Genomic DNA, 110,550 nt, shown 5'->3' on the forward strand with positions numbered 1-110,550 from the left:
TTGTTGGAATACACGTATATAATACATAGCATTTTCGTCCATGCACCCCCTACCTTTCGGGGCATCGTAGACCCCGTCCCCCTTTTCTGTGCACCAATGTTCACCCCTAAATCGATGGAATGACTAATAAAGATCAATTTCGCTGATTTTCAAGACATAAAAAGGTGATTTCGATTAGCGGCGAATTTATTACCAGCCCCCGGCCACCAAAGTGGAATAGTTGGAATACACGTACATAATATATAGCACGCCATAACAGCTCGCGCGATATTTTCGGCAATGCACCCCGACCTTTCGGGGCACCGTAGACCCCGTCCCCCTTTTCTGTGCACCAATGTTCACCCCTAGATCGATGGAATGATTAATGAAGATCAATTTGCTTCATTTTCAAGACATAAAAAGGTGATTTCGATTAGCGGCGAATTTATTACCAAACCAAAGTGGAATTGTTGGAATACACGTATATAATACATAGCATTTTCGTCCATGCACCCCCTACCTTTCGGGGCATCGTAGACCCCGTCCCCCTTTTCTGTGCACCAATGTTCACCCCTAAATCGATGGAATGACTAATAAAGATCAATTTCGCTGATTTTCAAGACATAAAAAGGTGATTTCGATTAGCGGCGAATTTATTACCAGCCCCCGGCCACCAAAGTGGAATAGTTGGAATACACGTACATAATATATAGCACGCCATAACAGCTCGCGCGATATTTTCGGCAATGCACCCCGACCTTTCGGGGCACCGTAGACCCCGTCCCCCTTTTCTGTGCACCAATGTTCACCCCTAGATCGATGGAATGATTAATGAAGATCAATTTGCTTCATTTTCAAGACATAAAAAGGTGATTTCGATTAGCGGCGAATTTATTACCAAACCAAAGTGGAATTGTTGGAATACACGTATATAATACATAGCATTTTCGTCCATGCACCCCCTACCTTTCGGGGCATCGTAGACCCCGTCCCCCTTTTCTGTGCACCAATGTTCACCCCTAAATCGATGGAATGACTAATAAAGATCAATTTCGCTGATTTTCAAGACATAAAAAGGTGATTTCGATTAGCGGCGAATTTATTACCAGCCCCCGGCCACCAAAGTGGAATAGTTGGAATACACGTACATAATATATAGCACGCCATAACAGCTCGCGCGATATTTTCGGCAATGCACCCCGACCTTTCGGGGCACCGTAGACCCCGTCCCCCTTTTCTGTGCACCAATGTTCACCCCTAGATCGATGGAATGATTAATGAAGATCAATTTGCTTCATTTTCAAGACATAAAAAGGTGATTTCGATTAGCGGCGAATTTATTACCAAACCAAAGTGGAATTGTTGGAATACACGTATATAATACATAGCATTTTCGTCCATGCACCCCCTACCTTTCGGGGCATCGTAGACCCCGTCCCCCTTTTCTGTGCACCAATGTTCACCCCTAAATCGATGGAATGACTAATAAAGATCAATTTCGCTGATTTTCAAGACATAAAAAGGTGATTTCGATTAGCGGCGAATTTATTACCAGCCCCCGGCCACCAAAGTGGAATAGTTGGAATACACGTACATAATATATAGCACGCCATAACAGCTCGCGCGATATTTTCGGCAATGCACCCCGACCTTTCGGGGCACCGTAGACCCCGTCCCCCTTTTCTGTGCACCAATGTTCACCCCTAGATCGATGGAATGATTAATGAAGATCAATTTGCTTCATTTTCAAGACATAAAAAGGTGATTTCGATTAGCGGCGAATTTATTACCAAACCAAAGTGGAATTGTTGGAATACACGTATATAATACATAGCATTTTCGTCCATGCACCCCCTACCTTTCGGGGCATCGTAGACCCCGTCCCCCTTTTCTGTGCACCAATGTTCACCCCTAAATCGATGGAATGACTAATAAAGATCAATTTCGCTGATTTTCAAGACATAAAAAGGTGATTTCGATTAGCGGCGAATTTATTACCAGCCCCCGGCCACCAAAGTGGAATAGTTGGAATACACGTACATAATATATAGCACGCCATAACAGCTCGCGCGATATTTTCGGCAATGCACCCCGACCTTTCGGGGCACCGTAGACCCCGTCCCCCTTTTCTGTGCACCAATGTTCACCCCTAGATCGATGGAATGATTAATGAAGATCAATTTGCTTCATTTTCAAGACATAAAAAGGTGATTTCGATTAGCGGCGAATTTATTACCAAACCAAAGTGGAATTGTTGGAATACACGTATATAATACATAGCATTTTCGTCCATGCACCCCCTACCTTTCGGGGCATCGTAGACCCCGTCCCCCTTTTCTGTGCACCAATGTTCACCCCTAAATCGATGGAATGACTAATAAAGATCAATTTCGCTGATTTTCAAGACATAAAAAGGTGATTTCGATTAGCGGCGAATTTATTACCAGCCCCCGGCCACCAAAGTGGAATAGTTGGAATACACGTACATAATATATAGCACGCCATAACAGCTCGCGCGATATTTTCGGCAATGCACCCCGACCTTTCGGGGCACCGTAGACCCCGTCCCCCTTTTCTGTGCACCAATGTTCACCCCTAGATCGATGGAATGATTAATGAAGATCAATTTGCTTCATTTTCAAGACATAAAAAGGTGATTTCGATTAGCGGCGAATTTATTACCAAACCAAAGTGGAATTGTTGGAATACACGTATATAATACATAGCATTTTCGTCCATGCACCCCCTACCTTTCGGGGCATCGTAGACCCCGTCCCCCTTTTCTGTGCACCAATGTTCACCCCTAAATCGATGGAATGACTAATAAAGATCAATTTCGCTGATTTTCAAGACATAAAAAGGTGATTTCGATTAGCGGCGAATTTATTACCAGCCCCCGGCCACCAAAGTGGAATAGTTGGAATACACGTACATAATATATAGCACGCCATAACAGCTCGCGCGATATTTTCGGCAATGCACCCCGACCTTTCGGGGCACCGTAGACCCCGTCCCCCTTTTCTGTGCACCAATGTTCACCCCTAGATCGATGGAATGATTAATGAAGATCAATTTGCTTCATTTTCAAGACATAAAAAGGTGATTTCGATTAGCGGCGAATTTATTACCAAACCAAAGTGGAATTGTTGGAATACACGTATATAATACATAGCATTTTCGTCCATGCACCCCCTACCTTTCGGGGCATCGTAGACCCCGTCCCCCTTTTCTGTGCACCAATGTTCACCCCTAAATCGATGGAATGACTAATAAAGATCAATTTCGCTGATTTTCAAGACATAAAAAGGTGATTTCGATTAGCGGCGAATTTATTACCAGCCCCCGGCCACCAAAGTGGAATAGTTGGAATACACGTACATAATATATAGCACGCCATAACAGCTCGCGCGATATTTTCGGCAATGCACCCCGACCTTTCGGGGCACCGTAGACCCCGTCCCCCTTTTCTGTGCACCAATGTTCACCCCTAGATCGATGGAATGATTAATGAAGATCAATTTGCTTCATTTTCAAGACATAAAAAGGTGATTTCGATTAGCGGCGAATTTATTACCAAACCAAAGTGGAATTGTTGGAATACACGTATATAATACATAGCATTTTCGTCCATGCACCCCCTACCTTTCGGGGCATCGTAGACCCCGTCCCCCTTTTCTGTGCACCAATGTTCACCCCTAAATCGATGGAATGACTAATAAAGATCAATTTCGCTGATTTTCAAGACATAAAAAGGTGATTTCGATTAGCGGCGAATTTATTACCAGCCCCCGGCCACCAAAGTGGAATAGTTGGAATACACGTACATAATATATAGCACGCCATAACAGCTCGCGCGATATTTTCGGCAATGCACCCCGACCTTTCGGGGCACCGTAGACCCCGTCCCCCTTTTCTGTGCACCAATGTTCACCCCTAGATCGATGGAATGATTAATGAAGATCAATTTGCTTCATTTTCAAGACATAAAAAGGTGATTTCGATTAGCGGCGAATTTATTACCAAACCAAAGTGGAATTGTTGGAATACACGTATATAATACATAGCATTTTCGTCCATGCACCCCCTACCTTTCGGGGCATCGTAGACCCCGTCCCCCTTTTCTGTGCACCAATGTTCACCCCTAAATCGATGGAATGACTAATAAAGATCAATTTCGCTGATTTTCAAGACATAAAAAGGTGATTTCGATTAGCGGCGAATTTATTACCAGCCCCCGGCCACCAAAGTGGAATAGTTGGAATACACGTACATAATATATAGCACGCCATAACAGCTCGCGCGATATTTTCGGCAATGCACCCCGACCTTTCGGGGCACCGTAGACCCCGTCCCCCTTTTCTGTGCACCAATGTTCACCCCTAGATCGATGGAATGATTAATGAAGATCAATTTGCTTCATTTTCAAGACATAAAAAGGTGATTTCGATTAGCGGCGAATTTATTACCAAACCAAAGTGGAATTGTTGGAATACACGTATATAATACATAGCATTTTCGTCCATGCACCCCCTACCTTTCGGGGCATCGTAGACCCCGTCCCCCTTTTCTGTGCACCAATGTTCACCCCTAAATCGATGGAATGACTAATAAAGATCAATTTCGCTGATTTTCAAGACATAAAAAGGTGATTTCGATTAGCGGCGAATTTATTACCAGCCCCCGGCCACCAAAGTGGAATAGTTGGAATACACGTACATAATATATAGCACGCCATAACAGCTCGCGCGATATTTTCGGCAATGCACCCCGACCTTTCGGGGCACCGTAGACCCCGTCCCCCTTTTCTGTGCACCAATGTTCACCCCTAGATCGATGGAATGATTAATGAAGATCAATTTGCTTCATTTTCAAGACATAAAAAGGTGATTTCGATTAGCGGCGAATTTATTACCAAACCAAAGTGGAATTGTTGGAATACACGTATATAATACATAGCATTTTCGTCCATGCACCCCCTACCTTTCGGGGCATCGTAGACCCCGTCCCCCTTTTCTGTGCACCAATGTTCACCCCTAAATCGATGGAATGACTAATAAAGATCAATTTCGCTGATTTTCAAGACATAAAAAGGTGATTTCGATTAGCGGCGAATTTATTACCAGCCCCCGGCCACCAAAGTGGAATAGTTGGAATACACGTACATAATATATAGCACGCCATAACAGCTCGCGCGATATTTTCGGCAATGCACCCCGACCTTTCGGGGCACCGTAGACCCCGTCCCCCTTTTCTGTGCACCAATGTTCACCCCTAGATCGATGGAATGATTAATGAAGATCAATTTGCTTCATTTTCAAGACATAAAAAGGTGATTTCGATTAGCGGCGAATTTATTACCAAACCAAAGTGGAATTGTTGGAATACACGTATATAATACATAGCATTTTCGTCCATGCACCCCCTACCTTTCGGGGCATCGTAGACCCCGTCCCCCTTTTCTGTGCACCAATGTTCACCCCTAAATCGATGGAATGACTAATAAAGATCAATTTCGCTGATTTTCAAGACATAAAAAGGTGATTTCGATTAGCGGCGAATTTATTACCAGCCCCCGGCCACCAAAGTGGAATAGTTGGAATACACGTACATAATATATAGCACGCCATAACAGCTCGCGCGATATTTTCGGCAATGCACCCCGACCTTTCGGGGCACCGTAGACCCCGTCCCCCTTTTCTGTGCACCAATGTTCACCCCTAGATCGATGGAATGATTAATGAAGATCAATTTGCTTCATTTTCAAGACATAAAAAGGTGATTTCGATTAGCGGCGAATTTATTACCAAACCAAAGTGGAATTGTTGGAATACACGTATATAATACATAGCATTTTCGTCCATGCACCCCCTACCTTTCGGGGCATCGTAGACCCCGTCCCCCTTTTCTGTGCACCAATGTTCACCCCTAAATCGATGGAATGACTAATAAAGATCAATTTCGCTGATTTTCAAGACATAAAAAGGTGATTTCGATTAGCGGCGAATTTATTACCAGCCCCCGGCCACCAAAGTGGAATAGTTGGAATACACGTACATAATATATAGCACGCCATAACAGCTCGCGCGATATTTTCGGCAATGCACCCCGACCTTTCGGGGCACCGTAGACCCCGTCCCCCTTTTCTGTGCACCAATGTTCACCCCTAGATCGATGGAATGATTAATGAAGATCAATTTGCTTCATTTTCAAGACATAAAAAGGTGATTTCGATTAGCGGCGAATTTATTACCAAACCAAAGTGGAATTGTTGGAATACACGTATATAATACATAGCATTTTCGTCCATGCACCCCCTACCTTTCGGGGCATCGTAGACCCCGTCCCCCTTTTCTGTGCACCAATGTTCACCCCTAAATCGATGGAATGACTAATAAAGATCAATTTCGCTGATTTTCAAGACATAAAAAGGTGATTTCGATTAGCGGCGAATTTATTACCAGCCCCCGGCCACCAAAGTGGAATAGTTGGAATACACGTACATAATATATAGCACGCCATAACAGCTCGCGCGATATTTTCGGCAATGCACCCCGACCTTTCGGGGCACCGTAGACCCCGTCCCCCTTTTCTGTGCACCAATGTTCACCCCTAGATCGATGGAATGATTAATGAAGATCAATTTGCTTCATTTTCAAGACATAAAAAGGTGATTTCGATTAGCGGCGAATTTATTACCAAACCAAAGTGGAATTGTTGGAATACACGTATATAATACATAGCATTTTCGTCCATGCACCCCCTACCTTTCGGGGCATCGTAGACCCCGTCCCCCTTTTCTGTGCACCAATGTTCACCCCTAAATCGATGGAATGACTAATAAAGATCAATTTCGCTGATTTTCAAGACATAAAAAGGTGATTTCGATTAGCGGCGAATTTATTACCAGCCCCCGGCCACCAAAGTGGAATAGTTGGAATACACGTACATAATATATAGCACGCCATAACAGCTCGCGCGATATTTTCGGCAATGCACCCCGACCTTTCGGGGCACCGTAGACCCCGTCCCCCTTTTCTGTGCACCAATGTTCACCCCTAGATCGATGGAATGATTAATGAAGATCAATTTGCTTCATTTTCAAGACATAAAAAGGTGATTTCGATTAGCGGCGAATTTATTACCAAACCAAAGTGGAATTGTTGGAATACAAATATCAAATTCATCATCTGAAACAGTAAAATAGCCCTAATTCTTCCGCCACGTTAAAACATAGTTTTAAAGTCATTGATGTATCTTCCAATTAGGGCAAAGGAAGTTCAGTAGTTACCATTTCTAGAATCAGTGTTAGATTTGTAACCATATTCATACACTTTTGTCAATCAGGAATATCAAATTATAGAAAATCGAATGGGTTGGGTCGAACGAATATCTTTTGCACCCTGCTGTAATTAGTCTCATGACATCCGTATGAAGCGCTATATAAAGCGGATTATTGAATTTTAATTATTGTTACTGTTATTATTATTCTTATAGATTTCCCTCCAATTTCGTTAATATATCAACCGATTTAATGATGTAATAATGCACATCAACTAATTTGAATGACCTATGAGATCATCATTTCAATAGCCAAATTCAATTCAATTTTCTTGGCATTCGATTTTATGGGTATCTCGTTTAAACATGTATAAAGAATTAACGATCAAATTAAAATAGCTGAAGAAATGTTTTCAAATTTGCATCTGTACCCTCCTTGCGATCGTCTATGAATTAAAAAATAACTTAAAGTAAATTGATCATCATTAATCTCTTTATCGATCTAGGGGTGAACATTGGTGCACAGAAAAAGGGGACAGGGTCTAAGATGCCCCCAAACGTATGGAATGCATATCACGTGCTATGTATATTTCAGTGCCGCATCGTGGGTCACGGCACTAGGGGGGGACCCGCAAAAAAATTCGAGGCACATAGTGAGCGCGCGAAGCGCGCTCAGTTGCCAGATATACTGACCTAATAGAGGTATTTTAAGGACAGTGCCTCTAAAGGGATATATATATTTCAGTGATCAAATAATCCAAGCGTGAAGCGCGAGCTGAAATTTTTTTATATTCAGACCAAAAATGAGACATAATAAGCCAATTTTTGTAGTCATGATACGTACCTGTCTCGCTAAACAAATCAATGCGAGCGTAAAGCACGACCTGTAATTTTTGTATATAATCATTAACCCCAAACAGGGATATTTTAAAAACTACATTTTAGTAATCCATTAATGGTATACATGTCTGACCATAGTCATCTAATGCGATTGCCAAGTGCTTGCTGATTTTGTTAAAATTACATCCAAACACAGAAGCACTTGTAGTCATTGTAATCATGACAAACGCATCTCACTAATCAAATATTGCGAGCGCGAAGCGCGAGCTGAAATTTTAGGAAATTCAGACCTGCAGTGGGGAATTTAAGGCTTGTTTGTAGGAATTCACGAAGACCATATGTATTTCACTAACCACAGAATGCGAGCACGAAGCGCAAGCTAAAAATGTTTGATATTCAGATCAGAAAGCATTTTAAGGACTGATTCGCGGATTTCATGAAGAGCAGACATATCTCACTAATCCACTTATGTGAACGTAAGCACGAACAGGAAATATTATGTATGAAGAACTTATAATGAGACAATCACTTTAAGAAGTCATCGAAATCATCATTTTATGTCTTGAAAATCCACCAAATTAATCTTTATAAATCAATTTTATCGATCTAGGCGAACATTGGTGAACAGAAAAGGGGGACGGGGTCTAAGATGGCCCGAAACGTAGGGGGTGCATCTACGAAAATATAGTTATTATGTTACGTGTATTCCAACAATTCCACTTTGGTTTGGTAATAAATTTGCCGCTAATCGAAATCACCATTTTATGTCTTGAAAATCAACCAAATTGATCTTTATAAATCACTCCATCGATCCACTAGCGTACCTACGGGAGGGGGGGGGGGCAGGGGGCACTCTGCCGCCCCTGACGAGTCACAACCCATGCAAAGTACGTATCCCTGCCCCCCTGACAAGCTTGAAAGACTTTTTTTGCCCCCCGGCCTGACGAGCTTGAAGACCCTTTTTTTATTTGCTTGTAAAATTTTTGGGCGGACGGTTTTACCCCCCCCCCTGTGGAAAATCCTAGGTACGCCACTACATCGATCTAGGGATGAACATGACGAGCCACAGCACATGCAAAGGACGTATCCCTGCCCCCCCCCCCCTGTATGTAATATACCATAATTATGACATAATATTACCTTATAATGAACAAGAGTTTCTTATTTCCAACTGCGTTCCTCTTCCTCCCCCCCCCCCCCCCCCCCCCGTAGTTACGGCACTGATTCCAACTATTTTACTTTGGTTGGGGCTCGTAATAAATTCGCCGCTAGTCAAAATCAACTTTTCATGTCTTGAAAATCAACCAAATTGATTTTCATCAATCTCTTCATCGATCTAGGGGTGGACATAATTCTACCTTATTTTTTTCTCATCAGAATCCACAAACTTTAGTTGATGATATTAATTCTGAACTTATTAATGTTACTGAATGGATAAGAGCCAATCGATTATTTTTTAACCTAACAAAACAAAATACATGTTATTTAGTAATTCCATAGACAAGTTACCGATGAACATTATGTTTGATAATACCCCATTGGAAATGGTACCTTACACCAAATTTCTTGGAATAACAGTTGACAGTAAACTTTCTTTGAAAAATCATATTGAAAATATATCCAAACTAATTTCACGAAATATTGGTATTATTAATAGGCTAAAATTTTGCATTCACTCCACATCATTAATCATGCTCTACTGATCCTTAATCTTGCCTTATTTAAACTATGGGATTCTTATTTGGGGTGATACCCATCAATATTTATTAGATAAATTGTTGCTTTTGCAAAAGAAAGCACTTCGTATTATTTATAGTACATGTTTCCGTTCTCATACGGACCAGTGGCGTAGCTAGGATGTTTTTCCTGGGGGGGGGGGGGCACTGGGGGGTGGTCCTTGCTTTTTCAGGGGGCACCGGCCATTTTTTCCGGTGTGTGTGTGTATGTGTCACAAGGGCGGATCCAACTTTCGCCAATAGGGGACGGGGCCCGAAATTATCTTTACCTATATTTTCCCCCGATTAGTCACTTCTTAGTTTTATTCTTATAAAACAACATAAACATGAAATAATCTCATACGCCTTATAAAAAGTGCGAGCGCGAAGCGCGAGGCGATTTTTTTTTGCTTTCATGTATTTTGTCCTGAAAATTTAATATTCTGGGCAATGTTATGTGTGATCCTGAACAAGATTCGTATGTAACTAGATGGTTACTGCGAACGCCAAGTACGAGCAGAAATTTGTATTAACTGTTCTAGCATTATCGAAAAGGGACCTGTTAAGGACTGCTTACAGTTACCCACGAAGACGGTATATATTTTTTTGACATTCCGACCTAAAAAATTGTCATTCTAAGCACTTTTTGTATTAATAAGTGGGATAGGTATGTAACTAAACAATTGATGCGAGCGCGGAGCGCGAGAGGAAAAAAAATGAGATTTTATAGACCTAAAAGCAGGACACTCTATTCATATTTTGTAATCATAAATAGGATATAGTTAATTGGGTATCATTAATAATGCGATTCTGAAGCGTGAGCAAACAATTATTGTTATTCTGATGTGAAACTGGATAATTTAAGTACTGACATTTTAAATAAAGAACATGCATGCTATCGCGCATGTTTTAGATTTAGACCTAGAATCTGGGCATTCTGAATACATTTGTTTAATGGAACATAATGGAATACACGTAGACAATATGAACTTGGCAAATCAAACAATGTGACCACGCAGCGTGAGCTTAAAAATTATGTAGGCCATAAAACGGACATTTTACAGAGCACTTAAATTTGTAAATGAAGAAAATAATGAAAGCTCGGTGTCCGAGCTAAAATTTGATTTGTATATTGACTTCAAAACTAGCTCCATATCAGCCTATTTAGCAAGATATGAATCTCATCGAACAGGCAATTCTGGCGCGAAGCGCTAGCAAAATAAATATTTAGTAACATGAAAGATTTTTTTTTGCAAGTCTTCCCCTCACATTATTTCATTCACTCGTCTTCCTCCTCTTATTTTCCTCTTCTTCTTTTTTCTTCAGTCTTTCTTCTTCTTTTCCTTTTTCTTTTCTTCTTTCTCCTTTTTTTTTTTGCTCTGCCAATTTTTTTTTCTGGGGGGAACACCAAATCTCAAGGGGGGGGGGGCACGTGCCCCCAGCCCCCCCCCCCCCGTAGCTACGCCACTGATACGGACCCACTTTTTCTAGAAAGTAAACTGTTGAAAGTCAAAGACCTGTATTTACTACAGTTAGGGCACTTCATGTATAGTTATAATAATAATGCACTTCCCCATATGTTTGATGCCATGTTCCCTTAATATCAATTTTATCATAATTACCCCACAAGACACTCTGACGAACTTCACATTCCACTTTACAGAACTTTCCTGGCCAAAAATACATTCCTATTCAACTGTCCTAAATTCTGGAACTCACTCGCTAATAATGTGAAAGACAGTGTCTCCTTAAATTCATTCAAACGCAAACTCAAACTTATTCTGCTTAATTCCCTATAATTCTTCGCAACGGAACTAACACTTCATTATCTTGATTATAATCCTTACATTTTTCACTTTTATTGTTTTATCTTTTTTCATCTGATATTGTCCAGTTATATCATCTTTTGTTATTTCACCAGATCAAGCTGGTTCATGGTCAGCCCTTTCCCATTCTTAGTTTTACTACTTTTTAAAAAATAGTTGTTTTGTACTGTCCTGTCTCTTGTTTTGTCTTGTCATCCCCTCTCTCTGCTTTTTTTTCTTCTGTCTTGCGCAACATATCCTTTACAACGAAGACCTCTTTGTGTGAAAAGCTTTGCATTTGTTCAGTAATTATGTTTCCATCAATATGATTTCTTTTTTCTCTTGAAAATCCACCAAATTGATCTTTATAAATTACTTCATCGATCTAGGGGTAAACATGATATTTCCAGCTCTTGCTGTTTTTTCATGTATGATTATTAACATGTTTGATTATCAATAAATACCATTTTTGAATTGAATTGAATTGGTGCTCAGAAAAGGGGGACGGGGTCTACGATGGCCCGAAACGTAGGGGGTGCATCGACGAAAATATAGCTATTATTGTTACGTGAATTCCAACTATTTTACTTCGGTGGCGGCTTGTAATAAATTCGCTGCTAATCGAAATCAGCATTTTATGTCTTGAAAATCAACCAAATTGATCTTTATTAATCACTCCATCGATCTAGGGGTGAACATTGGTGCACAGAAAAGGGGGACGGGGTCTCCGATGCCCCGAGAGGTGGATGGGGGGGGGTGCGTCGACCAAACACCTAGCGCGTGCTATGTGTATTCCAACAATTCCACTTTGGTTTGGAAATAAATTCGCCGCTAATCGAAATCACCATTTTATGTCTTGAAAATCAACCAAATTGATATTTATTAATCACTTCATCGATCTAGGGGTGAACATTGGTGCACAGAAAAGGGGGACGGGGTCTCCGATGCCCCGAGAGGTGGGGGGTGCGTCGACCAAAAACCTAGCGCGTGCTATGTGTATTCCAACGATTCCACTTTGGTTTGGTAATAAATTCGCCGCTAATCGAAATCACCTTTTTATGTCTTGAAAATCAGCGAAATTGATCTTTATTAGTCATTCCATCGATTTAGGGGTGAACATTGGTGCACAGAAAAGGGGGACGGGGTCTACGATGCCCCGAAAGGTAGGGGGTGCATGGACGAAAATGCTATGTATTATATACGTGTATTCCAACAATTCCACTTTGGTTTGGTAATAAATTCGCCGCTAATCGAAATCACCTTTTTATGTCTTGAAAATGAAGCAAATTGATCTTCATTAATCATTCCATCGATCTAGGGGTGAACATTGGTGCACAGAAAAGGGGGACGGGGTCTACGGTGCCCCGAAAGGTAGGGGGTGCATGGACGAAAATACGGCGCCTGCTATTATGGCGTGCTATATTATGTACGTGTATTCCAAATATTCAACTTTGGTGGCCGGGGGACCACTGGTAATAAATTTGCCGCTAATCAAAATCACCTTTTTATGTCTTGAAAATCAGCGAAATTGATCTTTATTAGTCATTCCATCGATTTAGGGGTGAAAATTGGTGCACAGAAAAGGGGGACGGGGTCTACGATGCCCCGAAAGGTAGGGGGTGCATGGACGAAAATGCTATGTATTATATACGTGTATTCCAACAATTCCACTTTGGTTTGGTAATAAATTCGCCGCTAATCGAAATCACCTTTTTATGTCTTGAAAATCAGCGAAATTGATCTTTATTAGTCATTTCATCGATTTAGGGGTGAACATTGGTGCACAGAAAAGGGGGACGGGGTCTACGGTGCCCCGAAAGGTCGGGGTGCATTACCGAAAATATCGCGTGAGCTGTTATGGCGTGCTATATATTATGTACGTGTATTCCAACTATTCCACTTTGGTGGCCGGGGGCTGGTAATAAATTCGCCGCTAATCGAAATCACCTTTTTATGTCTTGAAAATCAGCGAAATTTATCTTTATTAATCATTCCATCGATTTAGGGGTGAACATTGGTGCACAGAAAAGGGGGACGGGGTCTACGATGCCCCGAAAGGTAGGGGGTGCATGGACGAAAATGCTATGTATTATATACGTGTATTCCAACAATTCCACTTTGGTTTGGTAATAAATTCGCCGCTAATCGAAATCACCTTTTTATGTCTTGAAAATGAAGCAAATTGATCTTCATTAATCATTCCATCGATCTAGGGGTGAACATTGGTGCACAGAAAAGGGGGACGGGGTCTACGGTGCCCCGAAAGGTCGGGGTGCATTGCCGAAAATATCGCGCGAGCTGTTATGGCGTGCTATATATTATGTACGTGTATTCCAACTATTCCACTTTGGTGGCCGGGGGCTGGTAATAAATTCGCCGCTAATCGAAATCACCTTTTTATGTCTTGAAAATCAGCGAAATTGATCTTTATTAGTCATTCCATCGATTTAGGGGTAAACATTGGTGCAGAGAAAAGGGGGACAGGGTCTACGATGCCCCGAAGGGTAGGGGGGCATGGACGAAAATGCTATGTATTATATACGTGTATTCCAACAATTCCACTTTGGTTTGGTAATAAATTCGCCGCTAATCGAAATCACCTTTTTATGTCTTGAAAATGGAGCAAATTGATCTTCATTAATCACTCCATCGATCTAGGGGTGAACATTGGTGCACAGAAAAGGGGGACGGGGTCTACGGTGCCCCGAAAGGTCGGGGTGCATTGCCGAAAATACGGCGCCTGCTATTATGGCGTGCTATTATGTACGTGTATTCCAACTATTCCACTTTGGTGGCCGGGGGCTGGTAATAAATTCGCCGCTAATCGAAATCACCTTTTTATGTCTTGAAAATCAGAGAAATTGATCTTTATTAGTCATTCCATCGATTTAGGGGTGAACATTGGTGCACAGAAAAGGGGGACGGGGTCTACGATGCCCCGAAAGGTAGGGGGGGCATGGATGAAAATGCTATGTATTATATACGTGTATTCCAACAATTCCACTTTGGTTTGGTAATAAATTCGCCGCTAATCGAAATCACCTTTTTATGTCTTGAAAATGGAGCAAATTGATCTTCATTAATCACTCCATTGACCTAGGGGTGAACATTGGTGCACAGAAAAGGGGGACGGGGTCTACGGTGCCCCGAAAGGTCGGGGTGCATTGCCGAAAATATCGCGCGAGCTGTTATAGCGTGCTATATATTATGTACGTGTATTCCAACTATTCCACTTTGGTGGCCGGGGGCTGGTAATAAATTCGCCGCTAATCGAAATCGTCTTTTTATGTCTTGAAAATGAAGCAAATTGATCTTCATTAATCACTCCATCGATCTAGGGGTGAACATTGGTGCACAGAAAAGGAAGACGGGGTCTACGGTGCCCCGAAAGGTCGGGGTGCATTGCCGAAAATATCGCGCGAGCTGTTATGGCGTGCTATATATTATGTACGTGTATTCCAACTATTCCACTTTGGTGGCCGGGGGCTGGTAATACATTCGCCGCTAATCGAAATCACCTTTTTATGTCTTGAAAATGAAGCAAATTGATCTTCATTAATCACTCCATCGATCTAGGGGTGAACATTGGTGCACAGAAAAGGAAGACGGGGTCTACGGTGCCCCGAAAGGTCGGGGTGCATTGCCGAAAATATCGCGCGAGCTGTTATGGCGTGCTATATATTATGTACGTGTATTCCAACTATTCCACTTTGGTGGCCGGGGGCTGGTAATAAATTCGCCGCTAATCGAAATCACCTTTTTATGTCTTGAAAATCAGCGAAATTTATCTTTATTAGTCATTCCATCGATTTAGGGGTGAACATTGGTGCACAGAAAAGGGGGACGGGGTCTACGATGCCCCGAAAGGTAGGGGGGGGGGCATGGACGAAAATGCTATGTATTATATACGTGTATTCCAACAATTCCACTTTGGTTTGGTAATAAATTCGCCGCTAATCGAAATCACCTTTTTATGTCTTGAAAATGGAGCAAATTGATCTTCATTAATCACTCCATCGATCTAGGGGTGAACATTGGTGCACAGAAAAGGGGGACGGGGTCTACGGTGCCCCGAAAGGTCGGGGTGCATTGCCGAAAATATCGCGCGAGCTGTTATAGCGTGCTATATATTATGTACGTGTATTCCAACTATTCCACTTTGGTGGCCGGGGGCTGGTAATAAATTCGCCGCTAATCGAAATCGTCTTTTTATGTCTTGAAAATGAAGCAAATTGATCTTCATTAATCACTCCATCGATCTAGGGGTGAACATTGGTGCACAGAAAAGGAAGACGGGGTCTACGGTGCCCCGAAAGGTCGGGGTGCATTGCCGAAAATATCGCGCGAGCTGTTATGGCGTGCTATATATTATGTACGTGTATTCCAACTATTCCACTTTGGTGGCCGGGGGCTAGCTGGTAATAAATTCGCCGCTAATCGAAATCACCTTTTTATGTCTTGAAAATCAGCGAAATTGATCTTTATTAGTCATTCCATCGATTTAGGGGTGAACATTGGTGCACAGAAAAGGAGGACGGGGTCTACGGTGCCCCGAAAGGTCGGGGTGCATTGCCGAAAATATCGCGCGAGCTGTTATGGCGTGCTATATGTACGTGTATTCCAACTATTCCACTTTGGTGGCCGGGGGCTGGTAATAAATTCGCCGCTAATCGAAATCACCTTTTTATGTCTTGAAAATCAGCGAAATTGATCTTTATTAGTCATTCCATCGATTTAGGGGTAAACATTGGTGCAGAGAAAAGAGGGACGGGGTCTACGATGCCCCGAAGGGTAGGGGGGCATGGACGAAAATGCTATGTATTATATACGTGTATTCCAACAATTCCACTTTGGTTTGGTAATAAATTCGCCGCTAATCGAAATCACCTTTTTATGTCTTGAAAATGGAGCAAATTGATCTTCATTAATCACTCCATCGATCTAGGGGTGAACATTGGTGCACAGAAAAGGAGGACGGGGTCTACGGTGCCCCGAAAGGTCGGGGTGCATTGCCGAAAATACGGCGCCTGCTATTATGGCGTGCTATATTATGTACGTGTATTCCAACTATTCCACTTTGGTGGCCGGGGGCTGGTATAAATTCGCCGCTAATCGAAATCACCTTTTTATGTCTTGAAAATCAGCGAAATTGATCTTTATTAGTCATTCCATCGATTTAGGGGTGAACATTGGTGCACAGAAAAGGGGGACGGGGTCTACGATGCCCCGAAAGGTAGGGGGTGCATGGACGAAAATGCTTTGTATTATATACGTGTATTCCAACAATTCCACTTTGGTTTGGTAATAAATTCGCCGCTAATCGAAATCACCCTTTTATGTCTTGAAAATGAAGCAAATTGATCTTCATTAATCACTCCATCGATCTAGTGGTGAACATTGGTGCACAGAAAAGGAGGACGGGGTCTACGGTGCCCCGAAAGGTCGGGGTACATTGCCGAAAATATCGCGCGAGCTGTTATGGCGTGCTATTTATTATGTACGTGTATTCCAACTATTCCACTTTGGTGGCCGGGGGCTGGTAATAAATTCGCCGCTAATCGAAATCACCTTTTTATGTCTTGAAAATCAGCGAAATTTATCTTTATTAGTCATTTCATCGATTTAGGGGTGAACATTGGTGCAGAGAAAAGGGGGACGGGGTTTACGATGCCCCGAAAGGTAGGGGGGCATGGATCGATGAAAATGCTATGTATTATATACGTGTATTCCAACAATTCCACTTTGGTTTGGTAATAAATTCGCCGCTAATCGAAATCACCTTTTTATGTCTTGAAAATGAAGCAAATTGATCTTCATTAATCACTCCATCGATCTAGGGGTGAACATTGGTGCACAGAAAAGGGGGACGGGGTCTACGGTGCCACGAAAGGTTGGGGTGCATTGCCGAAAATACGGCGCCTGCTATTATGGCGTGCTATATTATGTACGTGTATTCCAACTATTCCACTTTGGTGGCCGGGGGCTGGTATAAATTCGCCGCTAATCGAAATCACCTTTTTATGTCTTGAAAATCAGCGAAATTGATCTTTATTAGTCATTCCATCGATTTAGGGGTAAACATTGGTGCAGAGAAAAGGGGGACGGGGTCTACGATGCCCCGAAGGGTAGGGGGGGGGCATGGACGAAAATGCTATGTATTATATACGTGTATTCCAACAATTCCACTTTGGTTTGGTAATAAATTCGCCGCTAATCGAAATCACCTTTTTATATCTTGAAAATCAGCGAAATTGATTTTTATTAGTCATTCCCTCGATTTAGGGGTGAACATTCGGGTGCACAGAAAAGGGGGACGGGGTCTCCGATGCCCCGAAATGTGGGGGGTGCGTCGATCAAAACATAGCGCGTGCTATGTGTATTCCAACAATTCCACTTTGGTTTGGAAATAAATTCGCCGCTAATCAAAATAACCATTTCATGTCTTGAAAATCAACCAAATTGATCTTTATTAATCACTCCATCGATCTAGGGGTGAACAGTGGTGCACAGAAAAGGGGGACGGGGTCTAAGATTTCTCGAAACGCAGGGGATGCATGGATCAAGGTCGTTCAGTATGTAATTTTTATTGAGAATGTAATGTGGGTCTGCCCCCCCCCCCCCTGGTTAAAGGCCCATGTGAGAGGGACTGATCCTTCACATAAAATCATTAATTGATGCATTTTTTAAGGGAATATTAAAAAATATATTGATAGATATAGGAAACTTAGAAAACATAAAATGGATTCATCCTCCGCGCTGGGAATAATATAGTTATCAATAAGAGTTAAATTTACAAAGGAGAATACGGAAGCAATCATCAAAATCTGATAATGAATATTGAAGTCAGCAGTATTTTGTGAAAATAAAATGCACGCAGTCATGACTATCCATTTGAAGTGATTATGATTTCGATCGTGTTCCAATTTTCGTCTTGCTTATATAAAATGTTCTTACATGAAATCATTTTTTTAATCATGTAATGTCTCTTATATCAAAATAATGTCCATTAATGAACAAATGCTTTAAATATTTTTGATGCAATATTTTTAATTCTAGGAGGAGGAACTTTGAATAATCATGATTTCTTATGATTAAAACAGTGGGAATAAGTATACAGAAGATATTACTTTTCTCCATTGAATGTTAAAAAAGAAATGCATATAGAACTGTCCGAAATGCGGATCTTTAAAATATCATAACTCTGTTATCCTTGTCCGATATTGTTTTACCAACTTTGTTTGATCCCGTGTTTGATTCTTCTTGATCTGTATTATTTTCAGCTGCACTGCATATGCCATTGCCATGTCATAAATGTTATCAGTCATATACTAATATTTGAAGCAATCTTAATGTGGAATAATGCATAACGGAAATTCCATATTTTTGAATCACGGTAAGTTTGGGTAACTATGCCTTTTAACTAAAAACCATTTCCGTGCGCATTATGACAATATTCGAGACGTTTGTGAATTTAAGCTGTATTTAGGGTCTGCAACTAATAGACTACGCACACGTTGCTGGGCGTTTTGTATCGCGATAGCTCTGTGCGCTGGGTTTGTTCGCTGGCTTGCTGCACTATATTCTGTGCGCTGGGTTTGTGCGCTGGCTTCAGCCTGGTTGATCGATCCACTGAACTAGAAATACGTATCTCTAGTTCAGTGGATCGATCTCAACCAAACCGGAAGTAAAGCAACAAACGCGGCGACACAAGCAGTGTTTCCACTCTTCCCGAAATTCGGGAAATTTCAGGAAATTTTGACTTTTTCCAGGAAAGGTTCGGGAAATGAAAAAATTCCAGGAAATTTCGGGAAATCCGAAAATTACAATCAAACAACAATTAAACATAGCAACTATTAATATTCATGTTATATTTACGTAATTTTTTTACCTCCATACGTAGCTCAAAATTTTCCGCTCGCGATCCGCGCTCGCATTCTGTAATGTCGTTCCCATTTTTAAAGAGGGCGTGAACACAAAAAAATCTAAATTCCATGATTTTGGCCACCTGGACCAAATTTACACTCGCTGTATTATTGCCCGATTTTTGTTTAAAATCAGAGTTGAAAATTTCAGGAAATATTTATGAATTTCAGGAAATTTGGGATTCAGTTTCGGGAAATTTATTTTGGAGCTGTGGAAACACTGGACACAAGAGTCAAGACAACGTTACTAGTATACCGTACATCTCTATGAGACAAATAAAGACTGTCGACGCGACTGTCGAAGGTAACTTTAAAAAGTTATTTTTTATGTAGAGTAAAGACCCTAGTTTATCCACGTCTTACACGATTTTCATGATTTTTCTTCACTATTCATATTAGACATCATAATTGTGAATATTTGCTGAAAATATGGTGCGTCGTGGTTTTTTTATTTTAATAGCTATTTGAAATTCAGCGAGTGAGCCGACGATGATGCCGGACTCACGCGCGGGACAGAGACGGCGGGGCGCGTGTGTATACTACCGTTCCGTGCTGAGCTGAGCTGAGCTGAGCTGAGGAGGACGGCTCAGCTGCAGCTCGGGCTCGGCCCAATGCCAAATTACTATTGAATATTAGTAGCCTAGTGAATGATTTTTACTCTCTAGGGGCCTCATGGCTACCCCCACCATCATGTCTCTGTGTGTTTCATTCATCTCTTGGAGAGAGTTCCATATGCACCCCCACCAAAAAAAAGAAAAGATTGTCATGATTGTTGTCAAAAGTGAACAGTCAATGTTGAGATTTGATTTCCGGTTCGTTCACCTCAGATTTTTCTATCATTTTTTTACTGTTCTTATCTTACCTTAGTTGGGACTCAAACTCACCTCGTTTTATCTGCAGTCAAGACTAGCCAGGAGGCTCCTAGAGAGTAAAAATCATTTAACGTATGCTAACTCTCCACGGAGCCAGGGAGTCCATTCCATTCATCTGCGTGTACCTAGCCTAGCCCTGGAGGCTCCAGGGGCCCGTTTCTCAACACATGGACAAGTTAGTCATATCTTTATCCACCAACCACGGAGTTAGTTCCAATCTAACTAAACCTGTTTCTCGAAAGGCTTCCTAACTAGAATACATTGATATCGATACTATCGGTAAAAAGAGCAGACGAGACGTAGCCTTAGTCACAATATAGCATAATTTTCAAAAAGAAAAATTATGACAAATTTGCAAATATTGTGATGAATTGGGAAATAAATCTTGTTAAAATAATAGCACAGGTGAATTATGCATCATACATACTTAGACCATGAAGACTGGAGCATTCAATTGCACAGAAAATTAAATTATGAATAATTCATTTCATGACTAAAAAATCACTTGTGGACGTTGAGATGGGTACCCCCGGGATATCCAATTTTGATAGTTTACGAAAGTAAACCATAACGGTTTTCTTTGTAAAATTATGATAATTATACGGTCTTTTACGATTCCAAACGTCATCAAAATATAGTTTAACGAAACATTTTCAATCATTTATACCGAAACATACGATATTTTACAAATTATATGCATAAGTTAGAGATAGAATTTATCCAAATGTTAATAGGAGTCTGAAAACAACAAATACGAGTCCAGTTATGGATGGCCTGACGTGGTAGAATCTTTATCGATTAAGTCATTTTACTATTTCAAACTGAATGGTTTTGTGGCGTTTTACCAACAGTTTTTATATTTTCTTTTTATTAGAATTATCATTGAATGCATTATCCCACTTGTTTTGTGATGTAATTTCAACCTATATGATTGATTACGTAAGATTGTTATTTTCAAATATCTAGGCACTTTTGCTTGTCATAGTCTACCCATGTGATGCCACTACGTCATTAAGAAAGAAGTTATGACAGGTTCGGAGGTGTCATAAATATTTAGTGAGGTTGTTGTACCCGATCTTGGTAAAGAGGGCTTCGTGAAACGGTTAGCGGACAAGTAGCTCACTATCTCCGAGTTAGTCAAGAAGTTAGACTTATGACGGTGTTGAGAAACGGGCCCCTGGAGAGTAAAAATCAGTCTACTATACGTAGGCTTACTCCCCACGGAGCCTGGAATTGCTTCCCATACGGCTACACATATGGCCCCAAATCCTGAAACTTTCGCCCCCGAGATTTCTACTTTCCCTCTAAAAGCTCTAGCCCTAAATCATGTACATGGGGTACAACTTAATTTCCGACATTTCTACGATATTGTTTACGTCGCCATCTTGATTTCTTTGTCTTATCAATGTTTAAAATCTCCGCCAAACAGACAAAATTCGGCTTTCTTATTGTTTGTTACTTTGAGTTTGACTGTATTTCATTTTCAGACTTGAAACGGATCAACAATGGGAAAGACTTGCAAAGTAGTTGTTTGTGGATCAGCCGGAGTGGGGAAGACGGCAGTATTAGAACAGGTCATCTATGGAACACATCGCATTGGACAGGTTTGTTTGCCTATAAATTTTCATAACCTAATAGTCCCGGGGGGGGTGGGGGGAGGGAGGGAAGTATACATATTTTTAATCGTTGTACAAATTTTGTTTTACCGTGCTGCTCGCTGACTTTTTATGTTCAAGGGTCCTGTCACTTTTGAGATCAAATTTGCAACGCCCTGGTATGCAGTAAGAAAATAGCACAATATTATGTAAGTAATCTCAAAACAAAAAAAGCACGGAAATACATAAGAAATTTAAGAAATAACAATAAAATACATAAGAGATCAATTTCGGTACTAGAATATTTTCAAGCACAATTGCTAGCAATACTATAGAGAATGTTTGCATATTAAAAGTTAGCATTCTAGGAGCTTTTTTCATTGAATTAGAGCAAAAAGTTTAATTTCGTGAATAAATCAGCATGATTAATTTTACATGATAAAATGTATGAATTTGGTTGAGTTTATCTAATAGTAATTGTAATGTTCTCTCTTTTTTCAGGAAACAACATGCCCAACAATAGAAGACATCTATGTTGCCAACATTGAAACGAACAGAGGGACCAGAGAACGGGTCCGATTCTACGACACCAGGGGTTTGGTAAGTAAAGCCCGTCTCACACTGTGCGCTCCCTTGCGACGCGTTTTTTCAATAACTCGCATTTGCATTAAATGTGACATTTCCAAAGGGTTTGGTAAGTAAAGCCCATCTCACACTGTGCGATGCCATGCGACGCGATTTTTTAATAATTTGCATTAAATGTGACATTTCCAAGGGGTTTGGTAAGTAAAGCCCGTCTCACACTGTGCGCTCCCTTGCGACACATTTTTTCAATAATTTGCATTTGCATTAAATGTGATATTTCCAAGAAGCAAAATTATTTTATTTGAAGTTTGGCATAATGTTAGGAATAATAAAATCATAATTTTTCTTTGAGGCAAGCCCTGTGTTCGGAGTAATTTCCAAATCGGCTTCAAGTCGCAGGCGGTGTTGACGTCATTGCGATTTGGAATTGATTTTGCTTTTATACCTACAGGAAGGCTCGAACTTGTCTGAATTCCGATTTCAGTAGTCCGATCACAATTCTGAATGCTGATTGCTAAGATTTAATTGGTTGGAATGTTCATATCAAGAGTTATTGCAATTTCTTTGAAATTTGGATCGCAACGAATCACATAGTGTGTGCCGGGCATTATGCGCATGAGGCCAGTTAAACCTGTATCGTGGTATTCTGATGATTAAACCTAGGTTTAACCCTAGTCTAAACAAGAATTTCAAACCTTATTCTATGGAATGCTGGCTTCACAAAACTTCTTCCTTATTCGTAGCAATTATAATGTACCAATTAATTCATTAAAATGCATTATATTTTTTTGTTTTCCTATTCTTTCCATTTCAGAATTAAATTTTAGACAACTTTTTGCAGCAGGCTAAGAATAATTTTTAATTGGTGAATGTGTCGACAATTGGCACTCCATAAAAGTGTGGTCTAATTTAACACAGGTTTAACTAAACCATGACTCTCAGAACACCACCCATAGTGTCAAAATAAAGTTTGCTAGAAACAATTTGATTAATGCATGGTGTTAACTCCACTTTGGTCTACCAATCTCTCAGGATTTATGAGTGATGTCACAATGACCCAATTAGTATGCATGTATTTCAAAACATACCGCTTGTGACTTGCCCGTGGACATCGTGGTGAACATAGCATAATTGAAACATTAAAAGTGTGCTTCATAGATTTTAAAACAAATTACATTTGGAAACGAACAATGCCATGATTTTTTTCCATTATTCATACATGTTCCTTTTAGTTACATTCATTGTTGTTGTTTTTTCTTTTTTTTATGTTATCCAGACATCCAGCAACCAAGATCTCCCAAAGCACTATCTCAGCATGGCCGATGTAAGTTCAACTTTATTTGATTTGATGTGATTTTGACTTATTGTAATCATATATACTTTGTTTTGGTTTACAAGAAATAGAGAATTATTTAAGAAATGAAGATAAATGTAGAGGCAATATGAAGGTATCATCATGGAGCTTATTCAAATGAAAAATGAGGAGCACATGCACATTTTGGTCAATTTGAGTTTTATACGTGTATTATATTTTTTTATATTCTAAATGATGGTCTTCTTTTTGTTGTTGATAATATTTTGTTTTTGTGAATTTAATTTTTAGGGGTTCTTATTGGTGTACAGCACGACCAGCCAAGAATCATTCAACATGCTGGAGTATATCAAAAAAGAAATCGATAAACTGAAAGATAAAGACAAGAAAGAGGTAAGTCAGAAATCAGAGAAGGAAATAATTTTCATTTTTTGGGGGGTATAAACTTTTCCCACATTGGGGCGATTGCAGAATTTTGGGGGCTATTTCTTTCATTTTAAGGGCTACTTTTTAGGGGCAGCAAGCTATTATCATTATTTTGCCATAGTTGGAACACTGATTTTCTAAATAATCTTGAACGTTGTTTGTGACAGATCTTGGGGTGACTCTAGAAAGAATGGTTGCCCCAAAGCATGTATTTTGGTGGAATTTTAGGGGTGACTTGGGTTGTCATGGGGATGAAATCGCCCGTCACTCTTGTGTATTTCCTATGCTGTCAGAAATACAGTTCAAATCTTTTCTCTCTATTCAGTAACTATTCACCAACATTGATTTACTGTATTTTAACTTACAGAGATTCGAACCCCTGACCCTCTGATTGAAAGGCAAGCGTCAGAACCACAAGACCAAGACGCTTCCACCTTATATGATAAAATATACTAGAAATAACAAGTGGATGACATCGTCATTCCCATCAAATGCACACTGCCTAGGATTTGCATATCTGTTTTGTGACATATAGCAACACTTTAAAATATAGCTTTCTTATCTGATTTTTGATGAAATTTTCAGCATAATACTTGTGTGACTTTTCTTTTTTATATATATATATATATATATATATATATATATATATATAATTTTTTTTTGGGGGGGACTGACTTCCATTTAATGTTTGGAAATATTGACCATGTCCAATATTGGTCACATCCACCTTGACCATCATCATCTCCATGGACTTCATCTACACCTTTGTCACCATCATCTTCATCCTTATCATCTCCATCTTCATCATTCAAATTATGCTTTATAAATGTATTAATTAATTGAATGAGTTGTAATTTTATTCCAGCAATCTGCTTATAATGACAATCATACTCCTGCAAATTGTTAATGTTAAAATTAGTTGGTAGTCGATCTAGTTATATAGAATGATATTTATTTAGTCCTTTTTTTTCTCAATGATTCATGTCTGTCAAATAACCGTAGCCAAGAATATATTATGTAATGAAAAATGTATTATAAGAATGTTGTGATTGCAGACGCAAACAATTACAGATAAATGCAAGTTGTAGTAACAATCTCAAAATGAGTTCAAACCGAATCCAGTAAAATGGCCACTCAAATATTTGGATGCATAAAATCAAAGATATTTGCGAAGAAATGAGCAAAATAAACATGGAATTCCATCAAATGTGGGGTATTTTTCCAAGCAATATTGATACACTGTCCCACATATGCTTTTCTGTGTTAGTAATCAGACTTATCGGTTTTCAGCTAAGATTTCATGATATCACAAAGATAAGTTTACATTAATGTACCAAATTTAAGTGCTAATAAGGTGACAATTAACCTTGATTTTAAAGACTTTCTCATGAAATAATTGTTTGCTGCAACTACTTTCTTTTACTTTTAATCAAATCAAATCAAACGTTTTGTTTCTTTACCCTTAGATATCAGTGGTGATGATAGGAAATAAAGTTGATCTAAACCAACAGAGACAGGTTGACTTTAGAACGGCCAGTGACTGGGCAGTCAAGGAAAAGAGTAAGCTCACCCATTTTCAGACCTGCTAACCAGTACGTTTTTGGCATATTTAGTACGTTTTTACAACCAAAATACGGCAGTACGTTTTTTTCTTTTAAAAATACTCGTAATTTATTGAGAAAAATCATCTCTATATGTCTCTATTTCATGAAAGTTACACAAATATGGTTATTATATCAATGTAATTTCAGGTAACCTTTTTTTTTCAATTATTTTGTTAAAACCAGGGTGAGATACCTGTATACACATGTTTCAATGTTTTTTTTTTTCATCTGCAAGAGCAGTGCGCATTTTAGCTTGCATGCAGCTTGAGTGCCGTGATGAGCGAGTGCGCTACACATTTTATTATGACATACACTTTTTTGGGGAAAAATACAGTTTTTTTATCACAAAATACAATTTTTCATTCCCAAAGGTTGGCAGGTCTGCATTTTGTGATTTCTCACTTGATAATGTTAACGAATGTTGTTGGTAATTGGCCAATTATATTATACTGGTCACAGTACACAGTGGTGGATAAAGTCGGGGGTGGAAGAGGCCCACGCCCCCTCTATATTTTAAGAATTTCCCATTGAACATGTATCTACATATTAATATAGCTAAATTTACTTCAATAATTAGATGTATTTACCTGTTATGCCAGTTGATTCATTCAGTAAGCTGATCAAATATGTTTATACACAGATTATCCGCGCACAGCGCTAACATGTGCTCATCATTGTTGTCCATTCATCCCACACTAAAATAACTTTCCTCTTAATTCAGTCTAGCTGTTGGATACCATAAGTGTCTCTGAAAAGAGCTTAGTACACTCCCCAAAAGTGCATCTAAATCTCACATTTTTTTCATCTGCGCCCCCCTTTATTTTCAAATTTACAATTTGCTCCCCCTTTATTTGAAAAATCCTGGATCTTTTACTGATACAGGATTTGAAATGAGATGATAAATATCAGTAATATATTATATCACTCTCATAAACTTGCATTTGTTTTTTTGTTCAATAAAATGAATTTTTATTGTCTCACCTGCATAGCAGAGTGAGACTATAGGCGCCGCTTTTCCGACGGGGGCGGCGGCGGCGTCAACACCAAATCTTAACCTGAGGTTAAGTTTTTGAAATGACAGCATAACTTAGAAAGTATATGGACCTAGTTCATGAAACTTGGCCATAAGTTTAATCAAGTATTACTGAACATCCTGCCTGAGTTTCATGTCTCATGACCGAGGTCAAAGGTCATTTAGGGTCAATGAACTTAGACCATGTTGGGGGAATCAACATCAAAATCTTAACCTAAGGTTAAGTTTTTGAAATGTCATCATAACTTAGAAAATATATGGACCTAGTTCATGAAACTTATACATAAGGTTAATCAAGTATCACTGAACATCCTGCATGAGTTTCACATCACATGACCAAGGTCAAAGGTCATTTAGGGTCAATGAACTTTGGCCGAATTGGGGGTATCTGTTGAATTACCATCATAACTTTGAAAGTTTATGGATCTGATTCATGAAACTTGGACATAATAGTAATCAAGTATTACTGAACATCCTGTGCAAGTTTCAGGTCACATGATCAAGGTCAAAGGTCATTTAGGGTCAATGAACTTTGGCCAAATTGGGGTATTTGTTGAATTACAGCCATAAATTTGAAAGTGTGTTGGTCTAGTTCATAAAACTTGGACATAATAGTAATCAAGTATCACTGAACATCCTGTGCGAGTTTCAGGTCACATGATCAAGGTCAAAGGTCATGTAAGGTCAAAGAACTTTGGCCACGTTGGGGGTATTTGTTGAATTGCCATCATATCTCTATAAGTGTATTGGTCTAGTTCATAAAACGTGGAAATAAGAGTAACCAAGTATCACTGAACATCTTGTGCGAGTTATAGTAGTTTTCAAAATCAGCACTGCTGCTATATTGAATCGCGTGATGCAGGTGAGACGGCCAGAGGCATTCCACTTGTTGAACTATTATTCTATTAACAAGGGAAGAGTGATCATTATCACCCTTTATTTACTCATTTATCATGATAATTTGATTTATGTTTTGTTTATTAGATTCAGTCCCCTCAACCACTTTCTTTTATATACATTTGGTGATTGTATATCACAAAGCTATTTTCCAAGAATATATCCTGAACATTTTTGCATGGGTTTCATTGAATACTTTTTTACGTTATCTGAAAATGAAATAAAACTTTGGAAATGAATAGTTTTTAAGATTACCAAAACTGTACTCAGGCTTTTAGGCATTTTGTGTAAATGTCATTTGCCATTTTTCTTTTCTTTTGAATGTAGTCCAATTCTTTGAAGTAACAGTAGCCAACAGGAGCAGTCTCATTCAGCCGATCGTCTCGCTAACTTCTAAGCTCACAATACCTCCAAGTAAGTTGGGTTTACCTGGTATGAAGTGTTTTATGAAGCATCTTGTAAATAATTTTCACTGGCAAATTTGCTCTGAGCCAATCAGATGCAAGGATTTCAGTAGCTTGTAACAATGAAATCAATGACTTTTTCATGAAATACTTGCCTGTTCCCTTTTTTTCTACAGAATTTTTATTTTAGATTTCTACCTTTTAAGAATCACAACTTGGAGTTTTGGATTGATAAATGAAGTTATGAAATGTTAAATAATGGATTTTTTTTATTATAGCAGATTTGAGTTGCCTGTAATTGTCTACTTTTAAAAGGCTTGCTTTTCATCTCAAATTGCCATTATTACAACTCATGAATCCATTCTTTATTTTATTTATTTTTTCGTTTGCTGCTGTCCACTACTTGATAATAAAGACTGTAATACGATTTGTGTTAAAGGATAAAAAGAAGATAACGAAAGCTCAAAGGAATTTGACAGACACAATTCTATTGTGTTAGACTCTTCAAGAGTGAAGTAGGCAGATTTAGAAGAAGTAAATTATCAATATTCTAAAAATCAGATGAATAAATCTATCCACATTTCAAAGTGGCAATTATGAAAGTGTAGATTGTGGAAAAGAAATGAACATCAGATCACTAAATCTAACCACTTCTCAAAATTGGCAATTTTTGTTGAAAAGAAGTGAACAACTTTCCGATTTGGTGATGTTATCTCATTTTTTTCTCTCTTTTCCTTGTCTTTACTTTGCAGCCAAATCAACCTTCTCCATCTCGGTGAGGAATTTCAAGCCGAAACAGCTGCAAAGCTTTGGCGATTCCTGAGACCAGTCCCACTCCTTCATTTTTGGTGTCGCCTCGAAGGATCATTCACAAGAGAGAACACTCACATGTGCAATGTTAAATAGGTTATAGCTTTGTGCATATTGTGTTAGTTCTGCCCAGTGTACCTTAAAAGAGAGCTGTGGCGATTACTGTAATCAATCCCACCCCTTCATTTCGGTGTCGCCTCGAAGGATTATTCTCGAGGAAGAACAATATCACAGGTGCAATGTTACATATAGCTTGTGCTTCTTGTGGCGATTCTACCCAGACTACCTAAAGGAGAGCTGTGACGCTTACTGAGATGAGTCCCACCTCTTCATTTTGGTGTTGCCTCGAAGGATCATTCTCAAGTAAGAACAATATCACAGGTGCAATGTTATATAGTTCTGCGCTTCTTGTGTCGATTCTACCCAGACTTCCTTTAAAGGAAATAGTGCATTCTTGCTCATCAAGAATTTCAAAGAAGTAAGCTTGCTGGTTTAATGTACTTCAGAATTGCATTTTATCAGTGTGGTTTATATGGAGATGGAACGCTATACCATTCACTGTTAGAAGCAAGTACGTATGTCTTCTCTGAAGCACGAAGATTCGTATGGCTTGGTCACATATAAAGGGCGTTGCACTAAAATGTTTGCAATCAATTGCAAAATTTCTGTAACAATTTTTGCACTTGATCAATTTTAGATGCAGCAAGTCAGTTTGCAGTCATTGTTGCCAGAAGAAAATCAGCGATCGATTGAAATTTGCAATTGATTGGAAGATGATGTAATTAATTTGGGGATCCTTAATAGATTTGCGATCGATCGCAGGTTTGTTGAAATGCTCCATGAATCTGGAAGTGGGTCGATGATGGGCATGGACCATACCAGGGAGGTCCAAGATCCACAAAATGGAGACAAAAGTGGTTCTTGTCCAGGGCTTCGTAACGCAAAGATTAGCGATCAATCGCTAAATGAACTGACCAATCAATATCAATGTTACACACGCATTAGGTTTAAAATACTGACCAGGAGCCAATCAGTGCCGTTATTTCTTATTTGCAATTCATCGCAAACCTTTGTGTTGCGGAGCCTTGGTTCCATGACATTTGCTCTGGCGACAATCGCTCCGCTCTAAATTCCACACTAATGGAATGACGAACTTAAACCCTGGGTTTAAGACTTTACCCTACCCTAAACCTAACATAAAACACTATTGCAACCCTAACCCTACATCTTAGATGAAATTAAGCCTGGAGCAATTGTCGCAAGAGCAAATGATGTGTCTCCGGTTCAAGATCTGTAAAATGGAGACAAAAGCGGTTCTTGTCCTGATGCTCTGGCAGCAATCGCTCCTCTCTAAATTCAACACACTAATCGAATGACAAACTTCAATCCTGGGTTTAACACATACCCTACTCTAAACCTAACATAAAACTATTGCAACCCTAATCCTGACCCAATATCTCAGATGAAATTAAGCCAGGAAAAATTGTCTCAGGAGAAAATGTTGTGTCACAGTTTTAGATCCATAAAATTGAGACAAAAGTGGTTCTTGTGTAATTGAACGGCTCTCAAATATGGTAATCTTGATCTGTTCAACTTGACGCAGGAATGAAAACCTAGGGGAACTACACCGGTGTCCCGGCCTCCACCTCCAAAAATCATCCTAACTATGAATATGTAATTTGGGCCATTCCAGACTTAGACTATCTTAGAAATTTAGGCTAGTCCATATAGACTTAAAGATATTGGTGTCAACATTGTGAGTCATTTAACCTAATAGGAAACTTATTCAAATCATGTACTTATTGGGAAAATGCTAAATAATATAATAATGATCTGGGTATTTATAATGCACTGCAGACGTACATGTACATTTTACCTACCTAAGTTCTTACAGATTTATTATTATCCCTGTCATCGGATTCAATCAGTCATTCCTGCACACGATGTTTGCTCATGGGGGGGGGGGTATTCCAGCCACATTAAATGTTTGTGTTTAAAAATTGATGTTTTTATAACAGATGTATTGATTGATTCACATGTGTGGACAACTTTTTATGTTTGTTTTTTTATTTTTCTGGAGGGGGGGGGTTATGAAAATAAGGAAAAGCATCTAAAAATCTGTCTTTGTCACCAAAAGGAAAATGGGTTTAGCAGTTCATAGTCCCCCCCCCCCTTTTACCAAAGGTCACATTAAGAAAAATGTTTAAATGTCATTCATGTTTACCTATTTTACCTAGTTTGCTTGTTGAAATTTGTCTTATATTTTTCACGTTGTTGGTATGTACACCTGTACATTCTTTTTTTACAGACTGTATTCAAAATAATATTATTCACATTATAGGTCTGTTTGGGATTTGCATCACAACGGTGAAAACTTGTTCCAAGATAGGGTAGTTCAGCTACATTTCGTGTTATAATTGAATGGGATATGAAGTTACAAAATAGAATATTGTAGACATGTTTTTGTCAGATGGCTATGGATAACTTTGAATTCTTCAACTTCTTAAAATTCAGCAAAATATGTTAAAGCTTGTTTCACTATTTAAGACAGAAATCTCATTTAACTTTGAAAGCTAGATGTGCAATGTGTTTGTATGAAAATTTAAGGAATGATTTATTTATGTTTGAAGAAGGTTTCACATATCCTGTCTGGAATTGCAAATTAAAAAGGTGCTCTAGCAAAATGTACCCTTTTATTTAGAATATTGAATATGGAAAAAAAAGTGAAGTCTGCATAAATGATAATATTCACCTATGTCGAGGCATTTTTCAGACCTTGGGCCTGTAACACAAAGCTTAGCACTCATCATAGAACATGTATTTACGATTAATTGCACTGATTACAATGTACAATGAATTGTGAATAGTAAGCGTACGATTAATCGCAGACCTTTGTGTCTCTGACTTAACATCCTCTCTGAGGGACCAGGGACCTTATCTTACAGAGTTGCGATTGATCCAATCAACACTAACACCCATGTAGCCGCCCATAAATTTTACCAGTCTTGCCAGGCAGAAACGTTTCAATGTACAATGATTCACACATTGTTTTGTAATCTATCAAAAAACAGATCCTCTGGAATTTGGCCACTGACTTATATTCGAACCATGTATTCATCCACAAGTTTGTATGTAGTGTATTTACAAATGATAATATATTCCATATTTGTTTTGTGTGTAGAAAATATTTTGAATTTGATTAAATCGATGCCAATTAATCACCAGCATTGCTCTGTCATTTATTGTAATGGTGGTCATGATTCGTTTTTTTATCTGATTGCTAAGAAATCAAGAATGACAGCAAACAACCAGAGGATGGAAGTCTTAACATCCTCTCTGAGGGACCAGGGACCCTGTCTTACGAAGAGTTGTATCTGTATCGTTCAGTCAGCAAAATACCAGGATTGGCACATCACACTATTTTGTTGTTAGTTGTGATTGATCCGATCAACCGCAACTATGGAAAGCCAGCAATGTCAACTTCTAACATGAAGTTAAAAATATTTTCTAGATATGATGTATATTCATACATTGTTTTCCTGAAAATTCAGTGTGCTTCTCTTTGTTTACAAAGGACATTGTGCAAATTTCTTGAAGAAAAATTTATGATTCCCATATAGTTGTGGTTGATCGGATCAATCGTAATTCTTTGTTAGACGGGGGCCCTGGTAATGAGGGTCACAATTATCCGAAAGCCTTGCTCCACTGACGGAGCTATTACACCTAATATAGATGACTTCAGGGGCCCGTCCTATAAAGAGTTGCGATTGATCTTGCGATTGATCCGATCAATCGCAACTATGGAAAGCCAGCAACATCTAAAAGACATGTTTTTTCAAAATATTTTCTAGAAATGACATATATTCATACATTTACTGTTTTTTCTTGACAATTCAGTATGCTTCTCTTTGTTTTCAAAGGACGTTGAACAAATTTCCTACAGAAAAAAATTATGTCATCGATGGATTTCCATATACTTGAGATTGATCGGATTAATCGTAACTCTTTGTAAGACATGGCCAGGGGGTTGTTTCTTAAAAAGGGTATGAAATTTGTTACTTTTCAGTCAAAGTGCTAAGGGCGCAGAGATGACAACCTGATCAAGAGCATTCCAGTATTTTAAAGGCTGAAAATCAGTATTTTGGTAAGATAATCAGTATTTTCACAGAAATACCATAGGACAACACATGAACTTGAAACTTTATTAATTGGTAATTTGCATGAAACCACCAGTACCGGTACCGGTAGGAAACGACCGTCATTGCGGTTGCTTTAGCAAGTGTACGCCTAACAGGCTGATGGAAATGCTATGAATCCAGTGACCGGGTAATAATAATTGTGAAGCACTTTGAGCAGTCGTAGATTGATAAAGCGCTATATAAATGACTATTATTATTATTCATTTTTCAGTAATAAGTACTGATAACCAGTACTACTTGGCAGCTCTGTAAAGGGTTATTACATGCAACTTGTCTAAAATATCCTTCAGCAAGAAATTGATCCACATTGTGCTGCACTTGACCCAGGAGGATAAATTCCTTGAATGCACAGAGTGCTGCTGATAAAATGGTACAATGTGTGAGCTAAAGCCAGTGTAGTATTCTAGCTAAAACTGGGGTAATAGTAATAGTGCACCTCAGAATAGATTATTTCTAGATAGATTATCATTATTATTATTATGTAGTGTTACACTTCGTATCTCTGGCAAAAAGACTCGAGGGGGGGCAATCAAATATATTGCTGTACACATGTCATGTGTGACCAAAAAAACTGTTTTTTCAGTTTTGGATGCGGGCTGTGCGTGCACTCGTTTAGGGTAAAAATAACACCAATTTTTTTTAAGGTGGTTTTGAATAGTCAATCGCGGGGTCAAACGTATGTTTTTTTTTCAAAGCTTTTTTTTTATCAAGACTAGCCAAACGTGTTTAGGGTATGTTTTTTCCCCAAGCTTTTTCCCCGGGGGCTTTTTCCTCCTCGTTTCTGAAGTGTTCAGGCCTGAGACAAAACTTGTTTAGGGGTCATGTTCTAGCAACAACCTGTTTAGGGGCCAAAATGTGTAAATGAAGCCCGTGAAAAACTTTAGGGGGTTATTTTGCACACAGAGAAAAACTTGTTTAGGTGTTTGGAAATAATTTGGTCGCACATGTGTACAGCAATACATTTGACTTGCCCCCCCCCCCCCCCCCCGGGCAAAAAGAACTATAGAAATCCAGGATTATTATCATTATGGGTCAGGGACAAGAGAGGTGGTTGTATGTTTTGAGTGATATACTGTAATCCTGATGCTGCAGTCACATTTCCCCTACGGCGGCCATACTTGAGTCGAAAACAGACGTTTTATTCAAACCACCTATATGTAGCTGGTACAAAAAATGCTAAAACTGCTATTTTCGACTCGCCGTACGGGAAATGTGACAGCGCCATTTAAAGATACACAAGACAACAAACGCCAGACCATTTCATTTTGTGTATTTCTGCAAACTTTTTTCATTTATTTGTACAAAAGATGAATGAAAAGCATAATCTTTTGCAGTCTTTTTTTTTGTACACTACATGGTACAAAAATCACAAAAAACACAAGAGACTCACCAATAACAAACAAAACCCATCATCTCGAGTACTCCCCAAAACACATCATTCGGGCAACTTAAAATAAATAGAAATAGAATCTGTTAAAAAAAGAGAAGTTTAAATTCAATAGTAAATATGTCTTTTCTCAACTCTTATAGGCACTTACGAGTATGTTTCTTCCCCCTCCCAGAAATAAAAGTTTCCTTAAATTAGATTTGAAGACACTGATATCTGAATTCATTTTCAATAGCCCTATGAATATTCATGAGGCAGTTTGATTTTGCATACTATTCTGAAACAATCTAGTTACATTTTCCTCTAAAAAAGCACAAAATCGCTCAATTCTATGAGTGACTCGAACAAAAACTTGAAACTTTGGTATCATGGAGATGATCAAATAAAAAGATAACTGAAAATGTGGAATTTGAGGAAAACGAGGCAATTTTACAATCAACAATATCTGTCTGGTAATATAACAAGAGATCGGGACACAAGTACCAGTCATAAATTAAAAGTGAATACAGTTAAAATCTGGTACCCCTTGTCCTCTTCTTAAAAACTCATATTTTTGTAACCCTGAATCTAACTCTTTTTCCTCAGATATCTAAATATGTCCACTTTTCATATACAAGCACTAAAATTCTTTTTAAAAATCGACCCAAGGAATACGGAGTAATTTTAATTCAGCATAAGGAAAAAATGTGGGCAGGTTTTTGTATTCAACTTTGGTGCTCCAACTGAAATTCAACTTTAAATTAAAAAAAACTTGACTTGATTATTCAGGAATCGTTCATATCACCTTTGTAAATCTTCGTTTCAAAGGACGGCAAACAAAAACCTTTACTAAAAAGCAAAAATGATTAGATAAAGATGATCTTCAATCATTTTTCTGCCAAGTAAATCTATTGAGATACAGTATTATTTTGCTTCGAAGGCAATAGCAAGTTTAACTGAATTAAGGCTTTGTTTATCCTGTATTACTGAATTTCTGGGTACCAATACTCTGCCCGAGTGGCAAAAAAAAAAGGGTTCTGCTTTTATTTGCCAACTCTTGATTTGAAGACTTTAAACTTGCATGTCGCATACATGTCTATAATTATGTATATTTTGACTACTTGTAATTACATACAAGTAAGTTCACATGACTGTAGAATAATTAACATCACCGATAAAATACAATGTTCCCTCACATTTGTACGCAGGCATTAGATCATCAGAAAATTGACACCCTAGTGTGACGAAACAAGACCTGGGGATGTTTCACAAAACAAGTCAAGTGTGACTCAAAGGAGAATAAAACCATTGGAACAAGATAGCTTGTGCAAAAACAGAAAAATCTAAGAAAGTTTGAGAAAAATTGAATAGATAATAAGTTATGAGCATTTGAAGTTTAGATCATTATTATAATGCAGATCCTCTCATAGGCAATGCGAAAAAGATGTGTGATGTCACATTTGAACAACTTTCCCCATTACTTTTCTATATATTTCACATAATCTGCCTCTTTTATCACATCTATCAGTAGATCGTGAATTCTTTCTATAAGAGGACATGTAATGTATATTTTCAAAGAAAATATATTGAGGATGAAGAGATTTGTATAACCATAAGAGCAAAAAGAGACATTTTGGGGGTATTTTATAGTCCATCAAATGAAAAGTTGTTCACATGTGACATCACAAATCTTTGTCGCATTGCCAATCGGAGGATCTCTATAGCATTAGTGATCGTAATATTCAAATACTCAGAATTTTCTCATTAGTTGTCCAATATTTCTCAAACTTTCTTTGATTTTATTCTCTGATTTTCCACACAAGCACACTTGTTCCTAAGGTTTCGTTGCTAAGTGCTGACGCGCACATATCCAACACGCAATACTGATTAATACTCATGTTTTCCTTCAGCAAGATATTTACCATAATTGTGCTGCACTCGACCCAGGTGAGGTGAATGGGTAACAGGTAGGAAAAAATTCCTCAAATGCTTGAGCGCCTGTATGGCGGCTCATGTAATAATAATTATGATACCAATTATTAAGCACAGTAAAGTATATTAATATAGTAGCTGCGCTATATAAAATGGTCCATATTATTATTATTCTTCTTCAACCAATGCAGTGATGTCTTTGATTTGACACACAACTGGGAATTTAAGTGCGATTCTAAGTCACCCTTAAATCTTTGTGAAACACCCCAATCTCTGCATGCCACGATGTGACCAAAAAATGTCATATCTGTCAATAACGCATTTATGTAAAATCATTATTTCGGCAAATACGATATAACATGCTTTGTAATGTGTTTCACCTGTATTTAAAACATCTGATTCAGGAAAGTGCTCCTTGTACATCCGACTGAAGGCATTTTCAATTCTGGCACATTGTGAGGCAAGAAAATAATCATTTTGTGAGAAATCGTTATCTCTTGAATTTAAATTCAGTGTAGCAATAATTATAGAGTGTGTGGTACATAAGCATGTTTTTTTTTTTACCCCCAAATAGTAAAGTTCCTTATTTATCAAACAGGAACAGAATTCCAATAGCTAAAAGAGGATTATGTCAACAATAAACATTTACAATTGGGTACTGTACGCATTTTTTTTTCATCAAACCTTTTTCATGCCTTACCACGAAGTGTACATTAAAAATAAAGTATGAACACAACTCAGGGGAGTTTTTCATGAAACAAATACAGTAGTTAGTGAATTTGTTATAAGCTACTGAAATCCTGGTATCTCATTGGCCGAGAGCTAATTTGTCAGCGAATATCACCATTTGTTTCATGAAACACCCCCATAGCCTATATGAAGAAAAAAAAAAAGCTTCTGTAAGTTGTATACTGAATTTGGTCCCAGTTTGTAGTGCATGCCATGTATAAACATATCAACTAAAAAAAATAATAAAAAATAAATTAATCATCCTCTTAAAAAAGTTTTGGAGAAACGTGATAGGAGGAACACACTTGCAAGCATAAGGGCAGTAAGTACAAGAAAGAAAAAAAATCATGAAATTGGTATACAATAATCTTTCATGACATTACATTGTCAATGCATGCAAACTACACAACACATAATGTCTCAATATCACATATTAAAAAAAAAAAGAAAACACAAATTTCAGAAAATATGCAACATTTCTTACACAAGCCCCAAGTAAAATTATATAAAGTCTCGCTTTACAAAAGCTTTGTAAAAAGTTTCTCTGGTAAAATATCTTACATTCTGTACAAAGATTTTTTTTTGTCATATTTCTTTTCTTTCTTTTCTAAGAAAACAAATGAAGCATTAGCACCGATGCGGTTTGAAATGATAAATGAAAAGAAAAATGTACATTCTTTTAAAATCAAGTCCCTCACAATGACAATATTGACATGTCTAAAAAATAGTATGAGCTCACGTCAGTACGTATATCTAAGTACAGTTAGAGGTTTTAATGGTCTATACCAATATAGAGATACTACATTGATACGTCTCCATCTGCTGGGTATTTTGCCCCACTACGCAACAGTGATGATGTCATCATATGAGATCACTTCGCAATCATCCGAAGGGCATTCAACGAGGAGCCTATTCTTTTACTATCAATGAGGGCGCCTTGCAACATATCCAGGACTGAATAAGAGTACTTTTAAGAAACATCAGTAGTTTGTCGTAGCAAGAAACAGATATGACCCTAATACGGTGCAACATAGATGGCAGTGTACAAATACGTAAATAAACCGTTTTTTTTTAATAACATGGTTGATTTAACATGCACTTTAATGTGTCCTAACAAAGGTTAGAGTGGTTCAATGAGAGTGACGTCAGCGGAAGTCCTCTGATTGGTCAAGGCTGTGACCGAACCTGAAATAGTCCAGATTGGACGTTGATGTATGGAAGCTCTCCTTCCCAAAGCGAACACAGAGGACCTCCTACTTCTAATCCCTAAGCAAGTGCCAATTCCCGCATCTCCAAAATGGCACTGGGTTAGGGATTGGGAATCAGGAGGCCCTCTATGTTAGCTTTGGGAAAGGGAGCTTCCATACATCAATGTCCAATCTGAACTAAGCTTGGTGGGTATTTCATAAAGCTGTTCAAAGTTCAGAGCCACTGTAAGAATGACTGGTGAACCTTTCTGTACGTGCTAAATAATCACCGATGATTATTTAACGGTGATTATCATTTACCACAAGAAAGGATCACTAGTCGTTCTTAAAATCAGATCAGTCCAACAAAATCATCAATTTCATATTCTTGGTGGCTCGCCAAGCAAATTTGGTGGCCCTAAAACAATAAAAAACATTACAATTCATAAAGACTTTGGTAGCCCGACCAGGCCACCAAATGTGGGCTTATACAGAATTTTGGTAGCCCGACTCTCATATTTGGTTGCCCCGGGCCACAACTAATGTCGAGCCCTGGTATGCGACAGTAACTCTCACAAATCCAACTCCAAACCTTCCAAGATATGCCATTCAAATAGATGTATTAATTCTGACCAGCCTGGTTTCGTTGGCGTTACTCTCGCATTACACTAAATAATTCTGCTCTGGACTGCCTTGACTAGCGCCCTCTATGGCGTGAAAGGGAGACGATCACAACTACGAGGTACTACCATCAATATTTTAAAAAAAATAGATAGAGCTCATATGCTGCCGCAGTTACATAGACGCAGCCTTGAAGCTACAGTAGAACTCTGTGACACAGTTAACAGTATATGGAGCCGTACAAACACATAAACACGCTCACGTAAGAGCAAAAAGTGTGGAACTTTGTGCACACTTGACCTGTTGGAGTACTTGTAAATGTTTCTGTTGACTTCGAAAGAGTACCTTGTGGCTCTATCCAGTTTATGTTTATATCAATGGGTATTATACTTAGAGTGATATAAATACATTGTGCCACTCAAGAGAAATATTAGGGGAAAGGACATACAAGAAAATTGCTTATATGAACGATCTTTTGTGCTTTTACAAACTTACATCAACTTTTGTGAGCAATGACCAAATACCAGAATGTACACCGAAACTCGCATAAGAAAAGAATTGAAATTGATGGGATAACACCAGTATCCATGGTAAAGCATCTCAATGTAGATGTGAGATCATTATTATCATCATCAAAAGACAAAAAATTTCACCTGCGATTTCAGATCAGTAAATAAATAATAATTAGGGGATTACAGGAGGCCATATCCTAAGGAAGTAGAAAATGACAGTTAATTCATATTCATGCCAGAGTGAAAACGTTTTTAAGTCACGCTTCTCAGAAATATTTGATAACCTTATAACCTAACTGGTGCACGGTTTAACTAGTATGGATAGACTCAAAGGATTAAAGCAGCTTATGGACTTGATCAAACTGATCCTGATTCCAGAAATATTCCTTTTAGACGGCACATTTTGTGCTTCTGCAAAGCATCTGTTCACTAATTTTGTATTTCTTTTATGGGATAGGCATTCAATGAAAAATATCACCCTTTAACAGGCATCTGTGGTTACATGACAAAAAAAATCAAACAAAGACAGCACTTTTTCTTTTTCATTTGCAAATACCATACACACAGACAACAATAAATAGTAAATATGGAATAGTATTCTTTGTACAAAAAACATAAACTTCATTTTCACCACCTTGCTGTAAGAAAGAGCTAAAGCAATCTGGCCAAAATTGTTTAAAATGTAGGAATATCTAGAAATTGCCACTTCTGTAACTCTATACAATTTTGATTGATTAATGGATAAAAAATGTAAAGACACTGTGTTGTCGTGTTCCCAAGAAAACACCCCTTAGTACAAGCTCCACGTTATAGTGAGCGACCAAAACTGAAGTAGAGATTTCAATGTCATTTGGTTTAAGTACAACTTTAAAAAAAGCTTTGGCGTTGTGATGTAAAAATTATAAAAAATAGAGCGACAGGCATCGATAAGGCGATTAAATCAAAAGAAAAATAGCAAGACAATATTGATTCTTTCATATCAAGTCGTATTGGTGTTTTTTTAAAGAAAATCTAAACATACCGGGAGAATTGGTTGATTATTCAATGTCCTTGCTGGGATTTTGGCAGAAAAAAAAGTGATACAAAATACTTTGGGAATAGATTACTCAAGGCAATTGACCTTTGACCTCACAAAGGTCAATGTTCAATAACAGCACTCATCGAAAGATAGTGTGTAAGCTTTTTAGAAACATGACATAAACAATGACACCTTTTTGGACTTGGTATTTTCATATTATAACCCAAGCAACTATTCATGGTTTTTTTTTTCACTAAAGGCACGTTAAAATACAACATCACTAAAGATGAGAAGAACCAATCTTCTAATAGAGATATAATCATTTCATTGCAGCTCATAAATAAATTCATTAAATCAGAAATCAAATATTCAGTGTCAGAGACTTCAAAATATGGCTGATTTTTACATGATTAATTCAAAATCAAAATTTACTCATGATGTAATTGACCATAAATAATTTTTTCTTCAAAAATTTTTAGATCTAATTCAAGAAGACTTGATCAAATAATCAAATTACTTTACATCCTAATCAATGATATGAGTAATTAAATAAATTAGATAAATAATGGGTGATTTCAAGTCCAGTGTTGGTGTTGCATGGTGTTGGAAGCACAATTTGAATTGCATTTTCTAGCTCCAAAACCTATTCTGAGTTAACACAAATAATACAAATCATGATACAGACAGCTCAACACCTAGAGAGTGACTTTTCAGGACCAACATCATTTTATGTTTGGTGCTATGCTCATGTAAAAATCAACCTAACACCAACACCAAAAGGTCGACACCAAACTTAAAATCACCCAATGAGCACTGAGTATTTTCCTATTGCATATCTCTCTGTACCTTACCATTTTTTCAATAGGGTTTTTTTTTGTAATGAAGATTTGTTTCTGACGAAAAATCGCCCTTATATTCCCAATTCCATGGAGTGTACAACACGTCACTGAATATGTCATCAGAGGAAATTTGTGTTACTACTACCATGTTTGAATGAAACCATGTAGCTGACGCTTGTTGCTGAGCTCTGTTGAACCATATCTGAACAAACCCCTTTAATATCTATCACTTTTGAGACCAAGCCCACTTTAAAAGCGTTTATTTGAATTATCAAAGAAATAAAAATGAGCATACTCCTGAAAATTTCATCGAATCGGATGTCAAATTAAAAAAAGTGTGAACAATTTAAAGCTTCTCTTATTTTGACAATGTTTTTATTTTTTCAGAACACTGGTTTTGTGCAAGTGAGGGAACCAATAATGAGATACACTCAACACTTCTTTTCTGTTTTTTTTTTTTTAATTTTAAATAAATAGAATATTCATAGCTCGTGTTTTGAGAATGGGTAGACTCTTAATTTGAAAATAAGGAATCGTCATAAATATAACTTAATATGGGTCAATATAAAGTTTAAGATCTAATCACCCCCCCCCCCCCATGAAAAAAAATATGAAAATTCAATAAAATACTGTGTATGCATGTCATCACTTCCCGTATTTGCATGTTACTGTAAGTAAAAATAAGAGAAACTTAAAAGTGTCATGATTTAGTGAGCGTCATAATAAAGTATGCGTTAAGCACTATAAAGCAAGTATTATTATAATCATTATTGTAATTTTGTCAATTTAGATCGGACTTTTTGATGAAATATTCAGCATCATGCTTTTTTGAATTTCCACTATTTATTCAAATCAACTTGTTGTTCGGGCGGACTTGGCCTATGACTCCTAACATTCGAAGATATATCAAAAGAGGATAAATAAAACAAATATCTTTTAAAGACGAATCCTAATCAATTTTACTTCCTATAAAAAGACAATGCCTCAATCAGAATAATACTGTCGACAGTAGATTATCACTTATTAGGCACTTTGCATAAGGACTAAAAAGACAGATACTTTTTGGTAAAATTTCATCGCTAATAATTACAATTATCAGGATATGAAACAGACATATAGAAAATAGAAAAAGAAACCACAATCATTTGTGCTAATAAATACATTTCATTTCTATAAAATCAATCGTTACGTGCTTTGGTTTAAGAAAGAGCTAATTACGAATGCTTGTAAATTTGCTTCAAATTTGCCTTAAAACTAGACAGGAATCCTGATTAATCTCGAAACTCTCCAGGGCGTGTCAAGAAAAATTTCTTGAATTTTGGTTAGACGAGTATTACAAGGGGGGGTGTTGTATTCTGGGTTACTTTTTGAGATTACCAGCCAAAATGATGACCTTTTCAGGGGAAAATACAGTGGATTGGGGCAAAATGAAAATGCTCAAAAAGCCCTGGAAAATGATAAAAATAGCCCTAGCAAATTCCCGAGTCAGGGATCTGTGTCTGGTTGATTATTTCTAGATGTTGATGTTTGTTTTTTTCAATAAAATGCTGCTTTTTACCACACTTTCTCAATTATCTTTGTCCATCTTAAAAAATAGCCTACTTCCTCATGAAGTAAGTTATGAAAATACACAATAACCCCTTTAATGAAAATAACCCCTTTGTGTCACAGACACAACCTTATGTAACTTAGATGCTGAATACATGTATGGACTTTGAGCAAATTAGTCCTAGTCTTTTCAATCACAACCAACTCTTCACCTAATATGTGTATTGTAGACATCGAGTGATTTCAAAAATAAATTTATGTTGTCTAAGTTGAACACTGGGCCCCGTCTTACAAAGAGTTATGATTGATCCAATCAATCGTAACTCTATGGAAATCCATCCATGTCATAATTTTTTCTACAGGAAATTTGCAAAATGTCCTTTGTAAACAAAGGAGAACACACCAAATTGTCAAGAAATCAATGAATTTATGGATAGACATTTATATCCAGAATTTTTTTTGAACAAACATGCATTTTATATGTTGACTTTGCTGGCCGTCCATAGTTGCGATTGATCGGATCAATCGCAACTCTATGTAAGACGGGCCCCTGAACACTGGTTTTGGTGCTTGAGCAAAATAAAACACCAGTCAGAACACCCAACTTGATGCAAAGCTTGTGTTGGGACTGACACCATTCAGTGTTATTATGCAATCATGGGGGGGGGGGGTGTTGCAAGAAAATATCTCGCAATCAATTGCGAGCATATATTGCTATTCTACAATTGATAGATAAATTTTAGCAGTAGCAAATCAGGGCCCCGTCTTACAAAGAGTTACGATTGATCCGATCAATCTCATATGGAAATCCATGTCATCATTTTTTCTTCAGGAAATTTGCTCAATGTCCTTTAAAAACAAAGAGAAGCATACTGAATTGTCAAGAAAAAACAGTGAATGTATGAACATTTCTAGAAAATATTTTGAACAAACATGTCTTCTAGATGTTGATGTTGCTGGCTTTCCACAGTTGCGATTGATCGGATCAATCGCAACTCTTTGTAGGACGGGCCCCAGATTCCACTCCTTGTGTCAAGAAGCATATTAGCAATCAAACGCAAATTTACAATTAACTCCAAGAACTGATTGATTTGGGGAACCCAAATAGATTTGCAATTGATCGAAAGTTTCTTGCAACACCCCAATAGTAAACATCATGTTTTGTGAAACAAGGGCCAGCTGGTATTCATGATCAGCACATTGTGAATCATCTCTAAAAGAACAACCAGAGGAACAAAGAATACAGTGTTTAGTTTACGCTACTGTCACAAATACCTGAACGATCATCTTACAAACAATTTTCATGCATAGCAATACACTGCAATAAATTGGTCTGAAACCGTTCGGATGGTATTCGTAAAGGCATTGTGACAGTAGAATTACATGTTTTAAGGCTCAACATTATCACATATGCCCTTGCATTGATGAACCATCTCTTGATTCACATTCCATCAAAATTTTGAATAATATAAATAAAAACCACCACTACGTTTTGAAGAGTTCACAATACAGTGTAGTAGACGTTCATCTCCAACATGCAAAACTTGAATACTCTGGTGCGTCAGTGGTCATTGGGGAAATGATGACATGAGCCCTGTCCTAACCAAAGAGGGGTTGGTTGTAGAAGGGCATAAAAGGCCTTGATGGCTATTTGGATGATAGCTTCATAGGATGCTGTGATGTAGAAGTAGAAGGGCACTAACAGGGGTACAGGGTGATTGTGAAAACTTGTTTTGACAGTGAAAAGGCCCGATTCTTCACAGGTGTCACCGGATGGACTGAGAACTTGAGTCCGACTGCGCAAAGGTGTGTCTGTATAGAGGGGTATGCTTCATGGAGTGTCGCAGAGAAACAAAGATGTCTCCAGAACTTGGTCTGACTGCGCAAAGGTGTGTCTGTATAGAGGGGGATGCTTCATGGAGTGTCGCAGAGAAACAAAGATGTCTCCAGAACTTGGTCTGATTGCGCAAAGGTGGGTCTCTATAGAGGGGCTTCATGGAGTGTCGCAGAGAAACAAAGATGTCTCCAGAACTTGGATCTGACAGTGCATAGGTGCATCTGTGAAGCGCTTGAAGATATAAGTTGGCAATGGGTGTCGCAAAGAAACGAAGCCTTTAGAATTAGCTATGTCAGAAAGCCTTCGAGGAGGAAGTCGAGCTGTCGTAGAGTGAACTCTTTGAACGTTTCACCTGACGTTTGAATCCATCACTCTGTGGGTGCGAACACAGCAGCATAGAGGGAACAGTGCCAAAATGTTACTGCTTGGACGTTTAGTTCGGCATTTAATTCCTTCTCATGAGCTGTCCAGAGGTGCATGTCATGAAACAAATGGTCAGTGACTATTGTTACAGGCTACTGAAATCCTTCCATCTGATTGGCTAAGAGCACATTCATCCGTGAATCACTTAAAGTAGGGTTGAAAGAACCATGCAGAGGTCACTCCCATTTGACGTTTACAATGACGTTTCCTTCCCAATGAACTTTATTGAAATTCCATGACACCTTGCTTGTAGCTCTTGCTTTGCCCATAATCCATATAAATCTTGACAAGAAACGATACAAAATCTTTGAGATCAAATCTCTCCCCAGCAGCGATAAAAAACGTTGAAAAGACGATTAAAAAATACGAGAAGAGAACGATCAAAGAATTGGCAGTTCTTTGCACACAGGTGGGAAACGTAAGTAAAAAGCTATAGTCTTCTCCCAAGTCTTTATGCAATAAAAAATGTGCTAGTCTTTGACAAGTCTGTAAATGTGATGTTGTGGACCATGTTCACTAGTACACACTTCAAAGACAAAGGCAATGCATAGTAACGTCTCATGCGTGTCTCTGTTCGTGACAACCTGTAAAGGGATGAAGAGAAAGAGAATATATTTTCATTTTCATGGCAGACAATACCGCAACTCAAAGATGAAACAGATATCCCTATTAAGAATCTCACTTATCTTTTATAACAACAGCTTAAGTAAAATATATAGCTGTCGATCCACAATCTTCATACAAAAAATTTGATGTAACATGTATGCTTATCAATGACACAGGACAATGCTAATATATTCAAATCATTACAACTATCAGAAAATCCTTTTGACGTGAGTATATGTTGAGTTTAAGGTTAATTTTTTTTTACATGAATATTTTATCAAGGTTGACTGTTAAAACTATAGTGAGGTATAATGAGGGTTAAGGAAGGATTAGTGGGTGCGTCGTGGTCTAGTGGTTTTGACTCTCGCCTTTCAAACAGAGGATCGTGGGTTCGAATCCTAGCCGTGGCGTGTTTTCCTTCAGCAAGAAATTTATACACACTGTGCTGCGCTCAACCCAGGTGAGGTAAATGGGTACCGACAGGAAATAATTCCTCAAAAAGCTGTGTGCACCTGAATCGGTAGCCTAGCTTAGCCGGGTAATAATAATAGCAGGGCCCGCTGGGAGAACACTTTTCGGAACTGAAGTGGGGGGGGGGGCTATTGGATACATAAAATTCACAAAAATCAAACCACCATAAAACTTTCACCTATAACAATTATTATTATTGAATCAGAATATTTAATTTGGCAATCAACAATAATTCATACCCTTTATTTTTCATTTAAAACCTTTAAACCAGAATAAGAAACAGTTTCTTACTTGTAGTATTGTGAAATTCTCGAGTACACTATTCATCATGTACTTCTCGGGGAGATGTTTGAGTTTGTGGATGAAGTTGATCATGTATTCACACATCGGCGACCGCGAAATCTCGTAGATGAAGTGACCGTTCTCGTACCTCCCGTACTCCGTCTGAAAGGTCAAAAGGTCAGAAAAGAGCTTTGGTCAAGGGAAAGCACAGGCAGACTTTGAACCCAACCCCAAATCTCCCGCACATTCTAAAAAAGTTTTGTTCATCTATTAACAATCATCATACATACATTGCTAGTTATTATTATTATCAGTACTATTATCACCAGGGATATTTAATTTCAGAGAAAGTTTCCATAAACCCTCAACTGCGTTTTTTCAACAATCCCGTATTTCCCCGCACAAAGCAAGAAAATTATGTATATCTGTTCATAACAATGGTTGTCAATGTCTTTAGAAAAAAATGATTCCATAAAGCCTCACTATTTCCATACCTAGGAACAAAAATAATCATTACTTTTCCAACAAACAAACATTGAACAGAACGAATCCTCATAAAAAAAGGGAAAAACTACTTCCATTACAAAAAAAGTGTACTCAATTCTTTCAAATATACCATCTTTGACTCTATACCAGGGGGCTGTTTCGTAAAGTTGTTTGTAAATTAAAAGTGACTTTAAGAACAACTGGTGATCCTTTCTTGTGGTAAATGATATTCACCATTAAATGCTCCTTGATTATTTAGCGTGTAAGAAATGATCACCAGTCGTTCTCAAAGTCGCTCTTAACTTACTAACAGCTTTATGAAACACCCACCTGAGCCGCCAACTTTCAATTTCTAAGCTTGATTACTGTTATGTCCAAGTTACAGTCACATCGGCAAACTCGATTCCAGATCGATCAAAGCTCTTACATTATTACCAATGACATATCATCAGTCGGTTCAGAGTCGGTTTCAATGGTGTAACTGTTGCATAATTGGACACAGACCCCAGATTGACTAAATCCATCACGTTATGTCCATAGAGCCGAATTCACTCAAGAGATGACCAAGCCCTTTGTCAATATGACCACAGAATTTGATGGCAGTGTTCAACATAAAAATAATTTTTCATGCTATAAAAATGACTTGATTTTTACAATTCTCCCAAGGACTTGCTTGAAAGGTTTGGCAGTATGGCATGAACATTTAAATAATTCTGTAATCATCATCAACCCAAAGTTTAAAATCTGGTTTTGTCCCCATGAATGGGGGTGGCTGTATCCACCTCACACTTGCAGCAATCATCCTTACCCCTCCCTCCACTTTGCCCAATTCAGTGTATCCAACCCTCCTACACTCCTCCTCTATTGTCCTCTTCCACGTATCAAGGAAAAACAGCGCTGGGACTAGCACAGAAATTGAGCCCCATTACAACATGAATATGACAAATGGGCAAGTGCCGACACTGCACCCTCTTCACACATTTACTGCCAGGGCAAGCTTAAATCGCTAAAATCATGTTCCTTTTAACTTCTGAAGCTGAAGATCTGAACTAACTTTTAGCCTTTTCTTGCCCCGCCCCCCCCCCCCTCCACCTGAAAATTGTTGATGGGGCACTTGATGCCCCTAGCCCCTCTTTGATGTGCCCCTGTATTCAGAGCATGCATACGTTTGACTCTGCCTTACCTCGACTTTTTCTACGACTTGTTTGCCAAATGAGCAGACTTTGGTTGAGCAGGTGATTGTCATCTTTTCTTCACTTTCGTAACTGCAGGGACAAAAAAAAAAGAAACATGAGATAAATATGGTAATAATGTTGAAATGTGATTAATCGAGACAATGACAGCGTTTTATGAAAGGCCCTTTCAGACATTTTATCCAACAATTACCAGAGTAAGAGTCCTCTTCACCCGATCAAAATCAAAGCAATTTGTCTGATATGACAACTTGATAGACAAAAAATAACAATGAAATGCTCCCCTGGGGAGTACATTATGAAATAATTTTTTGGATGTTTTATCTAACAAAGTTTGTTTTTTATCTAAAAGTGTTCATAGTAACAGTTTAGCCAATTAAAACTAAAGAAAACTGAGGGTTATTTTTAGTCTCTATACTCACTGTGAAGTAACAATATTTTCTAAAATGAACATTGAAATTCATGCAAATAAAAATTGAGCAATTTCTGATGACTTTATTTTTTTTTTCCATTTTCACTACAGAATTACAGAAGTTCTTTATAATAGAAAGTTGATCCAGGATGTACTTACTGGCTCGTCACACCATAGAAGACATCTGTTTCATCTGACATATTCGTATTGAGGTCCGCCTACAAATGAGAAAACAAAATACAAATTTTCAGTCTAGAAATGGTATCTATTGAAATATGAAATAGCTGGTATACAATATCTTCTTTTCTTGGGGAAGATGGGGTGGATTTGTTAAGGATTTGGGGGAGAGGGGGCAGGGGGAGGGGTAGTCACCCAGAAATTTGAGGAAACCTTTGTTTTATTGATAAGTTTCCTTTTCTTTGTTTTTGTTGTATATTTCAGTTGTGTATGAATCATTTATACATTTTTTATCTTAGGGGATGGTGGTGGGTTTGTTTAGGGTTTGGGGAAGGGGGGAGGGGCACTTACCCAGAATTTGACGAGGAAGAAAGCTTCTGACGGCCCCTTCTCATAGAGATCTTTGAGCCCGCCTTTCTTCTCTGGAAACTTGTCGTATATTTGCCTTACATCGACCGCCTGTACCACGAATGGGGACACAAAAAGGATGAGAAATAGAAAATTAAACATCTCTTTAAAATTCTATAATCTATTACATGTTTTAGTTGGAATCTATCTTAGCCTATAATTGAAATCAATAGTTTCATCTCTGCTGTAAGAATAAAAATGAGTGCATGTCAATTGAATAAAATGATTTTTGTTTCCATAAGTCAATTTCAGTAAAATGGAGAGATTATTTACATCTATCAATGAAAACACTGAATACTTGACATTTCATACATGAAGGAAAAGAAATCATAACAAGATTAGCCCTTCTGTTTGATATAAATTTTGCAAAATGATACAATACTTTATAATACTGAAACTTTGAATGTCACCTTATCTTATTCAATGCAATTTTCTTTTATTATTTTTTACTGTAATTTCCTTTTTTTTTGGGGGGGGGGCTTGACTTGGCTTTTATTAGAAATTGAATTTATTCTAGTTAATTGTATAAATTTTCCTTTTTCTCTCATATGACAGTAGCTGGTAACTTGACATTGATAGCAGGGATTAATGAAACCGGATCCATGAACTTACCTCTAAGAGAGGATCGTAGAAGCTGACGTTTGGACCAAGATGAACAAAAAAATGTTTGTTATACTGTAAGAAAAAAAAACATGAGAGAGAAAACATTCAATTGAATTAGAGAGGCAAAAACAAATGTGAGATTTACAATTCTTTTCATGTTTTCGAGGGGGAATATGAATTCCCTCTCAAAAATATGAAAAGAATGTGAAAGCTATTGCACATTAGTATGTTAAAATTGTCGTAATGCAGCAGCCATGATTTAAAAATTCAATTGGTATTGAAGATAGAATGAATTGAAAACTGACCAAATCAGGTTCTCTCATTCTTTGAATGAAGGCTTGGAACTCAATTCAACAATCACTCTGGGATATTTTTTTTTCTCCAATTATATTTCACATCAACATACTAGTCAAAACTGTAATAATATGAAAAAGCAGTAGTCCCAGATATGATGTTTCAATTGTTTTGAAGACAGATTGAATGGAGAACTTACACTGTCGGGTTCTATCGTTCTGCCAACAAAGGACTGGAACTCAATCAACAATCATAACTTTTGAGATCCTTCCCAAATTCTATCTCACGTTAGCATAATGGTTTAAATTATCTTAACATTGACTAAATTTGATATTTTAATTAGTTTTGAAGTACTTACGCTGTCTGGTTCTCTCGTTCTTTCGATGAAGGCCTGGAACTCAACGAGCCGTAACTTCCTCATACCGATCGACCTCCCTTCCCATGCCGGCGTGACCGAGGCGTACTCACTGACCGTCGTCGCCGTTGGTGGGTAAGGCTGGGCTGATGTGAATGGCTTGATACTGTGAGGGGGGAAGAAGGGGAGAGAGGAAGGGAGAGACGGAGAGAGGATGGAAGAGGGGGAAAGAGAGGAAAAGAGAGAGGGTGAGAGAATGGTTGGTAGAGTTGGGACAGGGCAGAGGAGAGGGAAAGGGAGAGAGTAAAAAAAGAGAGGGGGATCGAGAGAGAGATAAATAAAAAAGAAAAGAGAAAATGATATCAATCGATAGCCTTTACATCACTATTGTCACAACTACATAAGTAGGAAACAAGAAACAGTTAGATGGGGGCAAGAGGCAATGGCCCATATTCTGAACTCGGGTTTAAATTAAACCCTAGTTTAAAGTTGTGGTTTAACTATGGAGAGCCAATTGGGGCACAAATCCCTAATAGTACACATCCAATTATTAACTCATATGACACTCAAATTGTTCATAATTGTCTAGGAATGATAACTGAAGTATTTTTAAGTATTTTTCTTCATTATGAAAGCAAAAGGAAACAAAATAGTAAACATAAGAAATATACAATACAAACAGAATTTTTTAATTTTTGGCTCCCCATAATTTTAGCACAGAGTTAGACCATGGTCTAAATTAAACCCGACTTCAGGGTAGGGGCCAATTTGTCTAAATAATGTCATAAGAGCCCTAAAAATACAAATTAGTTTGATCCCCTCACTTTTGAGGACTCCTTTTTTTCTTTCAATTCTTTGTTTGTGTTGATGCTAAATGTTAAAATGTAATTACACTACTAACCTAATATTTCTCTTTGTTTTAACATCTTGAGCGAAACTTATAAAAGTAATGATCTCCCCCAATCAACAAATTGCTTTATAAAATCTAATTAAAATGATCAGAAGGAAAAGTTATACCTTTATCAATATAGTATTTCCCCTGATGACAACTACAATGCAAAAGTCTTGTTTAATTTTGTTCAGTCCCATGTATACTTACTCATGTGATGGCCCCGCTTGTGTTAGCCCGGGCTGCCATAATTGCTGTATGAAATATATAAGATGAAAAAACATATTTGAAACTTACAACTCAAACACAAACAATAAGAAAACTAAAACAGTTTAGACAGATACATGTATAAATATATCTCTTCCCCCCAATTTGGGTGATAGTGGCTTTTTCAATACCAGCTAATCATGAAGTGATTATAAAAATGCTATCTCAAATTCACCTTTACATTGGGAAAAGAGCAAAAGCCAATATTTTATTGTAGAGAATTTTTTGTGAACTGTTGTACATTGAATGCTACTTTCTTTTGATACACCTACAGCATGATGGGTTTATTTTATTTATTTATTTTTATTTTGAATTTGTTTACTTCTACATGTACTGTAAACCTCTTCACACTTGTAAACATTTTACAAAAGTTGTTACTAAAAAGCAATAATATGCAGACATTCCTTCCCAAAGCAACTATCTGACATAGATACACCAATGAATCACTTCAAATTCCTGCGTTCGACTATCACTTATTCCCTTTTGATAAACCAAACACCTAATTCTTCATTCTCATTTCGATAATAAAATCAGACATACACCGGGGGCCATAAGCATCCATCAACATCGAAAGAATCGCCAGAATGTGTGAAGACGGAATCAACACCTAAACAGGAATCTGTTTCCAATTCGCCCGGTTTCCTTCACACCTGCGCTCGGCGATGCGTCCTCCCTTAACCCCGACACTACCATGATCCCATCTACCCCAGTGAAGCCGATCAGGGTGCAGTTGTGGAAGGGTTAACGCGCCAACGGCAAGTCTCAAGGTCTGCAGGAAGACGGCTACCTTGAAGGAGATAGGCAACATCGTCGGCCGTGACTCATGGCCGGGACCCTCCCGAGGATTACGAGGGGTACGTGGAGGCGCCCCCTCTGGCGATCCGTCTGGTCTCTTAATCCTAGCGAGCCCAGGGTGCCGCCATAGGAGACCCCCATCGCACCTGCCGTCTCCGCTGGTCCCGAGGATACAACGTTCCTCCTGCAAGAAGTGCAACCCCGATGATACCCCACAGGGAGTCTACCAGAAATGTCTGCGTTTAGAATCCTGGGCCCGGTTACACAAATCTTAATGACTGATCATCCAATTGATTTTTATGTTTGATTGCACATTGTGGCCAATGCAATCAGTTGTAAAACTTTGTTCTGCAATCAATTGCTCGCCTTTGTGTCACGGGGTTACCGGGAGGTGTGGGTTTCTTTGTACGATTCCTCTCCAAAGTGTGATGTGAGGAAAGGAGACGGGGTTCAGGATATAAACGGCATGTTGCAAACAGAGGTTGGAAAAGTGCAAGTTATTCCGAGGCTTCTTGGCAGAGTTGCACTTTCTGTTATTTGACGTTTGATCATGATGCAGTAAAGATGGGTTGGCATGCAAAAATGCTTGATCACATGTTAGTCTACCACATTGCACCCTCCCTAAAAACGATGCAGATAAGCTCGATAATAGAGTAATAGCCCCCAAATAATTTTTTTTTTCCCATGACCCCACCCCCAACCTCCCTTCAAATATCTATCTTCCTCCTAAACGAAAAAAAGTTAGTTAAAAAGAAATTTTTGGGGGTATGCAAAAGTGCTTTGCCACTTTCTTCTAACTCCCTCTCTAAAAAAGACATAGATTGGATAAATAAAGATAGTAGAAATAGCCCCCATATAAATTCCCTTTTTTTTCAGACCCACATCCCCCAACCTTGTTCATGTTTATAGTTCTAGCAAGCATGTTCTAATGCATGTAATTCAAATCAAAGTTAACTTAAAGTCACAATGCTTTAAATCACAGAGGATGGAATTGGAAAACATGCTCCATTCCACTGAAAAGAGAGATTTAGATCGAATGCGAGTAAAGCCGGAAAAATAGCACAATAAAACATTGTGGTTTAAATCAAGTGTCCAGCAAAATCTGCATGCCATGGGAATTGTTATCAACGAGTTACAGCTTGCAAGCTGCCGTGGTAAGCTATTGAAATGCCATCACTTGATTGGTCGAGAGCAAACTTCCCATGGACGAGATGTTTTCACTTTACATGATGCATAATGGGGGGAAAAAGAGTAGACAGAAACCATTTTTTTTTAATGGTTGAGGCACTGTCGCCTTTCATAAGTATACTAAAAGAAAATGGAGATGCACCAAGATTCCACAAAATTTCATTTAATGCACAATTATTCATCATTATCATCAATACCTTTTCTAACTGATTATGTCCCTCTAACTCCCATCTCCTCAAAAACTGAAAAGAAAGCAATGTTTGAATAATATCAATCATGAACTGAAATGTTTTTTCATGTTAAAAGGGATGGTCCAGGCTGAAAATATTTGTATCTAAGTAAATAGAGTAAAATTCACAGAGCAAAATGCTGAAAATTTCATCGAAATTGGATAATAAATAACGAAGTTATTGAATTTTAAAGTTTATCTATATTTTGTGAAAACAGTTATATGCACATCGTCATGAATATTCATTAGGCGGGCTGATGATGTGACATCCCCACTTTCTTTTTACCTATACATGAAATCATAATTGTTTCATTTTTTCATAAATGTGTAAATGATGTGTCTCCATTATGATGAAGTAAGTTGCAGCAAGAAATAACTAATGCACTTAATCAGTTGTCAATCCAATTGTTTTAATTCTTGTTAGACAAATTTTGAATAAACCTAATTTCATATAATAAAATACAAAAGGACAAGTGTGGGTATGACATCATCAGCCAACCAAATGAATATTCATGAAGACATGCCTAGAACTGTTTCACCGGAATACTGCAAATCTTTGAAGTTCAATAACTTTGTTCTTTGTTATCCGAATTTGATCAAATTTTCAGCATTTTGCTCTGTGAATTTTACTCTATTTATTAAGATATAAATATCTCCAGCCTGGACCATCCCTTTAAAAGGCAATCATTGCCAAATATTCATGCAAATTGCAATTCAGCATGCCAGATTATGTTCGATACACGTATTAACAACAAAGTCCATGTTCAAATTGCAATTCAAAACCTTCCTCGTATTAAAATGAGGTTGTCAGAAATTTCTTAGCTATGGAAAGCAAGCAGTGTCATTATCGCTCACTGGTCTGTTTATCTTCAATTGTGTAAATGCCAACGAGGCTGCTTCTTTCACGCAATAAGAATATACTCATTTCCTCCAATCTTGATAAAAACAACCTTCGAACTACTTTTATCATCTACGCTCAATATGTTCCTTCTACCCCATGTCTAAAAACACACAAGAGATGTGTGTTTGAGATGATAGCAACTCTTACATTATTCACGTTTCATCACCTCCCTACATTAAAACTTCGACAAGGCCGGACGTAAAATTCGCAAAGGAATTCCATCCAATCTCATATCATCTTCATAAACTAGGGCAAAACCAAAAAAAAAAAAAAAAAAAATGGTAACCGATGACAAGAGCATAGACAAGACTCGGATAAGAGTAAAAGTCTTAGACAGCGTAGGGATTTTAATCGATGCAGACACTTTTGTTAAATCTAGAGCAAGACAATACAGAGTGAGTCAGAAAAAATGTCCCACTTTTGTAAAGTTGAATTGTTTAAAATATGAATATTTAATCATTAGTTTCATGATATGTCTTGATAGAGGTATCCTCCCAGTACATTCAGGTACCTTTTTCATTTGATCCCCTGCACGCATGACTGAACAGCGGACAATCTTTAGAAGACTGTCAGATCTCACTTGCGCCAAGTTACTGGGTGGGGAATAAAACACTCTTTTGAACAAAGACAGTCCGACAGACTGAAACACACACACACACACAAACACACACACGTACGTTCCTGTTCGGTGATATTTCTGAATATTCCGGAGAACAGTCTTTCTGCTCGGACACCGAACATCTGGGTAACGGTGGCGAAACCCTTGCAAAACAACTGCTACACTCTGAGTCCTTGCATACTCGGTGACCATAAATGACCTATGTTGTGGTGTGAATTGAGGACGAACCATGATTTGTGTACTTTTGCTACTGTAAAAAGAGGCTCAAGTGACTGCTGCCAAATCAGGCAAGCCCTTTTATAGGCAAGTGCAACAAAAGCACAGACATCCATTGTAAATTTTCATTGTTAACCAACAAAAGACATAACCAGCATATTGGATTTATGTGCACTTGATGATGATGATGAAGATCAAGATCAAGATCAGGATGATGACAATGAGGATGATGATGATGATATGATGGTGGTAGTGAATGTGTTTTAAGGGGAAAGATTGTCGGGAATTGCGACTTAAACATTCAGCGATCTTGCTAAAAAGCAATGCTTAATCAGAAAAGAGAAAATTATGAACCAGTTATTACCATGTGTGTTGTGTGTGTTTGTGTGTGTATGTGTGTGTGTGAGCATGCCAGTCTGTCTGTCTGACTGTCTTTGTCTAAAGCACTGTTTTATTCATCACCAAGTAACTTGGCGCAAGTGAGATCTGACAGTCTTCTAAAGATTGTCCGATGTTCAGTCATGCGTGCACGGGATCAAATGAAAATGGTACCTAAATGTACTTGGAGGATACCTCTATCAAGACATATCATGAAACTAATGATTAAATATTCATATTTTAAACAATTCAACTTTACAAAAGTGGGACATTTTTTCTGACTCACTCTGTATAGAAAAAGAAAGGGAAAGTCCCCAACAGTTTAATTTGACACAATATCGAGCTCAAAAGAGCATGAAAAATGCATGAGAATGTGTGTCATCTGAAGGGGACCCATCTCCAGGTAGCACTTATGTTTATCCAGTTGGGCTTTCTTTTCCATTTATAAACCCAATAAATAGGATGATTTGCCTGAGTTTCAAAGAGCATTACCCCCCCCCCCCCACCACCATCACCACAGGTATTAAGAGTATAATGTATTCTTGTATGCTTGCAACTTGATTTTTAACCAATGAAACGCAAGCTTTTAAGGACTTGCGATTGATGTTTTTTAAATTTCGTTATAAAAGCAACTTATTCTGCAACAGACCCATACCACAAAGCTTAGCAATCATCGTACATAATTGATAGCATTGACTTCCATGTACAATAAATCACAAGAAACAAGCGTACGATTCATCGCTAACCTTTGCGTTACGGCCCACAGAATTTGTTTAGAATACATACCGGTGTCCCCGGGTAAGGCGGTCTGAGCGGTGCTGCCCCCGGTAACCCTAACCCTCCGAGACCCATGGCCGCGGCTTTGTTCTGTAAGGCGGTGGCCGAGACGATTTGCGCCGACGACATCGCTGCCATGCTTTGTAAGGCCTTGTCTTTCGTTGCTTGGTCCTGCTGCAGTGGATAAACAAGGTACAAGAAGACAAATAGAAAAGGAAAAAAAAGAAGATTATACTAATGCCATTTTAAAAGCAAAAAAATCCAGATTAATAATATCTGTGCTAATCTATCATCGAAATCTGGTCTATATCAGTGGCGTCCGAACATTCAGGGCCGTTTCGTGAAGACTTCATGGAATTCTTGATTGTGATTGGCTGCCGAGCCCGGTTACCATGGTAGTTGCCATAGTTACCATAGTTTTTAAACTGGCCCCTGGTTGGGTAAATGTTTTTAGGAGTGAGCTTTTGTGTTTTAACAATGGTTTGAAGCTCTCCGACCCTTTAGCTGTTCAGGAAATTCTGGCACCACTTGTCTACACATATTACTGGTCGCTATTTCAGGCAAACCTCATGCAAGCTTTCTTGGGGTCATGAACCAATGATAGCCTATTGTTACTAATACCTCATCCATTTTTCCCCTACTGCGGCCATACGGCAAGTCGAAAATAGCTGTTTTATTCATTCTTATTCAAATCACCTATATGTAAGTGGTAGAAAAAAATGTTAAAATGGCTGTTTCGACTCGGCGTACGGCCGCCTTAGGGGAAATGTGGATGTTCCGGCACCACTTGTCTACACACAATACTAGCTGCTATTTCAGGCAAACCTCATGTAAACTTACATGGAGTCAAGAACTACAGTTCACTAACCAATATCACACCCCTTACCCTCCAGAGAACCTTACATGGATGAAGTCTGTAAATACTGTGTTTCAATTTCAAATTTCATTCCTGTTTGAAGTAAATATCAATACGTTGCCCAACACCTCAAAGGAATTTGAAAGTTTGCAGATGCTATTTAATATTTAAATTAAAAAATCACCTTAATGGATTTCATCCCTGTATAAACATATTTATTATTCTAGGATAGAATTAAATAAATATTAGGCAAAGCTGTAGAAAAATATTAGTATTTAAGCTCTGATGTCTTGTTTCCAAATATATAAGATTCCACAGATGAATAAACAAGCAATATTATAAATAATCTGCACAATACTTTTTTACGTTGAATAGCAGCCCTCCCCCCAAAAAAATATCAGTCGATTACCATTGCTTTCTGTACTTTAGCCCTGGGATAACGTAATGCGAGATTATCTATGGGGCTCGAAAAATTTTCTTGAAGGTTTTGCAAGGAATGTGAAAAATGGCAAAGTCCAACATTCACATTTTAAACAACAAAAGCGCACCAAACGTGCGCAAATCATTTGCAAATTTGCGATTATTTTCTTACTTTAAAACCAGTTTAGAAGTACTTAAGTTTCCCTAGATAACAATTTGAGAAGCTTCCATACCTTACGTGCAAGTTTTGCAGGAGTCAATTTTCGTTCACAAGTACTTTAAAAAAAATTAATTCAACTACTCACAAATGAAAAATAACTCTGACAAATGATTAACGTGCATTTGCCACATAAAATGTGAAAGTAGAACCTTATTTTTTACATTTGCGTCCTTTGCAAGACCTTCGCAAACTGTTAATTTAAAGGGGGGGGGTGGAGAATTCAAATTTCCACATAAAGTTGCATAATTTTACTTTTTTGCCATTTTTTATCACTAGTTCTTTCAAAACCTTTCCTGACAAAATGATTCAATTATAACAAGAACGCCTCTGGCAGTCTCGCCTGCGTTACGCGATTTGATATACCAGCAGTGCTGACTTTGAAAAAGACTATTAAATAATTATTCATAAAAGAAAACACTCATATGATAATAAAATACTATGTCCATTTACCCAACATGACCTTTGACCATGATCATGTGACCTCAGACATGTGCAAAACAACTCGATTACCCTCATGTCTATGTTTCATGAACTACATGTGTAGATCCATAAACTTTCTAAGTTATGATGCCAATTCAACAAATACCCCCAACATTATCAAAGTTCATTGACCCTAAATGACCTTTGACCTTGGTCATGTGACCTGAAAATCGCACAAGATGTTCAGGGATACATAATTGCTCATATGTCTAAGTTTCATCAAATAGATCCCTAAAATTTCAAAGTTATATAATTGTAAATGTTTGTAAGACAGGGCCCAGAGCTACTTAAATCAGCACCAGTTCTAGACCTAAATTCCTCATAAGGTTTCTGGATTATTACCCAAAATGCAATATTTGATATGACGCATGGGCGGAAATCCCAGGGGGGACAGGTGGACGCATCCCCCCTAACAAAAATAGTAGGGGGACGCAATATCAAACGACCCCCCTACTATTTTCGGTATTTTATGATGGAAAGAAATACATCGTTCAAAATCGAAATAAAACATGTATTTTTGATGAGATGACCTTTCTTTTTTGGGTGATAACCTAGTTTTTTTAGTTTTTTTTTTTTGGCTTGTCAAATTTATTTTTGTCGAAATGACCTTACATTTGGGGTGATAACCTTTATTTCCAGTCCCTGGTCCGTCCCCCTACCTTTGGTGAGAGATTTCCACCCTTGATATGAAGCCTCATGAATTTTACCAAATGGATAAGTAATTTTTTTTTTGCTTCGATTGCAACATAAGCATGTTTTTGTGGATCGCTCTTTGAGTAAGGTAAAATGTCAATTGGCTTACATCTGCTTTTCCTATGTGCCATTTGTTCTAATTTCCATTTCAGCCCATTTACCATTTTGTCAAATATCCACTTTGTAGGCTATACCTGTTTGGTCTAACCATTGAGAAACTAACACTACTCATTCAATATGGTTAATAGAAAAAACTGTTCTTGATAAATTTTCATTTGACAAAAGTATTTAAAAAAAGGTAGCAAATGAATATTAGACCAACAGGTCATCAGACTAAGGGTGTGTTCAATATCAGTTTCCAAGTCTGAACGGCAACATGAATCATGATTGAAAACGTGATTACAAAACACAGATAAAATGAGAAATGAAGGGTGTGTTTAATGTCCTCCATTCCCGGTCGTAAAAGTCTTTCAAATCATGATTCGGGGGGAAATTTAAACGTCGTAAAAGATGCATTTGTAAGCGCGATCAGCTGAGATTTTACCATTTTCAGCATCGCGAATGCGACATTGAACATGACATTGATAAAGCAGGTGCCAGAATTGACCTTTCTTGTGATGGGGTGAAACTGCGCAGCTTGAAGATGCGCTAATCAATCGTTTGTAAACGCTGTGATATAGTTAACTATGGAGAGCGTACTAAATGCTAGTTATTATTATTGTTATTATTATTATTATTAATTAAAACAGAAAATTTAATAACAATCAACAAATAATCAACTTTAAATTTTTAACACTGAACAGTGCACCGCTGATCGTGTTAGTGTTCTGTGTTTTGTAATTGAGTTTTCAATCACGATTCATGTTGCCGTCCAAACTTTAAAATCAACATTGAACACACTCTATATGACAAAGTAGACTAACTGCTTGTAGAAAAAGTGAATAGCTCTCACTGGAGTATGCCCACCACCTAAACATAAGAATGGGGGGTCTGCGTTCCTACCTGGTCGCCTACCTTAAACTGCTTTGTGATTTCCCGAGCAGTTCTCTTGGCCAGAACCTGAATATGACTCGAAACCTAACTCACAAGAAAGGAGAGAAAAAAACATGGAAAAGAAAAAAAAAAAACGTTGTTGCAAGCGATGGTAGGATCTTCCCAACCAAAGCCAAGCAGAGAATAGGATGTGCATGTGTGAACAGACCTGTTCCTCTTCAACCCTTACTTTGTAAAATATCAACACATCTAAAACGTATGATTTTCTTTTTCAGACATGCTTTCTCTTTTAAAATTTCTTGAAGGCTGCCATCCACAGTTCAAACTTCAAAGAGGGTGCCATTCTCCTTTAATTTAACTGTAAAATATCAATATATCTGTAAAGTTTGATTTTCTTCCTTAGAAATGCTTTCTCTTAAAAATCTTTAGTGCTACCTTCCATATAGATCAAAGAGGATGCCAGTTTACTTTAATTTCATTCTATGAAAGGAACACTTTGCCAGTATACAAGTTTTGCTTTGTTTCTCTTTTCGAAAAATGCAGGTACTATTTCATCACAGTGTGTGATTTTCTGAAACCTTTTAAAGAAAGGTTTCCTATTAACACTAAGAAACAAATTGCCTTTCCTGCTCAACCTCTCAGTGATATCAAAACATTTTGAAGTAACAGACAAAAAGAAGACTGAAAACATCTTCAATAGCCTGAAGATTGAGCAATAATGTATCACTTAAAGGTAAAAGATCATTGTAAAATGTTCCCAAATTGCAATGACTTGTTTGGGACAGTTCTGATCTAGATGCACATCCCAGTATTTGGCATTACCTGGGGGACCTCCATCACAGCCCCTGCTCGATATCCGAACACTAGACAGCGGTGTACAACCCCTTTCAGCTATATGCATCACCTACAAATCATGAACCAGAAAGAGCCATTTTCCATGATTTAATTTCAGAAGTTCACATAGCTAATGAGGGTGGTGGTTGTACACACACTGCTTAGGGTCTTGCGGACGGAATATCTCGGCAATGGGAACATACTCTCTGGTTTTGATAGCGTACCTTACATAGTGCTTGTAGCTCCCTTGCTTTTCTTCTTGCTAACACCTGAATATGACTTGACACCTGTGTAAAATGGGAGGCAATGAGGACAGCACATTTGGAGTCTTGCACATTGAGATGTAACTTATACTAGAATGAGAAATATTGCTTCAATAAATTAATTTTTGAAGTTCTGTTCTCTGATCAAGTAGTTTGATGATCATATCAACAATGTCACTACTTATGAAAATCATGAAGAATGTACTCTTGCTTTTTTACACTTTAAGTATTATAAATGGATAAATAAGTGATTAGATTTAGAATTTATATTCAATATTTACATCCTTGTATTCAGCCTGTTAAAAAGGAACTGGAACTCTCTTTTAAAAAAGTAAGTTGAGATTTACCCCGGGATTCTGTATTTCAGGATAATTCTAACATATACTGTGAGTGCTTGTTGCATAATAAGTTACCCTTGAAATGAAATCAATACCGCCCCACCTCAATGTGAAGCCAAAAAAAATCATACCCTGCATATGACCTCCCCCCTTGTTTAAAAACATTTCTCTCCCTTTTTTCGGGGGGGGGGTGGTTGTTTATCAAAAAATAAAATAAAAATCATATAAAAGTGTGTGTGGTGGTTACAATTTTGTATCCCCCCCCCCATTTATCCTTTCCTGTTCCCCCTCCTGAAATGAACAAGAGGGCGAGTCTATAAACAATGACTAGCATAACGTAGATGGATACATCACGATTATTGAAGTAAATAAACAAGAACAAGCTAGATAAATTTCAGGAAAATGCACATGGAAGCACATAATGAAACAAATTTCTCATCAGATAACGAGCTCCTCACTCCGTCCTCTTGGAAACATACATCACTAAAATTAGGCCATACCATCCTACTTCATTAATTATGCATATTTCTATCACTCAGAAGAGTTGTGAAAACACAGTCTTAATCAGAATAAAGTGCATTAAGTATATTGCTATAGCAATTTATGTAGAAGGGCATGAATAGACAGACTTCATGGGCTCATTACTCATTCATTTTCATCATTCTGAATCGACATATTTACTTTCATATTGGATTATTAAAGTGACAAGTTCCACACAATTTCCATAATTAAGATCTCAGTGGATCTCTTGCCCTTTTGCAGCACTGAACCCTGTGGAGGAGGGTTTGTGAATAAGTAACGCCCATTTTGATTGGCTGAGAGTCACAGCTAGCCATTTGAAAACATAATACGACCATCCCCATTGGCCAATACTTTGAACCTGACCAACCTAGTACCCCAAAACTTTATTTCAAAGTATTAAAGGTCAAGTCCACTCCAGAAAAATGTTGATTTGAATGAATAGAGAAAAATCAATCTAGCATGATAACGCTGAAAATTTCATCGAAATTGGATGTAAAATAAGAAAGTTATGACATTTTACAGTTTCACTTATTTTTGACAAAATAGTGATATGCACAACTTAGTGACATGCAAATAAGATGATGTCCCTCACTCACTTTTTCTTTAGTATTTTATTGTTTGAATTTTACAATATTCCAATTTTTTTTACAGATTTGACAATAAGGACCAACTTGACTGAACCATATAGTATTAAACAATGTTAATTCCACATGTTCACTAGGAATTTATCGTTGTCTCACTTTGACATTGAGGAAAATATTAGAATATTTCATATAATAAAATACAAAATAAATAGTGAGTGGATAATGTCATCAGTCTTCCCATTTGCATACTGACCAGGATGTGCAAATAATTCTTTTGTGAAATTAAGCAAAAATTTGAAATGTCATAACTTTCTTATTTTACATCCGATTTTGATGAAATTTTCAGTGCTATGCTTGTTGGATTTTTCTCTTTTTATTCAAATCAACTTTTTGTTGAGGTGGACTTGTCCTTTAAGTATAACATTTCTTTTAAAAAATTATTTAACATTGATTGGCATCTACACTACAGTGCTGTTGCGTTAATATATGAAATTAAACAAAACAAAAAATACAACATACATTCACGCCACATGCCACAAATTCAACTAAACATTGGACAAGAGTGCTATGCACATCTGTTCCATCTACATGTACTTTGCACACATTTTTTCAAACAATCACAATGTCCTTTCTTCATTTTTTCCCCATGGGTTTTTTGTTCCGTTGCAGTCAATATGCATTTTAGTCATCCATATTTTGAACTTTGACCAGTCAATTTAATGATTTTATTTTGTAACCAACTTTGTCACATTTTGTATCCAATTTTGCATCCAACTCCTTCAGATTCCCAAATGTCAACAGAACAATTCCAATTTGCAATCAACTTCACAAATTGTCAAAAAAAGAGACCCTTTCTTGGGCGATACTTCTTAACCGGATCATCAATCAATTTCATTTCCATCAGATACAGTTTAAATCTTAATCAGAGTTTATCAGAAATGCACGCCCATTATATCAAAATGAGGAAATTTGGTGCAACTCATAACACCATGTATTAAACTTGAAAACAACTTTGTGAAACTGCCCCCAGGATGAAAATGCACATTGAAAATTGAATGAAAAAGTGTGTAATGCAAAATAAAAACTAAACTAAACAAAAACAAAGCAAACATGAATTAAAAACATAAAACTAAGTGAATAACGTGAATATGACAAATTAAAAGCTAATAAAACAGTGATGTACAAACTCAAATGTGCAAAACTCCAAACAATATTCCTCATGACGCAAGTGTTTCATACCATACGGAAAGAAAGGCACTTGCAGTGATAATGGTGTCTGGGCAGGTGCAAATTAAAAAAGAAAAATAACATCCACAACTAATAAGAACGCCAAGCACATGCAAACTCTGCTAACAAAACCAAAAAGTGACAAAATGCATCAAGAAAATGTGAGCAAAATCATATCAAAATCATAAGAATGATAAATAAATGTACACAAATCAATAACAGTGAGCTTTTGTTTGAGGATGAAAAATGCACAATTTGACTAACAGTGAATTAGAGCCCAATGCAAAAATAGTCGCAAGTGCTATAAGATTGTTTTAATTAAATGCACTGTGTTATCGCAGATTGAAGAATTTTCTCCACTTGAATATCCAGGATCTAAATAAATCCAGAGCAGCTGTTTATAGCGACTAATCAAATACTAGATTCAGATTTAGATCTTGTGGATTTGAATTGAAAGATAAAAAATTTGAATTCAAATTCTTTGAAATTCAAAAATAAATCCCTATGTATCAAAATAAAATGTACAGCTCGTCATAATGCACAACCGCTTTGGATTTAAAATTCTAATTCAAATTCTTTGAAATTTAAGAGCAAATCCTTCAGAACCGCTTTGGATTTCAAATTTTAAATCCTTGAAATCTTGAGTGTACACCAACATGCATATAGTCATGCATGGATATATCAATTATCATACCTTTCTCTTAAATCCTAAAAAAAAAGCTCACTAATATCTCATAGCGGACCAATCAACATCAAGAAAGGAATTAAAAAACATTGCGTAGCAAAAGGCTGAAAATAATGAATCGTAAATTGCGATGCGATACCAGGAAAATTATTCCCTGATCTACATCCAATCAATCGTCTCTTTTGCACTTGCTACATGTATGTTCATGGACCTATTCGTAATAGGTCCATGCTCTGTTGCATAATAGTTACTATTACTATTTAATGAATTTTTATGTACACTTGCTCTTTAAATATGTACATTACATGTTTAAATTGTAATTGTTGCTTTTATCCATGACTTGTGAACATTTTATTGTAAACATGCTAACTTCAGCCTTCTGGCTGTGTAACATGTATTGTTTTTATACGAAATAAACCATGATTGAATTGAATTTGAATTATAGCAACTTTGCTATCCAATGGTAACTACCATGGTAGCAATGCCAAATAACCAATCAGAATAAAGGATTTCAGTCAAATTACCATTGGATTACAAAGTTACCATAATAGTAACTTTTATGCAACGGAGCCCTGAAGTGTATTCTAATCTCTACTTCAGAGATGGCATTTTCTTTTTATTTAATAAATATTCTTCCTTTGAGATCAAAGCCCTGTTTAAACAAAGCTTGGCAATCGATTGTAAAGCAATTTGTTACGATTGATTACATTGACGACAATATACAGTCAATCAGAGAAATCAATCGTATGATCAGATTTTCTTCTTTGTGTCACTGAACCTGGAAATCAATGACTTTCTTGAACAGTTCCAGGGTTCCCAGTTTTTCAAGAAAACAAACTTCCCTGATTTTTCCCCGATGAAGTTTAAAAATTCCCTGATAATTATTTAAACCCATTCCCAGTTTTGCATGTTTTTAAGTTGTTGCACAGTGAATTATGTGTATTTTCTGTATAAAAACAATAATGTAAAACTAATTAGTAGCAGTACCACCATAACCAGTCATTCAATGGATGTTGTTTTGATATGCAAAAAAATATATAACTGTCTGACTACCATGCTTTAGACTTTTGGGCTGATAAAAATTCCCTGAATATTCCCTCATTTGAGCCATTTTTTTCAATCAAATTCCCCGATTTTTCCCTGACTGGAAAAAAGTAAAACAATTTTCCCTGATGGGCTGGGAACCCTGAGTTCAGTGTTTCTTATTTTTAGTTTTATTTATTTTTCTTTTTTCCTCTCTCTATGAGGGCGATGCTGATTGGTCCCTTTTAATAGAAATTAATAATTACAAAATAATATCAAACTCAATTACGTGCATGTCATACATTCAGAAACGTGCAAAATAATGATCAGAACATACATGTAGGAACTTAAAAATGCAAAACAAACAAACCATTCACATTCATGACCATAACAATGATTGAAATAGAATCTGATTTCTCAGTAAATATAAGATGGAAAAATAAAATAAAGTGTGATTTAGTGTTTGTGCTCTGTGTTTGTTTTAGTGTTAAGGTGTGATTTTTACTAAAGTTTCTAAGAAGGTATGTCCGGTTCCACTTTCAGTGTTGAAGAAATTAAGTGTTCAGTGATAGATGGTTAGATGTGATAAAAGATTAAGAGTGATTCAATTAAAGGCAAAATAATTCAGACGAAACATTAGGTACACTTGCTATGCAAATGCAGGTAAGATGTGTTGATCAATGTCAATGAGGTGTACTACAGAGATGTATGTAATCAGGAAATTCTTTTGCTTTTATTCAGACAAGACAGTATATTGAACAACAAGTTTCAGTGTTTGGTGTATTTCAGTACATTATAAGTGTGATCAAGATTTAGTTTATTCTTCAGTTTCAGTGTTCGGTGTATTTCAGTACATTATAAAGATTTAGTTTATTCTTAATATTAAGATTAAGTATTGGTGGTGGAATTTATTTGGTTAAAGAAATAATGTTCATGTCTAGTCTTGTGGTATACAATTCTCTCACAATTTGATTCTGAAATTAATTTCCTAAAGGAGTGCAATTATGTTCCCCACATTGATAATCAAATAAATTGGAAATGGGTTTTTAACTTTTAACAAACTATGACTGAATGATAATATGAAAAGACATGTAGAATAATAGATGGCATGCTTATTCAAAATGCATTCAGGCAGCAGGTTCTATGGCTAAATCTCGGAATAGATTAATGGTCGCCATTTGACCATTTGCAACCACCATTAGAAAATCATCATCCGCACTCCGATTCTATCTATCAAGCCGAAAATGACCCACTTAGCGGGGGAACGATCCCCATCCTTGGTCGTCGGCAAACACCCGCGCTTTGCATATTAGCAGAAAGCGAGCGAGAAAGCTGGGCTAACGCATTGATAATGGTCACCTGGGCAAGTCGTTGCCATGGAAACTGAAGAGGAAGTTTAAAGGATCCGTGCAAACGATCAAATTAGAAGAGCACGGTGGAGATTTGAACAAATTGACAAAATTTCTTGCATATCAAACAAAATGATATCTATAAGACTAATCCTCGACTTATTAACTAATGGATGGGTATATACATGTGTGCATATTTATACAAACTAAAAAACTGAGCAGTGCTCACAAAATTACACGAACATGTTATTGCTCCCTGTATGTCCATATTTTCCCCGATTTTATTGTCATTCGCACTTAATACAACTCCCTAATACAACTGGGACACATGTTAATCTTTGTAAAAGAAGCTTTTGATACAAAACACTAGAACATATGAATGAACCCATAGAAAGCATATAAAGGCAACAAATTATTTCTTTTAATTTCTTTTTAATTTTTGTTTAGTGTTGGCACTGGAATTACTTTAGAAATCAGCTCATATTTTAGATTGATATTTGCTCAATATATTAGACCACAGATGCTGGTCCATTCAGAATTCTATGACGGGAAAGGTTTTAAAATTGGCCAACATCTACACCACCACAAGGCAGAGGAGAAAATATGGCAAAACATGCCACTAGAAAAGTAGATATTCACTTTTATACTGCCCAGTTGAACATGAACATGACGTTGTCATAGAAACGCAGGTAAACCATTGCGGCCATTCGTAATATCTAGGTTGCCAGACAGATATCGAATTAGCAAAGCAGGGCGGAAGAAAGAAATACGGTGTAAAAAAAAAGAAGCGGGAAACGTGAATGGCTTTTCATAATGACTGGTTTTCTGGCATTTTGATGTATTAATAATGATCCAAACGGAATCCAAAGTGAGCATCTCTAACTGCCTTACATTTGATGGATTCTTAATAGGATTTATATTTAATCCCCATGCAATTTTCATCTTTTGACTGACATGAGTAGAAACCAAGAAAAACTGACTTTTTCCCCAATTATAAAATAGCTATATAATTCCAGTGATGTGAAAGAAAGTATATATATATACATATACAATTATAGGAAATTGTTTATGAAAGATGGGGTGAGAGAGTTTTTGTTTTTTGCAAATTTACAAAATTGATCATAAGGAAGTTGAAAGAATGAGAAAGAAAACAATGTGATAAAGGGGAAAGGAAGATAATTAGAATGAGAAAGAAGTGAAACAGGGAAGGGAAGAAGAGCAAAGGAAAGGAAAATAGGTAATGAAGAGAGAGCAAAAGAGGTGCCAGCAAGGAATATGGCTCGAGTAAGATGACATATGATAGAATATTAAAGTACTGGTACTAAATGGAAGATAGAGAGAAAGACTTCTTTAAATCAGGATGTGATAGACTATTAAAAGAAGGGCAGAGATTGAATGAAAGGTGGATTAAAAGGAGGGGAGACTGAACAGAAGGACAGGATAAAAAGTTCAAAGGCCAAAAAAACATAGACTTTAATGGGTATAGAAAAAAGAAATACAATATAATTAGGAATAGTGGATATTCATAGATATACAAATGATGGACAGAAGGGACAATTATAAAAGGGAAAGATAGAAGACTGACGAAAAGAAAAAAGGAAGTTGGGACATGGTAGATGGAGCCAAGGCAAATATAGACCATTGTTCTCCGGTGTGTGTAATTAACATTCTCTTTCTAGACGTGGAACAATCGTTTAAACCTGTCACCGATTTTATGCTAAGCAAGCATCGAGACGAAATGTAAACACAAATTCATCAAGTTCTCATCAAATCTATATGGATGGATGTTGGCGAGTTCATAATGGAAAACCGATATATTTTTAATAGCAATGTCCACAGTATTGCATGGGAGTAGTGGTGTTATCAAATTTTGGTTTGGGTGGGTAAGTGTTTACAAGGATCCAGGTTCAGAGTTAATTATTCCATCTGTACAATTTTTTTTTCATCTTCTCTTTGACATCCTCCTCTTCCTCCTCTCTCTCCTTCACTCCCCTCCCCTGTTAATTCCTATCCTAATATATTCTCCCTCATACACGTACAACCCACCCCTCCCCTCCACCCATTAGCGTACCTAAGGGTGGGCAGGGGGGGGGGCAGACTGCCCCCTCCTGACGAGTCACAACACATGCAAGGGACGTATCTCTGCCCCCCCTGACGAGTCAAAACTGATCCCTGACGAGCTACTTGGGCCCCTCCTTTGAACTTGTCAATTTTATTCTGGTGCGAAATGTTCTTTATTTGTGGTTGAAGACCTTTTTTTTTTTTGGCGGACGAATTTGCCCCCCCCTTTGGAAAATCCTAGGTACGCCACTGCCTCCACCCCCATCTGTTTCTTCTTAAAGCCCCAATCACACTTATTATGAATCAAGCAGAATTGGCCAGAATGAAAGGACTATTGTTCAACCACCAGTTGGTCATTTAAATCTACTTAGAACACCGTTCAAAAATACTCCTCGAATGTTTTGAACATGACCAAAACCTTCAGGACAAAAATATTTTGAATGCACTCAGAATGCAGTCAGAATATTAAGAATGCGCCTAGAATGTCCAAGAATGTAGCATGAATTATCAATCTGACTCCATTGCAGTTCATTTTGACTAGTGTATGATGATTCACCTGGTCAATTTACTGAATTTTAACTCAAGTTTGGTGAATTCATAAGTTCCTCCCAAAAATATCTAGATTTTTTAAATATTTTTTTCATTCCAGCTTCTGCTTGATTCCTGCTGATTCCGAATAAGTGTGATGGGGGCTTTAAAGGGAATATCTGATCTAAGTTAAGTGGAACTTGATTCATTTTCTTTTATTTATATCACTTTTAAATCATTTAATTTCTTGCAAAGTGACACAATTTTACTTGTGTAATCGGTCGAATCTGCAATTTATCCTAAATGGTTTCAAGAGAGGTTGAAGGAGGCGCTATAGCTCAGTCGGTAGAGCGGGGTTTCGGATTCCGGTGACCCGGGTTCGATTCCCACTTGGTGCGCTAGTGCCCTTTGGTAAGGCATTAATCCTCATTGCCAGGTCCCTCGGAGAGGACCTTAAGCCGTCGGTCCTCTGGTTGCCTGCTTACAAGCATTCATGCTTTCTTAGCAATCAGGAGAAAAAATCACCATTACCATCACCAAGAGAAGCAGTTTATCTCATCAAGCATATCAATTATTGTTTCATCAGTAGCGTGTAGATAATGTGTAATTCAAACAAAGATACAAAGAGCTCCTTAAGTTTTGATATTATGATTCATTCAAGCTATATTGCACATTATTCAAGATCTCTCACAACTGCAGTTTCGATAACTGTAATGAATTGTATTTCATTCAAATTTTTTATTCAAATGTCATCTCTCTGATTGACTTTAAAATCAATATATCTGAAAAGTACACTATTCATGACATGTAATGTTACAATAACCCTTTAAGTATTGCAAACTGAAACTTGGAGTGGTGAGGTGTCTAATACAAATTATACCAAAACCAAGAGTATTACCAGAATACTTGAAATTCAAATTGCTGTAGATTCTTCCTTTTTAAAACCACTGTCAGCGTTGAAAGTCTGACATTTTGGGGTGTAATTTTCACTGTTGACCAACAAGTTATACCCCTTTCACAAACCCATCCTCCAATTATCCGCCTAAGAGTAATGCGGATAATTCAATAAAAATTGCATTCACAAACTCCGAAAATAATCCGCACTATTTTTTTACGAGCGCCCGACCTGAAAAAGGCGGATAATTGTCATGGCAACTGCACACGCCCCCTCTGATGGGGTTGTGTTGGAAAAGTGTGACCTTTGTGACCGCACCATGGCAATTATCCGCATTACTTTGAAAATACGTTCATAAAGTCCAAATCTGGTCCCGATGCCGCTATTATGCGGATAATTGCAGCATTGAAATAATGCGGATAACTCTGGTCCCGCCCGATTTTACGACCAAATTATGCGGATATTATCCGCATAATTGGGTTTATGAAAAGGGTATAATATCTTACTACTTGATGGTAATTATAAAATATTCAAATACTTTCCCAATTAGATCATTTTGGACAACCAAAAATTTTGGCTGGCATTAATTAGGGGTGGAGGTACAGGGTTTTGACATGCCAGAATCAAAAGGCACGCAATTGTACGTAACTACACTTTAAAAAAGCTGTCAGCTATTGTTTAAAGTTTCAAACAAGTTGTCTTTAAAAGGTTTTAAACAACTTGTTTTAGAGTGACAGGCCTTAAAAATACGTGTAGGCTAAACATATTACTGCGAAAAGTACCGTTCCGGCCGACCCAAATTTTGATGGTGAGAACGATTTCCAGGGAGCGGGGAAGTACACTGTATATTAATTAGAAGATTCACATAGAGTACCTACATAACTATTTATTCCCCAGCATAATGCAGCGAAATTTTCATTATATTTTTTCCTGATTCAAAAGTTTGCCCTTGAAATTGAATACAATTATTCCGTTGGTTCACCCACCCACTTGGAATGAGACAGAATGGAGAAGTCACAAAAAATAGGCCAATTGTTCCACTGGCATCCAAGCTTTGTGTTATTTTTAGTCCAGTTCTTTTTCTCTCTCTCTCTCTCTCTGTCCATCTCTCATACCCTCCATTACACCAAAAACCCGCTACCTGACTTCACGCAGCTTTCCCTCGCTGCCATGAACATCCTTTGTCTTGATGAAGAAACACACGATTGATATCAACTGCCAAGTTTGGCACAATCACGGGGAAGGTTTTCGTCTGTAATAACTTCCTTAGGTAAACAGTCCATTCAATGACCCACTGACTTTCATGAATTGGCTTTTTGACGCTTGGTTGGGTGGATTTTTTTTCTTCAATTGTGGCTGGGTTCCCACAAGTATAGTCGCCATGGTGATAGATAACTGTTCTCTTTTGTTTAGGTTTCGTGCATCATATTAATGTGGGAAGCATAGGTATCCTATGTGGAAAAATGATTTATAATAATATGGATTTTCAAAATTGACCCAGTATAAGAGTGGTCAAAAGATTTCCTGTATGGTACTATCCATTGATTTTTTTAAATAACTGATTCTAGTTTTTCATGATTAATTGTGGTTACAGAGTAAAGGAACATGTGAAAAAAGTATATTATCTATTTTCTTGATCTACATGATCTAATTTTTCTTTCATTTTCTAATGTCTTTAATGAAAATCACTATATGTAAATGAAAGATAGGTATCTCTTGTGCAGTACAATGTGGGTAAATTTCTTGCTGCAGGAAAACACACCATGGCTGGGATTCGAACCTACGTCCCTCTGATTGAAAGACGAGAGTCGTAACCACTACACCACAACGCCCCCTATAATATGTAATTAACAAAAAAACCAAAAAATTATGTTTACCATGGTCACGGTTACATAATTTGTATGTTTTTGTATTGAATGAAGAGCAAACTGAATCACACTTAAGACTTGAATCAATGGGTTCATTAATTGAAAATATTTGAAATTGCATTGTCTACTCTCTTCCACAAATTGATGATTTGCTTTTATAAAATGTTATTTGCTCTCTGATGCCTTGAGACATTCTTATTGTATGAACCCTTATGATTTCTTTGGATGTTCCTGTGAAAATTGTAAAATTCTTCTGTCAAGATTCATATTTGTAAAATGCAACTAACAGAAAAGCAATTTTGATTAATTTTTGTTGAATTTGTAAGAGGAGTTTCATTTAGTTGTTGTGAAGAGTTTTGTGTTGTTTTTTGTTTTTGTGTTTGAGTGAAGTGACAACGACTCTTGACATTGACAAACTAGTATCACGTGCTGTGCAGACACACAACATTCTTTGGACCATTCCACTTCACATCGAGGGGGTGTTCTTACCTGTTTTCTCGTTCTCGTCTTTCCCGTTCTGAGTTTGATATACCTTGCGATGAGTTCATTACGACCTGAAAAAAACAAAGAGATGCAAAGAATAATTATCATTCCAAGTACTAACCTTTTTAAAGTGATATAAACATCAGTTGACAAGAAAGAGGACTGTTATCACTTTTGTGTTTCATCATCAACATTGCCCGCTCCCTAATAAAATAATGTTTCATCATTCTATAAAGTTGATCGAATTTATGAATTGAAAAAAATAAAATCATTTGATGATAGAGAACCGAGTTAAAGTTGTTGTTTGTTACTATACGGTAGCTACAATAAACACCTACATGTATTATACATTTGTAGAAAATTCTTAAAAGCCATGGTCATTTTAAAAGGGGTTTTTCTTTGAATTGTGAGCTTTTATACCTTTCAGTTTGGATCTATAAAAAACACACTTATCATTTTTTTTTCTTCATTCAGGATAACTAGTTTGAATGGAACTTAAAAAGGTATTGTTTAACTTTGTGAGCAGCCGATTTAAAAAATTCTCAAACCAAGATGAAACATGTGTACAAGTGCATGTATTAGAACTAATGAACCCTGAAAACAACCATTATTGAGAATGAAAAGCTAAAACTACAAGGCAAACCCCGATTTTGTAAATAGGCGTTGTATGGGATGAAATTAAGATGTTGTTTTCGGTCACTTTATATTTCAATTTTTGAAGCACTAAATAATTATTTTCGAATGCAATTTTTTCTGGGCTTCATTTTTGTAACATATCACAGACACAGGTGACAAGTGTGACCTTCTAGCTCAGATTTTTTTAAAGTCAAACCAATGTTAACCAATCACTTTAAAGATTCAGGAGGACAAAAGTATGAACTGTATGTACCCACACGTGGGGCCAAGAACAATCCATGCAAGACTGATTTGAAAGGTGTCGTATCATGAAATGAGATAAATAAAATTACTGATGTCGTGTGATTTTTTGAATAACAAACATTCTAAAGCAACTGCATAATAGGAAGATGATAATACATACAGACGGATAGGTATTTATAATCATTTTTACCCCCCACAGACATTCAAGGGGAATTACATGTAAATGTATTTGGTCTTTTCTGCATGCTTCCTCTCTCAGTAAATTGCAACTGAGGGTGCACCTAAACTTCCTTTTCAAAGGCATAATTTCCGATTTGATATGCAAGTGCAAGAATAATGGAAAGCTCAATCATTTTGACTGGCAAATTCTTCTCAGATGTTGAACAAATTACAGCAAGATCAGAATCAATGTCAGTAAAGGCTATATTTCAATTAGAGACTCCAAAATTAAATTCTGAAAGGAAAAGTCTCTTTGCTTTCTTTAGAAAGTTCCAAAACCTCCTTCTCTCAACACAGGATTTAATTTCATCTCCTCCTGCGCCCTGTCTCAGATCTCTATTGTCTCTGTCCACAAAATACTTTCATCATACGGTAGCCCCAAATAAAAAAAAAGAAGAGAAGATGAAATAAACAAGAGGCCTCATCGTGGGAAGTTCGGCCTATTGTTAAATTCCAGATATCAGAAAAAATGTTGCTCGGCCGGTCGAGGTATTGCGAGAATTTGAAAGGGATTGGTTGCTTTGAGAGAAAAGAAGCCGGATCGGTGAGATTCTGGGCATTCTTGAGTCGAGCAGAGCTATCTCGTTTCTGGGTTGTGGATTCAGATATACCCCTGGATGAGGCTACCTCCCCCTTACCCCAGAGAATCGCTAGAAGTAGGCCGTATCAATAATGGATTCAGACAAATGGGGAAATAGACACGGAGATAGAGAAGAGACCTATCTGTCCCCTCGCTAAGGTCAGGTCTTAGTCTGAAAAAGCTAAACCCTTGCGGATTATGGCTCATGTTTCCCTACAAGTACTAGTTCTGGATGTCATAGATGGGGAAAAAGCAGAGCGATCATGATGGTGGGAATAACGGTGGTGGCGACTGTGGTGATGAGGAGGAGAATAATGATGATAGTGATGATGGTGATGAAAAAGGTGATGTAGTACATGTAGATGGCAATGATGGTGGTAATAGTGATTATGTTATTGATGATGCTGATGATATCAATTGATCTTACACTGTAAAAACTGTGGTGTTAAAACTGACACCAATTGGTGTTTATAGAGGACCACACCCTGAGGTGTTAAAATAACACCCTAGAGATTGAACATAACACCAAAGAGTGTAAATGTAACAACCATAGGTGTTGTAATAACACCTATAGGTGTAAAACTAACACCACCAATTTAACACCGGTGTAAAATAACTGGTGTGGTCATCTATGTACACCGGTTAACACCACAGTTTTTGCTGTGTAGTGATGATGATCTGATGATGGAACACTGGTGATGGAGGTTGCCATAATGATAGTGATAGTTACACTATTTTTCTTCTAAGGCCCAAAGGCGAATGGAGCTCAATACATGTACACTAAATGCAAATTCCAATTGATAACGATATTTAAAAATTATTTTGAAGGACTAGTTTATTAGGTGTTGGTGATGACCGGTGAGAAGAATGGGGAAGACAAGAGGGGGCGAGGAAATAAGAGAAAGATGATGAGGATGGAGATGATGATGATGATGATGGAGATGATGATGATGATGTTTGATGATGATGGTGGTGGAGGTGGTGATGAAGGTGATGATGATGATGATGATGATGATGATGATGAGGATGCTGCTGCTGATGATGGAGATGATGATGATGATGATGGAGATGATGATGATGATGATGGAGATGATGATGATGGAGATGATGATGATGGTGGTGGTGATGATGATGATGGTGATGAGGATGCTGCTGCTGATGGAGATGATGATGATGATGAGGATGATGATGGTGATGATGGTGATGAGGATGCTGCTGCTGATGGAGATGATGATGATGATGAGGATGATGATGGTGGTGATAAGGATGATGATGATGATGATGAAGATCCAGGCTCAATTAACTATAAACAAGATGAAATCAATCAAGATCGTTGTCACTGCTGCTGATGATAATTAGTGTTGCACATAATCATGCCAATGATAAACTCAAATTGACAATACTGTCGATATCTACACATCTAACTTCAACTTGTAATCAATCACCCTCTCCTCTATGGCCCAGATACATGTCTTTCAGAAAAATCCTATTAAAAATACCATCATGTGGGTCAATATAAGCTTCAGCCTGCTATCTCTTATTCCTAAAGGCAAAATATCGTGGGAATTAACCCAAAAATGGCCCCCTGTCTTTATATCTGTATCAACAGACAGCAACCACACATCCAATCTACATGTACACATGATTTGCAAAGCTTGAGCTGTGTTCAAGCAACTATTTTAGCCAAGTAACAAAAATGATCACAATTGAATGCTTGCACTTTTATAGTTTTTTTTTATTTAACTATTTTTCTGATGAAAATGCAAATATTTGGCACCAAGCATCTCCGCCCTGCAAAGAACATGAAATCTTCAGCATTTTTATTAAAACAGGGTGATCATCCCTCCACCCCCCCCCCCTTCCCAAAGTAATAAGGACCTATTCATGTCCTCGAACAAATTACTTTCTTTGACAGAGAACATGGCACTGCCCATCATATGCAGAAACATGACAGGGAGAGATTGGAAGAGAGAGTGAAAATGAAAGAGAGGTGAAGAGAAAGATATAAGCAGAGAGAATGATAGAGGTAAAGAGAAAGACAGATAGAAAGAGAGAGAGACAAACTTCAATAACTAGCAGGAATATAGCAGTCAATGAAAGTTCAGTGTTGTTTACTCACAGTCTCTAAACAAAGGATCAGGGGAATTAACCTCAAATGACCTCTTCTAACCAACCCTACCCCCCCCCCACACTAAAATGTCTAGTCTCCCTGTCACAGACACAACTTTCAAAGACAATCAACATTTATAGTTTGAACTATTAATGCATGTCTTTATAATTCTCCATAATGTCGTTTAAAAATCAATTCTTTATTTTGAAAGCCACTCACTTCCTTGTCTTGCGCAACACTTTTCTTTCAAACTGGAATGCCAACATCCTCATGCAGGACAAAAAAATAATAATAATTAATTCATTTTTTGCCTTTAAAAAAACAAAGCAACCCGAAACCCTCAACCACCCTCCCCCCCCCCCCATCGAATAAAATGAAATGTTTATAGAAAAAGAAAAGTAAATCAACAGTATAATGGTACTCCAGTAGCAACATACATTGACTACAAATTAATAATTCTATAATTACACACAAAACTTCATCATTGTTGGTTTCTTGTTTTGAATTGATTCAAAAGTTGGGTCAGCTTCGTGAAAGTGGTAAGCAGGTCCTTTCTACACCTTTACAGCAACTTTTGTGAGAAAAAAAATCAATGTGTGCCCTGCATGCACGTCCAGGGCCCTGTTGCATAAATGTAATACCATTATGGTTCCTTTGCTATTCAATGGTAACTACCAAAAATAGTACCATGGCAAGGCTGATCAACAGCCAATCAAAATCAAGGATTCCATGCAAGTTACCATTGGATGGCAAAGTTACCATAATGGCAACTTTTATGCAACAAGGCCCAGAACAAGGATATAAAGTGTACATGTATATTCATTCGGAAGACGTGTTCTGTATGAATCATTGGTGTCTGCATGCCTTAAAAAAGGTTTATATTCTGACCTATGTGTTTCAACTTGGAATTAGGACAAGAGAGCTTTTTTTCTTCATCATAACCCCTTGAACACTCAGATTAAAGTCAATCGATTCTCTAGTCAGACATTTCAGAATGTTTGGTCTGAAATGATACACTCGGACCACACCACGGGAATCTACTTCTATGCCTGCTCGTATCGTTGAAGATGAGCGGAAAAAACATCGAACGGACAAGGACGAAGATTTCGAACGAGAAAGAGATACAAATGGGGTACAGAAGTGAAACAAACGGTGTAATGCTAGATAGCAAGTCTTGCCTTGTCCCGGGCAAAAAGCGGCATAAAGATAGTGATTTTGACACCATTAGTCTCACTTATGCTAATCCAAGCCATGTGGAGGGAGCGAGGGGAGCGGGCCGATAGCAGGGAGGCTCGCAGTGGGCGAGGATGTCTGCTAGACCTGTGGGACCGCGGATCACTTTCAGAAATGAGATGATCGAAGGGCTCATCGACTAACACCAAAGATGGACTAGAAAGTGACAAGCTTCTATGCATCGAAGCCTCCCGATTTCTACTTATTAAGAAAGACAACTTGAATTCCGGTCAAACATTGCAAAACAAACTAGTTCACACCATATAGGAGATAAACTGAAGAGTCAAATTAAACTTAGAAATGACATCTTCTGCCTCCTGGAAGTCAACACCAAGCCAGTCAAATTATCTTTTTGGATGTTGATACTATACTACATCATTCTTTCTTAGCCAAATTAATATACAAATCAATGTCACTTTAACTTTGAATATAAGACTTAACTCCCAGTTGACAAAACTCCTCGTCAAGTAAGACACGGTTCTCACTACCTTCCTAAAACTAGTTTACTGGAAACTAGTTTAGTATTAAAGCTAGTTTAGTGGAAACTAGTTTAACATGTAATGAGAATGAGAATGATCGAAGCGATCTTTCAAACCGGTTCATAAAACCAGCGATGTAGTTTTCAAGATCGTTTTGCCCTGTTAAACTGGTTTTAGCGTGAGGACAACCATTCTTCGGGAAGCGATCTTCGCACATTTTGAGCACGCTGCTCTACACACTGTGTGTAGAATGCCTACAATGCGGTTTCAAATTTTGCGCGAAACGTGTCACCCCACTGGGAGCGTTCCCATAGCAACAAATTTGTCTTCAAATTTGATTTTGAAAACCACTTTCGGGTGATCAAATGGGAACGCTAGCAAAGCGATCTTCCAAACTGGTTTCCTAAACCGGTTTCCAGTAATCTAGTTTAGAAAGCGTAATGAGAACGAAGTCTTAAACTCTGCAGATTTGAGTGTGCGCTGCAAAAGAACTCTAAACAGCTTAATGATCTGGAGCCTTTAAGCTGCCCCAAAGAATTGAAGTCCTAACAACAGTAGTGTACATGTTGAAGCTTCTCCACTAAACCCATCAGCTACTTTTACTCGGAAACCTGCCTTGATAAGCCGAGATTTTTACAAATTCAGGAGTCGACTGGTTAAATTGATACCTTTCGGCTGAGACAGTGGCCAGTCAATCCTAATCCTTGTGTGCCCGAACACGGTTCCCTTGTCTGGAACTTACTGCAAAAACCACTGAGCAAAACTAAATGACAGACTGATTCCTATCAGTTCAAAGTAACATTTTTTTTCTTTTTCTTTCACAACTAGAGCTTTTTTAAACATCTTTCAAGCAGTATCTGAAGCAAGATCTGGGGCAAATAGCCATAAGCCCAATAATGTTTGAGGAATAAAAATTAGGTTGCTTGGATTTCTTTAGGGGTCTTAATTATGGCGGTGCACCAAGAGCCCCCATGAAACTTTCACCTTGTATCAGTTGAGTGATGAGAAGTTGAGTGGATAATGAATTATTCAGACAGAAAAAATATTTAATTGAATTGGTTAGGAATCACAAGCAGGGTATCATAAAATGATGCCATAAAGTTGCTCAACTGATTAGAAAGAAACCTCACATACTGCTTTTTCATAAGTGGGAGAAAGTCATCTCTCTTTGCGACATCAGAGGAGTGATTCACAATTGATAAATCTTGCATCAGTTGGTGATCACCCAACAGATGCAACAAAAGTGCTCTGGTCTCATATACAAATAATGAATGTTTTTAGTGCAATGGACAGACTACATCATGAGGTGAAAGATGAAATGATCCATTCAACAAGGTGTAGCCAGAGTTGAATGGATCATTCATTTCATCTTTCACCGAATGAAGTATTCTGTCCATTACATGATTGAAAAGAACATTCATTATTTGGTTTATAAATATGACACCTAAAAATAGATTCTTTTTCATATGAAATTTATGAATTTTCGATGCAAAATATGCTCATGCAGTGCGAGCTCCATCTTTGATTATCGCGTACATACAACATGAACCAATAAACACGGGTGGCCGTGGTTTTACTTGAGGTGCCTGCAGTCTCGGTGCGCGCGTGCAATGGACAAAACCGTATGGATCCAAAATTGCACGGTTGATGACCTCATTGTAAAATGAGCTGGATGATCGATATCGAACAACCAATCAAATGACAAGGATCTAACTAGGTGTCATATAATGGTTACTTGAGAACTCACATGAGATTTTCATTAAAAATGGATGATGGAGGTAGAAATCTACCTTCTATTGAGTCACTGAATTCTGCAAAAAAAGTATATACATGTTTATAAATATAATTATCTATGAGCAATCAGAGAGGAGTTAGTCGATACACAGTCAATAATACTATTATACAAACAACCAAATTGCTGGCACCAGATAGGCAGATACAAAAATCCATACACTAAATTCTGCAATCGTGTTAAAGATAAATTCCAGTTGTGGGAACGATCTCAAAATGACTTTTTACAGAATTTAATATAATGATCACCAAAGTGTCTGTTTGTATGAATAAAAAATATGTGCCAAAGGATTCTGGAAGAAATTGTGTAATTGCTGAGAAATAAGCAAAATAAGCGCGGATTCGGTCACTTCCGTCGGGTCTTTATTCCAGCAATAATAATACACTGTCCCACGTGTGCCTATCTGTGTTGGCGATCTTCAGTGTGATCGTTTTTTAGCTAGATATTATGATTTCACAAAGTTCAGTTTATGTAACTGTACCAGATTTAGATCCACGATGATACATGTATATCAATACTTTACCTTGGTTTTACAGACTTTTTCACGAAATCAGTGTTTTACTGCAACTATGTTCATTTAGCTTTAAGTAGAGACAGGGCACTCTCACTCTCAGATTCCAGTCCTCTTTGTCAGAATGTGCTTCAACAGAAGAGGTTGCTAATAATTTTTTGGTGCAATTGAAAGTTCATCAAATTCAAATTCTCTAAGACTTGAGAAAAGAAAACGATGTAAGTGACAGTATGAAGAGGAAAGACAGGAAACAAAAACAGTATTCAGACTCGGAATGCTGCATTCAGACAACTTATATAAGTACGTTTAATTGAATCGCCATGTAATGAATTAGAAAAACAAAGCTTCCTGTATTCTGGATAATATACAGTGTACAGTATGCACAAATGAGAGTACATTACTATCACTAAAGTGTGTTGAACCATGTACTATCCCAGATAAAAGTAATCTGCACTATGTTGGCCAGTAGGTCTACTATTTTACCCATATGCAGACAATATGCACCAAGCATAGTATTACCCATGAGCTTTCCTCTCGATATATCTACATCTATAAACCATTTCCAATTATATCTACTTAATGGTTCTCAAATTATAATACATTGTTGTGTCTCAAGTCTTAACATATCAAAAGTCATATGAATTGAGCTACTGGTCCTAGTTTCTATATAAAATGCTGGTTTCATAACTTAAAACAAATAAGCATTTAGGCCTGATATGAGAGTGTAATTATTGGCATGACAATGCATACACTGTAGACAAGCTACATGTATTATAGGAATTCTAGAATGTAATTCTCGCCTATATGAAGTCTGAAAGGAAAATTTAGTTTCTATTTTCAGTACAGATGTGTCACATTTGACAGAAGAATCACTCGTAGACAAGCCCTGGACAAAAGTTATGATTTTTTTATACTGGTCTTTACAAAATGTAAATTATACTGATTCTGCCATTTTTCATTTCATTATAAAGAAATTAAAAATATGATCATATATATATATATATATATATTAAGAAAAAAAGTTAATGTAATAAATAGGCCTAGTGTTAACTGGTGTGACAATACTCGGCAGAAAATGTGGGCTTGCAATGTCCGGGTAACAACTGCATTGCCAGTTTTTATACTGGTCTTTACAAAATGTATTATATTGATTCTACCATTCTTCATTTTATAATAAAGAAATTAAAAATATGAACACGTATATATATTTTAATAAAAAAGGTAGATGTAATAAATAGGCCTAGTGTTATCTAGTGTGACAATACTTGGCAAAAAATGTGGGCTTGCAATGTACAGGTAACAACTGCATTGCCAATTTGAAGATCGGATTTTTCTAACATTTGTTGGTATTTGCAGAAGTGGGGATCCTGCAATGCTGGAATAAGTTCAATAGAGAATAGAAAACAACATATTGATTTCTATCAAAACAAACCTAAACCTTGCTGGCTCAGTAAACAAGATCAAGAGAAAATGTCCAAGTACTTGAAGTAAAATAACTGGTAAATAATCTACTGGGTGCCAAATCAGAGCCTGGAAGTGCTCTTGAGTCAATCATAATTTCATCGTTTAAACATTATCCAGTCATTAACTTCGGAGCTGACCTAGCAGGCTAAGGCCAGGATAGACTCCATTTTCAGACCCAATTCATGATCACCAAATCCAAACTGAGCCTGTAAAGCGTGCCTGACTTAACTCTAGAGGGAGGTGTTTTTGGGTAGAAGTTTTTTTAAGAATCCACAGATGCTGAGCTGATAATATTGAGAAGTCTGGATTGATACCCCATGGTTAAAGGTCAAGTCCACCCCCGAAAAAAAGTTGATTTCAATATATAGAGAAAAATCAAACGAGCATAACACTGAAAATTTCATCAAAATCAGATGTAAAATAAGAAAGTTATGACATTTCAAAGTTTCGCTTAATTTCACAAAACAGTTATATGCACATCCTGGCTGGTATGCAAATGAGGAGACTATGATGTCATCCACTCACTATTTCTTTTGTATTTTATTATATGACATATGAAATATTCTAATTTTCTCCTCATTGTCAAGTGATACAACGATGAATTCCTCCATGAACATGCGGAATTAGCATTGTTTAATACTATATGGTTCAGTCAAGGTGGTCCTTATTGTGAAATCTACAGAAAATGAAATATTGTATAATTCAAACAGTAAAAAACAAAAGAAATAGTGAGTGATGGACACCATCGACTGACTCACCTAGTTGTGCATATCACTGTTTTGTGAAAAATAAGCGAAACTTTAAAATGTCATAACTTTTTTATTCAACATCCGATTTTGATGAAATTTTCAATGTTATTCTTGTTTGATTTTTCTCTATTGATTCAAATCAACATTTTTCTGGGGTGGACTTGATATTTAATGGTTATGAGCTCCTTGCCACGACAGATGAACGAAAAGGTTTCTTTCTGGAGACTAGGGGGAGTTTGGGATCATAGCGTGCACCTGAGGGTCCACAGTGCAGGTTGCTGGAGAGCAACACTGCTGACACTTCCTGTTGGGCCAAGCTTTTGTTGCCGTCGGTAACCAAACACCTGTGCTGGAGCACAGTAGGAAGAAAGGCTATTCTTGGTTCAAGAAGCTGCAAATCGGATTCTTTATTATTGACTCCAAGGAGTTAAAAAATTGCAAGAACAAGGAGTTCCTGATAAATGAAAACTTCCATGAGTTGGTTCCAAATGATGGTTGGTCTTACATAAAACGAAATAATATTGAATACTCTGGAAGACGGCTGATTATTCAGTTTGTGTCTATCCATAGTAGGGAAAGGATTACTGCATTCAAGTGTAAAATTTGTGATTATTTGAAATTTGAAGAAGTCATTTATATGAAGATCAACCTTTTTATCAAACAATGTACTTAGCCATACATGTCACCCACTCATCCAGCCACTCACACACCAACTTACTCACTGATCCACTCACCAACCCACCTATTCACTCACTTGCACACAAACTGACTCATCTACCCACTCATTCACTCACCCACTCACTTACCTACCCACTCACTCACTTACCCACTCACTCACTTTCCCACTCACTAACCCACTTACAAACTTTCTCACCCAGTTCCACACTCACCTGCTCACTCATCTACTCACTTACAAATATCCACTCTTTCACTCACCTACTCACTTACCTACCCACTCACTGACTCTCCCACTCACTAACCCACTTACAAACTTTCTCACCCAGTTCCACACTCACCTGCTCACTCACCCACTCACTTACTAATATCCACTCATTCACCCACTCACTCACTTACCCACTCCCCTACACACTCACTCACCTGCTGACTCACTCTCCTACTCACTAACCCACTAACAAACTTTCTCACCTAGTCCCACACTCACCTGCTCACTCACCGACTCACTTACTATCCACTCATTCACCTACCCACTCACTTACCTACCCACTCACTAACCCACTTACAAACTTTCTCACCCAGTTCCACACTCACCTGCTCACTCACCCACTCACTAATATCCACTCAATCACCCACCCATTCACTCACCTACCCACTCACTCTCCCACTCACTAACCCACTAACAAACTTTCTCCCCAATCCCACACTTACCTGCTCACTCACCCATTCACTAATATCCACTAATTCACCCACCCACTCGCTCACCTACCCACTCACTCACTCACTTGCTCACTCACTCTCCCACTCACTAACCCACCAACAAACTTTCTCACCAAGTCCCACACACCCACTCACTAATATCCACTCGTTCACCCACCCACTCACTCATATACCCACTCACTAACCCACTAGCAGACTTTCTCACCAAGTCCCACACCCACCCACTCACTAATATCCACTCACCCACCCACTCACTCACTTACCTACCTGTACTCACATGCTTACTCGCATTCATTTACTCACCCAATAACTCACTCCCCTACACACTCACTCTCTCACCCATTTACTCACTTTGTCAATTTAAACCAGTCAACAATCAATGAACTTACTCAATCACCCAATAACTCAACTATCAGTGAACTCACTGAAAATACTATGACAGCGATTAAGGCCTATCGTTAAAATCTAGTAATGGACAAGACCCACATTTGTTTCATCAGTACCCTATACCGATATTGGAGCTCCTGTAGACAATGTATTTCCCAGGTACAGTACATGAAAATTATAAATCTTTGTTGAACTTATGCGTAGGAGGACACAGTCTGGCTACACCAAATCTCGGATTGACCCTACGAGGGCAGGCCAGTATTTAGTCTACAGGCACAGAACCTGACCGACTTTGATCAACAAGTGGGGTCTGACACAAGACTAGCAAAAACAATGGTTAACATTACTGTTCACATTTTTTTGTTAATAATGATTTGCAGTTTTACCTTGTGACTTTACATGGTTTCACATTGAACTATTCATGTTTTTCATGTTACATTTTCTTTAAAAATGAACATTGTTTGACTGTTAACATCAAATCCATTTTACATGGACATGTATTCCTTGACGCTCTGTTTAAAATGCAAGCTTAAATTCTTTTTTAAAAAAGATACCAATCTTATCGTCGTTATCGATTCCAAGCGCAGATGATCTCTTGTACGCTACATTAAGAACAAAACTACAAATAAACCATGCATATCATGGGACATCCACTCTTTCACGAATCAAATGTCTGCGGCTAATTTAATCCATCCCCACTCACATCCACAGGAGATATAGTACAGAATGGTTCACAAGACGATTTCAAAACTTAGGGGCCATTCACACTGCCATAAAAAATCTTTTCTTAAATATATAAGTGTGTTTTTGTTCCTGTTAGTGTTATTGTTTTTCTATAATTCTTGCAATCATTGCAGGATAGTCTGGGATACATGTATGATAATCTTGCTCAGGTCTTTGTAATTATGAAGAGATACAATATCTTTCGCATCCTACAGGGTACCCATTTAGCACCTGGGTCGAGAGTGGCAGAGTGTGGATTAACGCCTTGCCAAAGGAGATACTGCCGAATATTGAGGTTTTTTATAGTAGGTTGGGGCCGTTCCAATTCACCAACAAAATTCAGGAATTAATCTTTCTCAGTTTAAGAAAAGTGATGAATAAACTACTATACTTCGAGTCTATGCAATATATGTCAAATATCTCTTGTTATATCCTACATAGACTAAATCCTGTATAGTGATTGGTTAAATAGCATCATGTGACCAACCATATTCTAACTATGACGTTGTGTGATGTCAGACCTCAATACATTTTTCGCTATACCAATATTCTGACATCATTATTTAAGAAAACTGGATATATGTAGCTAATCTCTCGGTTGTACCAGTCAGTGAGCAAGCTCAAAAGTTATGTATTTATTCATTTCCCTGTTATGTATTTTAAAAAATGTAAACTCACATTGTTAGTCTTCGGACTTTTTGATGAGTATTGTTTAATAAAACCGAATTGAAAAAAGTTGTCTACCACCGTTGAAAGAGTGTAATGGTGAGACACTCTAGAGCCCCATTGCTAATAAGTTACTATTACGGTAACTTTGCCAGCCAATGGTAACTACCATGGAAACGCTGATAAACAGCCAATCACAATCAAGGATTCCAAGCAAGTTACCATAGCATGGCAAAGTTACCATAACGGTAACTTTTTTGCAACGGGGCTCAACTGTGCCATAATTTGCCAATTTGTTGCTGTACTGTACAGTCTGTTTAAAAAAACTTGTGAAAAGACAACATCACTGTTGAAAGACACTCTTTAGATGCACAACAATATGTGGCAAAGGGTGCACTTAAAATCTACCTGTAGGTATTTTCAAATCAATATGAATGATGATTCTACGCACTGTTTGAAGACATTGAAATTTGTGAGATATTTCCTATTTTTGAGCAAGCGCCATGAGCGCCCAGCTGAGGCGGATACCAGCACTTTACAAAAACCCATCATCATCACAATATATACAACAATTTTTCCTAGTGAAAATGGCACCTTCACGGCTTCAGCAATATCTGAAAGAACCTGGAAGTCTAAGGCGAGGGTTTGAAGAGGGACGGGAGAGAGGAGAGCATGCTGGGACATCGGAGAGTTTATGTCTGTCACAGTGCAGACTCTTCTGCTGCTCAGACTGGCGCAATCCAACCCTGACATCCACTGGAGTTAAAAGATGACTTGATATTCTACTAAAGCCCTATTCATACTCGAAATATTATGCACAAGAGCTTATCTGGGGTCCATAACACAAAGATTTATAGCGATGAAGCGCTAAATGAACTGACCAATCAATATCAATGTTACACGCGCATTTGGTTTAAAATACTGACCAGGGACCAATCAGTGCGGTTCTTTCATATTTGCAATCCATCGCAAACCTTTGTGTTACGAAGCCCGGGTCCCAATTCACACTCTTCTCGGAGTGAGACAAACTCATTCATTTTCGAGTGAGATTAGCATCTTTCTAGAGTGCATTTTACCTCTTTTGGAGTGACAGTATCTAAACACATGCAGTTCACTCCAAAAGGAGCAATAATTCACTCTATAAGGAAGTACAGTTCTCTCCAAAGGGATTGGACCCTACATGTACTATCACTCCCAGAGGAGTGTGATTATAACTCTGTTTGATTTAGTCAGCATTACATGTCCAGAAACAGGGACAAAGGATTACCCCAAAAAAAAGTGGAAAAAAGGGTACATTGTGAATTTTTGGACAAACTTTCACAAAAATAGGGACACATGGTCATTGTAGGTGAAATTTTGTTGCTTTCTCTCTTCCCCAAAAAGGGACTGTCCCTGTTTATATTTATACCATGGAGCCACGTGTATGAAGGGAGGGTTACCCAAATTACAATACTTATACCAGGTTTTATTTTGTTTTGATTTTTGGAAAGAGTTCCTTTTTGCGACAGCCGCCCTAACCCTAACCCTTTGGCTGTCGCAAAAACAACTCTTCCCTGATTTTTCCATAATATAATAGCACTGAATCGATTATCATTGAAATAATTCCTTATATACTGTTAAGCGAGATTATATTTCAAATGTTATGTGCTTAGAGACGCCTTTACAATGTAAATGGAAAATATTATTACTATTCTCTTGATGCAGTTGCTTTGATGCCTTGTCTAAGGATACATAGCTGACCAATAAACTAATTTGAAAAATAACTACACCCCCACCACCCTACCATTGTTCCCCTTCAATTCAAGAGCCCCTAGCCCTCCCATCCCCCCCCCCCATATCTTTCTCGCCCTTACTATCCATCTATTCACTGTCCACTTATCATGCCTTGTCAACAGAGAAAACCGGACGGACGCCCCGGCTGACAGCTACGACGGATAAAATTGGGTTACGGTGGCACAAAAAGACCTTAATAACGCGAATGCAAGATGGATGTGACGGAAGAAAGGGTGCTCAGAGGTTGCGACTTAACATGGGAACCAACACAATGAAGATCTTCTGTGGTAGTCTCCACACCAAACTCTTCTGACTCTCAAAAATATCTCTACAGCAGGCAAAGAATGTGTTAACAAATTATAGAATTAATGGATTTTTTTTAAAGAATTGCCAAATACATGTAGCTCTTGCTCAAAATAAAGGTTAAATGATTAATTTGGTGTAAAAAAAAACAATGACCTTCAAAATGAAATTGCCAACTTGTTCATCCAAAAATTACAAAATCTTGTAAAATTCAATCAGAAAACTGAAGTATATCACTCAATCTAGTGAATCAACAACAGGAAAATATATTTCACAATGTACAGATCAATATAAAACAATTCAAAACAATGTCAGGTACCAACATTGAACCTATCTAAAGAAAAATTATATATTTTTCCCATTGATTTAATCACGATTTTAAAATAATGGGGCCTCAACCTTACCATTAATAAAGAATATATTTCCTTTGTCCTTCCTTTTCTATAAAATCTCATGCAGATAGATATCAGAAATCAACTGAAGAGATCTAATATTCGATGAACCTAATAGTTGAATCAAGCGTCGAGATCTTTGGAACTACATTGTAGAAAGTAACTTTAGTTTCATATAAATATAACATACAGTTTCTTTACAAAGAAAATGATATCACAGTACTTTTTTTCTGTGATGTTTCTGGTACCCTGAAAACATTCCAAAGTTTGCAATTATGAAATTAAAATTTATCCCTATCCAGTTCACGAAAGAACATAAGCAAAGTTCAGACTGTGTGGCAACAGAATCAATAACCCAATGTTTAGGATCATAGCTTCCAACTGCCCCTTCAACGAGAAGAATGTCAGAAGTGACTTGATAAAAAGGGAAGAAAAGCTGCATATCCATGAGCGCAGCGGCAGCAGGAAATGTTTCTGCCATATTCCCTGGCCTGCGGCAATCGAGCATCCGACGCGGCCGCAATCTGCACCGGGAGACGTCACCGACTCTGACACTAATTCCTCCACTTCTCTAACTCGGGCCTTCATCCTGGGGCATCAACCAGCCGGCCCGCACCCTGCCCCCCATCTGCCTCGACTGCTGGCCTGGCAAGAGCCACAGTCGGACTCCGGTTGCTCTTTAACTCGATTAAACCCAGACAAATCAGGCTGGATGGCTTCATGCACTCCAGGGGCCCGTAACACAAAGCTTAGCAATGATCATAGAACAACTTTCTACCATTGATTCCATTGACTACAATGTACAATCGATCGTGAAAATCAGGCATACTATTAATCGCTAACCTTTGTGTTACGGGACCCAGATATCGTGGATTGTGGTTGCCGTCAGGAGGGGAAGAGCTGAGGGTGGGGTGTGAATGTCTTTTGTTGAACAACAGGCATCTGACAGGTGAAAGACCCCTTGTCACTTTTGTTTTAAAGTTGATTTATTGTTCAGTCTAATAATTGTTGACATCACCCCTTCCATTCCATCTCTCTCACCCTCTTTCTTTCTTTCTTTCTCTCTCTCTCTCTCTCTCTCTCTCCCCCATTCTGCTATTGATATTCCTCTCCTACATGAAGGCTTATGTCCTGACTACCAATATTCCTTCAATTTCCCATTCATGTTTAAAGTGCATGGAAAAAATCTTTAATTCCCTCAATAATTGGGGAAAAAACAGTGCAAGTAAACTTTACGTAGTTTGCAAAGTATAGTTCGACTCAACATGAATTTCCACTTAATAAAGTATTTTTCTAAATTGATTTAAATTTGTTAAATAATAGGTTTATTAAACCAATCACATTCAATGTATGCCTGTACATGTGTATTAAAGCCTACAGTTAATTCCATGGGGGTGCAAAGTTGAATATATTCAAATTGTATTCAAGTATCTGGAACAGGCTTTATTGACAGAAGCATGGTTTTTCTTTTTTCGACTGAAAAATGATATTTTGAGCAACCCTCGTATCTCTCATCATGGCACCACCACCACCATCTCTGTTTACACCGTCTATCAACACCTACTGCTAAAAACACTGCACAGAGGAATCATAAGCTCGTTTACACTTGTATAATTAACAAAAGAAATGTAAGAACCAATAACAAGATACTGAGAAAAAGCATGGAGGTATATGTATTTAAGAAAAATACATGTATATTTTGGTAGCAGCAAAGTGAAAGTACATGTAATTGAATTTTTACTATGTATTCTGTTAATCTGTTTCATCAAATTATCAATTACAAGATGCATACATGCAGGGAATAATTTTCCTGGTATCGCATCGCAATTTGCTCTGCATTTTTGAAAGACTGCTATGCATAAAGTCTTTTGTATAGCATATTTTTACGTAGGACTGTATATTACTTTATTTTTAGTTGAGAGCTTTTCTCTTTTGACCAAAAAATGCTATTCATATTAGCAAGAGAGAGAGATGACATATGGGGAAACACTCAGCGGCACAGAAATAATGGTAACTACACTACAGCCCTCTCAAAAACAATTATGAATGATTTCTATTACTTTGAACCCATGAACTGATTCAAAAGGGAGTCAGGACCAGCAGACGATGATCATCAAATCAAACCTAATAATTTATAGGAAGAAAATCAAATCAAAACTTTAAAAAAATGAATTTTTGTTTAAAACCACAGATTAAAATTCATGACAAAAAATGAAAATAAAGAGCTGGTCATACACAAGTTTAAAAAAAATACGCTAAAGATTTGAATATGTAAATTATACTGCATATTTATTGAATGTGAATGCCTCTATTGAGTAGGACTTGAGTAGTCTGAATGAACCCCTAAAGACAGTGAAGTCCACCTCCAAATTAAAAGGCGCAGAAACACACATCATGACAAGGATCCTGATTGGAAAACCAGGCTGAAGAATTTCAAGAATGTTGAAAGAATGCTTGGAATGCATGACTGGACCGGAGGTTTCAAGTTCATTAATAGTCAGCCAGAGTGGAGAGATCCTTCCCTTTTGATACAAGATTTCCATCACCTTCTCAAATTAATTTTCTAGAAAAAAAGGGTTTGTATTTAAAGGAGAATGAAACCTTTGGAACAAGATAGCTTGTGTGAAAACAGAAAAATCAAAGAAACAGATCAACAAAAGTTTGAGTAAAATACGACTAGCAATAGAAGAGTTATGAGCATTTGAATGTCGAGATCACTAATGCTATGGAGATCCTCCAATTGGCAATGCCACCAAGATCTATGATGTCACAGATGAACAACTCTCCCCTTTTGGACACTGAAAATATACCCGAAAACATCTCTTTTTGATTATTCTAATCATAAGACAAACGATTCATCAATGATATAATGTTGTGAAACCTCTGTACTTGTCCTCTCATAAAAGAGAACACCTCACCTTGTGATAGACTCTATAAAAGTGAGAATATAAGTGAAATAAGTACTAAAGTAATGAGGGAGTTGTACGTGTGTGACATCACAGATCTTGGTCGCATTGCCAATAGGAGGAACTACATAGCATTAGTGATCTCAATATTCAAATGCTCATAACTTTCTTATTATTCATTCAATCTTCCTCAAACTTTCAACAATATGTTTCTTTGATTTTTCTCTTTGATATGGATTCAGCTGGTTTCAAGGGTTTCATTCTCCTTTAATAGTCAGCCTGAGTGGAGAGATCCTTCCCTTTTGATACAAGATTTCCATCACCTTCTCAAATTAATTTTCTATTTAAAAAAAAGGGTTTGTATTTAAAACTATTGGAAATTTATTGCCCTCAAGTTATATGGACATCATGTTTTATTTTATTATTCAGGTCAGCATTAATACATACAAGTACAGCATGTACATGTACCTGATACATGTACACATTTTAAAAGAAATTCAAATTTTCTTATGCTACATACAACTATGTAATGTACAATGGGTAGCATGCCCCCCCCCCCCTTTCAACACCACAATTGGCAAGACTCCATCTTCTAATCTTTAACACTCAAAGGGTTTTGATAATAAATTAAACATTGAACTACATGTAATAAAATTAAACAATATCATGCATAAAAGTGCACATATTCTAAAAGGTACAAAGATTTTGTAAAAACCACTCTACATATATGTAGTTAAATGTTTAAATGTATTTAAATGTTTTAATGTAGTAAAATGTTTTTAATCATGAAGAGCCTTCAGCGCTCTACATGTATTTAGTAATGAAAGCTTCATGACAATGAATGTAGATTTACTACATATTATTCCAAATACTGTACCTTACCCCTATTAAACCCTTTAATAACTGGTCATCTTTTTCTATAGTATAGAAATATACATAAGTATTTCTGTGCCTAAAGGAACAACAAAATGTAGGCTATTCCTCTCAAAGAGCTTCAAGTGTGTGAGTGCTAATCACGTGGCATGTATAGCCAAAATCAGGATGATTTCATAAAAATGTGTTACCTCATTTTTTTATGCAAGTATGATTCATTATAGGCCTATTATTTTCTTGTATTTGACAACAGCTGACCCTTTATAGAGGTTGCATGAGTGTACGGTACATGTGCACACTATGCACATGTCAGTGTGAAATATTGTTATTCACTTTTATTTTATTTTCATTTTATTTATTTTTTATTTTATTTTTTTTCAAGGGGGGGGGCTTTGGGTTTTACACTGTTAATATTAAACCTACAACTCATTGTGATCACATTTTTATCCTATAAACCACTATTTCAAAGAATTATGACTTTTTATAGAAGATGATTTCTTTTGTATTCTACATGTACATGAAAAAATGTATGGATTTTCCTTTCCAGTTTTACATGTAATTCCTCTAATAAATAAAATAAACAAATTAAAAAAAAAGAAATCTATTTAATGCTATTTTTTTTAATCTGATCGTTCCCTTTTTCACACTAATCCATAATATATGGTATCGTTCTGGTGATAAAGTAATATCAATATAAAATCACATGTCCAACATTTAATGTATATGTCCAATTTAAATCTCTATCACCTCCCTCAAAATGAAACCACCAGTATCATCCCTACAGTAAAATAGACAACACCCTATCTAATCAACATATCATCAATAATGAAACAGCTATATTTCTTCCCGTTAGACTCTCGCTCAGCCTCAACCCGTAAAACCACACATCCGTACACACACCGCCTCCGTTGGGTTGCAGCTACTGTATTTAATTAAAGTGACTGGGGGTCGGAGACTGTGCATGGCTGGTGGTGATTCATTTGTCACCAAGGCAACGCTGTGCATCGTCAATTTCCCCTGTCAGCTAGCTGCACTGCATGCCTAGCATACCACGCATTCCAATCTGCAAAACCAAAACACTGCGGAGGTAGTGGAGGTTTGTTGCTCACCAGGTTTGATTACAAATACATGTCACTCCATTCATTCTCTTCACACATTACATGCATTGTGCGTTCTCTTTGTATACATCTTCTTTCTCTCTCTCCTCTCTCTATAGATACTGTCAGTGTGTGGGTGTGTGTGTGTGTGTCTCTCTCTCTCTCTCTCTCTTATTTGATATTTACACTATCTTTAATTTCTCACAGATCATTTCTGTATAAATGTAATCAGAAAAATTTTACAGCTAAATGTAGGAAAATGTAGGACCTCTCATTTTTTTTTTAATGTGGCTGCGCGCGCCTGATGGTTGCCCTCCAACAGAGCGCTTTACTTGTGGGTATATTTTTCATGTTTAAACATTTCATTGATTGTGATTTACATGTAATGCATGTTTTAACTGCAAAGGTCTGTCATCAAGCATATCTGCAGGACAAATTTTAGTGTGTTTTACAATGTACTTTTCATGTATTATAATTACTATCATTAATTATTATTATTATTATTATCAATTATTATTATTATTTCTCATCTGAGCAATCCATTATATCCTTTCTCATCGATCATAATATATGTACCCTGCATGGTCTCTAGTCTCGTTTTTTTTATATATCCTTCTCCATTGATGTATTCCGTTATTTATCTATCCTTCTCCATCTACATGTATGTACATGTAATCTACATACATGATCATGAATCTGTTCTGTCAATACATGATATCTATTGATTCATTCAGGGAATTTTAACAGTTTTGTTTTGTCTGTCTGATAGTTAATCAATTTATCCACTTCAATTTATAATCATCAATAATAATTATCTAAATCATTTCCCTAAGATCATTCACACTCCCTCTTTAAAGGTTAAGTCCGCCGCCCCAGAAAAAAATTGATTTGAATCAATAGAGAAAAATCAAACAAGCATAATGCTGAAAATTTCATCTAAATTGGATGTAAAATTGGAAAGTTATGATATTTTAAAGTTTCGCCTATTTTTTTTTTTAAGTTATAGCCAACTAGACTGAACCAAAAAATGGAATAATAATGGTAGTTTCACATGTTCAGGGAGGAATAAAACTTTCTTTCACATGACAATGAGGGAAAAATTTAAATATTTCATTTAATGAAATACAAAAGAAATAGTGAGTGAGTGATGTCATCAGTCCCCTCATTTACATTCCGACCAGGATGTGCATGTAACCGTTTTTAAAATGTCATTATTTTTTCATTTTACATCTGATTTTGATCAAATTATCAGCATTATCAAATTATCAGCATTATGCTACAGTAGTTAGATTTTTCTTTTTTTACTGAATTAATTTCTTAGCTGGGGTGGACTTGACCTTTAAATATAAACTGATAAGTAAAAATGTGTGGTACTTGGCATACAACAAGCCAAGGCCTATATGTTTCCTGACCAATTCTACACTAACTACTGTATATGCACCTGCCACTGCGCCGCGAGTCCGAGACCCTTGCACGATCTACACGTGTCCGTGAGGAGAGGACCATTGCTCTCGACAATTAGCAAAGAAATCCATCAGCACCGCTTCAATTTCCAGAAACAGCTAATGAGGTGCATTCCAGCTAAATTGCATGGCTTATTCATACACCAAAAAGGTCCCTCGTCCCCATGCGCTACTCGAAGACAAATAGCTTGTTCTATCTTCCCTCTTCATTTTCATCATTATTAGCACTCTCTAACTATTAAACCCTTCTTGTTGAAAATGAATGCAAAGCATGTCCGCGATCAAGGGCAAAGTACTACATGCCATCAGGTCAATTATATAAGTCACCACCCCCACCCCCCGCCCCCTCCCTCGGAGGGTAATATAATAATTCAACTGATTAGACACATTTTGCATACTAAAAGACGAGAAGCTATGCAATGTGTTTTTGGTGCGCATGAACCTCCAAAATTAACAAGTGATCATTGGATTTCAAGTGAATTCTGATCGACATGTGCACGATGATCACGTGATGATCCGGGGAGACTTTCAAAGATATTTTCAAGAACGACCTCTTCGAGGAATGGCAATCAAGTACGTGACAACGGACTATCGAGATGCACGAGAATGATTATTTTTTCCAGACACCAATAAATGCTCTTGAGAAAATGATCTTTAGTGTAATTGCATTTCGAGTGCTGTACAGTATATATTTTTCAATATTGAATGGCACATGTGGAATGGCCACACGTGTTTATGGCTTTAAAGAGCAATAAGCAGTCAATAGTTAATTCTAACGACCATTCAGATTTCCCATCATCGTCAAGCGATTGTTTATTATGAAAATCTTGAAATACACTGAATAACACGATTGGAAATATGGAATTGGAGTAGCTATTTTCATTCTTTTATTCTAAAAAAAAAACATTGGAATACATACATGTACATGTATAGAGTCAAATAGAAGAGGCAGTTTTCATTATTATTAAAGGACAAGTCCACCCCAGCAAAAAGTTGACTTGAATAACAAGAAAAAAATCCAGCAAACATAACACTGAAAATTTCATCAAAATCGGATGTAAAATAAGAAAGTTATGACATTTCAAAGTTTCGCTTAATAATTTCACAAAATAGTTATATGCACATCCTGGACGGTATGCAAATGAGGAAACTGATGACGTCATCCACTCACTATTTCTTTTGTATTTTATTATGTGAAATATGAAATATTCTAATTATCTCCCCATTGTCAAGTGAAACAAAGATTAATTCCTCCCTGAACATGTGGAATTAGCATTGTTTGATATTATATGGTTCAGTCAAGTTGATCCTTATTGTCAGATCTTTAAAAAAATGAAATATTGTATAATTCAAACAATAAAAAACAAAAGAAATAGTGAGTGAGGGACATCATCGACTGTCTCATTTGCATGTCACTGAGTTGTGCATATCACTGTTTTGTGAAAAATAAACAAAACTTAAAAATGTCATAACTTTCTTATTTTACATCCGATTTTGATGAAATTTTCAGCGTTATTCTAGTTTGATTTTTCTCTTTTTATTCAAATCAACTTTTTGCTGGGGTGGACTTGCCCTTTAATAATCATGGAAGTACCGAGAGCCCTGGTAATAGAATCAAATAAATGTGGGTGTTTACTTATCAAAAGTTTGGTAGGTTTTTTTTGTGTGTGTGTTTCTAGTTTTGTATTATTTTTGTAACATGGGCATCAGATATATAAACTAGTTTACATTATATTCACTTGTGATGTTCACATTTGTTTGTACAATTATACATGATAAATCTACATGTTCATCTATGAAGATTATCATAAATTTGGAATTCAACAAATAGCGGAAGACGCCTGTTTTCCCCCAAAATATGGTGGATTGGAATTAAGAGAAGGTTCAGATTTTTAATTTATGATAAATCTTGATGAATGTTCTGCCTGTGCATGATATAAAATAGTTCACATGCATGCACACACTAGTATGCAAAATATAAATGTCTGTTCACACACCCTTTCTCAAAAGTGTTTAGAAATATAATCTGCAGGTGTGAACAGTTCTATGGCCAATAAGATGAGTAATCAGAAGAGTTTATTTTCTCAGCTTGAGGTGGAATGATGCCTGCCCTAGACCCTGTCCCCATGCCACGATCTCATTCACCACCTCCATCTCAAAGTCTTCTTTGGCTGCGTTCAAACAACACCTTTTTAACCCAAGAAACATGTTTGTGGCTGGGTGTGAAACGAAGGAAAATCAACCAATTTTTAATGTTTGATTATGGGACCGAAGTGACCATTATTTCTGTTTGCATTTTAGCATTCTGTCATTCTAGCTTGAGCATCATTATTACTACATGTAAAACTGATGCACATAAAATGGTAATTGTCCACAAACATACATGTAGATCTCATAAAATTTTGCAATCATACACGAAGTACATGTATCTCTGTGTACAAATTTCTGAAATCTTTAAGAACATAATCATTAACTAACATATATTTTACATTAATAGTATGTTGAGTGAAAATAAAACAAACAAATACATGTATAACTTGTATCAACCGATATGAAATGGCAGTTGTCCTCAACTGTACAACACAGATATCATCTATCGCCTGTAACGTGACAGCACAGCTACTCAGGAGCCTTGATCGAAAGAGAAACCCCACTGAGGAAGAGATCCAGCAATAGACTTGATCTTGACCTCTTGACCTCCGTGATGGTTGGGCTCTCCCCCAGGTCGCGACCCCCAGTCACGGACCCAAGCAGATAAGAAAACAAGCCTGGAGATTTATCGCTGAAAGGTAGCGCTGCATAGATTTATGAGCATGAGGGGGCTCGATATTCTACACAACATCAAAAGCATGGAGGTATATGATCAAAATCTATTTTGTTGCATCAGCGATGCCAGCCAATTTTGTACACTGGTCGCTGGGTATGAATACTGAATATACATGTATGCTTTATATGCTGTGCAAACGAGCCTGCTTTTAGCGCTTTTTATGTATACAAAATCCTTACAATCACACAGATTGTCTAGTCTAGCACTTTGTGTTGTCCGACATTTATTCTGCACAGAAAGATTATACCGAGGCCTACATGTACATGTACGCATGCATACAGTGTAGTATTATCAAAGTGCAATGACAACTTTATAAAAAAATAACTTCTCCAGCCAGGGAGTGAGACTACATCTGCAAACAGTCTGTGCAAACGCATTTAGGACAGGTATGGAAGCAATTCAGGTATGAATGCACAGGATCTACCAAAGGCAAATACTACATGTCACCAAAGACAAATGAAGTGTCTGATCGACTCTCTAAGACCACTTTACTCCAGACACCTTGCGCATAATGATCCCTTTAAAGTGGACAGCTTCATCTAAAGCATGATTGACAGGCTTAGGGTCTGGGCCACGTTTCAAGAAACTTGTTAACGGATGCTCAATTTCAAGCTCCCGTTAAAGCTACTGAAATCCTGCGATTTGATTGGGTGAGAGAATTTTGCCATAGACTTCTAGCATTTGTTATTGAAAACATGTTTTATGACACAGGGTCATCTGGCAAATGGAACTGCTGAGTGAGTGGGTATAGACCTACAAGGAATTTCCACTTTCCAGTTTCCACAACAAAACCAATTTTCCAATTTGTCTCTATATGTGCATGAACCACTTGTCTACTGTAAAAGTCAATTTTTTTTCAGTACTCATTCAGCATATTAATTCATGATTGAGATTATGTTGTTTTCACAAGCAACAATGGAAGGCTAGTGCAACTCTGGCGAAGTTGAAAGTCTGTGAAATTGGCAAAAATTGGACACAAAAGAAAAATTCAGCTTGAGATACTGCAATAAGTCTGGAGACAACTGCTGAAGGAGTGCAAAGAAAAACTGAGCTTATCTTCAATATTGTACAACGACTAAACCTAGGCTGAAATGTTCGAGAAGTTCATTTAAAAAAAAAAATAAGACTGCCCTAAAGAACCTTTTACATTTTTCCTTCATCTTTATCATAAGAAGATCTGCCATAGTCTCAATGATGTACAAGTAGGTTTCATAAAGTGGCCTGAAATATGACCATTCGACAAGGTCCTTTTGCAAACTACAGAGAATTCCCTGCACTTACTTACCATACATTTTGCCTTCGTCTGAAAGAATTATTTTCCTCCGTCCACACGGTGGATATATGGCTAAGGCTTCCTGGAAACTCTGTTCGATGTCGGGACTCCACACGCCCTCGGCATCGTTGCCCAGTTCGTCATCGATGGGCGAGCCGGGTGTGGTCTGCCCCGCTGGCTGCGTCCCCCCGGTGGGGGTCTGGGGCGCAGGGGGCACCTGGGATGAGGGCCAGCTTTCGGACATCTCTACTGAGACGGGTATGATGGCGAGATGGGCTGTGGCTCTCGGGATTGAAAGTCAGGGAGGTCGGTAGGTGCCGAGACCTGCACAGGAAATAAAAATTAAAAAATTACTATTATTTAAATTAACTTTAATAGTTACATGTATGTTTAACCAAAAAATATATATACATGTATATCATGGCTAATAAAAATAAAGAGGGCCATTATAACAGTGTCTACACTCTGCAGCGTACTACTACATGTACATGTGGTGGTGGTGATTTTTTACCTGATTGCTAAGAAAGCATGAATGCTTGTAAGCAAGCAATCAGAGGACCGACGGCTTAAGGTCCTCTCCGAAGGACCTGGTACTGAGGATTAATGCCTTACCAAAGGGCACTAGCGCACCAAGTGGGAATCGAACCCGGGTCACCGGAATACGAATCCCCCGCTCTACTGACTGAGCCACCGCGCCTCCCTGTACATTTATAATAGGATGAAAGCAGTTTAACTTCTTGCTGAATAGGCAAGGCTCGACATTAGCCGTGGCCCGGTGGCCCGGGGCCACCAGAAATTCACTTCGGGCAACCATTATTGATAAAATGTTAAGTTTTGGTGGCCCGAATCGGGCAACCAATAATTTTCAAAGTAGCGCAATTTTTCTCCCGATTTTGCACGCATTTATCAACTTTCTACAGTTCAAATTGCAAGCCAGTTCGTCATGCGCCCTTTTTGTTGATCTACACACAAATACACACACACAAAGTTTGCATATTAGGCCTACAGCTATAGCATACAGTAGCTATTATCCAGCCAGCCGCGCCGGCCGGCTGGCGTGAGTTTGCATGAAGCCACTGCATACAGCTGTGCTCTAGATCTAACTCAGCCTATTCAGACTCCGGGAGCTGCGATTAAAAAATGTTGCTGCTAAGAAATCTTCCACAGAACTTTGAAAATCTAAGTCAAAGTCACATTTTACACCAATGAAATGACATTCTACAGTCTATATTACGAAAATTTGGTGTACCCTGATTATTTGCAAGCATTAAGAAGAGGAATTATGACCTCTCTTTTGACTACAAAAGACCGATTTCCAAATGAATTAATACACATAAAAACACATAGGCAAGTACATCACAGTCCCACATGTGCATTTGTATGTATGTTGATACTTGGTTTCTTTCGAAGCTGTGTCTTTTTTAGCCAACAATGAACAGACAGTTTCTTTCTTTCTTGTTTATAAATGACTTCTTAAACCACTCTTGAGAAAGTAAATACTTTGGGAAGGCATTTCATTGATATGAAATGTGAATTTTTCCAACATTTTGGCAAATATAGGGAAGGACTTTTCTCACACTTTTTTCCCAGATATAACTTTTGCCGTTTTCTTATTTTTTTTCTTTCATTTTTTTTACAGTGGTTAAACCATTTATACCCCTTCTCATTGAATATGCCTGATTAAAAAAAATATGTTTCTACTGAAAATTAAATAATACAAACTAAAGGATATAAAAATAGAAATGTGCAATTCCCAGAAGGTAAGTGAAAATTATTTGCTTGGCTTTTAATTATATTCCAGTCAGAATAGACTGTTGCCACAGCTGTTAAAAAATATTCGTAATGGCTTCTTAATCTTCCCCTTTTCCCCATGTTTATATTAATTTTGTTTTATTCATTTTTCTTTCATTTTCTTTTCTTTTTTTTCTCTCTAATTTTTTTTTCCCTGTTCTTTGTTTTTTCTTTCTTCATTTTCTTTCTTTTGTTTTATTTCACTTATTTCTTTTATTATTTTTGTTTTCTTTTTGTAATATACTTTTTGAAAATCATTTTCATTTGTTTCCCCCTTTTATGCATTGTTCTATTTTTGCAGCATATTTTTCTGTGATTTTCTCCTGCTATAATATGCTGCAAAAGAGAAAACAGAAATAAACTGGATTTGGGGCCTGCATAATCTAGGTTTCAGGATTCAAAGAGGAAGAAATGAAAAACCATTGTTTTGTACATCTATCTGAGTTTGCTATGCACTATTTATTTACTTTACCATTATGAGTGTGTGTCTATACGGAGATAAAAAAAAAGTCCACACAACCTGCAAACAATAAAATTCATTTATTCTCTTTCAATCATTTCATTTTTACAACGATAGAAACAATTTATATTTTACCACAAACCAATTAGCAAAGTAAAATAACAGCAAACAAGGTTTACATACAAGATGATAAAGTGAAAGTAACTTAGTGGTAGTGGCTGCAGAATTAATATTTCAGAAGTTTGTTTTATTAATTTTAAATGTTTTTCTTTATATTTTTCGGGCCACCAAACTTTAATATCGGGCCACCAAAAAAAATTATTTGATGGTTTTGGTGGCCCGAACGGGCCACCACCAAAAAACGTTAATGTGGAGCCTTGGAATAGGTATTAGCCCCTGCACTTTATATCATGCAATTTTATTCACAAATACACATGTAGAATTTATAATAACAAATGAACCTGTTAAGCACAAGAAAAATATTAATACCATACAGAACTTCAAAAATTACATTAATGTTTCATATACTGAATATACCAGTACATCTTTATACACAAATGAAAAAATAAGAATATTTGTCCAATCTTCACACACGTATGTACAATGCTCATTCCTTTCAATAACTTCAAGTGTTTGCCATCACAGGCAGTATTCAGTTTCTAACAGGAAAATGTTTCTAAATATCTTTCACGTTTTTCACGAAGTACACGAAACAAGTTTATTGCACCAATTTTCATGGCAATTATTATACTTGAATATTGTGATTGGGAAGTTGATTCTCCTGAAATAAACAATTTCAATCACTAAAATATTTCAATTGAATTTGTCAATTTCACATTGAAAATCTCTCTCTCTCTACATTTATTTGTTTTCAAAAATCACATCATACTTTCAATGGTATTGTTAATAATACCCTCATCTTCTTCAAGCTATACTGTACATGTACTGTACACCTATTTTTATTTTCAAGATATCACTTTTGAAACAAACTAATTACAATTACATGGACCATTGATAAACATTTTCATTTTATCATTTCATCAATGTTTGTACAGTTGTTATAAGAATAAATATTTTCATAGACTCTGATGATTAACTTTTAAATATAGGTCATCCAACACAACTTTTAAAGCTAAATGAACGTAGTTGCAGTAAAACACTGATTTCGTGAGAAAGTCTGTAAAACCAAGGTAAAGTATTGATATATCATCGTGGATCTAGATCTGGTACAGTTACATAAACTGAACTTTGTGAAATCATAATATCTAGCTAAAAAACGATCACACTGAAGATCGCCGACACAGATAGGCACCCATGGGACAGTGTATTATTATTGCTGGAATAAAGACCCGACGGAAGTGACCGAATCCGCGCTTATTTTGCTTATTTCTCAGCAATTACACAATTTCTTCCAGAATCCTTTGGCACATATTTTTTATTCATACAAACAGACACTTTAGTGATCATTATATTAAATTCTGTAAAAAGTCATTTTGAGATCGTTCCCAAAACTGGAATTTACCTTTAAGGTACCGGTATAAACCTTTCTTCCAAAAATTTATAAGTATTTGAAAAAGCAGACTGACATGTATCCAAAATAAGAATAGTCCATTCAAGTTTTGTACCAATGCAATCATCAAAATGATCAAACACGAAAATTGGGGCAAATATACAAGTTTTCATCCATTAGAAGGTGTCGTTCTTGTGCAACAGTTGTTTATTGTTACATCAATATCAAACTCTGTTTCATGGTCAAGAGCAGGAAAAGGAAGAAAGGGTACAGTAAACGGGAGAGATTTCAACAATTCCATGCTTGCTAATTTTCACGCCACTTACGCACAATGAGAAAGTACACGATGAGGTTAACTCGATCACTGACGTGTCGCTCTGACACGAACTGCGTAAAATCAGCACGATAACAAACTAAATGCACTTTCGGGGATGACGACAAAATTGATTTTCACAGATGATACCAGTAAAATGTACTATCTTTTAAACACGCAACGGGAACATCTGCTTTCCTTCTATACCCAACCCCTCACAAATTTCAATCAAATAAAGAAAACTTCCTTTTGTCCCCCTCCCACTCCCCACCCTCCTCTTATCGACACTTTTCAATGAAAGTCGTGCAATAAACAGCTTGTTATCTATTAAACACCTTATTCAACCACAATCGATTCTGAATTTGTGAATGAAGGAATACTACTAACATAAACAAAAAGTATTTCCATGCCACTGTACATGTTGCTTGAAATGAGCAACTGAAAAAGAAAACAGTTATTGAAAAAGGAGCACCATGCAAAAATTTATGAGGAAATAATGGTTATGGACAGCTCCCGAATTTTGACAAATTGAACAAAAAACAAATACAACAAAATCATTGTCTTCTGCATGTTAATTTCAGAAATTGAATAAATTACTGTAGTGATAACAAGATGTTTCGAAAATAAAACAAATAGCAAATTTTTTTGAATTATAAATAAAAATCTCAAGACTTACACATTAATTGTTGAAATGTATATATAAAGATGGCAAACTACATGCACAAGCAGCATTCCACGATAGATTCTAACAATACACATGTAAAGTTGTCAGAAAATGTTGACCAACCCAACCAACAGCAAAAACCATGAATATCTGAAGAATCCTAGTCTGGGGGGAAATTCACGAGGGGTCTTGGCAGTGATTTTCACTAAAAATCTGCTTTCAGCCAATCAGAGGAAAGGGTTTCAGTAGCTTATAACGGCTGTTAGTGAATATCATGGGTAAACTTGCCTCATGAATCCTCCCCTAGGCTGGGAATAGGATTAGCTGAATCGTGTACATGTTTATTCTATTTTTTACTTTTTATGAAGTTGGAAAGCAAATAATAAGAATTCGAGTTAGGATTGAAGAAAAGATATATGAATGTCATCATTACGCAGCAAAACATATAAAGTGGCTTTAAATCTCAAGACTGACCTCCATATTAACAAATTGATACAATTTGGGTATTTGAAGGACTTCACTACACAATCATTTTCGAAGCCCAGAGATTTAGCATGGGTTGAATACTTGAATTCTAATAGGGATCTGGTAATTTACAGCGAAGAAATTATACCTTTTGCATTATAAAATTTCAATTGAATATTTCCTACTGGGAATCCCAAACGAGCTATTGATCTTTGGAGAAAATGAATGTATAATATTTCTTCTATTCAATTTCAAAATTTGTATCCTGCTATGCAAATCTTCAAGAACAGATTACAAATCAGTTTTGAGCTGGGTTCAATCTTCACGCTTCTTGATTACAATGAAATCACCATTTTGTCCTTTTATAGCTCATCAGTTTTTAAGATTTTCATTGAAACCATCGGCTCCACCTTTTAAATATGGCAAATCTGCAGCTGTTGCACACTCTTTCTCAGTAGAGCTACGGAATACAACGAAGTATAGACATCGGGATTGATAACAGAAGTACATTGGACTTATGAGTGAATCACCACCACTGGAGATTTCTTGAGGTTCTAGCAAGGGCGACGAGCATAATCTTCTAGAGTGGCTTCAGTTGAGCCCGTCTTGACCTCCATTACAGTAGTGTCTTTGGTATTGCATTCGGGCTGATTTTATATTTTTACCTCATTTGACCTGCTCATCTTGTTTGAACTGGCAACATGAATTTGTTTTTATTATTCAATTTTTCTAAATTGCTCTTAAAATTATTTTGAAATACTGGCAGACGGAAATTGAAAGGAGGGGGTATGAGGGATAGTTTAAGCATGAAGGATGCACTAAATAAACTTGTGAAAACTGCATAGTGGGGGATGGGTAATTCCCACAAGAAATGATAATAATATAGGATTTGTATAGCGCACATATCCGCCATGTTAGGTGCTCAAGGTGCTCCTACATGTATATTACATGTAACCCGGCTAAGCTGGTGTAACGATTCCGGTGCTCACAGCTTTTTGAGGATTTATTTCCTGCCGGTACCTATTTACCTCGCCTGGGTTCAGTGCAGCACAATGTGGGCAAAATTCTTGCTGGAGGAAACTACGCCATGGCTGAGAATTGAACCCACATCCCTCAGACTGTAAGAGGAAGAGTCTTAACCACTAGACCATGATGCCCCCACAAGTGTAAGCTTACACTGTAACCCCTATCCCTCTTCAACAGAGACAACCGGATTCAAAACTTTGGACTACTGATTGACTGCTAGCTGACTGAATGACAAAGAGAATCTTAGAAATTTATCCATTTGTATGTGCTTCCATCACATTATCAGAGCTGCCAAGTTGCATTTTGCATTTTCAGTATTCTTATCCCCCAAAATCAGTATTTTGACAAAAAAAAATCAGTATTTTTACCGTGTGAGATAAATATTTTGTATTTTTCCCCAAAAAAGTGTATTTCATAATAAAATGCTTGGCGCACTCGCCCATCACGGCGCTCAAGGTGCATGCAAATGCGCACTGCTCTTGCAGATGAAAAAAAAAACATTGAAACTTGTGTATATCTCACCCTGGTTTTTACAAAATGAAAAAAAAAAAAAGTACCTAAAATTACATTGATCTAATAACCATAATTGTGTATGTTTTATGAAATACAGACATATACAGATGATTTTTCTCAATAAATTACGATTTTGTAAAAAAATAAAATAAAAAAAAACGTGCTGCCGTAATTTGGTTGCAAAAACGTACTAAATACGGCTAAAACGTACTGGTTGGCAGGTCTGCATTATGACAAAGAATCTCAGATTAATTTTCCATTATCTCTCACTTAAACTATCCTGCAATGGTGTTATTATTCTTACAAACGTGGGGGTGCCTTGGTCTAGTGGTTATGCCTCTCGTCTTTCAATCAGAGGGACGTGGGTTCGAACCCTAGCCATGGCGTGTTTTCCTTCAGCAAGATATTTACCCACATTGTGCTGCACTTGACCCAGGTGAGGTGAATGGGTACCCGGTGGGATTTATTCCTTGAATGCTTTTAGTGCCTATACAGCGGCTCAGCTACAGCCAGGGTAATAATATGATACCAAGTATCAAGCGCAGTGGAGTATATGCAATTATAGTAGCTGCGCTATACAAAGGAAACATATAATTAAAATAATGTTTCAAATTCAATGGAGCCTTTCCTTTTATAATACATAATTGTAGTAAAGGCATCAGAAATTGACATCGGGCGGGAGAAAAAGCGGGGAATTCCCCAACTCCCTCTCCATGATAATCGTCTCCTGCAGAAGAAAACTGGATCTTTTATCCCTCTAATGAATACAGATGAGCTCAACACTCCAAGTTACAAGGATTTCAAATAAATCTGGGGTGGATGTGAGCAGTGACCTGACCAGCCAAACACTGGATTTAGAGTACATATATTAATCCGGACTGATTTGAATTCAAATCCTTAGGGATTCGAAATTGAATATTGTATGTAGGATTTATTTATTTTGTTTTATTTGTAAACCCAGGGTGGTCTCTTCAGTACAAAACTGCTTTAAAAGAGAGTCCCGTTATTCAAATCCAGAATCCCACTGGTCAAAGCTACCCTGAAATTACTCCAATGTAAGTTGGGAATTACGAGCTAAATTAAGGCCTAACAGCAAAAAATCTAGCTAGGTAGAGAAGAAGTGCCTTCAGAAAGAGCTAAGTTTGACTAAGATGACAAAATGAAAAATCCACACTTGAGAATCCCGTCAATGATAAAATGGGACATTAGTCAACATTTCCCTGGCCTGAGCATGATATCTTCTGACCAATTCGGTGATGCATGTATGCAATTTTACAGTCGGACTTCAATCTTTGTTGGGAACAACTTACATGTATGTCTTCAGATTTTCCTCGAGTAAATCAGATTAAAGAAACTTGTGTCAAAGCAACTTTATACCAGTATCGTTCATACAAGCACCAATTTTCACCCCTACCCATGAAGCAGAACACGCCTGTAAAATGCTGTCACCATTCACAAACCCCAATTACAGAATTTGGGTAAGTGATCAGGGCGTGTGTTGCGACATGACTGAATGAGCGTAGCAGAGACGCGACACTCCGGAGAACGCTGGCATCGACTCGACCATCACGCCGTTCCCCCTTTGTGCCAGCCCAACTGGCGACAACGACAACATCAAATCCAGATCTGAGAAAGTCGTTAATGTTGTCGAGGGATGGGCATTCCGGCCGCTTCAATCAGCGTTGCCAACGTGACGGCTTTCTCGATTAGGAATACATGTAGGTGGGAGATTCTGGGTTTTCATTCACAATCATCTCTGGAATCCCAGAGTCCCAAATCATGCCAAGTGCAGAAGAACTTGTAAATAGTATTTTTTTCATGTACAAAACATGTACATGTGTAAGTTGACCTTCATTTTTCATCTTTAACTGTTTTTCTGGCTGCACCTTTGAATTATCAAAATAATGTTAAAGGACAAGTCCAGCCCAATAAAAAATTGGTTTGAATAAAAAGTCAAAAATCCAACAAGCACAACACTGAAAATTTCATCAAAATCGGATGTAAAATAAGAAAGTTATGACATTTTAAAGTTTCGCTTAATTTCGCAAAACAGTTATATGCACATCCTGGTTGGTAAGCAAATGAGGAGACCGATGACGTCATCCACTCACTATTTCTTTTGTATTTTATTACATGAAATATCCTAATTTTCTCCTCATTGTCAAGTAAAACAGTGATTAATTTTTCCCTGAACATGTGGAATTAGCATTGTTTAATACTACATATGATTCAGTCAAGTCGGTCCCTATGGTCAAATCTGTAAAAAATGAAATATTGTATAATTCAAACAATAAAAAACAAAAGAAATAGTGAGTGATGGACATCATCGACTGACTCATTTGCATGTCACAGAAATGTGCATTTCACTGTTTTGTGAAAAATAAGCGAAATTTTAAAATACCATAACTTTCTTATTTTACAACCAATTTTGATGAAATTTTCAGTGTTATGCTAGTTTGATTTTTCTCTATTCATTCAAATCAATATTTTACTGGGGTGGACTTGACCTTTAAATTACCACAGTACCGTAATTGTGAGTACATTAAAAATACTATTTAGTGTAGCTATATATATTTTTTTTTTTTTGTACATCACATGTTCCTAACTGATGTCAATCATGTGTTCAATGGGTTTATAACTGTCACATAATTGTGGAGTGGAAAATGGATGCATGATCTTGACGAGTTAAAAACATACTACTTTTAAAAACAGACATACAATAAACATGTATACAGTACAATGTACAAGGAGACACAGACCTCTAGTACTGAGTATGCAGAATGGAATGTTCATTACATATACATGTACAGTATCATACAATTGTTTAATATAACGCTCAGCCACAACTGCTTGTATAAAACAAAAACAACCCAATGGGGGAAGTCCCTTTCTGTCCGAGCCCCCCTTCTCTCTCCCTGTTTCGTTGTATCTGTCTCCCCATCTCTCTCTCTCTCTGTCTCCATTTCTCTCTCCAATTCTGTCTATATCTATCTCTGTTTCTTTGTCTTCTACGAACTGATGTTTTATATGTCTCTGTCATCATCCGTAGCCTCCCCTCCAAGCCTCCTCTGTAAAGTCTCCAGTGCTCCTTGGGACTAGGCAAATGTGTTGGAGATGTCCAAATATGGGCCTGCCCTCCCCTAAACATCAACATATGCACAGAGTGTCTTCCGTGGAAATGGGAAGATATCGCGTTTCACACCACACAGACAATACAACCCATGGATAAAACTTGGACCCTGATGCCATCTCCCATAACTCGGAAAAATGCATTATTTTTCACTCGATCAAGACAAATTCAACATATCAATGTATCGGGTAACGGTCTCGGAGGGGAAAAAAAACGTCCCTTTTTGCACCTGTGATCACGAGACAAGATACATATTTTCTGAATAGAATTTATCGGACTGGTCACACACTCGATCATTAGAAGACAACTCTGACAAAGTCATGAATCTGCTGTATCACACTCAATTGTACAAGTACGTTAGTCTGGTCACTAGTGCTATAATATCTTGGATTCTCCCTTGTTTTATTCTTTTTTTATTTTGTTAACGAAGATTAGAAACCAAACGGTTTTCAGTTGTACAAAAGAAAAATTGAATAAACATTTCTATATTCTAAAAAGTGCAATTAGACTTGTTCCAAGTACTATGCAGGCCATCAGTATGATCTGGGACCCGGACCCAAAGTCTGAACGCAAAAATCGAGCGTAATTCCCTAATGCAAGCTTCTGATTGGTTGAATATCAATCAAGTTGTGTTTGATTTGCTCTTTCTGCAACAGGCTCCTGACCAGGGAAGTGTAATTGAACCATTACACATCGCTTGTGACCGATGTAATGACAAGTTTACTGCCAATTACTGGTAATACATATTACTACATGTATGTATGCAAGTACAATGATAGACCAAACGTTATTCTTTGTGAAACTGTCCCAGCACTTGATATTACTTGTTGTTAGCCAGGCCTCTGGTTGAGCCAAATAAGACTTGTTCTCATGGAAGACATGAAAGCAGAAGGGAAGCATATATGCTTTTCACACTGCACTTTTTGTCCTAAATTGGTGGGGCTAAGGGGGGTCTTAGCCCCACCAATTTCCCGGGGTTAAGCTTAGCCCACTTCGTTTTCACACTACGTTTTAGCAAAGTGGGCTAGCACGGTAAATAGTACGGTACTATCTGGCCCTGCAAAAAAGCAGGGTTAGCCGGCTTATTGTGGTGCTAGCACCACAATTGCGGTGCTAAGAGATGCAGTGTGAAACGAAACAGGGCTAAGCAAAAGCGGGGCTAAGCATTAGCCAATCACAGAAGTCGAAATTGCACGTTAATCGCGCTCTGTATGGTAAAATCATCAATATTTATGAGCTGTGTGATTGCCCGGGGTTAAGGCGTTAACCCCGGCTAAGCAATAGTACGGGGTTAAGAAAGACAGTGTGAATCGAAAAAAAGATAGTATGGGGTTAAGGATAGTCCGGGGTTAAGGATAGTACGGGGTTAAGGAAATGCAATGTGAAAAGCACATTGCAATACCATAGTGAAGTATGTTTGATCAAACT

The 110,550-nt window shown here is 37.3% G+C and overlaps 2 protein-coding genes across 5 annotated transcripts; one reads left to right on the forward strand and one right to left on the reverse strand.

The window, feature by feature from the left end:
- The first annotated feature begins 19,269 nt into the window (after positions 1-19,269).
- LOC135157865 (NF-kappa-B inhibitor-interacting Ras-like protein 2) lies at positions 19,270-32,295 on the forward strand. Of its 4 annotated transcripts, none has more exons than XM_064114955.1 (9): positions 19,270-19,301; positions 19,711-19,843; positions 21,899-22,015; positions 22,508-22,606; positions 23,868-23,915; positions 24,195-24,296; positions 25,796-25,889; positions 28,191-28,277; positions 29,020-32,295. In XM_064114955.1, exons 3-9 carry the CDS (start codon positions 21,917-21,919, stop codon positions 29,088-29,090), a joined length of 600 nt encoding a protein of 199 aa, XP_063971025.1. In that variant the 5' UTR covers positions 19,270-19,301; positions 19,711-19,843; positions 21,899-21,916; the 3' UTR covers positions 29,091-32,295. The 4 variants fall into 4 exon arrangements, with proteins under 4 accessions (XP_063971025.1, XP_063971023.1, XP_063971024.1 ...); XM_064114953.1 differs by adding an exon at positions 20,407-20,586 and having other exon boundaries at positions 19,298-19,843; XM_064114954.1 differs by having other exon boundaries at positions 19,298-19,391.
- A 2,826-nt stretch (positions 32,296-35,121) lies between these two features.
- LOC129282888 (transcriptional enhancer factor TEF-1-like) lies at positions 35,122-99,494 on the reverse strand. The gene is made up of 13 exons (XM_064114741.1): positions 99,263-99,494; positions 73,163-73,227; positions 60,506-60,580; positions 56,844-57,008; positions 53,912-53,956; positions 51,675-51,718; positions 50,579-50,741; positions 49,936-49,998; positions 49,267-49,374; positions 48,898-48,956; positions 48,317-48,398; positions 46,657-46,809; positions 35,122-45,872 (listed from the first exon to the last, which is right to left on the reverse strand). Exons 1-13 carry the CDS (start codon positions 99,492-99,494, stop codon positions 45,759-45,761), a joined length of 1,368 nt encoding a protein of 455 aa, XP_063970811.1. The 3' UTR covers positions 35,122-45,758.
- Between the last annotated feature and the right edge of the window lie 11,056 nt (positions 99,495-110,550).

Source organism: Lytechinus pictus, unplaced genomic scaffold (assembly GCF_037042905.1).
Source record: "Lytechinus pictus isolate F3 Inbred unplaced genomic scaffold, Lp3.0 scaffold_20, whole genome shotgun sequence".
Taxonomy (NCBI): Eukaryota; Metazoa; Echinodermata; class Echinoidea; order Temnopleuroida; family Toxopneustidae; genus Lytechinus; species Lytechinus pictus.

Bases quoted from the DNA above. Each gene is read 5' to 3' on its own strand.
- LOC129282888 (XM_064114741.1), bottom strand. From the start codon at position 99,494: ATGTCCGAAAGCTGGCCCTCATCCCAGGTGCCCCCTGCGCCCCAGACC. The intron at 50,742-51,674 runs GTAAGTATACAT...CCCCCCTCACAG, and splicing joins CAAGCGGGGCCATCACATGA to TATCAAGCCATTCACATCAG. The intron at 49,999-50,578 runs GTAAGTACTTCA...TTTTTCTTACAG, and splicing joins GAACGAGAGAACCAGACAGC to TATAACAAACATTTTTTTGT.
- LOC135157865 (XM_064114955.1), top strand. From the start codon at position 21,917: ATGGGAAAGACTTGCAAAGTAGTTGTTTGTGGATCAGCCGGAGTGGGG. The intron at 24,297-25,795 runs GTAAGTCAGAAA...CTTTACCCTTAG, and splicing joins AAGATAAAGACAAGAAAGAG to ATATCAGTGGTGATGATAGG. The intron at 28,278-29,019 runs GTAAGTTGGGTT...TTTACTTTGCAG, and splicing joins TAAGCTCACAATACCTCCAA to CCAAATCAACCTTCTCCATC.